General features: G+C 43.9%; 5 protein-coding genes and 1 long non-coding RNA gene across 15 annotated transcripts; 4 read left to right on the forward strand and 2 right to left on the reverse strand.

The window, feature by feature from the left end:
* The first annotated feature begins 8,081 nt into the window (after positions 1-8,081).
* Positions 8,082-41,178, forward strand: LOC115862362 (RH-like protein). The gene is made up of 10 exons (XM_030874075.2): positions 8,082-8,229; positions 18,183-18,369; positions 21,945-22,095; positions 24,506-24,653; positions 25,421-25,587; positions 27,126-27,263; positions 29,630-29,763; positions 33,477-33,556; positions 36,543-36,616; positions 41,152-41,178. The coding sequence occupies exons 1-10, from the start codon at positions 8,082-8,084 to the stop codon at positions 41,176-41,178; spliced, it is 1,254 nt and encodes a 417-aa protein (XP_030729935.1).
* A 1,766-nt stretch (positions 41,179-42,944) lies between these two features.
* On the reverse strand, positions 42,945-63,735 carry TMEM50A (transmembrane protein 50A). 3 transcript variants are annotated; one of them, XM_030874087.3, is made up of 7 exons: positions 63,576-63,735; positions 61,801-61,906; positions 59,965-60,077; positions 57,485-57,552; positions 55,331-55,423; positions 52,400-52,460; positions 42,945-43,436 (listed from the first exon to the last, which is right to left on the reverse strand). In XM_030874087.3, the coding sequence occupies exons 2-7, from the start codon at positions 61,891-61,893 to the stop codon at positions 43,391-43,393; spliced, it is 474 nt and encodes a 157-aa protein (XP_030729947.1). In that variant the 5' UTR covers positions 61,894-61,906; positions 63,576-63,735; the 3' UTR covers positions 42,945-43,390. The 3 variants fall into 3 exon arrangements, with proteins under 3 accessions (XP_030729947.1, XP_030729957.1, XP_060165465.1); XM_030874097.3 differs by lacking the exon at positions 63,576-63,735 and adding an exon at positions 62,979-63,110; XM_060309482.2 differs by lacking the exon at positions 63,576-63,735 and adding an exon at positions 62,746-62,929.
* A 96-nt stretch (positions 63,736-63,831) lies between these two features.
* On the forward strand, positions 63,832-75,873 carry LOC138842725 (uncharacterized). The gene is made up of 3 exons (XR_011377534.1): positions 63,832-64,055; positions 64,608-64,951; positions 75,438-75,873. It is a non-coding gene; the product is annotated as an uncharacterized lncRNA (long non-coding RNA).
* An 11,316-nt stretch (positions 75,874-87,189) lies between these two features.
* On the forward strand, positions 87,190-91,331 carry RSRP1 (arginine and serine rich protein 1). Of its 6 annotated transcripts, XR_009566199.2 has the most exons (6): positions 87,190-87,389; positions 87,631-88,219; positions 88,857-89,008; positions 89,389-89,433; positions 89,635-90,282; positions 90,860-91,023. XR_009566199.2 is itself a non-coding variant. In XM_030874163.3 (5 exons), exons 2-4 carry the CDS (start codon positions 87,691-87,693, stop codon positions 89,395-89,397), a joined length of 690 nt encoding a protein of 229 aa, XP_030730023.1. In that variant the 5' UTR covers positions 87,190-87,389; positions 87,631-87,690; the 3' UTR covers positions 89,398-89,433; positions 90,199-90,272. The 6 variants fall into 6 exon arrangements, 2 of the variants coding, with proteins under 2 accessions (XP_030730023.1, XP_030729979.1); XR_009566195.2 differs by having other exon boundaries at positions 89,389-90,282; XM_030874163.3 differs by lacking the exon at positions 90,860-91,023 and having other exon boundaries at positions 90,199-90,272.
* Positions 91,332-92,212: 881 nt separating this feature from the next.
* LOC115862403 (pre-mRNA-splicing factor SYF2-like) lies at positions 92,213-102,565 on the reverse strand. Of its 3 annotated transcripts, none has more exons than XM_070045735.1 (5): positions 102,261-102,565; positions 101,932-102,042; positions 98,811-98,929; positions 98,112-98,229; positions 92,213-97,077 (listed from the first exon to the last, which is right to left on the reverse strand). In XM_070045735.1, the coding sequence occupies exons 1-4, from the start codon at positions 102,285-102,287 to the stop codon at positions 98,193-98,195; spliced, it is 294 nt and encodes a 97-aa protein (XP_069901836.1). In that variant the 5' UTR covers positions 102,288-102,565; the 3' UTR covers positions 92,213-97,077; positions 98,112-98,192. The 3 variants fall into 3 exon arrangements, 2 of the variants coding, with proteins under 2 accessions (XP_069901836.1, XP_069901835.1); XM_070045734.1 differs by having other exon boundaries at positions 92,213-95,703; positions 102,261-102,563; XR_009566214.1 differs by lacking the exon at positions 92,213-97,077 and having other exon boundaries at positions 98,209-98,229; positions 101,465-102,337.
* Positions 102,566-105,916: 3,351 nt separating this feature from the next.
* On the forward strand, positions 105,917-111,715 carry LOC115862420 (pre-mRNA-splicing factor SYF2). The gene is made up of 7 exons (XM_030874223.3): positions 105,917-106,007; positions 106,239-106,349; positions 108,265-108,390; positions 108,802-108,919; positions 109,267-109,357; positions 110,515-110,613; positions 111,399-111,715. The coding sequence occupies exons 1-7, from the start codon at positions 105,981-105,983 to the stop codon at positions 111,562-111,564; spliced, it is 738 nt and encodes a 245-aa protein (XP_030730083.1). The 5' UTR covers positions 105,917-105,980; the 3' UTR covers positions 111,565-111,715.
* Positions 111,716-142,770: the final 31,055 nt, after the last annotated feature.

The raw sequence follows: 142,770 nt of genomic DNA on the forward strand, positions 1-142,770 counted from the left end.
ACCCCCTGCCAGCTTCACACACACACACACACACACACACACACACACACACACACACACACACACACACACACACACACACACACACACACACACACACACACACACACACACACACACACACACACACACACACACACACACACACACACACACACACACACACACACACACACACACACACACCCCTGCCAGCTTCCCGCGACGTGGTGACAGCGCGGCGGCCTATCGGAGGAGGCGCGGGCGGGGCCGCTGCAGTCCTGCCTCCTGGAGGTGGTGTCACAGGGGGCGGGGCCGTGGGTGAGCGCGACGTCGCGCGAGGTTGCAGGGGGTGTGTGGGGCGGTGCGGCCCGGGCTCCACGTACGCAGGGCGGGCTGGGCGGCGGGTTTTGCGGGCACCGCGCCTGCTGGACCCGGCGAGCGTCGGCTTCGGGAGCGTCTCTGCCGCCGGGCAGAGGTCTGGAGATGCGGGGATGCCGGGCCAGCGACCGTTCTCACGTAACATTCCTAGAGCCCCGATTTTGTGCCAAGAACCGTGCTAGGTGCTCTGCATCTATTTGTTCATTTACCCCTGCAACGTAGGTATGGCAAAATAACAATTAGAAAAGACAACAAAAAATTTTTTTAAGAGAAAGAAAAAGGTGAATGTATGTCGAAAAGAGGAATGCATGTCATTAAAGAAAACTGGGGAAATGTAGCACAGTTGCTGGGTTGGGGGGAACACCCATGGGTCTCATCACCTTAACACAACTACTGTTAGCATTCTATATATTCCCCTTTCTTTCCAGTTTTCCCCCATGGATGATATATTATTACTATTACTGTTGCTTTTTTATTAAGCAGAATAGTGATCATATTAAATATTCAATTTTGTATTCTGTTCTTTAGCTAACATAAGCATTTTTACATGCTATAATTAATGCACCCTTCCTAAATATTTCTGATGAATGCAAAATCTCCTGTCAAGTGGCTGTACCAACTTAAACACTCACCAACAGTGGGACAGTTAGATGGTCTTACAGCACATTTTAAATACTTACAGGAAGCAGATGCCGTCTTGTTTTGTCCTGGGATGCGTGGACCTCTCCCTGCCCTGTGATCACCCCCTGAAATAAAAACCCGCCCCAAGAAGGAACTTGTAATTTACACCAAATGCATCATCCTCAACTGCTGCTCTTTTATACTGTTGCAAATCTTCAAGGATCACCCAGTTCCTGAAAGAGAAAACCCATTCTCTCTATTATGGCATCCAAAGATGGTCACAATGGGGACCCACCCCTATTTTCCAGGCCTCCTCAGGCAAGCAAGCCTTATCTATTCACTGTCCTCAAACCCACTAGTACAACCTTATCTTCCCTCATTCCTGCCTTTACTTCTACAGAGAGCATCTCTGTCAGTATTGTTCCTAACTTGTGGTTTCTTGGGTGAGGCTTGTCCATCCACCTAGATGAAAAGCTTCTTGGGGATGGGATTCATACCCTGTACAGATGCAGTTTAGAAAAATGGCAAGAATACCTGCTTTTTCAGACCAGGATTGAAATTCCAGCTTGGCTACTTACTAGCTTGGGCAAGTTACTGAATGTCTCAGAGCCTCTGTTTTCACGCAGGTTTGTTTGAAGGCTTACCAGATGATGAACTCTCAGGGCCAGGTATGCAGTAGGTAAGAGCAAGTCATTTCTGTTAACAGTATACTTGGTTTTCTTCCTTCACCTCTACTCCAGCACGTTGATAAAGTGTCACCGGGCAGCCAAGGATAACATACTCTGTGAGCTCAAAGTTTCACCAAGGCTGTCCGTCATTGTGAAATGCTCTGCTTGGAACTACAGAAAAAGACTTCAGTTGCCAGGGCAGGTTGGTTCATGGAGAAGGATACAGGCAGAACCTAAATCAATATGACTGGAGGCTGAAAGGCATAGGTACATGGTGAGATCATGGCTCCAGACTCCATGGGGTTCGTCAACCTGAATAGCCCTCCTCTCCATGACTGCAAGTTTCCAGATTACCTGGGCCAGGGACTAAGACAGTCAACTCTGTGAGGTTAGGGGCCGTATCTGTGGTCTTTTCCACTCCTCACTGGGTCCCTGTCGTCTAGGACAGTGCCACGGCACACTGCGGAATGGGTAGGTGAATAATCCAGAGAAAAGATGAGAGAGGCACTGGGGACACATACCAGCTTTCTGGAGCTCACTGTCTAGCCTGCCATCAAATAGGTTCCTGACAAGGGCATTCCATGTGGAGAAGTGTGGAGTGGCTGGGTGTTACTGGAGTATGTGGCTGGGAGTTACTATTGGGCAACAGACTATCTGAGAGCAGAAGAAGGGCAGAGAGAATCCCAGGGTTGGCCCAAGATGATGCAATCTGGAGGTCTGGGTTCCAGTCCCAATTCAAATGTCAACTCACTGGTGTCCAGAGTTGAGTCACCGCCCACCCTGTGCCAAGGTCAACTCTGGAGACACTTCAAGCCCTATGTTTAGAAGCAGAACATGTTAGCTCCATTTTACGGATGAGAAAACTGAAGCTCAGAGAAAACAAGGTCATGCAGTTGGTATGGTAAAGGAATTTGGCTTGAGCAATATGAAGCCTTGATGCTCTGGTGCTTGTACATGGCTCTTGATGGTAAGGATTGTTGATCTAATGATTGGCTGGAGTGGGGTGATGGGAAAGGCCTCCTTGTCAAGAGCCCTAGGACGGGCCACAGTAAGTCTGCCCTTCTCCATTCCCTTCCTCTCACACCTCCTGTCCCAGCTGGACCCTGTATTTTCCTGACCGACCATAGCCCAAGCCCCTCTGGCTCTAGCCAAGTTCCAGCCTTTCACCTCTGCAACCTGAAAGGACCCTTTGGGATCCTAAGGGCACAGAACTGGGTTGAGATGAGGCCTGACACAGAGCTCCCCAGTTCCTCACACTGCCACCACCAATCAGGAAGCAGGGGAGATCAGCAGTGGCCATTTTACAGATGAGTAAGACAGGGAAGAGGAAATCATTTGCTCTCATTCAAAAGACCAAGGGCCAGACAGGAATTCAGGGCTGTTCCTCCTCTTCTCCTGGGACTTTCTGATGGCCAAGGGGTTGGGATTGGCATGTGAGCTTCAACTGAGCTCAAAATAGCTCAGAATAGCCTGGAGAGAGATCATCACACCCTATTTCACATATGAGGAAACTGCATACCCACCTCTTTCAGCAGCTTCGATCCCCTCAAACCCGCCAGGCACGGCTGGCCCAGTTCCCTTGAGCTTTGTTCCTGTCCCACGTGAGTCACAGAAAAATCCAGACATTGGATGGCCACCTCCTATACGTGTGTCTGTATCCCCCAGAGAGCCCTGTTAATGAATGATGTTCATAGTATGTTTAGAACAGAAACAGTTTAGAAATAGCCCAGCTATCCTACAAAGGGAGCTGGTCAAACAAATGATCACACATCCTTACTGTGGAAATCGGTGTGCCATGGAGAATGACGACACACAGCACTTACTATGTGCAGGCACTCCTCTAAGTATCATATGCATTTTGATCTAATCCTCACAACAGTCCTATGACAAAGAGATTACTACTGGTGCCACATTACAGGTGAGAAAACTGTGACACACACAACTACTGAGCCTGAGCTCTAGAGCCCGCAAGCCACAACTACTGAGCCCACGTGCCACAGCTACTGAAGCCTGTGCGCCTAGAGCCCGTGCTGCGCAACAAGAGAAGCCACGACAATGAGAAGCCCACACACCGCAACGAGGAGTGGCCCCCGCTCGCTGCAACTAGAGAAAGCCCACGCACAGCAACGAAGACCCAACACAGCCAAAAATAAATAAATAAATAAATTTATTTTAAAAAAAAAAAGAAAAGAAAACTGTGGCACAGAGAAGTTAAGTCATTTGCCTAAGGTCACACAGTAAGTGATAGAGCTAGGATTCAAACCTAGGCAGTCTGGTGGCAGAGCCTGGGCTCTTATCCACCATGATAGTGTTATAGAAAGATTTTTTTCCTGGCTTGGAAACCACTTATGATATTCTGTTCATGAAAAAAACAAGTTACTAAACATTTGCTATATAATCCCTTTTGTCGTAGGGGAAGAAAAAAGGCATAAATTCACATGAATAGAAAAAAATCTGAAAGGATATATGCACAAAGAAGTAGAGCTGGTTTGGGGAGATGATGAAATCGTGGGTGCTTTATGGAAGCTTTATGCACCTTTGCATTTTTGAAGTTTCCTATGGTAAACATGCCAAGCTTGTGCCATAATAATAATGCTAACATTTATGGAGTGTTTTCTACACATGTGACACTTTATGTGCATTACCTCATTTAATCTTCACAACCACCCTGTGAGATCGACCCTGATTTTCTCCACTTTACAGGTAAAGAAACAGACTCAGAGATATTGGTACTCTTACCGAAGGTCACACAGCTAATAATTTGCAGAGTTAGGATTTGAACCCATGTTGCCTGACTCCAAAGCTCATGTTTGTTAAATGAATAAATTATTGACTTAGCCACACTTTAACCAGGCATGCCCAGAGCAGGATCAAACCCTTGGTGCGGACAAGCTTCCAGAGAGGAGATGGAGGGCCTGCCTACCTCCTTGGTCGCTGCTCATGACTGAGTTTTACAATACTTGGCTCAGGTGAGGAGGGCCTGGTGAGTATTCTCATAGAGTCCTGCTTTTTACAGAAAACGCATGATTACACGTGAAAGCTGCAGTCTCTCTGACTTGATTCATCACACGCGGGGCAAGCCTGGTCACTCAGAACAGGAGGCCACAGTCATGGTACCACTTGCTCACCTTCATTTCCGAAACACAGGTTGCCAAGCATGCTTACATAGTCTCACATTTATAATAACTCTGTGAGGAAAGCAGAGCAGCTCATCTTATTTGACTCATAAGGAAATTGAGACTGTGAGTTGTCTAGTTAATGGAAGGCAGAATTGCAAAGAAGTTAACAGCACAAGCCATGGCGTCAGATGGATGTGGGTTGGGTTCCGACTCTGCTGTTTATTAGCTTTGTGACTTTGGGCGCTCACATCACCTCTCTGAGCCGTAGTTTTCTCATCTGTAAAATGGGAGCGGTGATGCCTGTACTCACAGGCTTGAGGGGAAGAGCAGATGAAATAATGTACGCAGAATGCTGGGTCCGGTGCTTGGCATTCCAGAAATGGCAGTTGTTAGTCAGTCAACAGATATTTATTGAGCACCTACTACGGACTAAGCATCAGGTGCTGAGGATACAAGAGTCAAAAGTCCCTGGTCTCCTGTTGCTTGGATCTGGGTCAGCGAGGGCAGGAGCATGCAGATACCTGGGTGGAGGGGTGCTTTTGGCATAGGGAGTGGCAGGTGCACACAGAATATTTTCCCCCCAACATTTTGTTATGAAAAATTTCAAACATATATCAAAAAAGTTGAAAGAAATGTTCAGTGAAAAGCCATTCACCTCCCACCTAGAGTCAACAATTAACATTTGATTTGCTTTATGACATTTCTGGCCTAGATCGCCTGTGCTTTTCTGTACTAGGGACCCTGCCTTGAAGATTTGGAGTCACACTAGCTGGAACTGTCATCAGAAAACAGGGGTCTTTTGCAAGAATTAGAGAGGAAGACAGAAAACTCCCCTTTTGACCAGTCTTCTGGGAGAGGCCACCTGTGGGGGTCCCCTCCCTTTAATAAAAAAAGCCTTTCTGTTCACTGAGAAGCTTGGCCCTCTTGTCAAGCGGTCCGTCCCTCACTGAGGCAGGATCAGGACACACAGTGGGTTAGGATGCCTCTGTGAGAACCAGCTGCCATCATCACTGAATTTGCTAGCTGGTAAACGCAACCATCAGGGGCTCCAGGCGCAGGAGCTGGCAGCGACTGGAAACCTTTGGTGTTCATCTGCTTGACACTTGGTTTCCCTGGGCTGCCTGGTTTACAACCTGCTGGTACAGGACCCATGCCAACAGGGGTCACATTCACTTATCCCCCTCACAGGGGAGTCCCTCTTTAAGGAAACCCAGCTCATCAGAAGTGCTGATGGCCAGAAAAGGACCAGAAATCAGAACAAGGGCTGACCATGAGGGCTAATCTCTAGAGACCAGGGCACCTACTCCCTTATTTACTGTTGAGATAGCAGAAGCCTTAGAATCCTACATTCCTAGACTTTTAGAAGTGGAAGAAGACTTAGAAGTTATCTGGACTAAAGTTAAGTGGTTCAACACCCAGGTGCACAAGTCAGACTTCCTGGGTTGAAATCCCAGCTCTATTACTTACTAGCCCCATAAACTTGGGCGAGTCACCTAACCTTTCTGTGCCTCAGCTTCCTCTGTTGTAGTAAAGGCTAATAGTCCCATCTCACAGGCTAGTTAACTGAGTTCATACATGTAAAGTGCCTAGGACAGTGCCTAGCATGCTAAGTGCTTAGTAAATTTTAGCTCCCGAAAATACCTAAAGCAAAAGTAACCAGGTAGTGGTTTGCAGCCATTTTTTTTCCTAGGCATGTCTTAACATACTGTGTCATTAATTTTTTACAAAAGTGGGATCGTACTTACACACTGTTCTGTAATTTCCTTTTTCACCAAATAATATATCCTCTGTGCCATTTTTGAGAAACCTTAAAAGCATTTTCCTCTGGATTTTCCCCCATGTTCAGAACAATCATATGGGTGGCAGATCGTGTGTCCTATAGTTTACTTAACCAGTCTTCTACTATTGGACATTTAGGTTATTCTCAATTTTTTCCCTTCTGTAAATAAAGCTGTGCTGAGCAAGAAGTGACTGATGCCCGTGACTGTATGACCTTGGGTGTGACCTTCTGTGTCTCGGTTTCTTCATCTAAAAACAAAAAGACAAGATTCTACCAGGTGATTAGAATCTCCCTTGATCCAGATATGAATCGCATGCCAGACATCTCTGACAAGCAACCATCAGTTTCTGCTTGCATTCCCCTAGTGACAGGGTGCTCACTACCCCATGAATGGTCAATAAAGTATCCACTCATGTTGGGTCAAAATCTGCCTCCCTGCTACTCCTAGCCAAGTTTTAGTCTCTGGGATCCCATAAATTCAGTCTATACTCAGTGGCCAGTGGCTGGCCAGTGGCTGGCCAGTGCAGAAGGTAAAAAACTTTGATTCCTCCCTCCCTCCCTTTCTCCATGCTTACTATGTATTAGGTCTTCTGCTGAGCAGATGGATGTGACCACAGGATAAGTTAGCTGCAGGTCAGAACTAGATCTCAGGTGCCCTAAATCCTATTCCAGGGGACTATCCTCCATTGTGAGTTGGGCGTGCTAAGGCCGGTGGCCATCCTCAAATGCATTGCAGTGTTCATGCCCCAGGCAGAGTCCTGGGATGCTCTGTGAGCAAGTGACCAGAATGGGGGACAATTTTAGCCTCACCAGGGTTTTACTAGAGCTGGACCCAAGCCTCTTTTCTTTTCTCCCACGTGCCCTTAAGAGATTTAGAAACAGGTCCATTTAAGTACAGTTTCAAATAAAAATAATTTCAACTGTGTAGCTCTGAGGACTTAGTTCTCTGTGGGTCCTGTGTCCTCCCCAGGGCTTAGCATTGCTCTTTGCTTTCATTCATTCATTCATTCAATATATCCTTTTTAAGAGCCCACTTGGTGCCATCTCTGACATGTGGTAAGGTTTTAAAGAGAAATTTTGCCAATCCAAAGCCCCATCTGAGCTTTAGTTTCTCCATTTGTAAAATAGAGGTGTTGAGTTGATCTATTCTTTGCCATTCTTGCAAGATATAGTGAAGGTAAACGAAGTAAGGGGTAGAGAAGGATTCTCATGTTTGGGGATCAAGTGAATGAATGCCCTCCTTTCAACTGAGCACAGTGCCTGTAGTAGGAATGCAGCAACTACTTGTTGAATGAATAAGTCAATGAATGATTGAATGAATCAGTTAATGTTGGAATAAATGCATTTTTTTCCTCCTCCCTGTCACTGCCCCTCTGCTCCTGTGTTAACTCCATAGACAGGCCAGCAGGGCCAGCCTTGAAGCCTGAGATAAGGCCTTTGGCGGGTGTCTCCCCTATCCCTCCCCCGAGTGGGTGTGGAGCCGAGGTGTAATGCCCAGTGCTGGTGGAACTGACGCACAGAGACGGACACAGGATGGGCTCTAAGTACCAAAAGTCTGTGCGGGGCCCGCTGACCCTGTGGGCCTTTATGCTGGAGGTGACTCTCATTCTCATCTTCTTCTTTTTCACCTCCTATGAAACTTCTGTAAAGGAACAGAAGAAGCTCATGAGGACCTATCGAGGTGAGTGTCCAGAGGGGAGGTGGTCACAGAGGCAAATAGCAGGGGCAGGGGAAGAGGAGGTCTGTGGTCCTCCAAGGGCCTAGGGGCTCCTTTCCACAAAGCCTCCGAGGAAAGGAGTTCCCTCATCCTCTTCCATTCATTGCACAAAGACCCAGCCAACAATACAGTCTCTTCTTTAGGACCGGTGTCACCATCACCTCTTCCATGAAGCCTCCCTTAATTTGTCAGGGCAGAGGGAGGGGCCTCCTTTTCTGTGTTCCTAGAATTCCCTTTGCCAAATGGTCTTCACAATTCTCTGCTTCTCTGCTCCCCCACCCCCGCTTCTCTCTCCTTAAAAGCAATGAATTTCATGTTGTTGTTGGGTTTGGGGGATTTCGTTTCCTTTTTTTGTCTCTTTTTCGCATTTCTGTGCCACCCTCCTTTTGGAAGCTTTCCTCTCACTTAGGGGCTGGGAAGTCTGCTTTCTGCCTGCAAATCCAGAGCCATAAGCTCTGGCTGAAGGGGAATGTAGGATGGTTGTTATTTTATATGCAGCTAAAAATATTCATAGACTGTGATGAGAACAACTCTAAACAAGACAGACATCCACAGTGGTGTGGCTTTTGCTTTTTTTAAAAGTTGAGATGAGTTTTCAAGTATATCTGTGGGTCAATATGTTGTTTATGATAATGGAAGGGCCTCCTGGAGTGAAGTCCCTGGGACAAAGCTGAAACTTGAGCCTAGTTGAGTGCTTGCTTGTTTCTAATTGATATTAACTAGTTAACCGGAAGCAAAGGGAAGGCATCCCTGGGCCCTCAGCAGTGGAAAGAAGGACAAGGAGATGACTTGGGAAAGGAAGTCCCTATACTGCTTAATGGGCTAGCCCAGAGAGGGCTCTCAGTGCTGGACAAGTGAGACCTGGGCGCAATTTTAATTCATTTCAATTTACTTTGATTCTTTTTAATCCGGTACAATGTAATTCAATCCATTCACTCATTCATTCCCTCAACCCTGTATTACAAACCATGTGAGATCCAAACGCATGCTAACCAGGGATGATATTTATTGATTACTTACTAGGTACCAGGCACTATTCTAAATGCTTTACCATAACTCTACAAGACAGGTGCTATTATGATCTCCTTTGTTCTTGTGAGGAAACTAGGCACTTAGACATGGAGTGATTTGCCCAAGGTTGTTCAGCTAGCAATAGCACAGCAGATTTAAACTTAGCCTTATATTTTAAATAGGTAACCAACAAGGACCTACTGTATAGCACAGGGAACTCTGCTCAATATTCTGTAATAACCTAAATGGGAAAAGAATTTTAAAAAGAATAGATCCATGTATATGTATAACTGAATCACTTTGCTGTATACCTGAAACTAACATTGTTAATCAACTACACTACAGTATAAAAGTTAAAAAATTAAAAAAAATTAAATAGATTAAATAAATAAATAAAACTAAATTAAGGGAAAAAAAATAAACTTAGGCAGCATGGTTTGAGTTTCCATGCCCTTAACCATGATGCTTCACGACCCCATTTTACAGTAAGGTTGAGCCTCTTGTCATATAATCAGTAGGCGTAGGAGCCAACATTGAAACTTTGTCATTTGGGTACAGGGTCCCTCTTCTTTACCCCTAGGCTGTGCTGCTAACATATAATAGATATAAGTGTCCTCAGGTGCTCACTTGGTATGGAAGCACAGAGGAGGGCCCACAACCCATGCAGGGAGATGGTTATGTCAGGAAAGGCCTCTGGAGGGAAGTGACTGCCCAGCCAGGACTTGGAGGCTCAGTAGGAGTTACCATGTGAAAATGGAGGGTCAAGAGCACAGCAGGAACCATTGTGTGTACACTCATCAGACTGCACCAATCTGGGGTTTAACAGTGCAGTGCTGTTGGAGCATAAATAGGGAAGCAGGGTGTGGTGGACCCATTGCATTGAGTGAGAAGTTTGCCCTTCATTGTTTTGATCTAATAGGAAGCAGGAGTGTGATCAGTTTGGGTTTGGGTTATGGAGAAAGCCATTCCAGGGCTGGCATGGGGATGGAGAAGAGAGCATGACTTGAGGTAGAAGGCTGTAGTGTAGTATGGACCAGGGGGCTTCAAATTTTTCTGATCATGCACACCATTATTCAAGCATGCACCATATTTATACGTACCGCTACATGAATACATTTTGTACATTATTATACAAGTACACAACTTAGAAAATTTGAAAGAAATCAAAAGTAAATATAAAATATTTTCAAATTACTGATCATAATGGTGTCAGTTACTCTTAAGGCAAGGTCCATGGTTACTGTTAATGATAGTGGATGGGACTTCCCTGATGGCGCAGTGGTTAAGAATCCACCTGCCAATGCAGGGGACACGGGTTCGATCCCTGGTCCAGGAAGATCCCACATGCCGCGGAGCAACTAAGCCCGTGCTCCACAACTGAGCCCGTGTGCCACAACTACTGAAGCCTGCATGCGTAGAGCTGGTGCTCTGCAACAAGAGAAGCCAGTGCAGTAAGAAACCCACACACCGCAATGAAGAGTAGCCCCCACTCGCCGCAACTAGTGAAAGCCTGCGTGCAGCAACAGAGACCCAATGCAGCCAAAAAAATAAATAAATAAATAAATGATAGTGGATGCAATCCATTCCTCGGGGTCTTCTTAACAATTTCAAATTATCTTGCTTGACTTCTTGTCAGATATGATTAGATTGACTTTTTTTTTAAACTCTGAATGTGGCTGACGGAGAGTCTGCACGAGGAGAAGTATCACTCTGCCCTTTTGTTTCTGTATGTTTGGCTGCCATTATTGTTCTGCCTTCAATCTCTGTTTTTTGTCAGGAGTTGTTTGAGCCATTAGTCCGTTTTGTGAAGGTTAGTTGAGTTAAAACTAGGAAGCAATCTGTCAATCCACTTAATCTAATCCAGTCCCCGTAAATGATAAGTTATTTAAACCAGCCAATTCTTTTTTTTTAAACATCTTTATTGGAGTATAATTGCTTTACAATGGTGTGTTACTTTCTGCTTTAGAACAAAGTGGATCAGTTAAACATATACATATATCCCCATATCTCCTCCCTCTTGCGTCTCCCTCCCACCCTCCCTATCCCGCCCTTCTAGGTGGTCACAAAGCACCGAGCTGATCTCCCTGTGCTATGCAGCTGCTTCCCACTAGCTATCTATTTTACATTTGGTAGTGTATATATGTCCACGCCACTCTCTCACTTCGTCCCAGCTTACCCTTCCCCCTCCCCGTGTCCTCAAGTCCATTCTCTACCTCTGTGTCTTTATTCCTGTCCTGTCCCTAGGTTCTTCAGAACAATTTTTTTTTTTTTAGATTCTATATATATGTGTTAGCACACGGTATTTGTTTTTCTCTTTCTGACTTACTTCACTCTGTATGACAGACTCTAGGTCCATCCACCTCACTGCAAATAACTCAATTTCATTTCTTTTTATGGCTGAGTAATATTCCATTACATATATGTGCCACATCTTCTTTATCCAGTCATCTGTCGATGGACACTTAGGTTGCTTCCATGTCCTGGCTATTGTAAATAGAGCTGCAGTGAACATTGTGGTACATGACTCTTTTTGAATTACGGTTTTCTCGGGGTGTATGCCCAGTAATGGGATTGCTGGGTCATATGTAAACAAGCCAATTCTTAAAAAAGACATTTTTAAGACAATCTGGAAACTGGAATAAAACATGAATATTATATAATATACAGAAATTATTGTTAGTTTTGTTAGGTGTGATAATAGCATAGTGGGTGGTTTTTAACCTATTTAGAAACAGGTTTAACAATTTAACAAATAGTGAGCCCTATTTGTTAGAGAAGCATATTGAAATGGAATGATGTCTAGGGTCTGCTTCATGCCAAAAAGAAAAAGAAGAAGAAAGGAAACAAGGATAATAAAAACAAGATTGACCCCATGTGACAATCATCAAAGCTGGGAATGGGTACATGAGGTTCATCATGCTACTCATTCTGTTTTTGGGTATGCTTAAACTTTTCCATAATATAGAGGTAAATTTAAAAAAAAAACAAATCCCTGTCGTTAGTTGCACCATGACGAATACAGAGAAACACATGTCACCCCCCTGCTCAGTGGCCCAATATTCCCTTAGAACACCTTCCGAAGCTAGGACACTAAGCTGTCTGACATCCTGAGCAAGTGAGAGGAGGCTCCTGGGTTCATCTCAACATTAAATGCTTGCAGAGTTGCAAACTTCACCAAGTGTCTTTAGGGGTAGAAGAGCCTAGATTAGTGGTTCTCACAGTGTGGTCCCCAGACTAGCCACCTCAGCATCCCCTGGGAACTTGTTAGAAATACCCGGGCCCCCATCCATACTTACTGATCTGAAACTCTAGGGTGGGGCCCAGCAATCTGTGTTTTACCAAACGCTCTAAGTGACTCTGACGCTCATGGAAGTTGAGGACTACTGGAGCTAGACTGATTCACATCTTGCCTCTGCCTTTTCTTAGCTGTGAGACCTTGGGCAAATCACTCAACCTCTCTCTGCCTCTGTTTTAACCTCTGTCACATGATGATAGTACTTATTTAGTTGTCAAAAGGATTAGAAGAATGAACACATACCAAGACTGATAAAGAGTATTGTCTTTTATTATGAATAAACTTTAATTTCTTAATTTTGTTAGTAAAAATGAATAGAACTAGAGTGCTCATATCTCTTCTTCCAGCAGCCCCTGTGGATTGCCTGGGGCATCTTCTGAGGGGTGTGATCCCTACTCTGATGACCACTAGCCTGGATGACCTGTGATGAGGCCAAATGGGCAGGGACAATAGAGGAGAAGTGAAGAGTCAGATTCAAGAGCTACTTAGGAGATAAAATCAGCTGTTCTTGGCAAAAACGAGGGAGGAGTCAAGGATGGCTTCATATGTGAGATTTGGCAGATGAAGGAGCCCTTTCCTGAGATGAGAGACACAAGGGGAGGGGCAGATTGTGGGATAAAGGAACAATGATATGTTCATTCTGGGCTTGGGATTCAGGTGCCTGTGAGATGCTTGGGGCAAGCAAGTGCATCCATTATCTACTGCTGCATAACAAACCACCCCCAACCTTAGTGGCTCAAAACAGAAATCATCTAACTTGTTCCTGATTATGATTCCATGGTTCAGCAATTTTGGCTGTATTTGGTGATGCAGTTCTTCTGTCAGTTCTACCTAGGGTCACTATGCATCTCTAGCCTGGAGGTGGCTGCATGGCCTCAGATAACCTCATTTGCATGTTCGTCAGTTAGTGCTGGCTGGCAGCTAGCCCATGTGGTTCCAGCAGACTAGCCCAGACTTTTCACATGGCAGCAAATGTGTTACCACAGTAAGAGAGGGCAAGCCCCAATGAGCAGGTGCTTTTCAAGCCTCTGCTTGTATGGTGTTTGCTAATGTCCCATTAACCAAAGCCAATCACAAGGCTCAACTCAGGTGGGAGGGGTCTATACTGGAAGCCATGATTCACTGGGGGCCATTACTCTGACAACCTATCACACAGAGCCTGCTTGCAAGCTGCCACATTGGGAGACCATCCTGGGCCCTGCACTGTGGCTACCACCCAGTTGCCCCCATATGCCTTAGAAGCAGTAAGCAGAGCTACTAAAAGACAAGAGTGGCTTTGCCAGTGACATATAAATACCCCCAAATCCTGGTACCTTCTATATCTCAGCCTTGACTGCCCCTTTGATTGGGCAATCTCTTTTTCTTTTCCCAGGCTGCTGCAGAGGTGAGGGTGGGGTGAGAGGCTGCGGGGAAGGGGAAGGCAGCATGGGGCTCCGTGGATGGTCCCTGACAGGGGCTGCAGAGGTCCTCCCAGTCAGTGGTGGGGAGCACGGTGTGGAGGCCGAGCCCAGGGCCTGAGGGCCAGACGCTTGGCCTGGCTTCAGAGCTGTCGATGCTGAAGTGTCTGCAGGCCAGAGGGAGGGGCTAGGGTGGGTGGGGACACAGAGTGAGACTCCCAGGGGCAGCCAGGCCGAAGGAAGGGGGAACAGTCTTGCCTGAAGTCACAGCTAACAAGTGGCAGGTGTGGAATAATAGTTACTAACACTTACCGTGCACCCAGTGCTAGGCTAAGCAACTCAAAGGAGCCAGCGAGCTTAGTACGCACAGCAAACCTCTGAGCAGGTGCTCTTGTTTCAGACCATTTTACAGACTAGCAAGCGGGTACACAGAGATAGAGCCAGACTCTGGACTCTGACAACCTGACTCAGAGGCCCACACACTTCATTTGACACTATGGAGAGCGAAGAATGTATGGAGAGGCAGGATGGTATAGTGGTTAAGCCCAGAGAGTCAGGATTCAGCTCTGCCACCAACATTTGCTAGCTGTGTGACCTGGGCTAATTACAGCACCTCTCTGTGCCTCCCTGTCCCCATCTGTAAAATGGGGATAATAAATAGTACCTCCTACATGGGCTTGTTGAAGGTTAAGGCTGGCAGGCACTTGGAAGAGTGCCTGGTATGTGGCGGGCACCATGTATGTGCCCGCTGTTACAGTGATGGTAATTATTGTCCTGCAGGACTCCCAGGTTAGACTTTCTCTAAGTCATGGGACTTTCATAAACTTCTGAAGGCCTGCCTTAGACAGTATGTAAAACTCCCCTCTGGGGCCCGGTTGTTGGGGCCCCTGCAGCAATCCTCTCTTTATCACCCCTGGACACCTTAGCATCATTAGCTTATCAGACCAGCAGCTGATGAGGGGCTTAGCGCAGGGTCTGAGAGGCAGAGGCTGACACCAGTGGGGATGCCCTGAGCTGGGACCCAGCGCTGAAGTTGGGGTCCAGGTCGTGAGACATGGGAGGAGCAGGGGTGGGCCAGAGCCCTGAGAGGCTGGGAGAGGAAATGGGAGGATGCATGGGGTGAGAGTAAAGGGACCCTGAAATCAAATGTGATTTACTGACCAGTTTGGGGTGAATGTGCTCTGTCAACAGCTCCCAGAAACTGCCACCCTAATTTCATCCCCCTGGCCGAAGCACAGCCCCACCCTCAAGGACACTGTGGGGTCTTGGGAGGAGGGCCCTGAGTGCCTATACCAGGCAGCAGGCATGGCAGCTGTGCCTGATAAAACTCCCCAACCAAGAGGCTCTGACTTTCTATCTCTAGAGCCTCACATCTGCCGTAATCCTGGTGCCCTTCCCCTCCCCACCCTCTGCCCCCCTCCTCTGAACACACCAGAGTGGTGAGGTCCTTACAGAGTATCAAGTCCGACTCCCATGTGTTACAGATAGGGAAACGGAGGCCCAAAGAGGGCAAGGGACTTGCCCAAGGTCCTTTAGTGCAATGCGGGCAAACAAGAGCAAGAGACAGCCTAGCCTGATGGGAGGGCACTGCACCAGGAGTCCAGAGCTTGGCTCTGCTACTGACATGCTGTGTGCCCTTAAGTAAGTCACAGGCTGTCTCTGGTCCCCTTCTGTAGAATGAGAGGAAAATGCAAGATCCCCCTACTCATGGAAACGTTGATAAATCTGGACCCTTTGCATATAGCATTGCTGCAAGATGGTGGATGTGTTTGTTTGTTCGTTAGTTTATTTGTTTTTTAACAGCAGTGTTTAAGAAAAGATTGAATTTGAATATCTAAAGTGGGGTTCGCAGTCTCCAGTTGGCCATAGCCCTCACCACTCCCTAATACACATTGTACCCTTTGTATACATAGTTTCCTGCTCGGCCCCTGAAGGAATTTGAGGGATCCCAAGAGGAGCCCCTATACAAAATGTGCCCTGCCCACCCCCATTCCACCCCCATTCCTAAGGGGATGCAAGCAGGAGATGGAAACATGGCCTCCCCCTCCCTTATGTCAGAGAAAAAAGGTGAAAGAAGTTGAATCCTCCTGATTGCCCACTTCTCACCCACTCCAAGTCCCCAGATCCCGTGGAGTTGCCCGGGTCTCCTACAACCCGGTGTTTGTCAGACTGACCTGGGATCGTCAACACCCACCCAAGTCCTATGTGCAAGATTCTAGGTCTGTGTATTTTTCAATGAAAGTGAATTTAAATGTAAATTGAAGAGGCTTTGGAGAGATCTGGAAATGAGAGCTTCCTTGTTATCAGAGCCAAGGATGGAGACCAGGTGAGTTCTTATTGCTGTGATGGTGATGATGGTGCTGAGCTTTCTCCGTGTGCCAGGCATGGTGCCAAGCTCTTGAACAAAACATTACTTCCTCTGGCTCTCCCAGCACCCTCCGTGGGGGGGAGAATTGCCCATATTTAGCTGATGAGGAAAGTAAGCAACCCACAAGGCCGTGCAGCTAAGAGGTTGAAACATAAAAACCGCCATTTTTATAGGTCAAAATGGTCAAATGTTGGCAATTTAATATGGTTTAATCTAATAGGGAACGATAGAGGTGGAGTCAAACAGAACTGTGTGACCTCAAAGCCCATGCTTTTTCCTTTAAAAAAAAATTACTTACTGTCCACGTGCTGGTTGTAGAAATTTTTAACACTGAAAATTTTTTAAAATATAAAACTCTCCTAAACCCAGAGATAATCTCCATGGGGCAAAAAATTCCTTCAAGATCTCTCTCCAGGCATTTGTACACATACGAACATAGTTGGTGTTTGTTGATGAAATAGTCTTTACTATTCTGAGCAATTATGTGCCTCATACTGTTTGATTCTGGCAACCTGATGAGAGAGGTATGATTATTTTTCCCATTTAATAGGTGAGAAAAGCAGGAGGGCAGATAGTGTGGTAGCTCAAGGCACAGGCTCCAGAGCAGACCGTCTAGGTTGAAATCCCAACTCTACCAGCTGGAGCGAGTTACTTAACCCCTCTGTGCCTCGGTTTTCTTGTCTGTAAAATGGTGATAATAACAGTACCCGGGACCTCCCTGGTGGCGCAGTGGTTAAGACTCTGCACTCCCAATGCAGGGGGCCCAGGTTCGTTCCCTGGTCAGGGAACTAGATCCCACATGCCTGCTGCAACTATAAATTTGCATACCACAGCTAAGGAGCCCGCCGGCCACAACTAAGACCCGGGGCAAACAAATAAATAAATAATATTAAAAAAAAAAAAAAAAACCACCACCCACCTTGAAGGATGCTTGTGAGAACTAAATGAGATCGTTTACGTGAAGTGGTTAAAACAGTGTTGGCACTTGATAAACACTTAATAAATGTCGGCTGTTATTAAAACTCAGAGACGTTAAATAACTAGATTAAGCCACACAGCTGGAAAGTGCCGGAGCCCTGATATGACCCCAAGCTTATCTGGTTCCAGAGCCCAAACTGTTATCCATTTTGCAAACCTGGAATTAATTCAAAGCATCCGCCTGTTTCCTTTTGCTGGTCCCCTCCGGAACATTAGCTAAGTCCCTTGCGCTCATCTGTCACAGCAGCCCCTGTGCAGGGTCCGAGGCTGGAAAAGGGGAGGATCGCCCATGTGGCTCTGGTGCTTTCTGCTGGCCCACCAGGTCCAGCAGGTCAGCAGGGGTCAAAGGGAGAGAGCCGTTTTCTGCGAAGATAATTTTGGTTCTTGCCTATGAACCTCTAGACCCGCTTCTGCCCCCTCTTCTGCATGACCTGAGCTAAGTCACCAGCTTCTGTGGCCTTATTTTCTCTCACACATGATCAGGAGGTTGAACCGGATTCTCAAAAGCAGGAGTCAGTACCTTGACTGATTGTAAACTATGTGTAAGGACTTGTCCTGATGCTCTACACGTGTTCATATCATTGTGTTTAATAATAACAATAATTGCTGCATTTACTGAGCACTCAGTATGGGCCAGGCCCTGCATTAGCGCAGTTAAATCTTCCCTCAAACCTGCATGGTATGTCTGTGTTATCCCCATCATTCAGATGAGAAAACTGAGGCTCAAAGAGGGGAAGTAACTTGACTAAGCACTCTTCAATGATCTTCAATGTCCCCTCCAGCTGCCGTTCTGTAAAACTCCAATTTCACACAACCCTCCACCTTTTCTGCTTCTCCTCCTCCTTCTCGACATCTCTTCCCTGAGCAGACTTCCAGGATGTTACCATCATGGCAGTCCTTGGCTTGGGTTTCCTCAACACATCTTTGCGGAGACACTGCTGGAGCAGTGTGGCCTTCAATTTCTTCATGCTGGCCCTCGGGGTGCAGCTGACAGTCCTGCTGGATGGCTTCCTGAACCAACTCTCCCTTAGGAAGATGGTCCTCAATCTTTCCAGGTAACTGGACGGCCACTGGATCACTTTTGGGTCCTTGGGAGTCTGGGGCCCAAGAGGGCAGATTCTAGAAGAGCTGGCTTGTCCCCTTCTCTTTCCAGCACCGGCACCATGCAATATTCAGGACTTATTTATACTCACAAATTACTCATTGTTTGTCTAAAATTCAAATTTAACTGGCATCCTCTATTTTATCTGACAACCCTACGCTGTGACATCACAAGGGGCCCAGATCTACAGCCCACTCTGTATCCTTTCATTTTTGTTGATTTTGATTTCATAAACTTATACAATAAATATTAGTTCAAAGAAAAAATTAATAGAGATTAGACAAAAAGAAATAGAAATCTCACACTCAGAGAGAGAGTCTCTTGAAAAGAAGGAAGTACTCTCAGTCCTCAAATGCTGGTGGACAAGAAATAGCCTTGTCTTTAGTTTCTTTAAATTAACTCTGATTTCTTTAGATGCCTTTATAAGAACTAGCAAAATTAACCTGTGTTGCTAGAAGTCAGAATAATGGTTACCGGAGGAAGGTGGTGTTTATTGATTAGGAAGGGGCACAAAAGAAGTTTACGTGGTGCAGTAAACATTCTCTATGTTATCCTGTGTGATGGTTACACAAGAGTATATATATATATACACACACACATACATTAATTTGTACATACCTGCAAAAAAAGTCATTCACACTTAATAGGAGGAACCAGGTAAAATTTTTCTATAAAAATTGTTTTTTGGTTTTATCCAATTCTGAAACTTTGTCTTGCCCAGATGATGGGTAAATCCCACCTTAGGTATCTTGGGGACCCCTTCAAGGCCATTCTACCCTCCCCTCTGAGACCCTACTAAACCTCTGGGCACTGCTGTTAAACATCTCTCCATGAACCAGGCTCTGTGCTGGGCACTTCACAAACATTGTTTGTTTAGCCCTTCCAAGTAGGGGTCTGATGTGGCGTACAGGCAAGGAACTAGACGCTCAGAGCTCGTAAGACACTTGCCTAGGGTCACATAGCTAACTGGTGGAAGTGACTTCAGTTTTAACTCTAACCTTTCCCACACACTGCAGAGTGGTCCTGACAAGAAACACAGTGTAGCCAGCTCCCCACGGGCCCTGAAAAAAACTCTTCACCTTTTTTCTTTTAAACCATTTTAGAGCTGATCCCCATGGGGATTCAATAAACCACCCCCCACCCCACCCCCAGTAATCACCTGGGAAGTGACAAAGGGCATTCTGGGGGAACTCCAATAGGGTGATCGTGGTCTGGTGTTTCTGCTGCCCTGGCTTAAGGTCACACAAGCCTTTGGCTTCCTGAGCCTGAGTCTCCAGGCATCTCCAGGCTGCCCCCGTCTTCTGACGTCCTGCCTGCAGGAATCTGTCAATCCGGAAAGACAAGAAGAGGCCATTTACAGCCCGAGTGAACGCCCCTGCCCTGCCCTGACCACTTGGGTCCTCCCAGCTGTGACCCCCCAATGGGGCTGGCTTCACGGATTTGAACAATGGGCTCCTTCCTGACCTTTCCTGCTCTGGCTGGGCTGGTGGGCGGTGTCCAGGCCTGCCTCTCAGACGGCCCTCTCCCTCTCCTGCCGCCTCACCAGCTCGAGGCCTGACTTGGCACTGAATCGGTTCTGCCTTGAGTCACCGATGACCAGTCCCTTCAGGGCGGGGGCCTGTCTTATTCAGTTTTGTCCTCCTTTGTTTTCCTCACATAGGAAGGACTTAGTAAATGGTTATTGGAACAAATATGAAAATAAAAAGAACCCTGAAAGTTGTGATATTTTTAATGCTGTATGTTAAAAGGTCTTGGAGGGCCTATCATAGCAATAACCAACCCCCTTACTTTGCTTGACTCACTTTGCCCTCCCAACAGCTCCATAGGCCTTGCCTCTCTTATAGATGAGGACATGGAAACACAGAGTGGTTAAGTCATTTGCCCAAGGCCACACAGCCAGGAAGTGGCTGAGTCAGGATTCCAACCATGGCAGCCTGAACAAGACTGTCCTAAGCACCGTACTTCGCTGTCTCAATCCTTCCCTGGTCCCAACTGGCCCCTGAGGTCTGAAATCCTCCCACTGGCACAGAATCTCTTGAATTAGGCTTTTGCCAGTTAAATGAGCACTCACCCAAAAGATAACATGGCCAGCCACAGTGAAGCACTGAGGGACCCTTCATTTCAAGTCATTCCTGGCCCCTGTGAGGCTCCTTCCCCATACCTTTGGCCTCCTCTGGCTTTTCCTCTGAAGTCCTTGAGCCTTAAGTAGGACACTACATTGGCAGCAAACAGTGGGAAGTCTGTGTCCAGACTTCAGAACACAGGCTTTGGATCCAGGCCAAATGGCTGGGTTTGAACCTTACATTTGTCATTAACTAGCTGTGTGGCCATTACCAAAACAGTCACCTCTTCCAGTCTCAATGTACTCACCTGTAAAATGGAGGTACTGAATGGTACCCTGGCACCATTTACAGAGGGCTACCTGGAGGATTAAAATTTAAATGAGATGATGTACTTGCAAGCCTGTTATACGTAATGCTCAATAGATTATTATTATTACTATCACTATTATGGTGGTGGTGGTGGTTGTAGCATCAGCAGCAGCAGCTCCCAGGGGGAGGGGTGGTCTCAGCAAAGTGCCAGAGGAGGGTGGGTTGGTTTAACCACAATGGATTGTCCAGCTCAGTGCCACCTCCTCCAGGAAGCCCTCCCTGATGAGTCCAGTTCATATTGCTCTCTCCCTCCAGTGAACCCCTCTGGCCTCATGATATTGCAGATGGTTTTAATTGACAGGGTCATGATGTCGCTTTGTCTCCCCAGCCTAATCGTAAGTGTCTTGAAAACAAAAATTGTTTTCTCCTTCTGAATCCCTGCACTAAGCTTGCTCACTTGTCAAGGGAAAGAAGGAATCAGTAATAGCACTGAGTTAGTTCTTTGTGCCAGTCATGGTGTGCGAGACACACATGCACGACTATTCCTTCTAATCCCCGCAACACTCCCATGAGATAAGTATTATCATCCTCCTTATTTTACAGATGAAGAAACAGGCTCAGTGAGATTAAATAGCTGTTCAAGTGGAAAAGCTGGAACTGGAAGCCAGGCTTGTCCTACTTCCAAACCCAGTCTCTTTCCACTACAGGGAGAGGGAGAGAGGAGGGTGGTGGTGCCTGAAGGATCGGCGGGCAGGTGAAGAGCGCCCTCTATTGAGCATCTGTGAGTGATGACAGTAGAAGAGAAGCCCAGGGCAGAATCCTAGTAGTCAGATCCCAGAAGCGGTCCCGTGGGAACAATCAGACATTCCTATGAGAACTTCGGAGCATCCTCAGTACAGATGAGTGTATGCAGATCAATCAGAGTGTGGCTGCCATCCGGAGGGTGGGGGAGGGGATGAAGGAGACCCCAGACTTGGCAGCCTCCATCCCCATGAGAGTGGAAATTTTGTCTATTTGCTCTCCTACTCCATCCCCAGTTTCTTGAAAAGTTTCAGGCAGAGAGTAGGTCCTCAACAAATGTTTGCTGAATGAGTGGATGAATGAATGGGAGGCATCCTTCCTTCTCAGTCATCCCTGTCTTGCCCCCTCTCCCCAGTATTCAGATATCCACCATGAGCGCTACATCTGTGCTGATCTCAGTGGGTGTCATCCTGGGGAAGGTCAACCTGCTGCAGCTGCTGTTGATGACATTGATAGAGGTGACAGCCTTTAGTGCCACGAGGATGGTCGGCAAGGAAGTCTTCAATGTGAGTCATGGTGCTGTGAGGAGGGACCTCAGGGATGAGGGCTGAGCAGGTGAAAGGGGAGGGCTCTGTCTCCATTTGATAAAGCTTCTGGGATTAAAAAAACATTAAAGACTGGCCAAAATGGGGTTGCAAAAGTGTGGTCTATGCTAAACATTTAAACATAGCAAGCAAATGCTATGAAGGCAGTTCCCACGGTAAAAACTGTCAAGGAGGACTTCCCTGGTGGCACAGTGGTTGAGAGTCCGCCTGCCGATGCAGGGGACATGGGTTCGTGCCCCGGTATGGGAAGATCCCACATGCCGTGGAGCGGCTGGGCCCGTGAGCTGAGCCTGCGCGTCCGGAGCCTGTGCTCCGCAACGGGAGAGGCCACAACAGTGAGAGGCTGGCGTACCGCAAAAAAAAAAACTGTCAAGGAAAGAGGTCAGTTCCCAGAGATGGAAAGCCCACTGTGGGCAATGCATTATAAGCCTTTTCCTGCTTTGTTACGGTTTTCATAATGGTTGTTTTAAAAAGCTGCATTAATTCAAAGCCATCTCCTCTCTTCTCTGCAGCTTCAATGTTTTAGTTTAGCTGGTCCGGGGGAGGGTTTGGCACTGACTTTGAGAGTTCACTGCTTCTCCTCAAAAACTTCAATTCAGCCTGGGTTTGTTGCATGGAAGGGCTCAGGGGAAACTAGAGCCAGAAACCAGAGCTGTTCCCAGTAGAGGCAACTCAAGAAATGAGTATTCCAAGCTGACGATTCCTGGGGGACCTCAGAGAGATTAGAAATGCAAGACTTCTTCAGTTCTTACAAGGGAATTCCACAGACTTTCATTTTTATGTGTGACTGAGGTTCCTTACCATTCATTCATTCCTTTCACAAATATTTTTTCTGAGCCTATTGTGTACCAGGCACTCTTCTAGGCAGTGGGAAAATGCAGCTGTCATGGAACTTCTATTCCAGAGGGAAAGACTGCCAATAAACAATAAAATAGGCAAAAGATACAGTGTGTTAGATAGTGATAAGTACTATGGAGAAAAAAATAAAATGAGGAAAGCAGACAGGAATAGCTGTGAGGGAGGATAAAGTGTTAGAGAGGTTGGCCAAGGAAGGCTTCCCTGGGCAAATAATTTTTGAGTAAAGAGCTGAAGGCAGCAGGTTTGCAAGTCACGTGGGTATCTGAGGACAGTGGCAGATGGAAGGCAGGGCCGTGGGAGTGGTCTGCCTCTTTCAGGAGGAGGATTGTGTCAGTGACACTGTTTAGAATTGTTGGCACATGATGATAATAAAAAGCAGATGGGCTTTTAGTTGCTTTAATTGTTTTAAATTCTCTACAGACAATGCATCCCCTTATTGCCTGTACCCAGGGTGGACCACTCCCTCCACCGTGCACTCCAGGCAGTGGAACAGACGGTGCAAAGTGGTACTGACGTGGGAGCATGAGTGTGGGTTTGAGGAACAGCAAGGACAGTGTGTGTGGAATGAGTAGGAGGTGGAGTCACAGAGGTTGTGGGAGGGCAGATCATGCAGGGTCCTGTAGGTCGTAGGAAGAACGCTGACTTTGACATTGAGGGAGACATGGAGGAATTCCCACCCCCCTCACTGGGGGATTCTGAGCAGAAACATGCCATGAGCTAAGATTTTAACAGGGTCTCTCTGGCTGCTACGTGGAGAAGAGTCAGTTGGGGGACAAGGGTGGAAATGGGGAGACCAGTTAGAAGATTACTGCAAAAATTTGGGAAGGTGTTGATGGTGGCTTAAACCAAGGTGGGGCAGTGGAGCGTGGTGGTGAAAATTTTGCCAAACCTGGATATTTGTTGAAGGCACAGCTGACAGGACTTACCAGTAGCCCACGAAGTGAGTTATGAAGGGTTACTAAATTCGATATTCATAAAGCAAAATGAACATATAGCTGGAATTTTCTGAACACTTTAGTTCAGTATTATAAAAATTCTGGCTGCTTCATGGTGCAAAGATCATATCACTCATACTCTACGCAAAATTTGAAATTCTGCCAAAATGTAGGAAGCAGTGGGGTACATGTCCGTGTGGCTCTTCCCCCACCTAAGTGGACTTCAGCCAAAAGTGTTTAAAGCCAACCAGAGGGGAATTCCCTGGCGGTCCAGTGGTTAGGACTCGGCGCTTTCACTGCTGTGGCCTGGATTCAATTCCTGGTCCTGGAACTAAGATCCTGCAAGCTGCAAGACGTGGCCAACTAAATAAATAAAGCCAACCAGAAACCTGTCGGGAATAAATACACAGCAACTCACGGGACTCCTCTGAAAGGGGGGCTGCTGGGCTGGGTCAGTCTCCTGACTTCAAGTCACGCCTCCTACATGAAGCCAGAACTTTCTCCAAGGAACACGGAAGGTTCCCTCCCTGTGGGCAGAAGATGCTGACACTCACTGTTCCCGCTGGGTTTTGTTGCAGATGGACAACCACATAAGCATGATGTACATCCACGTGTTTGCGGCCTGTTTCGGGCTGACTGTGGCCTGCTGCCTCCCGAAGCCTCTGCCTAAAGAAGCGGAGGACAAACAACAGACGGCCACGAGCCCCAGTTTGTTCGCCATGCTGGGTGAGGACACGGTGGCGTGGGTGGGCTCGGATCTGGGGTGGGCAAGAGGCTCCAAAAGAGGAAAATCTCTCTCCTTTTCCAACCTTCTCTGGGTGTCTGGAGCCCCTCGGTAATGATCCATTTCTTCAAGTGGTATCTGATGAATTCACATCTTTGAATTCCCCTCTAGGGAACTTCTCTTCATTAATATCCAAAGGAGAGGAGAGGCTCATTACATCTCAGTTTAAATAAGGTTATCCAATCCTTTTGTCCTCAACTTAAAGCAGAGAATTGGACACATGAAGAAAACCGGGCCTAGGAGTGGAGGAAAGAATGGGAGTGGGAAGAGAGGAGTAATAGTGGTGTATCAATAGTTTGAAGAGCTCCAGTAAAAGTGATGAACTTAGAGGCTGGGAGAGGCTTAGAAGAAGGAAATCAGGCAGTGAGATCGCCAGCAGGCAACTGAATACCAGGCCATTGGGCCAAATGAAAGCATCCCATTAATTTTTTAAAATAAACATTTAAGCCATCACAGGCCAGGGTCAGGAGGCCTGGGGTTTGGTGATTTCAACTCTCTGGACCTTAGTTTCCTTGCCTGTAAATTATGTTAGCTGGGCGCTACCAGCTTAAGAATTCAGAGAGGAGACATGATTTGCCCAAAGTCACAGAGCAAGGAAGTGACAGAGATGAGACTTACCAGGTCCAGAGTTCTCCTGTCTGAAGTGCCCCTGGCTCAGGCTTTGGAGCAGGAATACTGGTTCCGGCCACTGACCCTCTCTGGCCTCCAGGCACCCTCTTCTTGTGGATGTTCTGGCCGAGTTTCAACTCCGCTCTGCTGGACATTCCGGACGAAAAGAAGAAGGCCTTGTTCAACACCTACTACGCCCTTGCTGTCAGCATGGTGACAGCCATCTCAGTGTCAGCCTTGGCGCACCCTCAAGGGAAGATCAACATGGTGAGGAGGGGGGCTGTCCCTTGGGCAGCACTTGGGTCTTCTAGGCCTGACACACATATTCACACCCAACCCGCCGGCCTCAGTGCCAGCCCCACAGGTCGGGAAAGCGCATATCGGGTGATGGGGTCTTGTCTGCGGCATCGTGGGGCATCAGCCCATCAGCACTGCCTTGTCAAAATGGGCCTGGAACATAGGAGACTGTCAAATGAGCAAAGGCCCTCTGGGGGGAGTGATTACATCTATCAGCCTTGACATCAAACAAACCCAAGTCTGAACCCCATTTCTGGTGGTTACTAAAGCCAGCTCCCATAAGCAAGAGTCAGCAGAGAAAAACTGGGGTAGAATGAGTCATCCTCTCCCCTTCCCTGAAGAAATTTCAAGAATGGAATAAACGGAATCCGAAGTAAAGATCTTTGTTTCCCTAGACATCTGAACTTGGCCAAGCCACTTAAACTGTTTGAGTCTCAACTGCCTCATATGTAAAGTGGGAATTGAGAGATGATGCACGTAAAGGGCTTCATGCCCAGAGCTAATAAGTACTGGGCAAATATTAGCTGCTATTAACAACGTAGCTGCGAGTCTGTGTGTGAGTTTTCGGGGGAGAGATCCGTGAGATGGTAGACTAAAGACAAAACAAGGTCCCATGATGATCAGGGCATGAGGTCAGCCAGCCAGACATGATGGGAAAGTCTAGACAGATGGGGCGGGCGGGGGGGGGGGGTGAAGGGGAGAGAAGATGGCCAAGGATGACAGGTTAACAGCACTAAGGGGAGGTGAGGGTCCCCACAGGTGAGCTCCATGGTCACAGGGAGTCTAGGATCAGACAAGGTAGCGACATCCAGGGAGGCAGGTGTAGGCATCAGGTCGGGGAAGCCCAGAAGCTGGTCCCAGGGCCCAGAGCTCCAAGATCTGGGTAGAATTGAGAGGGGCAGAGAGCAGTAGCATAAGAGCAAGGCAAAGCCCCAGTTCTAGAGGAGGTGAAGGTCATAGCAGAGACATGACCCAGGAACAAGGGCCAGCTTCTTGGGATGGGGTCCAATAATACAGGGTGACATCGGCACCAAGTAGCCAATAATAATAATAGTAAAAAACAATAATAATGGCTTATATTTGGGGAGCATTTACTCATGTTCTATGCCAGGCATTGGGCTCAGAGTTTTATATATGGTGACTCAATTTTCACAATAACCGTATCAGCAGATACAATCAAAACCCCATTTTTCTGGTGACAAAGTTAAAGCACTGAGTGGTTAAGCGCCCAAGGACACATCACAACTAAGTGTGAGCATGGCTAGGATCCTGAGTAACTGCACTTTCAGGCTAAATGACTCCCAATCAGGGTGACTGCTCCCTGAGCCTGAGAAGTGGGGTGAGATAAGACCGTTGGTGAACTCTCAGCAGAGGGGAGGGGCTGGTTTCAGGATCAGAGAAGCAGGGAAGATGTTACACTGTTTTCTTGCTACCGGCTTACCAAGTAATTTAGAGAGATCCTGTCCTCTCTATGTCATTTCATTCACCCACAAGCTATTCCTCTGCAGACTCACATCCACAATGCGGTGCTGGCAGGAGGTGTGGCTGTGGGCGCCCCCTGTTACCTGATCCCTTCTCCTTGGCTTGCCATGGTGCTGGGTCTCCTGGCTGGGCTGATCTCCATCTGGGGAGCCACGTACCTGCAGGTAAGGAGCTGGGCAATGAACACCTGCTGCTTTGGCTTCCACCAGGGTCCAGGCCCCTAGAACATGGCGGGCCATCTTGTAGTGCCAAGGGCTGCATTAGGCAGCCGTTGGCACCTTCTCAGTTTAGCTTCAGAGCTTGGGTGAGGGATCCACCCAAGTCGGATGGTGCATTTGTTAAGATCTGGGGAGCGAGTATCAGAACATATTCAAGCTTGCTCAGGAATAAGGGGGATTTGTTAGAAGGTTACTGGGGTATCACTGAACCCAAGGACAGGAATGCTGCTGGGAGCCCAGGAATGGCTGGCACCAGGGATGCGAGTCTTGTGGGGAACCCAAGAAATCCCTGCTCTTCTTTTTTTGCTTTTCCTGAACATCTGCTTTATTCTCACTCTGTAGACTTCCTTCTTCTTCTCCTACTCCACGTGGTGGAGTGTCATCTTTCTCTTCAAGAAAGCAGCCAGGTGAAATCTCTTGGCCCCAGTTGCAAATTCCTTGGAGAAGGGGCTCCTTGGTCTAACTTGGATAATGTGCCCATCTTTGGCTGGGTGGGAGGTACGGCACATCATACATGCAAGTCTGCTGTCCATGAACCATGTGAATGGGGGTGGGAAGGGCAGCACTCAAAAGAGGGATGCTGGGCTGGTAATCCAGATCACGTCCACTTCTGACTATTTAGTTCTTCTTCTGAGTGGATGGATCTTTCTTCCTTCAATATTCTACATATACTGGTAACATCAGAATGCGCCATTATAGACGATTTGCCATCACACACTTCTAAGAGAAATATTTAGGAGAAACAGATCTTCACAGGTTTGAAGACCTGATGGAGGAAAAAGGAATAGACTTTTGGGTGACACAAGAAGATGAATTTGGATGAACCGTGGATATTCAGGGAGGCAGTTTCAAACCCAAATAGGAAGAACTTACCAACAGTTCGATGTGACCAAAAGATGGGGTAGTCTGCTTTTCATCTTTGGAGTGGAAGCGTGTGTCTTTTATCTCCTCTGGCTTTGAGATCCTCTGATGAAAGTAGGACATATTCAGCAAAACGTGTATCACAGGAATTCCCTGGTGGTCCAGCGGTTAGGACTCCAAGCTTTCACTGCCGAGGGCCCGGGTTCAATCCCTGGTTGGGGAACTAAGATCCCACAAGCCACGCGGCGTGGCCAAAAAACATGTATCACAAGTATCATGAGGCTCAGTGTCTGTCACTTTCTCTGTGCCTCAGGTTCCTTGAGTCTATCACTGCGGGAAGGATTCAAAGATGATTCACTGATTTTTTTCATTCATTCATTCACTCATTCATTCATTCATTCAACACATTTGTTTTAACAGTCTTCCTGCTTCCCAAGCTATAGTGTAGTGAAGGAAATGGACAAATAAACGCAACACAGTGTGTTAACTGCTACTGGAGCACATCTAAGCTGGTCTGAGATGGGTCAGGAAATGCCTCCCAGAGCAGAGAAGGTCTCACCCGAGCATTGACAAAGAACTTATATTAGCCAGGGAAAGAAGTGGGAAATGTACTCCAGGCAGAAGGAACAGTGTGTTCAAAGGCTCAGTGGCAAGAAGAGCATGGGGCCCAACCAGGAAACGGAAAGATGTTCTTTGGGCTGAAGCATAAAGTTCATCAGGGAGTGTGCCTCTCACCAGAGCCTTGGGAGATGGCAGGTGCTCAGGAATACCTTCTGGGCGAGTTCAAGAGTCTGAATTTTTATTCTCAAGACAATGAGGATTCTAAGGAGGGAACTAGCCTGATGAAATTTGCATTGGTATCCACATCTGTTGGCTCCCAGCCATCTGGGAGGCCAAGTGACGAAATGGAAGGAGTACTGACTGGGCGTCTAGAGGTGTGGTCAGATTCTTTCCTTTTCATCAGCCATGTAGTCTCTTGGATGGCTGTTAGGTTTGGTCTAGACCAGTGGGTCTCAATCGGTCCCTGGGGACATTTGACAATATCTGGAGACAGTTTTGGTTGACACACCTGGGAGTGGGGTGCTCCTGGCATCTAGAGGGTACAGGCCAGGGGCGCTGCTAAACCTCCTACAGTGCACAGGAGGGCCCCTGGCATAACACAGAATTATCAGCCCCAAATGTGAGTAGTGTGGACAACGGACCAGCATTGGTGTCACCTGGGACTTCGCTAGAAATGCAGAATCTCAGGCCCCAGACCCACTAAATCCAACTCTGCATTTTAATGAGCTCCCCAGGTGCTGTGAGTGCACATTCAAATCTGAGAAGAACTTATTTAGTTGAGTCCTAATGCCCATCCCCCTGGATACCCTGGATGCCAAGGGTCTGTGAAAGGGTCGGTAAGGAGTATCAGTCCCACATGCAGATCTGCTGGTAATGGTGTTTGTTCCCAGGTGTGTCTTCAACGAACGCTGGACCTCCATGACACCTACGGCGTGCAGTATACCTTCGGCTTGCCGGGTCTACTCGGAGGGATCACCAACATTGTGCTGACGGCGCTTCAGGTCAAGTGGACCAAGGGTTCCACGTAGGTGGAATTGCCTCAGCCCCTTATCACCCCATCCAGCTCAGGAAGGAGTGTGCCCAGAGCCCCTGGCCGGGGAAGGGGGGGTGGTGCCCAGGGCCGGGCAGTCAGAGGCCTCAGTGAATATTCGTTGGCCAACTTATTCTGAAATTCTGCCCAGCCCCTACTGTGTATGGACTTATCACCTGTCCAGGACCCTTCTTTCTAAAGCAGGCAGCTTAGGTGCAGGGCAAAGGCAGACAGTCCCGAGTCCTCCCCAAATGCAGGCAGAGCAGGCGATCAGGCTCAAGCCAACTGAGCCTGTGTTTCAGTCCCTGGTGGTTTAGGTTGTGGTGAAGTGTGCCATGGGGTCTTGGCCTCTTACTAGCTGGGCCATGCTACCTAACCTCTCTGAGCCTCTGTCACCCGATGGTAAATGAAGATAATGATAACTCCTCCCCTCCTAGGGGTGTCGGGTGCTACTTGAGGCCAGGTACTGTGTGGTTAAGAGGATTGATATGTTAATGTAGGAAAATGCTGAGTACAGCCCATCCCTGAGACCCAGAGAGGGAAGGAGCTTGGCTAAGGTCACGCAGTGAGGTGGGACCGTGGGTCTCCGGACCAGAGTCAGGTCCTGTGCCCCCCAGACAATGGACAGCAATGATCAGAACCCTGGCCATCACCTTCTGGAAGTTATCTTCTTGTTTCTTTCCTTTTTTTTTTTTTTTTTTTTTGCGGTGGGGGGCAGTTGTTTATCTTCTGAATGTGACTCACATATAATGGAAGAGTAACTTGGGCACAGGGATAGATTTTTCCAGATGAACTGAGTTAGTGATAACAATAATAATATTACTGATGACAGTACTGTTTGACTGCTTTCTAAATGCTAGGCATTATGCTAAAATCATTACGTCATCATCTCATTCAATCCTCACAACCACCTGGTGAGGTATTATTAGCTTTCCCTAAGAAATGATATTTCGGGGGAGTTAGTTGTCCAAGGTCATGTGGCTGAAACCTGGCTGTAAAGGTTATGAGCACCTGTGGTGGGTGATGAGAGCTCATCGTTGTGGAGGTATCTCAAAGAAATCATGGAGGTCTGCATCCCTCAGTTCTAACAAGAGAGACGACCATAGCCCCAAATTATAGGAATCTTCTGTGAGCAGGTGAGATATACCTCCATGAGCTGCTTGGGGGTGAAGAGGATCCCATTTGGGGGTGGGGAGGGGATGGTCTGTGGGAGGCAGTGCATCTCTGTAATGGACTCCAATGATGTGCCTGCCACTTCTTCAATAGCTGTGCGACTCTCAGCAAAGCTTTTTCCTCTCTCTGGGCTCCTGAGTTCCCCTCTGTAAAATGAGGGGTTGATCTAGCAGGGTCCTACACTCAGATACCTGTAGGGACCAGGCAGGTAAGGTTAAAACTGAGACCGGTGAGGGGAGGAAACTATGGGCATTTGCTCTTCAGTGCCGGGCAGCTAATACCGTGCAGGGTCCCAGGATAAGTGTTGCCAGATCTAATGACTTTTCAAAAGTCAGAAATCCAGAGTTTTGCATGTACTTCCCAAGCATTGGCAAAAGATTCAAAATCACTAGAAACATTGTGTGGGCCAAATTCTGCTCGTGGGCTGCCGACCTGGAACTTCTGCACCACCTACTCTTCTATCCCCCAAATTCTGTGATTCTGTGGCTCTCCTAGAACAGTGGCTCTCAACAGCATTAGCATCACCTGGGAACTTGTTTGAAATGCAAATCATACCCCACCCCAGACCCACACAATTAGAAATCTGGGGGCAGGCCCAGCAGTCTGTTTTAACGAGTCCCCTGTGTGATTCTCATACAAGCTCAAGTTTGAGAACTATTGGCCTATAGCAAAAAAAAAAAAAAAAAAAAAAAAGCAAAGCTGTCAACCAGCAGTGTGCTGCTAAAGGACGAACAACTGGCTCTCCAGGGAAACAAAGCCCTGACTTAGAGCATTTGCTGATTTCTCCCTGTGGCCAATTTCAAGCCATCAAGGTAACACCCCTGAACGTGGAGTTGAGAAGAGCTGAGAACCATTGGCCTGTGTGTCTGTGTGAGCTGGCTCCAGCACCCGTCCGCAAGCCAATTCTCATCAGGATGAGACAGCTGAGGACCAAAAGTAGTCCTCTCTCCTCTGCGGGAACCTGGCAAAGGGAAGGGCACAGTGACAGCGATGACCCCTCTCGGGGTGGCCTCTGGTCTGCTGGAAGCAAAGGGCACAGGCTTCAGGGACACACAGACCAAGGTCACATTTACCAGTTGTGTGACCTTAGGCATGGTATTCAAACTCTCTTTAAGTCTCAGTTTTCTATCTGTAAAATAGGATAATAAGATCCATGTCCCAGGGCTGCTGTGACGATTCAGCAACATATAATAATTAAAGGGCTCGGGACAGTGCTTGGCATGGAGTAAACACCCAACACATGGCCCCTTTCTTTATGATGGTTACTGATGCTGCTGCCTCCGTAGGAGGGGCATCTGGATGTAGTGGAAAGATGGGGAAAGGACTGAGCTGGCAGTTAGAGCGCTTTCTGGGAAGTGTGGATCAGCTGTTTTATTAGCTCTGTGTCATTGGATGAGTCAGTTGACTTTACATTCATTCCACAAACAATATTTGTCGATTTCCTATTTGGGTGAGCAAATGTAAATCAGTCAGATGCTGTGCTTGGAGGCTGGATGGAGCATTTTTCACAAATTGTGGGATTTTTAAAAAATAAATTTATTTATTTAATTTATTTATTTTTGGCTGCGTTGGGTCTTCGTTACTGCGCGTGGGCTTTCTCTAGTTGTGGCGAGCTGGGGCCACTCCTCGTTGCGGTGTGCAGGCTTCTCATTTCGGTGGCTTCTCTTGTTGCAGAGCATGGCCTCTAGGCACATGGGGTTCAGTAGTTGTGGCACGTGGGCTCAGTAGTTGTGGCTCACGGGCTGTAGAGCGCAGGCTCAGTATTTGTGGCTCACGGGCTTAGTTGCTCCACGGCATGTGGGATCTTCTCGGACCAGGGCTCAAACCTGTGTCCCCTGCATTGGCAGGTGTACTCTTATCCACTGTGCCACCAGGGAAGTCCCTTGATTTTTTACTTTCTTAATGGTATCTTTTGATGAACAATAGTTTTAATTTTATCATAGTCCAATTTATCATTGTTCCCTCTATGTTTAGCTCCTGTGTGTCATGTTTAAGAACTTTTTGCCTACTGCAAGGTCACACAGGTGTCCTCCAAGGGCCGCTTAATAGTTTAAAGTGAAGCCCTGGGGTTGCTTTGAAGGTGAGAGGACAGGCACGTATGTCCAAGGGGGTAGGCAGGGGAGATGGGTCTGATGGCCAAGCTGTACCCCATCTCGCCCTGATAGAAATAAAACCTTCATCATTAATTGCCTAATGAGGAAACTCAGGACTGTGAGAGTTTAAGTGCCTAGGGTCGTGCAGCTAGTAACAGAACTGGGACCTGAACTTGGGTTTTCCGACTTCTACTCTAGTTCATCGTTCATGGGGTCTGAGAACTAAAGTAAGCCAAAGAGGATCTTGAAATCCCTTCTTCCCCTTCTACATGTCTGCATAGCTTTGTGGGAGAATGACGGGAATGTACTGCCTAGGGAGGGGACATTTGTTCTCCTGGTGGCCCTTCCTGACAGCATCACTACTGATGCAATCTTTTCTGTCCCCAATGACCTCTGCGGCCTGATGCCCAAATGTGACCACCTCTGCTTTGTCATTTCTAGGCTTGGCTACCAGATACTCACTGACTCCGGGGCATTCAGCTTCACCATCATTATGGGTGTGGGATCTGGTCTTCTGACAGGTCAGTGTGAGACCACCCTTCTTCCACCATTGTCCAGGGCACAGGGCCTGGGCCTAGACTGCACCTGCCCCATCCCTGGACGTGTATGTGCCCATGCTCTTCCTCCTGAACCCACCCCCTCAGCTCCAGCCAAAGGAGGCAAAGAGCCCAGACCTTGATTAAAAAATAAAGGAACACAGAATTACAAACTTTCGTAATTGGAAAGGTCCTCAGAAGTCACCTGGACACTGCAGCCTCTTGAGCCCAGGACTGGTGATTTCATCAAATTTTGCACAGAAGACCAAGGAGACCCTTATGCTACAGAGCTTACCTTTTACTCCCTGAGAACACCTAAATACTATTTGTTCAGCAAATATTTGTTCAATATCTGCTATGAGCCAGGCACTATTCTTAGCTACTCAGGATACAGCAGGGAAACAAATTCCCTGGCCTCATTGAGTTGACCTTCTAGATGGGGAGGGGGCTTTTCCCATAAACAGAAAAAAATAAAATAAAATAAAATAAATATATATGTGCTATGTCAGATAGTAATAAGCACTATGAAGGGAAATAAATCAGGGTAGGGGGAACGTAGAGTTATTGTGAAGGTGGGCTGCTCTTTTAGAAGGGTGGTAAGGAAGGCCTATCTAAGAAGCTGACTTTTAAGCAAGGACTTGAATGCAAAAAATGAGGGAGATACCATGTGTTTATTTGGGAGAAGAACATTCCATGAAAAGGGACAGCAAGTGCAAAGGCACTGAGGCAGGAGTGTGCATTGCATGTTTGGGGAACAGCAAGGATGTCAGTGTAGCTGATGTGGGTGGAGTGACAGGGAGAGTGGCAGGGGTTGAGGATAGAGTGGTAGCAAGGAGCCAGATCATTCTGAGACATGGGAAGGCATTAGAGATCTGTAAACAGAGGACTGATGTTCTTTTGCTTCTGCAATATGACAGACCTGCAAAGAATCTTGGGGAGATACCAATTTGCCAGTCTTACATGCTAGGTGAAAACATGCATTCTGTACAGAACTGCTCACTGTTATTCTACAAGCAAACAGCTTTTATTGGTTAGATTTTCATATATTGTACCTCTAAGCATGGAGTGAATGCCAAATAAGAGACAAAATAGCATAAGTAGACACTAAGGAGTTGTGTGATCTTGGGCGTGTCACTTTGGGCATTGGCTGGCTTCTCTGTAAAATGAAATATTATAGTAACTAATCATATGGCGTCCTTTCAGCTCTGAAACATGTATGAAAGTACTGTTTGGAGTTTTAGAGAGTGAGATTGGCTAGAATTGCTTTAATGTAACAATTGGCCTCGGCTTTCGACAGAGTCTGAGGTGATTAATTAAATACAGATAAGAAAAATGTCTCCAGCCATCACTTTACATTCTATTCGTGGTGGCAGTCCAGCCCTGAATAGGGTTGCCAGATTTAGCAAGTGAAAACACAAGGCACCCAATTTGGAATTCAAAAGGAACTGAGCATCTTGTATTTTATCTGGCAGCCCTACCCCTGGCCTCTCACACCATTTACCACTCTCCCCGGCGTGCGGAGGCTTCCTGTGCTTCACTGAAGCCAGGAAAGAGAATAGAGGAAAGACACTCCTATCATTCCTTTAAGAGTTAAGACCAACCAGCTTTCCTCTTCACATGTTGCTTTCCACATGAGGGAGCCAGGGATAAAAAAGGACTTGGACAATGGAGGTGGAAAGAGGCCTCCGAGAGGCCAAGATGGCAACAAATTGACCCCCTTAAGCCAAGCATTTAACATGTGAAGAGACCCTGTTCCGTGGAGCCCGTCTATAATATATGCACTTATTTAAGAAACCATCTTATCAAGCATAGTTATGGGGTTTCCCAGGTCAGGCAGATTAGAAATAGCAGATTAGACGTGGATAGGTTTCTAGAGGCAAGGCACCCTCGTAGAAGTTAGAAGTGAAAGCAGAGAGCCTAGCAGGAGAAGAGAATTTCCTAAAACCAGTCACAAGAACATGAGAAGCTTGGGCTGCTGGAGAACAGGCCAGTAACCTTCAGCAGCTGTAGCCCTTCTCCACGTTACACAGCACATTTCATAAAAGGATGTTCCTAGGAACAGTTCTGATTTTTTTTTAAGTCTAAATGTGTTCTGTGTTGTCTCATAAGACAAGAAAATATAATAATTTTAGAGGATTTGCATCAGATGAGTAAGCCTCAGCTATCTGGAAAATATATGTAGGCGACAGGGATCATTTCTGAGTAATTCTAGCTAAATGAGGTGTGCTGATTGCACTCTTCATGCCAACATCAGTTAAAGGCACACACTATAAGATGAAAATATGAATAAGCACACACCTACTCTTGTTAATCTTACTATTTAATACATTGGGACTGATCATCATTAAAAATACACAGATAAACCTATCAATGGCATTTCCCTGCTTCACATGAAAGGTAAACACTACTTTATGTACTGGAAATTTGGCAGACTTTGAGCGACTGGGGAAGGCGTAGGGCCCGAGCTCTCTGCGCGGAGGACGGATGGGTGAAAAGAACAGGCACAGACGCAAGTTGTTATAAACTACTTTCCCAACAAGTGGAATCTTGAGCTGAGGTCACTGGGACTTTATTGGAACCAGTGAGGATGGACCTGCAGGGGCGGCTATTTGAGTCGCTCTCCATGGTAGCTTTTGCATTTTAAATAGACCAGCTCTTAAGAGGGGCACCGTCTAACAGGGTCCTTCTATTCCATCTTGGGAAGTGTGTTAATCCATGACGATCATATACCTCCCTGCGTAACCTAAATCCTTTGGATGTAATTGTTCTTGCCAGTTCCTTTTGAAAGATGTCTATAGAATTAATTAAGCTGGTCCAGGAAGGACAGTGCTTCAATTTGTCTATCTCCTGGTTGTGGAAGAAAAAAGGATTTCTGCTGAGATACCATAGTTGACTTATAATATTTTGATTAATTTTGAGATAACAAATGCAATCATCTAAGTGTGTAACATTTAATTATGAATTTAAACAGGTATGCTCTTAAACCTCAAAATATGGAAGTCACCTCACGTGGTTAACTATTTTAATGACCAAACTTTCTGGAAGGTAAGCGTTTTAACCTATTAATGTCTAAGGTTTTGAGTGAATGAACTTAAAAATATACTGGGTATATATGTTAACTTGGTGTTTATGAGAGTAAAGTAACAAACAAACAAATCCAAGATGTGTGTGTGAGCGTGTGAGCATGCGTGCGTGAGCATGTGTGCATGCGTGCGCGTGCGTGTGTGTTGGTGGGGGGGGTGAGGATGTAGTAAATGTTCCCATTTCCCTGATTCCTCAAAATCACTGAGGGTCAGGGATGCAAGAATTGTCACTGGCCACATGTCTCCTCCCCACCTGGAGTCACCAAAGTGGGCGGGCGAACAGTTTGACGTTAAGGTGATGGAATCCTGCAGTGCAAGAGCCAGAAGGACCATAGGGGCCAGAGAGTCCAATCCCCTCACTTGATAGACCTCCAAGTGGAGCCACGAGTATCCAAGTTCTCACAGGGACTGAGTGGCACAGCTGAAGAAATTAGAGCTAGTGGACACGAGAAAACTTGCAGCATAGGTGTCTGGGGTTATTTAGTCAGGGGACGTAAAGTTCAAACAACTCAGCTGCTGCTGAGGGTCTGTGTGACATTGTAGTGTTTGTTGTCATGACTGGGCTAGAGAGGAGGTCAGGGCTCATTCCCTGAAACCCCACTGCCCTCCTCCCCTTAACCTACACTCACAGTTCACAAAGCATTCTGATGTGTGTCACCTTAGGTAATCTTCCAATTGATGCTGAGGTCGGCTGGGCAAGCAGGGACCCATATTGCCAAGTTATAAATGGGAAGTGGGGGCCGACAGAGGGCAGGCTAATGCCCAGCATCATGCCTTTGTGAGTGGAAGCAGTCCTTCTGAGTCCCAGGCCAACCCTTTCTCCACCCAGCAGGCCAAGATACTGACCACTAAAGGGACAGAGAACCAGCCTTACTATAGGCCTTGGCATTTGTGTCTGTAGGGGCGAAACAGAGAGAACCTACGGAGAAAACCCACCTCGTCTCCCTTTCCTTCATCTCCGCGCTCTCTTTCCTCCTCTTCCTCTTGAAACAACTTTCTAGAGGTATACTTGACAATGAACTGCACATATTTGAAGCATACATTTTGATACATTAAACATGTTTATACGCCTATGAAACCATGACCACAATAAAGGTAAGAACATATCCACCACCACCAAACATTTCCTCCTGACTCTTTGAAACTGCTCCCTCCTGACTCCACCCTGTTCCATCCCCAGGCCACCACTGAACTGCTTTCTGTCCTATAGATTAGCTTACATTTTCTATAATTTTATATAAATGGAAGCACACGGCATGTACTCTTCTTCGTCTGGCTTCTTTTGCTCAGTGTAATTATTCTGGAAGTCATCAACATTGTTGTGTGTAATCTGCCTCATCTTGCACCAGCTTCTCTCTATATGGCTTCTCCCAACAGCTAGTCTCTCCCAGTCCCCTGCAAGTATTCTTGCCCCTTTAGCAGAAACAGGGTGATCTAGTGAAAGGATTCAGAAAATTGGCTTCATCCATCCATTCATTCCACAAGTGCTTATTGAGCAACTATTATATACCAAGCACTCTGCTCATTAATGAGAGATACCACAAATAGGACAAATATCCAGCTGAATTATTTGAGTTGCAATAAATACTTGCTGAACAAATGAAGGAAACCTGAGGAACCCCCACCCCCAACACTAGCCCCTTGCAGCAGCAGGTGAAATGGAGATTGTGTCCCTGGAACAAGAAGACCTGGATTCTAGTCACCATTCTGCAAGGTCTGATGTAGGCAAGACCCTTGACCTCTCTCACTGGTAAAATAAGAACAGTAACCTTCGTTCTACCTCACTGGGTTGTTTTGAAGACCAGGTGGGGTCATAACATATGTGACCACATTATGTAATATGCAAACTGCCATGTGAATGTGAAAGTTTATTACTAGGGGTTTAGACAACCACCAAGGAATGTGTAAGCCTAACAGCTATCATTTATTGCAAGCCTATTGTTTCCGATTCTGTGCTGGATGCTTTTCAACATTATCTGATTTTATCCTCGGAAAAACCCTGCGTAAGAATAAGTCTCCCCGTCTGCAGATGAGGTGTAACTTGTCCAAAATGACAGACCTAGTAAATGGAACAGGAGGAATTTGAATCGGTGTCTGTTTGGCTCCAAAGACACAGCATGTATGTGTTGTGGGCAGCTACTGGAGAATGGTTATGTCTCCCCTCATCTTCTGATGTACATTTTTTTTACAGCTGAGTAGAACTATTGATTCAGCAGTGTAACACTTATAGCTTGCATTTAAAAAGCAAGAATACAAACTTCCAAAGCTGATAAATCCAGAGGTGATTTTTTTTTTTTTTTGGTAAACCATCCAAAAAGACATGTTAAACATTATGGAATGCCCTATATTGTGTGTCATAGAAGCAGACTACTGGGGGTTGGAAGGGACATTCCTTCACTGGTTGCCCAGACCATGCTCAGCACTTCCTGGGATGGGCACTCACCACCCCACAAGAACACCCATGCCATCCTTGGATGATTTTATTAAGATGTACTTGTTCATTCACTCATTATTAATTCCATAAATATATTAGCTAATATGTGATCAATATTGTATGAAGAGCTGGGGAGACACATCTAAATAAAATTTAGTTCTAGGTCTTAAGGAGCTGCATGTACTAACCCTTTGTCTTCTTGGAAATTACAGTGATCCTCACCCAGATACTGATTTACAAAAATCCAATTTATAATTTTTCATATATCTTCTGCCTTCACTAAGAGGATAAATTCTTTCAACTTTTAATTTCAATTTCATAAACCATGGATTTTATTTCATGCTTTCCAAGGCACAAGGACCCACTGACATCCATTTATTAAAATGAAGAAAGGAACTTTGTTTTGCGAGTCTCCCATGGACAAGCCCCTGTTCTGATTATTGTGTGGATGCCAACAGAGAAAATAGGGGTCTAAGCACTTAGAAGAACTGGATCTTTACCTGTGCACAGCTCTATCTATTAGGTACTAAATAAATAACCCTGGCAGTAGCTGCTAGTTGAACCAGCGGAGGCAGAGGTCACAAGCTTGGGGAGGTCAGGATTCGCTGGACGTGGCTAAGTGACAGAAACTGGAAGACATTCCAAGAAAGGGGAGGATTGAGAGCAAGCACAGGAGAAGCATGAAGCAACTGGCTCAGGGGCGAGTTGGTGAAGAGGAGGATGAATGGTGGGCAGACTCACTTGAATCATCCTTCAGGCGATGGGAAGCTCCCAAGGTTTATGTGGGGAAATGGTACCATGAAATGAATGTTCCAGGGGTGAGCAGTATGACAGGGTTAAGCACGTAGGATGGATTCTGAAATGACTGCGGTACACCCCAGGTCATCCGCTGCTTTCTGAACACGTATTTGTAGTTTATTTTTTACAGGATTGTATTGCCAAAAAATTTAAACACCACCACTGTTTTGGCACAAAAACACGACAAAATGTGAGTTCCTCTTGCTGTTTTATGCAAAACAGTATAGCCTTGTCACACTGGTGTCACCCCTGCTTCTGATTTAAAATAGATGTTCTAGACACACAGTAAGGGTCCAAAAAATGCTCGTTCTGCCAAAATGAGGAGAGCCGGTTTTTAAAGCAAAGTAGGAAGACAGATCAGGAGCCTGCTGATTCCTCCCCTTTGGGAGAGGCCCAGTGGAAACAGCCTTCTCTGGGTGGCAGATCTGAATTCAGTCCTAGCTCACCCACCACAGGCTGGTGCCCTTGGGCAAGTCACTTTACTTCTGTGGGGTGGAGGGGAGGCTCAGTTCCTTCATGTGTGAAATGAGATCAAATTCGACGTTCTGGAGTCAGACAGATCTGGGTTCCACCACCTCTAGCTCTGTGATCTCTGAAACGGAGATCTCTCACTAGGTTGTTGGAAGGATTTAAGGGAGGTAACATGTGTGAAATGTTAGCACACTGATCCATAGAAAACACCGCATATACTTTAGCTGCTCTGATTTCTGGTTCTAGAATTCTGTGATCCAAGGCTACTCAACATGCAGTGATGTTGTATGGCAGGGTACCATATGGCACAACCAAAGAACTGAGGATTGATTTATTTAGCTTGCAGAAGAGAAGACCCAAGGGAGACCTAAGAACAATCTTCAAACACTTGAGAGACTGTCATGTAGAAGAGGGAAAAGATTTTTTTCTATGCTTCTCCAAAGAATTTAACTAGTCCCAGTGGGTGATGCAGTATAAATTGCTAACAATTTGAACTGTCTGCAAAACGGAATAAACTACTTCATGTGGTAGTGAGTCTCCTGTCACTGAAGGTGTTCAAACAAAAGCCAGGTGACCACTAATGATCCATGTAAAGAGCTATATGAAATGAGATCTACCTATCTAAGAGATCTTCCAATTCAGATTTTATGAAAGAACTTCTAAGACCTTTGTGATGAAACAACATTTTGGGCAACATAAGTTTCAAAAGATCAAGCCAGAATCAATATGTGTACAATATTAAGCATATAATAAGGCTTCATCTGTAATAAAAAATGTTTGCTTTCCTTTTACAGTTTCCACATTTGGCTGTTGGATATTAAGCGAAATCATCCAAGAAAAACAAGGGCTGTTTGAAAACAACTTCTTTTCACTGTTGCCCATTTTTTTGTGTGTGCGACACTCATTACAGCAAAGTCTCGTGTACAATGAAACAGGTCAGAGACAGATTTGATATTAAAAATAAAAGACTAAAAACATAAGGGATAATTTTATATTATAATAATTTTAAATAATTATGTTTGGTTTCATGAAAGATAATGGTATCATTATTTTCTTGGGTGCAGACACACAGTTCACAAAATTAAGGTTTTGGTTCAATTTTATTGACAATTTAGATCCTTTCTTGCGCTTAGTAAAGTATTAAGCTATCAGTTAACTCATCTACATCAGCAAAGCAGATGATATAAAACAGGGGAAAACTAAGAACTCACTTAGATTTAGCCCTTGCAGACACTGTGCTTTTATTGCAGTGGTTTTACAAGGAGTTCCTACTCCCTGAGCATATCCTGAATTTAACTGTGGGGAAGACATTCGTGGTCAAAGGTGGAGATACACTGCCTCAAGATTTAAAAACTAGTTCTATGACCTTGAGGAAATCATTTAAATTGCCACGGTCCGGGTTCCCTTATCTGTAAGAAGAGAAGGTGAACTTCAACCCCTAAGATCGCCTCCACTTCTCACATCCTGTGGATCTAAAACTTCACCAGGAGTGATTGGCTGTGAGATGAGAACAACACAGCCGTTTCTTTGAATAGTTGATGACCAGGCAACATTCAAATTGTACACACTGGGAGAAAACGATGGCTGACATAGAAAGGGGACCACTGGGACTTCCCTGGTGGTCCAGTGGTAAAGAATCCGCCTTCCAATGCGGGGGACGAGGGTTCGATCCCTGGTCAGGGAAGATCCCACATGCCACGGGGTAACTAAGCCCGTGCACCACAACTACTGAGCTCGCATGCCTCGACTAGAGAGCTCGCGCACTGCAATGAAGATCCCGCGTGCCGCAACGAAGATGCAGCTAAATAAATAAATAAATAATAAATTAAATTAATTAAATAAATAATAAACTAAATTAAATAAATAATAAATTAAAAATAATAAATTAAAAATATAAATAATAAACAAACAAAAATAAATAAATACTAAATAAAAGGACCACAATTTAAATCTAAGTGATATTTGGCATTTAATGAATGGCTAATTGTAGCAAGTTTTATGAAAGAAAACATTTCAAGCTTTAGTTCTGAAGAATATGTATCCCACAGTTAGCTAGTTTATTAAAGAAAAAAAAAATTCCCATTTTGCCAAAGTGGGGAGCCTGGGGGATAACAGAATTCCAAAGAGGAACAGACTAAGAATTCCCAGTAGTTAACATTTGTCATTATAATTGACCCTGCTGGTCTATCTTGAGCTTAGTGGTTCAGTACAGAGATGCAATGAAACGGAAACCAATTTATTATCAAACCGACAACAGAATTAGTCATGTGAGTAAAGACCAGTGTCAAGTCCCTATCCTCTTCCTCTTTCCTTCCATGGTGGCTGTGGAGTGATTGTCAGCGTCCCACCAGGACCAGGTATCACAGCTGAGTTATTACTCACCCCCTTCCCCCCCCCCATCACTACCACTGAAGGGACACTTTTGAGGAGACTGGAGGCAGGATTGTGGGGCTACTCTCTTTCAACATGTTCACTCATCCCTTGGGAGATGCTCAATGGTTACTTACACTGAAATATTTACAGAATTTTTGGCAAAACCATATAAACCAAACATAAAGTATACTGAGAAATAATTCTGACCACTGTATAGTTTTTTAAAAACAACAATATGTTTATATTTCATTTAACATTTGACACAGAAGAGGCCACATTTAAATAAACACATTAAATCTTCAGAGAACTTTAACTGCAGTTTTGCACCTTGGATATGACAAATACTCATATAAGATGCTTCCATAATTTCTTTTGTGATTTATTTTTATTTTTACAAATTATACCATGATAAAACATAATAAAAATTTCTCATATGAAATATTTTTAACATTTTACAAGTTAATCAAATGCATACCACAATAGATTTTGCTGCTGTTGTTTAAATAGGGAGTTCTCATGATTTTAGTATTATACAAATTTAAGTTGAGACTACACTCAGAAAGAAGTTTAGAAAATGGCATTACAAAAGACTGGGAGTGAGCAGTGAAAATAAAAACCAAACCCATGCAGGACTTCTCTGCAGTAATAAATCAGATGTTTTCACTGCCACAAGTCTTCAGTGCGGCCAAACTTAAAAATGAGTCCTCTGTGAATAAAATAAGAAACATCATATGACTAGCTGAGTTTGGTAAAAGAAAGACTGTGTGAGATTTAGAATCGTGGGAAACTAACAATAAAGAATAATTGATGAGTTGTATGGAAAAAACTCATGGGATGTATCAGAACAGAAACTGATCATTCTAAGGTAGTAAATTCTTTCACTGTGCTCAGCTGTGCTATTTACCACTAGCTTCCCTGCATCCTTAACTTCTAAGTGTGGAGACATATGTCCCTCCTAAAAAGTTAACCAATGTTTAGCATGTAACCATTATATGTCTGATTTTATCTAATTCATTCAACAAGCCTTTTTTTCTTTTAACATCTTTATTGGAGTATAATTGCTTTACAATGGTGTGTTAGTTTCTGCTTTATAAAAAAAGTGAATCAGCTATACATATACATATATCCCCATATCTCCTCCCTCTTGCGTCTCCCTCCCACCCTCCCTACCCCACCCCTCTAGGTCATCACAAAGCACCGAGCTGATCTCCCTGTGCTATGTGGTTGCTTCCCACTAGCTATCTGTTTCACATTTGGTAGTGTATATATGTCCATGCCACTCTCTCACTTTGTCCCAACTTACCCTTCCCCCTCTCCAGATCCTCAAGTCCATTCTCTACATCTGAGTCTTTATTCCTGTCCTGCCCCTAGGTTCTTCAGAACCATTTTTTTTTTTTTTTTTAGATTCCATGTATATATATGTTAGCATACGGTATTTGTCTTTCTCTTTCTGACTTACTTCACTCTGTATGACAGTCTCTAGGTCCATCCACCTCACTACAAACAACTCAATTTCGTTTCATTTTATGGCTGAGTAATATTCCATTGTAATATGTGCCACATCTTCTTTATCCATTCATCTGTTGATGGACACTTAGGTTGCTTCCATGTCCTGGCTATTGCAAATAGTGCTGCAATGAACATTATTGTACATGTATCTTTTTGAATTATGGTTTCTCAGGGTATATGCCCAGTAGCGGAATTGCTGGGTCATATGGTAGTTCTATTTTTAGTTTTTTAAGGAACCTCCATACTGTTCTCTATAGTGGCTGTATCAATTTACATTCCCACCAACAGTGCAAGAGGGTTCCCTTTTCTCCACACCCTCTCCAACATTGTTTGTAGATTTTGTGATGATGGCCATTCTGACTGGTGTGAGGTGATACCTCATTGTAGTTTTGATTGGCATTTCTCTGATAATTAGTCATGTTCAGCATCCTTTCATGTGTTTATTGACAGTCTGTATATCTTCTATGGAGAAATATTTTTTTGAGGATTTTTGCATCTATGTTCATCAGTGATACTGGCCTGTAGTTTTCTTTCTTTGTGACATCTTTGTCTGGTTTTGGTATCAGGGTGATAGTGGCCTCATAAAATGAGTTTGGGAGTGTTCCTCCCTCTGCTATATTTTGGAAGAGTTTGAGAAGGATAGGTGTTAGCTCTTCTCTAAATGTTTGATAGAATTCGCCTGTGAAGCCATCTGGTCCTGGGTTTTTGTTTGTTGGAAGATTTTAAATCACAATTTCAATTTTAGTGTTTGTGATTGGTCTGTTTATATTTTCTATTTCTTCCTGGTTCAGTATCGGAAGGTTGTGCTTTTCTAAGAATTTGTCCATTTCTTCCAGGTTGTCCATTTTATTGGCATAGAGTTGCTTGTAGTAATCGCTCATGATCCTGTGTATTTCTGCAGTGTCAGTTGTTACTTCTCCTTTTTCATTTCTAATTCTATTGATTTGTCTTTTCCCTTTTTTTCTTGATGAGTCTGGCTAATGGTTTATCAATTTTGTGTATCTTCTCAAAGAACCAGCTTTTAGTTTCATTGATCTTTGCTATTGTTTCCTTCATTTCTTTTTCATTTATTTCTGATCTGATCTTTATGATTTCTTTCATTCTGCTAACTTTGGGGGTTTTTTGTTCTTCTTTCTCTAATTGCTTTAAGTATAAGGTTAGGTTGTTTAATTGAGATGTTTCTTGTTTCTTGAGGTAGGATTGTGTTGCTATAAACTTCCCTCTTAGAACTGCTTTTGCTGCATCCCATAAGTTTTGGGTTGTCATGTTTTTCTGTTTGTTTGTTTTTTTGCGGTACGTGGGCCTCTCACTGTTGTGGCCTCTCCTGCTGCGGAGCACAGGCTCCGGATGTGCAGGCTCAGCAGCCATGGCTCACGGGCCCAGCCACTCCGCTGCATGTGGGATCTTCCCGGACCAGGGCACGAACCCGTGTCCCCTGCATCCGCAGGCGGACTCTCAACCACTGCGCCACCAGGGAAGCCCAGGTTGTCGTGTTTTCATTGTCATTTGTTTCTAGGTATTTTTTGATTTCCTCTTTGATTTCTTCAGAGATCTCTTGGTTATTTAGTAGTGTACTGCTTACACTCCATGTGTTTGTATTTTTTATAGATTTTTTCCTGTAATTGATATCTAGTCTCATAGCGTTGTGGTCAGAAAAGATACTTGATACAATTTCAATTTTCTTAAATTTACCAAGGCTTGATTTGTGACCCAAGACATGGTCTATCCTAGAGAATATTCCATAAGCACTTGAGAAAAGTGTATTCTGTTGTTCTTGGATGTAATATCCTATAAATATCAATTAAATCCATCTTGTTTAAAGTATCATTTAAATCTTGTGTTTCCTTATTTATTTTCATTTTGGATGATCTGTCCATTGGTGAAAGTGGGGTGTTAAAGTCCCCTACTATGATTGTGTTACTGTCGATTTCCCCTTTTATGGCTGTTAGCATTTGCCTTATGTATTGAGGTGCTCCTATGTTGGGTGCATAAATATTTACAATTGTTACATCTTCTTCTTGGATTGATCCCTTGGTCATTATGTAGTGTCCTTCTTTGTCTCTTGTAATTGTCTTTAAAGTCTATTTTGTCTAGTATGAGAATTGCTACTCCAGCTTTCTTTTGATTTCCATTTGCATGGAGTATCTTTTTCCATCCCCTCACTTTCAATCTGTATGTGTCCCTAGGTCTGAAGTGGGTCTCTTGTAGACAGCATATATACGGGTCTTGTTTTTGTTATCCATTCAGCCAGTCTATGTCTTTTGGCTGGAGCTTTTAATCCATTTACATTTAAGGTAGTTATCGATATGTATGTTCCTATTACCATTTTCTTAATTGATTTGGGTTTGTTATTGTAGGTCTTTTCCTTCTCTTGTGTTTCCTGCCTAGAGAAGATCCTTTAGCATTTGTTGTAAAGCTGGTTTGGTGGTGCTGAATTCTCTTAGCTTTTGCTTGTCTGTAAAGGTTTTAATTTCTCCGTCGAATCTGAATGAGATCCTTGCTGGGTAGAGTAATCTTGGTTGTAGTTTTTTCCCTTTCATCACTTTAAATATGTCCTGCCACTCCCTTCTGGCTTGCAGAGTTTCTGCTGAAAGATCAGCTGTTAACCTTATGGGGATTCCCTTGTATGTTATTCTTCCCTTGCTGCTTTTAGTATTTTTTCTTTGTATTTAATTTTTGATATTTGATTACTATGTGTCAGTGTGTTTCTCCTTGGATTTATCCTGTATGGGACTCTCTGTGCTTCCTGGACTTAACTATTTCCTTTCCCATACTAGGGAAGTTTTCAACTATAATCTCTTCAAATATTTTCTCAGTCCCTTTCTTTTTCTTTTCTTCTTCTGGGACCTCCGTAATTTGAATGTTGGTGTGTTTAATGTTGTCCCAGAGGTCTCTGAGACTGTCTTCAATTCTTTTCATTCTTTTTTCTTTATTCTGCTCTGTGGTAGTTATTTCCACTATTTTATCTTCCAGGTCACTTAACCATTCTTCTGCCTCAGTTATTCTACTGATCCCTTCTAGAGTATTTTTAATTTCATTTCTTGTGTTGTTCATCACTGTTTGTTTGCTCTTTAGTTCTTCTAGGTCCTTGTTAAACATTTCTTGTATTTTCTCCATTGTATTTCCAAGATTTTGGATCATCTTTACTATCATTGCTCTGAATACTTTTTCAGGTAGACTGACTATTTCCTCTTCATTTGTTTGGTCTTAAGGGTTTTTACCTTGCTCCTTCATTTGCTGTGTGTTTCTCTGTCTTCTCATTTTGTTTAACTTACTGTGTTTGGGGTCTCCTTTTTGCAGGCTGCAGGTTTGTAGTTCCTGTTGTTTTTGGTCTCTGCCCCCAGTGGCTAAGGTTGGTTCAGTGGTTGTGTAGGCTTCCTGGTGGAGGGGACTGGTGCCTGTGTTCTGGTGGATGAGGCTGGATCTTGTCTTTCTGGTGGGCAGCACCACGTCCAGTGTGTGTTTTGGGGTGTCTGTGACCTTATTATGATTTTAGGCAGCCTCTCTACTAATGGGTGGGTTTGTGTTCCTGTCTTGCTAGTTGTTTGCCATGGAATGTCCAGCACTGTAGCTTGCTGGTCCTTGAGTGGAGCTGGGTCTTAGCGTTGAGATGGAGATCTCTGGGAAACCTCTCACCGTTTGATATTATGTGGAGCTGGGAGATCTCTGGTGGACCAATGTCCTGAACTCGGCTCTCCCACCTCAGAGGCAAAGGCCTGACACCCGGCCAGAGCACCAAGACCCTGTCAGCCACACGGCTGCTGCCATTTTCCCCCGGCCAACAAGCTTTTTTAAGTCGAGGTGCTAGGTGCTAGAAGCTAGGGCTATAAAAGTAAAGATACAGTCCCTGCTTTCAAGTTGCTCATGTTCTTGATGACACAATGTGGTAGTATAGGGGGTGGGGGTGGGGAGACACATATATATCACATGTTAAGGGAGCAGAGAACATATGGGAATTTATTTTGCCTGAATATGTTAGAAAAGGATTTACAGAGGAAGTAATATTAGATGAGTTTTGAAGGATAAGCAGGAGTTTGAATGGGAGGTTGGGAGGAAGAGGAGCTAGTGGGATGATGAAGGAAGATGTTTCAGGGAGAGGAAAAGGAAAAGTAGATCAAAAGGCAAAGAGGAATACAAGACCATGGGGCCTCAGGACAAGCCCAGGAGATGGATGTGTCAGGAAATGCCCTCACAGAGCTTACACTCTAGGTTTTAGTTTGGGAAGTATCTATAGTTGTCTTCAAGGCTTCAGTTTAAGAGGGCAGAGTGGAACTATATGCATATGTATACACACACACATATATATATATCTCAATATAAATATCTGTGGTGTAGTAAAGCAGCGGAGAGTCCAATATGGCGAGTATAGTTTAAGAATCAAGGAGGATGAGGAACAGCAGTGGCCGGATTTGGTAAGCCAACTGACCAGGGTGGCAAATTGCCCACAGGCGCCTTTGGTGCCTTAGATGAGTCAAGGGGGCAGGCACCAGCCTGTGATCTACTAAAGGGGCAGCTGGTACTCGGGCCCAGGCAATGCATGAGATGGGATTATGCAGAGATGCGTCCCCCATTAAAAGAAACAACTTTAACTCCAGTGGATTGTTGCTGAGCAGGGCCCAGCGTTGTCAGATCCTCTAGTTTTTCAAGAAAGGCCCCAAATTCCAATTTTTGATGAAATCTCTTGACATTTAAATGTCAGCTCAATAAAACAAAAAATACTGTATAGGTTAAGTAAAACAGAATTGTGGGCAGAATTTGGTTGGATGGTCATTAGTGGTGACCTCTTCTGTAGACAGCTCCGAGTTTTGAAAAATTTTAAAACAGGACATGACAAGCTTAGAGCTTTGTTTTAGAAGGAAACCTGACATAGGAAAACTGGATCCAAGAGAGGTATCAGTCAAGGATGTGAAGTGCTCAGGAAGGGATAAGGACGACCAAACATAACAATGGAAATAGACAAAAAGAGAACAGGTTTAAGACAATTCAGAAGCAGACTCATCATCAGGGCTTGGATGTGGGCAGTAAGTGCAAGGGAGAAATGAAGAGAGGAGTGGACGCTTCAATGACATCTGCTGGTTTTCATATCTGTTTTCCAATCTCCAGTGTATACTCAAGGTTAAACCCTCAATCAAAATGGTTGATTTAAAACAGGTTTCATAGGGAATTCCCTGGCGCTCCAGTGGTTAGGACTCTGCGCTACCACTGCAGGGGGCCCAGGTTCGATCCCTGGTGGGGGAACTAAGATCCCACAAGCCTAGCAGCACGGCCAAAAAATTTAAAAAAAACAGGTTTCATAGGCCTTTATAAAGGTAAACACCTGAGTGTTTTTTGATGAAAACAAAAATGCAACCAGGAAAAAAAAAAAAAAGTGCAACCAGAAAGTCATCTATACCCTCTCTTGGAAGGTATATGAATTTCTCTTTATAAAGGATTTCATAAACCTCCAAAAAGTGATTTGATCTCTGCTCTTCCAGGTAATATCAAACCTACTGCTGCAAAAAAAGAAAAACCAAAGTTGGGTATTAGGGACCCTACTCTCCAGAGAGCTTAAAAGAGATGTGGTAACTTCAGCACACTAGTCACCAGATGTAAACGATAATCTCAATAGTTTCTTGGGCAAGAGCCAGTCCCTCCTACATTGTCAGATGGTCACCTTTGGTACTGACATCTGTTTCTGAAACAGTAATTTCTAAGTGTTGCTGAGAATTGTTCTGTTATAAATCAAAATGGTAGGCAATCTGCTACAACTATTCTAACAATAGTGTCTATTAGTTGAATTTAATTTCGATTTGCTTACAGTATTTTCACAAAACCAAATTAGTTTTTAGACTTAATAGATAGAATAGTAATAAATGAGAAATTAACCAAACTCGTTGCATAGAAAAGTAATTTATTATAACTAATTTGAGACAATGACAAGTCATTGATCGGTTTCCAAGGTTTTGTGAAATGTGCTAACTACTGTATGAACTTAGCATGTTTCTTCCCTCATTGGAAAAGATACAAGTTTCCCACAAATCTTCTCTCAATCCTCTGGTTCCTCCCTGCTGTGACAGAGTAACTTCTCTGCCAAAACCAGCATCTCAAGGTGGAACTTACTTTATCCTCTACCTCTGCCCTTCCTTGGCTGGTTCTCGTAAATCCCCTCCCCCTCCCTACCACTCCATCCTGAAGCTTTTCTAACCCCTGCCTCTGACCCTGTTACACTGCCTTCCTTTGGCTGAAGTTGTGGGGCACTGAATTCCCCCGAGCACCTCTAACCCTGTGGAGATACTGGAGTAGTGAGCTCAGGGTGCCTGGTCCTTCTTTAAAGAGGCCCAAGCCTTAGCATTGCAGCTTGAAAGGAAAAGAAATCATAAATATCAACACTGTCCCTCTCATAAACACATGCTACATTACCCTATAAAATAACAAACTTACCCATATTTACCAAATTTGCATAACCTGCGGAGTGAGGTTTGTTCACTTTGTATTTTTCAAGTACAGTGTTATACTAAGCAACTGGTTGAAGATTCAGCAAAAGGAGAAAATGTCAATTAAATTCATTCCAAATTTCAAATTTCACCCTCATAGTAGCTGGAGACTGAACTTTGAAGTCAGATAGCCTGAATTTCAGCCACATGATCTCAAACATGAGCTCTGTGCCTGTTTCTCACATATAAAATGGTGATAATAATGGAGCCACCTTCCGAGTTGTGTTGGGGATTAACTGAGAGCACACATGTAACACTAAGATGATGCCTCGCCCATAAAAAGTGCTCAATAAACTTTGGTCATTATTATTTTCTGCACAAAAATCAATGGCCTTTTTTTTTTTTTTTTTTTGTGGTTAGCGGGCCTCTCACTGCTGTGGCCTCTCCCGTTGTGGAGCACAGGCTCTGGACGCGCAGGCTCAGTAGCCATGGCTCAGGGGCCCAGCCGCTCCGCGGCATGCGGGATCTTCCCGGACCGGGGCACGAACCCGTGTCCCCTGCATTGGCAGGCGGACTCCCAACCACTGCGCCACCAGGGAAGCCCTGGCCTAACATTTTTAAAAAACCCTTTGGGTTTTTTCCACTAGTTTCAAGATGCAAGTTATGACCCAAAGAGGCTGTGGATCTTGCCACATGTAAGTTCACATTTTTCTTATTTCTAAACTGATTTTATAAAATTGCAAAAATGCTTTGTGGTAGAATGGAAAAAGTGTGAATACCAACTGCTGACTATTATTAAAGGGCAACTGTTAGCATTTCATGAGTGGTTCAAGTAGATATGGGGCATCTATTTCCTTTTAGGAGGTGGGTGGGAAGGGACAGGGAAGGAAAAGTCCTAGAATAGACTGTCCTAGAATATACAGCATATAAAGAAGATACAGAATATAAAGGTTTTTTTTAAAACCTTTTTTGGATTAAGGACATCTTTGAAAATCTGATGAAAGCCACAGACTCTCTTCCCAGAAACAAGCAGAAAAACCAATGTCTTGCATACAGAAGTACCTGGCGGTTTCCAATCTTTAGAAGCCTACCCACGGAAAGGAAGTTAAGAGCTCCTGATACACAGGATAAAGAGAAGTTTTTGTTGTTGTTGTTGTTTTGGGGGGGAGGGGTTGAGTGGGAGGCCAGGGATAGGGGAAAGAGCAGGCCCTAAGTGTCCAGGAAAGAATGAACATTAGAAAAGACTAGTGATGAAAGTATTAAGGTCTTAGCAATCTTTTAATTTGTCATTGCATCAGAAGGATAAAAAAAGGTCAGGGCTTTTCCTCTACCCCTCAAATGTCACAAATTCTTGTGACACCAAGGATAGTAAGAACCATAAAATGCATTCAGAAACAAAATTTTAAGAAGAAATGATTTTAAGCAGGCTTTCATTAAAAGCAACTGTTAGAGATACAGATTTTAAATGAACAGTGCCAGTGTTACGTAACTAAATCTACAAAAATCACAGTTCTTCGTTAAAGGGGAGGTGGTGGCGATTCAAAAAATCGATGTATGTTCCCAAGGTGGGCAGCAAGCCAACCCACGTAGTACAAATATCTTTCTCAGTCTCGTTCTTCGTATTTTATGACACTAACATGGGGAAGGGGCATTAGACGGGGAAATTAAGCAACTAAATATAGTAAATGACATAAAATAAACCATAATTTAAAAAAAAGATAGGATGAAGAATGCAAAACAAACTTACCCAAAAAAGATGAAGGCATTTTGGAAAAAGACAGCAATTCCAGGGTATACTATGGCTTTTTCTGTAAAAGTAATTGTAACATTTAGAGGTTTATGATCTCAACACATTGTTTCTGATAAACTGGTGAATATGTTTTCCTGCCTAACATAATTGATTTTTCTGGTAACTATGGTTGGTGTGGGCATTAAATGACATAATACATACAACAGAGTGTAGCGCTGGTAGCCTCCTTCATTTATTTAACAAATACTGAGTACATATTACGTGCCAGCACTGTTCAACGTGCTGAGGATACTGCAGTACATAAAACAGGCAAAGTGTCTGCCTTCACGGAGCTAGAGAATACCAAGAATAAATAAGGAGAAAAAGCAGGAAAGGTATAGGAAATGTAGTGAATGATGATATTTTATACAGGTGGCCAGAAAAACCACATGAGAAGGTGACACTGGCATAAGGACACGAAGAAGGAAGTGGGGGCAGGAGCCATGCAGAAGCAGCAGAACAACAAGTGCAAAAGCCCTGGGGTGGGAGTGGTCTGGTACATTAGAGGAATGGTCATGTGGGCCAAAGAGAGAAAAGCAGGAGACAGATCAGAGAAGTACGAGGGGCAGGCAGCCTGGGAGGTGCAGATCCTCTAGAGCCTTGCAGTAATGGTGAGGACTTTGATTTTCACTCTGGGTGAGAGGAAAAGCCATTGGAGGGTTTTGAGCAGAAAAGTGACCTGAGCTGACACATTTCAATAGGATCCTGCTGGTTGCTGTGCTGACAGTAGACTAAAGGGAGGAAGGGGAGAAACAGAAACCAGTGAGGCGGCTATTTTAAGAAATCAGGCCACAGACTATAATGGATTGAACCAGGGTGGGAGCCATGGAGAAGGTAAAAAGTGGTCAGATGCAAGATCACTTTTTTAAATAGCAGAATCAACAGGATTTGCTGATGGACTGGGGTGTGTGGGATGTGAGAGAGAGAGGTGTCATCCTTGACAGGCCTTAACCACCCAGGTTTTGGGCTTAAACACCTGGATGGAGAAAGCTGCCCCTAACTAAGATGGGCAAGACTGCCAGAGGACAATTTTGTCCCCATTTTATCCTCGACTGAGTTGAAATTCTCATAAATTTCTACTATTGGAACTGTTAATCATCACTGCCTAATTGACAAACTGAGGCATGATGAATAGATGAATAGCAACTTTTTGTCATAATAGTTTTAAATTAATCTGATTACCATAGCCACTGGTTTGTACAGGCCTTCTCTACTAGAAGGCCACATTAAATATTCCACATTAAACAACTATTGACACTAGAATGACTCATAAAGATCCTATATAAAGGCAACTTTATAAAATTCCAGATCTGCTGCTAATAATTCTCAAAGCATAACCTGGCTTCAGAAGCCTTTAGGAAAATAACTTAAAAGTCTATGAGATGAACACATTCCTACAAAAAGGGGCTCTGTATTAATAGTTGTATCTAGGAAAGAAGAATTATCAGTAATTTTAGTTTCCTCTTTGAGCTTTTTTTTTTTTTTTTTTTGGCAGTACGCGGGACTCTCACGCGGGATCCTCCCGGATTGGGGCACGAACCCACGTCCCCTGCATCGGCAGGCGGACTCTCAACCACTGCGCCACCAGGGAAACCCTGAGCTCTTTTACATTCTCAATTTTCTACAATGAGAAAGAATTATGCACTTCACATGATAAAAAAGTAACATTTTTGTTTCTAAAATATGATGGTGATAGATTTTATAGCAGCAAGAAAACTATTTATGATATCATGTTAAATGCAAAAGGCTAGGTTCAACATTATATTTATACTATGATTATAACTACTTAAAAAACGCAAGATACCAAAGGAAATATACCAAAACATTTAAGAGTAGAAAGATTATTATAGTTTTTTTCTTTCTTTTCTACATTTTTAGTAACATGGTTTTATAATAAATTATATAAATAAAAGAAAAAAATATAAATATTTAAAATTGCCTATCATTCCTATCTATAAGATTAAAACAATTTTAATAAATATCAGGAAACCAGGCTTCCCTGGTGGCGCAGTGGTTGAGAGTCCGCCTGCTGATGCAGGGGACACGGGTTCGTGCCCCGGTCCGGGAAGATCCCACATGCTGCGGAGCGGCTGGGCCCGTGAGCCATGGCCGCTGAGCCTGCGCGTCCGGAGCCTGTGCTCCGCAACGGGAGAGGCCACGGCAGTGAGAGGCCCGCGTACCGCAAAAAAAAAAAAAAAAAAAAATCAGGAAACCAATGATTTCAATCCAAGAATTACATTTTATTCAAAGAAATAAAATGTTAAAACATGAGCTAGCTTAGATCTCTGCTGGTCTAGTTTGGCAAATCATTAATATTATATTTTTACTATGATAAGCATCATCAATTTTACTCAGAACATTAAATGGATTTCATGTTTTTCTGGGGTCCCTCAAAGCAAAATTTCAGCCAGGGACCCAAAAGCAGGTCTTTTCCTAGCTTGCCTTAAACTGGCCTTATATAGCAGATACGCCTTAAATGTTAATTTGCTTTTCTGTCTAAAAGAAGATGCTATCATATTATCAGGGAGCTTTAGCTCAATAAATTTCAATTCTAGGATGTTAGAGCTTTGCCTGGATATTATTCAGCATGTCAAAACTTGCCAAGTAGCTGGACAACATATGTGCTCTGCTTTTGAGGTTTTTGGAAGCCAAAGAGAAACAAGGTATAGAGCTGTGTCCCATTCCTTCCAGGCTCTAGATTAGAAAATACAGAAGAAAGGCACACTAAAAACATAGCAAACAAACAAAACAAATACAGATAGGGGGAGGAGAGTTCCCAGGCACAAATGCCTTGTTAGTATGAAGAAAGCTTTATTCTAAAAAAAACCAACTTTAACACAAAATTTCAGTATTCCATTGAAGTAAAATAAAAACTGCGTTTTCTCTTACCTTTAGCAACATATCCTCCAAAAAGAATCCACATAGATGCGATCAGAGAGCCGAAGGCCAACATGAAACCAATGAACAGCCAAATGCGAGCACCTTAAGGAAAATAATATTTTACCAGAATTGTTTCTCAAATGGCAGCAGTCAGTTCAATTAACTTTTCAAAGAGAAGACAAAAACCCACAGAGGAAAAAAATGTGTAGTTGCCATTAAAGTCTAAAGCAAGAACAGTGAAAAATGTGCTGAGTATCATCAGTGTGCACGTTGGCTCTTTTCCTGTTGGTTGGTTGGTCTGTATATTCTAAGCGCCTATGCTTACTTTCCCCAACTATGACACTGAGAAAAACTTTACTCTCCCTTCCTATATAAATCTCATGAAATATGTTCCACCATATTTAGAAGCTCATTCTCCAAGTATTTTTAGCAATTGTGCTCCAAAGTTTAAAGCCCTCCAAGAGAACTTTCAAACAATAACATAGGCATACTTAACAAAAAATTCATATTCAGTGATATGTGAACCTAAACACTACCGTATTTCCCTTTCAGGCAAGTCAGGCAGCAAAGCAAATTCAAATTTAGTGTGGCTGGCACTTAGGACTAAGCTGCATTAAAATTATGTTAACAGAGAAAGACAACCAACTTATAAATCACGTTATACAATATTTCTGAAGATTTGATATGAAATAAATGGAGTCATTAGATGGCCTAAAATGAATACTGAGATGAGTTTGTTTAATTAGCACAAATACATTTTAATAAAAACACTGCCCTGCTCAATAAAGCACAGCAAATAGAATGTTATAAATTTCTGATTTCATACCCAAAACATAAAATAGTTCTGAAATAAGCTGTTACTCATAGATGAGATACTGAAACAAATACAACTAGCTCGGGACCCCCAAAGCTGTGCTAGCTAACAAATTTTATTTATGGATGTGACTGCCATACTCTATCTAGTCTTAGCTCAAGCTATTATTGGCTTATTATTACCAACACTAACTGCTAACGTTCATCTCTTTGTTTAGAGTTTAGAAGGTTGTGGTATGCCGGTATTTCTGTATCTTTTCTACTTAAGTTGATCTACAAAGAGAGTGAACCAAAGGAGAGTCTGAAAGCATAGACCAGAGCTGACTACTGCAGTTTCTCCTGTTTCATTAGGGAAAGAAAAAAAAAGTCACCTGAAATTTGCCTATATCCAGGTTTATTTTTGTATGGATATAATATTTCACCATTTAAACTGCTCAATAAATATCTGTCCCCTCAAATCTCTGACTAAATTGCACCCTATAGGAAGCTGTGCTACACATATCCTGTATTCTGCCTACCTTGGGTACATGGCCATGGGGTTCAGGGGATATGAATTCCTTAGTTGAGCAGGGCAGGCCTGGGTGAATCTAAGCACTAAAATTCTATTATTCTATTCAGTTTTGCAAGATTAAAAGAGTTGCACAACAAAAATGAATGCACCTACTACTGAACTGTATACTTAAAAATAGTTAAGATGGTAAATTTTATGTTGTGTATTTTAAAACACACCAAAAAACTATGACTCTAAGCTATTTCAAAATGCTAATTCAATCAAGTAAGGTTGGCAAAAAAGGGAAGAAAATAATTTATATGGTATAGCTTCTTAAAAAAATAATAATAATTAATTAATTAATTTGGCTGCGCTGGGTCTTAGTTATGGCACGTGGAATCTGCATTGCTGTGTGTGGGATCTTTGTTGCAACGTGCAGGATCTTTAGTTGCGGCATGTGGGCTCTAGTTCCCTGACCAGGGATCCAACCCAGGCCCCCTGCATTGGGAGCGCCCAGTCTTAACCACTGGACCATTAGGGAAGTCCCGGTACAGCCTCAAGTAGCAGAAATTCTATTTTGCACATGCATTCTTTATTATATACTGTTCTTTACTGTACTCTGTATACATTTATATCCACATATTATTGCACAGGGTTATATATTCAAAACTGTGCATATATTTAAAAATACTATTCGGCAATCTTTGATCAAATGCGACTTTTACCTTAGGCCTTGGAACCTATGACCTCTCCTTGGAACCTATAACCTATCTCTGATCTGAAGGAGGCAGACAAGTGGCCCTTCCATGCATAATTCTCTTTTAAGGGTGTATAGTAAGATGTTGTTTGCACCTATTTACCTGTTTGACCCAGGCAACCTTCACTGTAACTATCACCTCGCACTTGTCCATTCGATACTGCATTAATCCTGTGTGAATACAATAAAACCAAGAGATCAGGGTCTCTGACTCTTAACAGGAAATTATCCATGACATCAAATTACCAGGTACAATAAACTAGAGTTCTGCAAATTTAAGGTAAGTCTTCATAAGTCTTGAGTAATGGGTTTATACACCTTAGGCAAATCCCCTCAACCAGATATCCTGTAAAGCAGTGGCCATAGTCCCCAGACCAGCAGAATCAGCATCACCGGGGAATTCTTTAGAAAGAAAATTCCCCGGCTCCACCCCAAATTTACTGAAGCAGAAACTCTGGGTATGGGCCCCAGCAATCTGAATTTTAACAAATCCTTCAGGTGATTCTGATGCTTGTTAAAATTTGAGAGTGAAATTCTCAAAATTATATCTTGCTAAGGTTGGAAGGATCTTTAGCTTGGTCCTATCTAGTTTTCCATTTGTACACATCAGACATACTCAACATGAAGAGGTCCAAGTGGTAAAATCTTGTTTTCTCAATCCCTGTTACACGTTCCAGACATAAGAAGTCTTTTGCTGACTTTCACAGAATACTAAATTGAGATAGCCTTGCTTTCTTTAGAAGTATCCTCTGAAAATTTTAAAATATCATGGGAAACTGTTCACAAGACATCAAGTTAAGAAGTTAGAAAACTATATATGTGTGTATGTGTGTGTGTATCTCCATTTAACTGTGTATGTGTGAGTGTCTACTGCTAGAAAGGCACAGGGGCTGTGTCTATCTTATTTCTCACTTTTAGTCTCAGTGCCTAGCACAGGGATTGGCACATAGTAGGTGCTGAATACATGAACCCTAATTTTTTCACAACAACATAAAGTCTTAATTTATTCATTCAAATCTAAGTTTTAAAAAGAATGATCAAAATACTCTTAATTATTTTCAGTGATCTCTTGTAAGTTATTTGGTACATAAAATAAATACATTTTAAACCAAGTTTCATATTTTTAATCAATGCAGATGTTCTTGGGCTAGTGGCTGTTGGCTCTGCTTTTTCCTTGCTGAGCCACCTGAATACACTTCACAGCTCTCTGTGGGACAGCCATGACCCTGCCTCGTCAGTTTTCACCACTAGGCACATCCTCGAATGAACAACCTTTTTGTTCTCTGGTATTACCGGTTTTATACATATCTCAAACTTATAGAGAAGTCCCAAGTATAGTTCAAATAAATCTGTTTTCCTGAAACATTTGAAACTTGCCAACACGATGACCCATAACCCCAGAAATTTGTATGTATTTCCTATAAATGAGACAGTTCTACCGAACAATACAACCATCAAGATCGGGAAATTAACAATGATCCATTCCCATTAGTTAACCATCACACCTCATCCAAGTTCCCCGGTTGTCCCAATAATGCTCTAAATAGTAAAAGGATCCGGTCCAGAACCATGAGGGACATTTTGTTCTCCTGTCTCTTTAGTCTCCTCAGTCTGGACAGTTCCGCAGTCTTCTCTGGCTTTTATGACCTTGACCCTTTACTCCAGCCATGCTGGTCCCCTTGCCATACAGCCTTTGTGCTTGCTCTTCCGTCTGTCTGGAATGATCCTCTCCTACGTATCTCCATGACCGGGTCCTTCACTTCTTCAAATCTGTACTTAAAAATCACCTTCCAATAAGGCCTTCCTTGACTCTATTTAAAATTTCTGCACCCTCTGCTGACATCTCATATCCCCACCTCTGCTTTTTCTCTCTAGCACTTATCATTATCTTACATGCTATATATTTAATTTATTTCTCTTTAGTTACAATCTGCCTCACTCATTAAGGTATAAATTCCATAAAGGCATGGATTTTCCTGTTTTACATACTGTATTTACTGTACCTAGAGCAGAGCCTGGGAATATAAAAGCTTAATAAATATTTGTTGGATGAATGAATAAACAAACTCTTAGACAAAGTATATGGTTTCTGACGTGAAAGTAAAGTTATAAACACTGACAGCCTAGAAATAAAAGGATAGCTGACAGAAGCTGGGAGACAGAAGTGGGAGAGGAGAGGTGGAAGGAAGAAAAGAAGTCTCCTGCTTTTCTTCAACAGTCCTTCTCTATGATTTGACTTTTTTTGTTGTCGTTGTTGCGGTACGTGGGCCTCTCACTGTTGTGGCCTCTCCCGTTGCGGAGCACAGGCTCCGGACACGCAGGCTCAGCGGCCATGGCTCACGGGCCCAGCCACTCCGCAGCATGTGGGATCTTCCTGGACCGGGGCACGAACCTGTGTCCCCTGCATCGGCAGGCGGACTCTCAACCACTGCGCCACCAGGGAAGCCCTATGATTTGACTTTTAAACCATGTCCCATATGTTAATTTGGTTAACACTTAAAAAATTTAACTCTACTCAACTGTATGTAAAACATTTTTCTTTTGTGACAATCTGTAAGTCATGTCACTAACAATGACACTTACATTAGGAAGGCTATGGTTGCTATAACACCACAGGCATGGTAGGAGTGGTTGAACTCGTCCATACTGGGATAAATGACAGCTGCATCTATGATAATCCACCAGCCTGTAAAAAACTAAAACAAACAAACCACAAAAAGGAGAAATTACAGTTATTTCATATCTTACTGGATAAAAAGAATGCAAGGAATCTTGCTTTCCAGCAAAGAAAGCAAGAAATCAAGCAAAGAATCTAAGTGAACAGATCCTTTCTAATAAAGTCCAAAATTTTCTTAAATATTCCAGCAGTTTCTTGCATATAATTAGTACATGGCTTAATAGCTGATGAAAGATTACATACCCTAAAGTCCCACAGCAATTATTATTTATTAACACTTCTTTTCTAAGTCTACTTTAGTCATTATTTTATGTTGTCATATTAAAGTCTGTAATCTAATTTTGTGAACTAGAAGTTACAATATTTCACGGCAGGAGAAAGGAAAAAAGTGATTCAGCCTCCAGCTGACAGGAGGAGTGGCCTGTTGCCGATATATTATAAGCCTCCAGGAAGATATTATTGGAAATGAAAAAGAAAGTATTCAAAATAATATAGGGAGTAATTATCGTTGATAGAATTTTAGCTAGCCTCTTGGTGTTGTGAAATAAACAATGGCTATGCAGTACTGCTTTCCCTTTTGATGAACTATAGTGCAGTCTACAGATGGTTTCAGAGATTCTGCTAAATTCAATTTAAATACCAAATTATAATTTATTTTAATTGCATTTGGTTCTGGACACTATCAAGGGCAAACATATAATGAAAAAACATTAAAACTGCACAAATATTTTTTAATCACCTGAGCAGAAACTTACAATAAGATGATATTAAGCAAATACTGACAAGTAGCTTAGAAGGTTTGGAAAGTAACCCCCTTCTCTATCCCCACTTGCAATCCTGACCTAGTTCGCTCTCAGAATTGCCATCTTCAGGGAATCATTTTAAAATAACTATTTTAGGCTAATCAAATTATTTTTATCAGGTTACAGACAGATTCATACTCCATTAATGACTTTTTTACTAGCTAGTGCAAGTACTCGTTCACTGTTTTTTTTCACCCTTAGCTCAATGTATTCAAGATATTTTCTTCATAGATTAAAATTCAAAGCTTTTTTTTTTAAGAGAATTTCTATAGTAGTTTTATATTTTGACATTACTTTGGAAAAATAAAGGATAATTATTTTTCATAGATTATAACTGTCAGAGACTAGGCAAAGAGGATATATTTAGAGTTTTGTTTGTTTAAAATTCACTGTTTAGAGCATATGACAACATTAGAGGACAAAACAAATATCAGATACCTTGAAGGATCTGTAATGTAAATAAGAATTTTATACTATAAATTACTTCTAAGCAATATATTTTTATGAGTTCTTTCTTTCTATTTTCTAATGAGATTGAGAAGAAAGTTAATGCTGGATCATGGAGAAATGCAATCATATCTCTTGAATGGTTTTGACCTGACTGTTTCTTAAACACTTCTTAGTAACTTAATGTACTCATTAAGAGGAAGCATAATCCATGCTATGAGTAAGTGTATAAAATATACTGTCTTACTATACAATTTTTTCATGCAGTTAAAGTAAAATAATCTAATCAAATTTCAAGCCATAATGTCAACTCTTTAGATGGAATAACTAAACCCTCTCATAAATAAAACAAAATATCAACATTTATTTTTAAAAATTCAGTAGCAAAGATAAAATAAATAGCACTTACTTAAAGACATCACACAGAGCTTTAAATACATAAAAAACAAACACACCAAAATAATGAAGGCCCAAATTATCAAGGACACTTACTAGGATACCAGCAGCAATGGAAGCAATAGTATTGCGCTTTTCCCCCCAATCAATGCATTCTGAGCATCTCAAGCCTTCTAGAAATCCAGACATTTTTTTCAGGTCACTTGAAAAAACAAACAAACAAACAAAACCAACTAAAGTACTTCTATTGACTTGCTTCTAAGCTGACTTATGTTTCTAGAAAATAATTAACAGTTTAGGAATAATTTAATAAAAGCGAAGTTACAAATACTTTATCTGGCTACATATACTTCAGAATATTTGATTTAGGTTTTGATGAATTTCCACATAACTTTGGAAAACAAAATGTGGACTCATTTAAGTTTCTTTTTTTTTAATTTAAAAGATGGTTTTGGTATATTTTAAGCAATGTAAACAAAAGCGGGCATCCCAATATTGAAAAAATTTTATACTGATTATTAATTCCAAACTAAGTTATTATGTGACTTAGATATTTACAGTCCAGCAGCACTAGCATAGCAGAGACAAGTGATAAAACTTTGGTTCTGAGTTAAAGCATGGACTCAGATGAAAAATATTTCTCTTAACAATTTACACATTTTGTCATAGAACATGTTTCTTCACACTCAGATTAAGAAATTAAACACGGCACCCGCCTCACGTCCCTTCACTTCATTGTTTTTTCCTTCTCCATGTCTGTCTGTTGGAGTCATTTCTATGTAAAGAACACCCATTTCATTTTAGTAAGCTCTATCTCTGACACTAACATGTTTTCCAGCCAAAAGAAAGCACAAAATTGAAGTCAATATTAATTCAGACCATAAAAAAAGAAAGAAAAAAAAAGAAAGGAAGGAAGAAATTAAAGAAAGAAGGAAGGTAAGAAAGGAAAGAAAGAAAGAAAACGCACTGCTATATTACCATGGATAAGTTACCATAGACGACACTTACATAAAACATTCCTTAGAGCTGGGCCATACAAACCTGGTCTGATACACATCCATAGGATCTCTATTTCAGAATATGAAAAAGCCTGCATTAAGTGTAAATTGTTAATAATCAAGCAAACATCCAAACTCCTACAGTGAATCTTAACCTGTCCATGAAGCTACTCTGTAGCCAGCAACCATGGTTGTTCAAAAACATATCCTAGAAAAAAGCAATGAATCCAGTTGGAAACTCCCTTATAAAAATTAAATTTAAAACCGTGATTATACCCAGTGCTAATATGCCTTTAGGACAAGTCCAATTTTGAAAATTCACTCGTTTTATTCTTCCCTGGGAGGAACGGCAAGCCAGTATGTTGTTTTCGGTTCACCCCAATGACGCCGCCCCGAATCTGTTTTTCTTTGGCTTATTACCCGCACAACTCGTGCCCAAACTCCGCCCTCCAGATTTTGGGAATCTGAGGTGTAGAGAGTGGCCTGCGACTGGGAAGATGTGGAAACTAGTTCTAGCTCTTGTGGCTCGTCCATCTCCCTCGCCCAGGGAACCAGCCGGCTTACACTCCTTCCGGGGTGTCAGTTTCTGCAGCTCTAAAGTAGGGGGGCATGCTGAGTTTCAGGGATCCTGTGACGTGTCGGGGAGGGCGCTGGCCGGACTGCGGAGACGGTCATCCTCTCCCGCCGCCGGCCGAACGCGAGTCAGCAGGAAGTGGCCAGGAAGTGGCCAGCAAGACACAGCCTGAGCCTGCAGCTTCCCAGAGGGTGGACCCAACGACTCAGGCAGCATCAGCCGGGCAGACACTCCTAGGTCCCGGCCTCATCCGGCCTGCGGCAGTTCCTCCCCTTCCCCCACTCCTGCCTGGCACTTACGTCCAGCCCCGCGCGTGCAGTCGGTCCAGAGCCCGGTGTCGCGCCGCGCCGGGCCGCCTCACTTTCCCAGTTCCAGCCAAGAAAACAAAACTGCCACAGGCCGCCGGATACCCGGATTGAGCAGCACCGCCCCAGGAGCTCGGTGGCGCATGCGGAGAAGGGGCGGAGGGAGCGGTGCGGGGAGAGTAGGACTCGCTGAGGGAGGGCCAGAGAGAGCCACGCCCACCGCGCCGACGTCTCTGCGCATGCTCCGGGCGCCAGCTGTGGGGACTTTCCGCAGCGCTCAGTTCACATGTGAACGTCGGAAGTGATACGTGGGTCCGGCATTTCAGGGAAGGTGTGGGAAGTTGCTTTCTCCTAAGCTTTCGAAAGAAGGCGTTTGTTGGGGCTCTGTATCCGTCTTCAGTGAGGTGGTAAAGTTTCTATTGCTGGGGTCGCTCACACAGTTATCTCAGGCATGGGTCCCGTGTGGTGCAAAAGGTAGGTACGGGTTCGCGGCCCCACAGCACTAATAGAGGTTTTAAAGTCCCGTTTATTTTCTCAGAGCCTGGCCCCGTCCTCGCCATAGCTTCGCCTGCGTGAGTGGCGGGGTCATTCCCGGGAGGCGGGGACCTCCCGGTTCTGGAAGCGGGCTACTTGGGCGACCCAGAGGGTCCCAGCGCGGTGACCCTCTTCTGAGACTTGACCTTTTTTTCCCGTTTGCATTAAGGTAGAGTTTCTCAGCCTAAGCACTACTGACATTTTGGGCCAGATAATTCTGTTTTTTTGGGGGGGGGGAGCAGTCCTGTGCGCTGTAGGGTGTTTATCTGCATCCCCTTCTTTCCCCCAGTTGTGACAACCAAAAATGCCTCCAGATTACCAGACATCCCCTCCCGGGGAAAATCGTTGGGAGATAGGATTAGGTTTAGGAGATACTCTGGGTTTTGGGGAAGTGACCCTTTTTCAGAGCCGGCATCAACGATGTCTTAGCTACGTGAAGGAACTTGTGGCCGGGCTCGCCCGCTCTTCCAGACGCTCTCGTTCCTGTTCCAGCGTCTCGCTGGAGTCGGTCGTGGTCCAGGAGTCAGAGCCCGCACGGGAGAAGGAGCAGGTCACGACCTCGGTCCGGAAGGCGCCACCAGAGAAAGTACGGGTGCCACTCGCAGTCTTCCTCGCGGAGCGGGTCGCGACCCCGCAGGAAGTGCCGCTCTCGGGGAAGGTCGTATTACAGAAGGGCCTTCTCGAACACGCGGGGTGACAGTACTAGGGCTTTGACCCTGTAGTGTACCCACGCGGGGTGACAGTACTAGGGCTTTGACCCTGTAGTGTACCCGAAAGAACACAGCACTTGGAGGGAGAGATCCAGGAAGAGGTCGCAGCGCAGAACCCCGTTTCCTGTAAGTGAAGAAGGTGGGTGGGTTATTTGTGCTTAAGAGAGGCGCACAGTTTCACCTCTTTTTACATGTAGGGCGACAGTATATGAGTAGGCTAGGGAACCAAGGTTGTTGTGTCATTTAATTTCTTCGATTTCTTTTGATGTATGAAATCTCTGTAGCTTTGGGTTGGGGGCGGTATTATCTTTTTAAAAAAATAAATTTATTTATTTTATTATTTTATTTTATTTATTTATTGTTTCTGGCTGCGTTGCATCCTCGTTGCTGCGCATGGGCTTTCTCTAGTTGCGTCGAGCGGGAGCTACTCTTCGTTGGGGTGCGCGGGCTTCTCACTGCGGTGGCTTCTCTTGTTGCGGAGCATGGGCTCTAGGCGCGCGGGCTTCAGTAGTTGTGGCTCGTGGGCTTTAGAGCGCAGGCTCAGTAGTTGTGAAACATGGGCTTAGTTGCTCCATGGCTGCTCCATGGCATGTGGGATCTTCACGGACCAGGGCTTGAACCCGTGTCCCCTGCACTGGTAGGCGGATTCTCAACCATTGCACCACCAGAGAGGCTTGTGGGGGCGGTATTATCTGATTAGCAGACAAAACTATACAATCGCAATCCATAGCCTATTTTTAAATGGACATCATTCATACCCCTCGAGATTAAAGATTAATTGTCGCTTTAAATGGCTCAGGGTGGAGGAATCTAGTGCAGGCAGTTCTTAATGGAAACTTTTAAATGTCTATTAATGACAACATTAGTTTACCAGCTCTGAGCAGTTTTTTTTTTTTTTGCAGTACACGGGCCTCTCACTGTTGTGGCCTCTCCTGTTTCGGAGCACAGGCTCCGGATGCGCAGGCTCAGCGGCCATGGCTCACGGGCCTAGCCGCTCCGCGGCATGTGGGGTCTTCCCGGACCGGGGCACGAACCCGTGTCCCCTGCATCGGCAGGCGGACTCTCAACCACTGAGCCACCAGGGAAGCCCGGCCCACTTTTTTTTTTTTTCTTTTTTGGCTGCACCACACAGCATATGGAATCCTAGTTCCCCTACCAGGGATCGAACCTGCGCCCCTTGCATTGGAAGCGCAGAGTGTTAACCACTGGACTGCCAGGGAAGTCCAAAAACAGGCCACTTTTAGCAATCCAGTTGCCCTATAAAAGAGAGCTCTCAACTCCCAGATTCTTGTGATGACTGTCAACAATGATAAGGCTCCAAGAAATTGCCCAGTAAGCTACTTTCAATAATTCCTTTAACTCAAGGATGAAAATTAAACTAAACTTAAATGGAGAAATTTCTACCATGTTGATAGATACCAGAGCAACTCTACTTTTTCTTTCTTTTTTTTTTTTTGTGGCTTTGCCATGAGGCTGGTGGGATCTCAGTTCCTCACCAGGGGTTGAACCTGAGCCATGGCAGCGAAGGCCCCGAATCCTAACCACTAGGCCACCAGGGAACTCCCTTCCCCCCATCACCCCAACTCTATTTACTTTAAAACCACCGTGATACATGAAGAACCTCCTCAGAGTAATAAAAATATCTTAGTAGTGGGAGTTTCCAGTCAAGTTCAAAGAGTTCCTTTATTGGAACCCATAACTGTTGGCTCTTTCTCTGAAAGTCATACTTTTCTATTATGCATTACTACCCCTGTGAATTTCCTAGGTAAAGACCTGCTTTCTATAGCTATTTACTATTTATAATAGCCGAGACATGGAAGCAACCTAAATGTCATCAACAGATGAATGGATAAAAAAGATGTGGTATGTATACACATACACACACACACACACACACACACACACACACACCCCAATGGAATATTACTCAGCCATAACAAAGAATGAAATTATGCCATTTGCAGCGACATGGATGGACCTAGAGATTATCATACTAAGTGGAGTAAGTCAGACAAAGAAAGACAAATATAGTATGATATCACTTATATGCGGAATCTTAAAAAATGATACAGGGACTTCCCTGGTGGCGCAGTGGATAAGACTGCGCTCCCAATGCAGGGGGCCTGGGTTCGATCCCTGGTCAGGGAACTAGATCCCACATGTGTGCCACAACTAAGAGCCCTTGTGCTGCAACTAAGGCGCCTGTGAGCTGCAACTAAGACCTGGTGCAACCAAATAAATAAATAAATAAATATTTTTTATAAAAATGATACAAATGAACTTATTTACAAAACAGAAATAGACTCACAGACAGAAAACAAACTTATGGTTACCAAAGGGGGAAGGGAGAGGGGAGGAATACATTAATAGACACACACTACTATATATAAATAGATAAACAACAAGGGAACTACATTCAATATCTTGTAATAAATAACCTGTAATGGAAAAGAATCTGAAAAAGTTATACATATATGACTTTGCTGTACACCTGAAACTAACACAACGTTGTAAATCAATTATACTTCAATAAAAAGTTGGTTGTTTTGGGGGGAGAAAAAGATCTGCTTTCTAAATTACAAGGCCAAATAAGATTTTCCTCAGGAGAAATAACCTTAGACTTTCCAGACTCATCAGACACTGAAGCATTATGTGTTCTCCAAGCCCAAATTGATTGTCCAGAGGAGACTACTTAATTCCATAAAAGTATAGATGTTATAGATCTCTCTGAAATCCCTGATACTTTTTATCAGGGATGAAAAGTATTAAAATTCAGAATGATCATTACAATTCAGAATGATCCTTCTAAATTGCTTCCTAACTCACCTCAGTACCCCTTAAAGCCTGAAGCCCTATAAGGGGTCACCCCTATAACAGAAGATTTATTAAGGCAGAGGGTAATTATCCCCTGTATCAGTTCTTGCAGTGCTCCTATCTTGCCTTTAAAGAAGCCCTGTAGATGGGGATGGAGATTTGTATAAGACCTTAGAGCCATAAGTCTGTGATACTGACGTTTCCAGGGGTACCAAACCCAAGTACTTTGTTGGCAAATATACCAACTGAATCCAAATGCTTTACAGTTGTGATCTTATGCTCTGCTTTCTTCAGCATCCCTGTGGACAAAGTAAGTCAATATTTATTTGCTTTTACTTGGAGAAATCAAGTCGTATCGGACAGTAGTGCATCAGGGATTTACTGAGGCTCCCCCACACTTTTCACAAATTTAACATCAGGGTTTAAACACTCTGCTGCAATTTCTCAGAAATGCTACCTTGATTTAATATGTAGATGATTTAATATGTAGGAATCGATTCAACATATCTGTTACAACGACTGGCTTATAAAGGCTGTAAGGCCTCAAGATAAGCTTCAGTTACCACAAGAGATGGCTCATTATCTAGGTCATGACTTCTCTGCAAAAGGAATCTTTCTGTCTTTAGAAAGAATAAATACCATTCGGGACTTCCCTGGTGGCGCAGTGGTTAAGACTCTGCAGTCCCAGTACAGGGCACCCAGGTTTGATCCCTGCTCAGGGAACTAGATCCCACATGCATGCCACAACTAAGAGTTTGCATGCCACAACTAAAAGGTCGCATGCCACAACTAAGGAGCCCACCTGCTGTAACTAAGACCCGGCACAACCAAATCAATAAATAAGTAAATATTAATAAAGTAAATAAATACCATTCAAAATTATCCTAAACCTGTAAGGATTCCTCGGACTTGCAGGATATTGTAGGTCCTGAGTCTCGTAGTTTTCTTTATTGGCTTCCCCACTCTATGAACTAAAAATAGCACTCAGGAATCTCTTCCTTGGGAAATAAAACATAAGGAAACCTTTACTGAACTCAAATGGGCTTTACAAAATCCTCCCACATCATTGCCTCCCAAATGTACTAGACCCTTTGTATTGTTCATCCATGAATGGAACAATCTGGCTTTAGGAGTCCTCACTCAAGAACATGGAGGAAAAAATAGACCTATAGCCTATTACAGCCTGCAGTTGGACCCAGCAGTCAGGGCATATCCTAATTGTTTAAGAGCAGTAGCTGCAGCAACAAAATTGTAGAGTCTTCCTCGGAACTTTTTCAGGGAAATGAATCATACCTACAGGTTCCTCATGCTGTAGAAAGTTTACTAAATACTGAGCATTCACAGCATTTCTCAGTCAGGAGACTAACATCTTATGAGATTCTGCTGTTTCCTGTGTTCTTCAAACCTATGCATTCTTTGCTATAACTCTTTAAACCCTGCTACCCTCCTGCCTTTACCCAACAAAGGAGAGACGTATAACTGTGTTGAATTGGTTCCTCAAAGTTTGACTCCTAGATTAGATTTATAGGAAACCCCACTAACCAATCCAGAATTAATACTCTATGTTGATGGCTCCTATGCCAAAAATTCTGCAGGTAAGTATCAGGCTCTTATGTTATTACTGCCCCAAATGAATGATTAGAAAGGAAAGTTCTTCCCCAATTTAATTCAGCACAACCTGCAGAGTTAGTTGGCTTGACTCAAGCCTGTGAGTTAGCCAAAGATAAAACTATAAATAAGTATGACCAATAGAGAGTATGCTTTTGGAGCAGTCCATGATTTTGGTATACTATAGAAACAGAGGGAATTCCTAACATCAAATGGCATGCCTATAAAAAATGGACCTCAGAGTGCTGAGCTCCTCTGCACTATTACAGCCTTCACAAGTTGCTGTCAGAAAAGTTGAAGCTTATACAGATCAGACCGTGAATATCAAGGAAATGTTATAGCTGACTTTTATGCTAAGGTTGCAACTCAAGAGATTCAAAGTGTACCAAAACTCTGTCACGAATTAACTCCATAAAATTGATCTAAATCAATCACTTATGATAACTTACTTAACAGACAAGCAAGTGTATCTATATTAGAAAACAAAAGTGGCACTAAGTAGGATGAAAATTTGATATAAAAAGAAGGCTGGGACACCCTGAGTAGCCACCTGGTGTTTCCTGAATCCCTCAAGTTGCCACTTTTGCGAGCACTCTATGACTATTCACCATGGAATTGACAAAATGATTCAAATTATGAAAAAGTATTGGTGGGGTAACTGTTTTAAGATGGTGTGAAGCATCTCTAATTAATGTCTAACCTGCCAATCACATAACCTGGGTAAGTCCATTATAGTGGCTCCAGAACTGCTCCCTCACCATCTGGACCATTTGAACATGTACATTTGCACTTCATTCATTTGCCTCCTTCTATGGGCCATCAGTATGTACTTAATAATAGTATGTCTGTTTTCTAGATGGGTAGAAGCTTTTCCATGTTGGAAAGCTGATGCCACCACTGTAGCAAAGAAATTATTAGAAAATGTTTTTCCCCTTCAGGGAATCCCAAACTTAATTTATTTTTAAAATTTTATTTTTCGCTGCATTGGGTCTTCGTTGCTGTGTGCAGGCTTTCTCTAGTTACAGTGAGCGGGGCTACTGTTCGTTGCAGTGCGCGGGCTTCACTTGTGGAGCATGGGCTCTCGGCGTGCGGGCTTCAGTAGTTGTGGCACGCGGGCTCTAGAGCACAGGCTCAGTAGTTGTGGCTCCCGGGCTTAGTTGCTCTGCAGTATGGGATCTTCCCGGACCAGGGCTCGAATCCCTGTCCCCTGCATTGGCAGGCAGCTTCTTAACCACTGCACCACCAGGGAAGTCCCCAAACTTAATTTCAAGTGATAGAGAGATTCACTTTACTGGACAAGTTATAAAACAACTAGACAAGGTTATTCAAACGTAATGGCGCTACCACTGTCCCTGTCATCCTCAATCTTCAGGAAAGGTTGAATGCACCAATAGCATTCTAAAATTAAAATTGACGAAATTAACTGAGACCATAGGATTACCTCGGCCTAAAGCGTTACCTTTAACTCTTAAGACAATAAGATCAACACCTTTTGGAAAATATAAGTTGACGCCTGATGGACTTATATATACTAACAAATGTAATACAGATAGCTAGTGGGAAGCAGCCGCATAGCACAGGGAGATCAGCTCGGTGCTTTGTGACCACCTAGAGGGGTGGATAGGGAGGGTGGGAGGAAGACGCAAGAGGGAGGAGATATGTATAGGTATAGCTGATTCACTTTGTTATAAAGCAGAAACTAACACACCATTGTAAGGCAATTATACTCCAATAAAGATGTTAAAAAAAAATAAGTTGACGCCTGATGAAATCATTACTGGGTGACCCATGCCCTTAATGATAGAACCCCACCTGCTCATCCAGCTCTTGTGAACTCTGATATGACCAAGTACTGTAAGGCTCTAGTGCAATATTAGAAGCTTATTTCCAGGAGGTCAAAGAGGCCTTTAGAGACCCTCAACCTGATGAGGACTTTCTACCCCACACTTTGGAACCCAGTGACAGTATTCGGGAAAACACATCAACCAAAAGCTGCACTTGAACCTTGATGGAGTCCCATCAGGTTCTTTTAACCTCTCAGATAGTAGTCAAATTACAGAGTGTTGAACCGTGAGTTCATATCTTTCAACTAAAAAGAACTCCCTCAGACTCTTGGACCTGTCAACCTACAGCCGACTTAAAATTAAGGATACCAGGGAAAAATTTTCCCCAGAAGCAGACAACCACATGATGTAGACAACTTTCCCAAGTCAATGGAGCAAGACCACTGGTGCCAAAATTAACGTGCTTTTATTATTAATAATTCTATTAAGGCTTTACTAATGTTAAGTATAAACACCTCTTAATTGACACTGTACAAAAAAAAATAGCATCAGTGACTAAGTAAGTAGAATGTTGGATATGTACCCAGATTGATGAAGAACCTGATGTATTCTTACAGTTATATCTTGCTAACAAAACAGTTTGGTATCAACCCAATGGATTATGGACACATTCCTAAAGCCTAACTAACCAGTTCTTCCCAATTATATTTCCTATTCATCCTCCAATAAAAGAAAAATTTCCACTTCATATTTTCAGTAATCAAATAGATTGTCCCTCTTTGGGACTTATCACTCCTCAATAGTGTAATGAAACTGTTCGGATTAGACTTTCTTAACAAAACCCTAAAAGATTCTCTACCTATATTCATTACCAATACTATGACCACAATAAAATTTTCCTGACTGGATGTTCTCCAGTCCCTAATCCCATGGCGAATTCTTCCTTCTATTTAAATTCAGTAATCGAAGCACTGCTTGCTCATGGTTCTTGTTTTTGTCTTTTTGTGTTTTTTTTTGCGGTACACGGGCCTCTCGCTGTTGTGGCCTTTTCCGTTGCGGAACACAGGCTCCCGATGCGCAGGCTCAGTGGCCATGGCTCACAGGCCCAGCCACTGCGAGGCATGTGGGATCCTCCCGGACCGGGGCACGAACCCGTGTCCCCTGCATTGGCAGGCGGACTCTCAACCACTGCGCCACCAGGGAAGCCCACTCATGGTTCTTGAAGAAACCTCAGGTAACCAATCCACAAATTGCCCAAGCCAATACCATCAAAATTTAACTCTGTCCCTAAGAGGAGTGGGGCTTTATTTCCAATGCAACACCACCCTGTATCAGGAACTTCCCCTAAACTGGAATGGTCATTGTGGGTTAGAGCTATTAACTCCCAATAGTCAGAAACAAACAAAAAAAATCTGCACATGAAACCACCAATCTTGATTCATTTATTCATAAGATACCAGTTCATAAGAGAAATCCATGAAGCACCAAAACCCTCTACACACAATGCTGGATTCCTTCCTTTGTCAGAGCATTAATTCTTCATATTGGCACCTGTAAATTAGAAAAGACTGTTTTATATATTCCTAAAATTTAAAAAAAAAAAAAAAGCTTCAGTGACACAGCTAATTCTCTCCAAGCCTTAGATACCAAGGTTTCCAGCCTTGCTTCAGAAGTCTTACAAATAGAAGAGTCTTAGGCACCTAACTGCCCAACAAGGAGATGCGTGTATTGTCATTGGTGAAAAATGTTTCCATGTTAATAAATCAGGAATTGTTACCCCCAATTTAAAAGATCTTAAAGGTAGGTAACATGGTTCATCCATTGATTTCTTTAGTTAAGTCTTGGCTCCTGGGAATCTCTGCCCTAGGGAATTTTTCAGTCCTTGGTTATTATTCTCATAGTCATCACATTAATTTCCCTAGTGTGTTGCATCTTCTCAAGATATTTAAATACCTTTCAGCAGCTACTCACGCATCAGACGATGTCCATCAGGGTTAGGCAACTAGAAGAACTCAGTGATCCAACCACCCATGTCTACCATGACTATACAACTGTCAGTAATAGTGACTGCACACAATCCACCCCCCCCCCCGCCAAAAAAAGAAAGGAATCCCCTGGTGGTCCAGTGGTTAGGACTTGGCTCTTTCACTGCCAGGACCCGAGTTCAATCCCTGGTTGGGGAACTGAGATCCTGTAAGCCTTGTGGTGCGTCCAACAAACAAACAAACAAACAAACAAAAAACCAATCCATCCTACCAACGTCAACAGTGGTACCCAAGAGTAACCCTATACTAGAACATATACAGGAACAAGAACTTGCTGAGAGTATGACCAAAAGTGGAGACCAGCCTTAAAAATCCCCTGAGCAGGGACTTCTCTGGTGGTCCAGTGGCTAAGACTGCACTCCTGATGCAGGGGGCCAGGGATTCGATCCCTGGTCAGGGGACTAGATCCCACATGCCACAACTAAGTTTTCGTATGCTGCAACTAAAGATGCCACATGTGGCAACGAAGATCCCAGGTGCCGCAACTAAGACCCAGAGCAGCCAAATAAATATTTAAAAAAAAAAAATCCCGTGAGCAGACAAAACCAATTAGGCCATGAAAGGGAAACTTAATCTAGCTTATTTCATGAATGTAAACGAAATTCAATTTATTTCTTGTAAATGCCTCTGATAATCATAAATGAAATTTAAATTGTCTTCCTAAAATGGTATAAGATAATCACTTTTAACCAATCTCCTACTGTCTGGAAACCCTATTGTAATAATCAATCATTGTAAAGGTTGAACAACTTCCTATTCTCGTGTTATAAGCCATCCCATAGGGACATGCCTTTGAGCTTCTTGCCACTTTCTATCTGAAGTCTACCAGTTTGCGAACTCTTCTTTTGTATGCGCAGTAAACTCTTAACATTTTACTTTGATCTGATTTTATTTTTGACAGGTCTTAACAGAAATGAGGGAGGCTTTCTAGAAAAAGGAAGAGTATTAGGAAAAAGTACACAATTAGAGAAGTGTAGACATGTCAAAAGAAAAATGAGATAGATTAATTTGACCTCAAAGGTCAGTTGAGACCAGCTCATAAAGGGTTTTTTGAAAGCCCAATGTGAGTTAGTAGGCAATGGACTCCCCTTAAAGTTCCTTTGCAGAGGAGAGGGAAATCATCTGAGCTGACCTTACGAATACTTTGGAATCAGTTACTAGGTTACACTGAAGTAGGATTAGACTATCAATCCAGAGACCCCGAAGGTACTTCTGTAAAGATGTAGGCAAGAGGTGTTAAGGAAGCATGGGATTCCTACAGAGAGAACAGGATGACTTTGCACTGAATATTACAGGGAGGATCTTATGGGAGAGAGAAAAGACATAAACAGAAGAAACAATCAATAACCAGAGGAATCTATCATAAAATACAGGTATAGACAATTAGAGAATGAGGGCGACTCAAGCTGCTAACAGTGTGAGGTATGAACCTTCCCTCATGGTAAACACAATACCAGAAATAATAAAAATAATACTCTTGTCTCCAATGTTCATTGACAAGGAGGCCATTAAAAGCTTTGGCTTTAGAGCTAGACACACCTGAGTTTAATGCCTGGCTTGGATACAACTAGGTCTATAATACTGAACAAGTGATGTAACCTCTCCAAGCTGCAGTTTTCTCAGGTCTACAGCACTACCTCTTTCACTGTGGGCTGTGATGAGAATTACACGAGTATGGAAAAGGTACTGGCATAGTTCCTGGTACCTAGGAAAAGCTCAATTCATATTTGTTGAATGAATGAATATGAGCTAGTAATCTTAAGAGCTCTCTGGGGGAGGTAAGACCTTGGAATATATGTGAAATGCAAGGGGAGAAGGGGTCCCACGGACACTAATGGAGGGACAATAAAGCAGGGTGGATAAGGCATGGGCTTTGGAGTCAGATCTGGGTTCAAATATCAGTTCTGTCACTTATAATACTATGAGGAAATCATCTAATTCTAAACCTTGTGAACAGAAAAAAAACTGAAGCAAAAATGTCACACATCTTTTTTTATTGCAATAAAATGTACATAACATACAATTTATCATTTTAACCATTTTTAAGTATATGGTTTTGTGGCATTAAGTATAATCACATTGTGCAACCGTCACCACCAGCCATCTCCATGGATACATGGATGTAAGTTACATTGTTGGTTTTTTTTTTTTCCTTTTCAACTTGGATTTAGAGAAAAAATAAACATAGTATAGAAGGTTTCATATTACACCCCCACACAGTTTCCCTATGAACATTGTCATCAGTGTGGTACATTTGGTATAATTAATGAACCGATATTGATGCATTATTATTACTGAAGTCCATAGTTTATAAACTACAGATTTCCTTAGTTTTTACCTAATGTCTTTTTTCTGTTCCAGGATCCCATCCAGGACAGCACACTACATTTATGTCTCCTGAGGCTCCTCTTAACTGTGACAGTTTCTCAGACTTTCCTTGTTTCTGATGCACAGATTTGAGGAGTACTGGTCAGGAATATTGTAGGTGTTGGTTATTTTTTGTATGTAATATTTCATGATTAAAAATTACTAATCAGGGGGACTTTCCTGGTGGTCCAGTGGTTAAGAATCCATCTGCCAATGCAGGGGACACAGGTTCCATCCCTGGTCTGGAAAGATCCCATATGCCATGGGACAGCTAAGCCTGTGCACCACAACTACCACAGCTACTGAAGCCTGCATGCCTAGAGCCTGTGCTCCACAGCAAGAGAAGCCACTTCAGTGAGAAGCCCGCGCACCATAACGAAGAGTAGCCCCACTCGCCGCATCTAGAGAAAAGACTGCGCACAGCAATGAAGACCCAGTGCGGCCAAAAAAAAAAAAAAGAACCTAAGAGTGGTGATCATTAAAAAAAAAAAAAGAAAAATTACTAATCAGGGACTTCCCTCGCAGTCCAGTGGTTAAGAATTCGTGCTTCCACTGCAGGGGGCACAGGTTCAATTTCTGGTTGGGGAACTAAGATCTCGCATGCCATACGGCGCGACCAAAAAGAGAAAAAAATTACTAATCGTGATAGCAATACCTGTTGGGGCTACCTTAAAACACACACAGACACACACACACACACAACACCTCTATGCTATCAATTTAGTGCAAGCCAGCATCATTTCTCACTCTAATCACTGCAGTTGTCTCTCTGCTCTATATTGGGCCTCCACTCCCCCCATCTTTTCTCCACACAGCAGCCAGAGAGGCTTTAAAATATAAATCAGCTTCTATTTCTTCTGGTCTCCAGATGCTTCAATGGCTTCTTTTCTTGTAGACTAAAATACACTACAGGATCCTTCATGCTCTCATCACTTATCACACTTCCCCCGGCTCACTCTGCTCTGTCACACTGGCTTCCTTGTAGCCCCTGAAACACACCGCACTCCTGCCCTAGGACCGTTGCACCTGTCCTTTACCTGGAACGTTCCTCCCCCGCACAGCCACAGGCTCACTCCTCCACTCTTTCTAGTCTCTGCTCAGATGTCACCTCTTCAGAGGGGCATTCCCTCGCACCTTAGCTTGCAGCCCGCCCCCCACAAGTTGTCCTCTTTCTCCTAGCTTTTTTTTTTTAATTCAAAATATCACTACCTGACATTACATTCTACATCTTAATTTGTTTATTGTCTGTCTCTTCCATTAGAATACAAGTTTCACGAGGCCAAGCACTTAATACAATTTGTTTATTGCTGTACCTTAGGCTCAAAGTTAACAAATATTGGTTACATTAATTAGTCAATAAAATACTTCTTTTCTTTTTTTACAAGGAAGTTGGTTGTTAGGTAAGGTGGTTCACAATCTGGGACTCCTGAACTCCTAGATATCTTTGAAGGTGGCAGTTTTCTGAATTTCTAAAGATCTGGTCAGACTACAAGTTACTTACAGGGGGATGGTTCATTAATGGATATATCTCCAGAACCTAGGATAATTCCTTGAATACACTGAGCACTCAATAGAGATACCCGTATTATAATTAACTGGAATGAAATTGGCAATGTGGCAAAGCAAAATCTTTGTGATGGCAGCATATCTGAAAGGCAGAGGAATACTGAGAAAGTTTATGTACAAGGACAATAATCACACATTAAAATTATATAATGTTTGTTAGTAACACTGTTATGGACTGAATTGTGTCTCCGTGCCCCACCCCTCCCCCTGTAGCCCTAACCCCCACTATGACTATATTTGGAGATAGAGCCTCTAAGGAAGTCATTAAGGTTAAATGAGGTCATAACAGCGGAGCGCGGAGCCCTAATCTAATAGAACTAGTGTCCTTATAAGAAGAGGAAGAGACAGGTGTGCACAGAGAAAAGGCCATGTGAATACACAGTGAGAAGGCCACTATCTGCAAGCTAGGAAGAGGTCTCGAAAAACCAACCCCTCTAGCACCTTGATCTTGGACTTCCAGCCTCCAGAACTGTAAACAAATAAATTTCTGTGGTTTTAAGCCACCTTGTCTGATTTCAGTCACTATGAGTGGTATCATCTTAGAAGGTGAAGAACAATAGAAGGAAGGCAAGGAAGACACCCCATCCCGTGTTTTGGGGGTGGCTTCAGATTCATTGTTTTATGTACTATATGGGAAGATATCTATGAAATAAAATTGTATCTCAGTTGTAAATAATCAATAGATTGGTTCTCTTTCATTCAAATAATGTTCATAATTTAAAAGTCCTGGAAAAATAAATTCACAATCAAATTTTATATGTGCAACTACATTGATACAAGTTAAACCTCGGTAATTGGATAGCTTGTTCATTTTTTTAAGTGTTATGGAAACATAAATGATCTTGGTCTGTCAGAATTTTCATTAAAAATAATACTTCGGCCAAACCCACAGTAATAACCTACATACAGCCATATTCAGTGACTAAATTGTGTTTATGCTTTTCTTAAGCAATGGCGTTCATTTTGACCATTTATCTAAACAAAATGCGGCAAACAGCAATAGAAAAGACAAACGTAACCCTGGGCTGCATTTGCAATCAATGCACAGAGCTGTGGCATTAGCTTTTGGAAGAGTATTTAAACACTGCCACACAGTGTCCAGCTGTGTGTTCTGCCCTTGGTCTCAATAGAAGTCTGAATTACAAGCACTACCAGGTTCACAAGATTGTTAATTCTGTAAAAACACCAAATGGACTTCAAAAAGGGAAGTATAAAAATCTTAAGACTCTAATAGTGTATCCTAGCTAAAATTCCATGAAGCACATGACTGTAGTTGTGACAAAGTGGTCTTTTTTTTTTAACATCTTTATTGGAGTATAATTGCTTTACAATGGTGTGTTAGTTTCTGCTTTATAACATAGTGAATCAGCTATACATTTACATACATCCCCGTATCTCCTCCCTCTTGCGTCTCCCTCCCACCCTCCCTATCCACCCCTCTAGGTGGTCACAAAGCACCGAGCTGATCTCCCTGTGCTATGCGGCTGCTTCCCACTACCCAGCTATTTTACATTTGGTAGTATATATAAGTCCATGCCACTCTCTCACTTCGTCCCAGCTTACCCTTCCCCCTCCCCATGTCCACTACTGGGCATATACCCTGAGAAAACCATAATTCAAAAAGAGTCATGTACCACAATGTTCATTGCAGCTCTATTAACAATAGCCAGGAGATGGAAGCAACCTAAGTGTCCATCGACAGAGGAATGGATAAAGAAGATGTGGCACATATACAAAGTGGTCTTATGAGCATGTTTACTGTTAAAGTAGAAGCCCTGCCAGAAAGACTTTATATATAGTGTGTTAAACTTATTAATGTTTGAGCTTTTTATTTTACAAATTTCATAACATTTTCTATTTATCAGTGCTAATTTTACGTGATGGTACATAGGACCAAGTTCTCTAAAAGAATTTGTTCAAATAAAAGTATATTTGCCTCGGGAATTCCCTGGCAGTTCAGTGGTTAGGACTTGCCACTTTCACCAATATACTTCGAGTTAGGAATCATGTTTAATTGAGTTTTGTTTTCCCTGTAACTGGTAAAAAAGGATATATGGAGAAAATGCTTGTTGAATGAATTAACAAATGGATAAGCACAGTTCAGAATTTTAGAAAGAAATTTCTAGAGAATACCAGATCATACAGCTACTGTTTACTTCTAGTTTCCTCCTTTTCTGAAAATAACATGTAGATGGACAAATTCAAAACTAGCTGTCAGTTTTAAATCCTTCTTTATTCAGCAATGTCATCCTCAAGAGAAATAAATGTACTAAAATGAAATCCTTCTTTAATCTAATTACCTTGATCAGAAAAATTAAACCAGGATGTGCTATTCTTTGCTCTTATGTGGTCTTTAATTTAAATAAAATCTGGCATAAAGCATTTCTCTTTGTGCATGCAACATAAACTCAGTATTAACTCATTTTATTTTTTATTCATTTAAATACTGAAAACCTCTATGGTAAGAGAAGATCAGATGTTGGAGAAAAAAATAGTACTGACTGGTCTTTTGAACTCATGATCACTAACTTCAAGTGATGCCTAGCTGTCCTACTCTGTCTAGTCAATTTCATCCTAAAAGATTACATTGGACCTGCTTCTTTCTCTTCAGATCTTTAATATCTCCTGCCCCTCCTCAATCTCAGATGCTCATGTCACTGGGGTAAAAATCACAAAGGGATTTCCACAAGTGCTCAGCACTAAGCTATCATCTTACCCTCATTTGTATTCCTGCTCTGCCTTCCCACCTGTTTTAGTCCATTCAGGCTGCTATAACAAAGTACCACAGACCGGGTGGCTTAAACAAAAGTTCATTTCTCACATTTCTGAAAGCTGGAAGTTCAAGAACAGGGTGCCAATATGGTCAGGTTCTGGTAAAGGGCTTCTTATGGGTTGCAGACTGCTGACTTCTTGCTGTGTCCTCACATGGTAGAAGAGATGAGGAATCTCTCCAGGGTTCCTTTTATAAGGGCACTAATCCCAATCATGAAGCCCCACCCTCATAACCTAATCACCCCCCAAGGGCCCCACCTCCTAATTTAATCACCTTGGGGATTAGATTTCAATGTATGAACTTGGGCACCAACATTCAGACCACAGCACCACCATATTGGGTAAACTGTTTGTGCTCCCATTTAAGGCCAACTCTTCCACTTGTCCTCTGGACCTACCCTCTCTCCTACTCAAGAACATGGCTCCACAACCGTACAATCTCTCTCCTACATAACCCATTTTCCCCTCTCTACTAGATTATTACCATCAGTATACAAACATGCTATAATATATCCCATCTTAAAATAAAAAACAAAAACAAAAAAACCTTGATAGAACCACCCTCTTTAGCCACCAGCCCAATTCTTTGCTTCTCTTTACAGCAAAACTCTCTAAATTTATATCCACTATGATGATTATAATTTTTTTTAAAGGAAAAATGTTGGCAAGGATGTAGAGAAATTAGAACCCTCATACATGCCTGGTAGGAATGTAAAATAGTGCTGTCACTGTGAAAAACAGTTTGACAGTCCCACAAAAAGTTAAACGTAGTGTTATCAAATGACCCAGCAATTCCACTCCAGGCATGTACTAAGAGAACCGAAGACATTTGTTTACACAAAAACTTGTACATGGATGTTCACAGCGGCATTATTCATAATAGCCAAAAAATAGAAACAACCCAAATGTCCATCAACCAGTGAATGGATAAACAAAGTGTGGTATATACATACAGTGGAATATAATTTAGCCATAAAAAGGGATGAAGTATGGATGCATGCTACAACAAGGCTGAACTCTTAAAACATGCCAAGTGAAAGAAGCCACACACACAAGACCACATGTTGTAGGATTCCTTTTATATGAAATGTCCATAATAGGCAAATCTATAGAGACAGAAAGTAGATCAGTGGTTGCAAGGGACTGAGGGGAATGAGGCATGTTGCCAATGGGTAAGGAGTTTCTTTTTGGGGGGATGAAAGAGTTCTGGAATTAGTGGTTATGGTTACATAACCTCGTGAGTATACTAAAAACCACTGAGTTGTATACTTTAAAAGGATGAATGTTTTACTATGTACATTATATCTCAATTAAAAAACTCCTCTAATTTGCCCAAACCTACTATCTTGACATCCTCTTTTCTTATTTTTTTTTTCTTGAGTCTATTCCAGTCTGGTTTTCATTCCCAGTAACTCATGGAAACTGCTATTGTTGATGTCAACGATGCCGTGTTGTTTTCTGTACTTTTAATCAAAACATTTTCACAGAATGTCAAGGAAAAATAGTTAAAAATTCCTTTAGTGAATGAATTTGTCCTCATGACAGAGGATTCTGAAAGTTATAGAAAGGAAGCTAAAGGTGTTCATTATGGGCGGGATTTTATCGTTGCATTCTATGGTGCATAATAAGGTGTGAGATTATGCATTTTTATAGTATAGCTGACTGTTCTAGGTGTCTGTTTAAGGGGAGCATATGTTAGGGTTAAAAGCCTTTTGAACCCTATTCCCCAAATCCTGCAAGTGTTTTCTTCCTTCCAATCAAGTAAAGCTATTTACCATCTCAGTGTATTCAGTCAGCTTTTGAAAGGTAGATTCAGTATTTCTGACAAACTAGGACCCTGCTGCTTGATAAGCAGATGTTCACATTCATGTTTCCCCATAATCTGCCCCAATTCTACATCTCCAGCTTGATCTTCCAAACTTCCACACCACAAACTCGTTGCTCTAGCCAAGCTGGTTTGTTTTCTGTCCCCAAGTTATAAAATGGGCAATTCTATTTCTATCATTTTGCTAAGAACTTTGCTCCTGTCTAAAACATTCCCTTCCTTTCCAGAATTCCCTGGTGGTCCAGTGTTAGGACTTGGCGCTTTTACTGCCATGGGCCTGGGTTCAATCCCTGGTTGGGGAACTAAGATCCTGCAAGCCGCGTGGTGTGGCCAATAAATAAATAAAATAAAATAAAATATTTCCTTCCTTTCCCTCTGCCTGCTCTTCAAGATTTATTTGAGAGTCTATGCCATTTACTTATTCAGTAAACATCAACTGAGTGCCTTCCATATGCCATGTACTGTCTGGAATACTGGGGTACAATAAAAACAAGGCTGTCCTTACGTAGTTTATATTCTAGCAGGAAAATGACACATTACAAAATGAATTAAAACGTTATTACAGTTGTGATAAATGCTAAAAATATGAGGCACAGGAAAATAGGATAACCTATACTGGGGAAAATTAACTGGTCTGGGGGATCAGAAAGGCTTTCTCTCAGAGAAGACATTGTTGCTTTTTGGAAAGCAATATGGCAATATATTAAATCACACAAAAACTTTAACCCAGAAATCCCACTTTTGAGACTTTATCATATAACAATAAAAGTACCAGTACTTAAAGTGTGACTCTGACTCCTAGTAAAGTTGCAAGCATTATAATGTATAATATCCCACCAAGCCAGGCTGCCCAAGAGGTCAAATCTCCAAGCCAGACTGGTGGATTGAGGAAAGCAAATGCAGGTAACCCAGTAAGTTATTAAAAAATATTCAGGTGGGTGGACTCATCACGAGATGCTTAGAACATTCCAGATAAATCAGATTTAGGTCCAATCGCATAATACAAAGTATCCAGCACCTGAAAGCTTGCTATAAGGTCCTGATGGAAGTCTCCCAGTAAAAGTTTATCCATTAATGGGGTTTGATGAAATGGTTGTTGAACATGGGGGCGATGGCTAGTTCTGGCTACCTGGAGCACATTTGTCTTATTGGCCAAACTGGCTGATGTGTATGGTCCTTTGCCTATGGGAGGCAGATTGCTGTATGAGATCCTGTTCCATTGGTAAAACATCACAGTTGCATTGCATTGTACCTTGAAGTAAAGCTCACCTGTTGTTAGATTGAGGACAGAATAGTCTACCTTTACATAGGGCAAGACAAGTGCTGAGTCTCGTGAGATAACATCTGTGATTATTTGGTTGTTGAGCCAAGGTTGCAAAAATTGAGTATGGTCAAGTAAAGGCTGTGAGAAGCTTGAGGGAGCAGGACACAGAGTAGATTGCATGACATGTATCCTTTGAAAAGGAAGTCTCGTACAGAATCAATAGTGTAGCCTTGTGCAGTATTTCTCCATTTTCTACGCTGGACCCATCGACATTCTCGTTATTACATTGCCTCTGACTGTGCCTTTACTGAAGTCAAATTCCTTGTGCAGGTCTCATAACCCACAGACGTACAGTTAGTTATGGTTCCTCTGATGTTCAGGTGGGTATGGCTGAGACGGCTCATCTGATTGAGGAGCAGCGCTCTACTGAGCAAAGGTGTGCACTGAAGAGTTACATTGCTGTGCAGAGTAGAGCAATCCTCAAACAAGCAATACAGGTGGCCATTAGGCATGGACACAAATGTCACATTCTTAGTTAGGCAGAGGCACCGATCAGTCCTTATATTGTAATGACACCACTTTTGTGGGTTATTGGGAATGCTATTGACAGGTACACATCTGGATTTGTGTGCTGTTTGCTTGCTTTTCCTGGCTTCTGAGTAGACACCCAAAAGCCAAATGACATGGTACAGGAGACTTCATAACACGTCTCGATGGTGGCTGCAATGGGGACACGGTGGTCAGCTTCCATGGTGATACTGTAGATAACATCCTCCTGTGATAAGTCTTCATGGCAGGAAAGAGCTGTGTCAAGCTGCTACATCGAGGGGTGCCTCCTGAAGCATTGCAAGCCTGGTATTTCCATGCCAGAGCCACCAACCCAAGAAACATTCATCTGGAGGAGCAGCAGGAATAACAGCCTAGTTATAGTGAGGCTCAGTAATCACAGGCAGTGGAGTGGCGAGCCCACATGGGGTGATGTTTGAATCAATGGCAGGAGTTCCTTGGGACATCTTGGAAGACAGGAATGTCACATCAGGCTGGAGTTTATTGATCTCTGTGTTAACTGCCTTGAATGCTGCACTGGTTGACTGTAGCTAATGATTCTATAGCAGCTCTAACAACAGAGATGTCTCATCTCAACTCATCTCTGATCTAAGATCAATGAATATGTCTTCTGTGTCAGAATTCCTCTTTGCAGCTCTTACTCTCTAGATGAGCTCCGTGGTTGCATGTTCATCTTATCCTGTCGTCTGAGAGAGCTAAGCTTACTTCCTGAGCTACTATCTCAGGTACTTTGGAAGTAACTCCTCCAGTAGTGCTGGAGTCTTCATTGCAATCAGCTGCTCCAAGTTGTATCCCGGACATGGCTCTGTTGACCTTGAAACATGTATTAAGAGCCAGTGGAGTAGCTCCACTCTGCAACTGTTCTTATGTTTTTGGAATCTGACTTTGGTTCCAAAGCATAGTTTTTAGTGGTGGAAAAACTGGATACCACATGAATGTCCATGAACAAGCAATAAGGGATAAAAGATTAATTTCTAGACAATGGAATATTAGATAGCTGATTGGAAATAAATTAGATCTAAATGGTTTGTCTTAAAGGATCTTGATTATAAGAACAAGTTTCAAATCAGTTTGTTTAGAACGAGCCCATATTCATAAAAAATACCATATGCTTGTATATTTGAAAGAGTTTGAAAATGTTAACGTTGGTTACTTCTAAGTTATGGGGAAGAAGAATGGGGACCTCTTTTAGAGGATTCCATACTTCTAGGGAATGGATTATTAACTTTTACTTTATATATCTTTGGATTTCCTCACCTGTCACAAAATTAGCTGTTATTAAAATTAATGAAAGAATTTAATTTTGGTAGGGGAAAGGACTACTAAATTTTTCTTAACCTATCCTACACCATCTAATACAGTAAACATTCTATAAATATTTATGGAAGGAGATATGGGGGAGGAGGAACAGGTTAAAATATGTTTCACAGTGCTAAAAAGATAACCCTTAAAGCATTAATTGTATGATGAAGCATTGTAGAACCTCTAAATGAACAGTAGGAGGGAGGAAGAAAGAGATACTTGATCAGGCTGGCAGAATAAAATGGGAAGAAGTGAAAAAAGCAAAGTATTATAAAATAAATAATAGGCACCAATGGAAAAGATAAGATCAATATTGCAGTTACTCCAATAAATGTAAATGGGTTGAATTTACCTATCGAATGACAAAATCTTTCATACTGGGTGTAAACACTCAGGTAGGTGTTATTCACCTAACTAGATATTGTGTACCTTTCAAAACACATACAACAAAGTGAACCTTTAATAAAACGTGATCTCGGGTGGCCTTGGCCTGCAGTGGCTTGCAGCAGGATTTTGGTGTCCGGCCTGAGATTGAGGTTGGGCAGCGGCAATGAGAGCACTGAATCCTAACCACTAGACCACAAGGGACCAGTGACCCGGAACAAGGCCCTGGCCCGTCAGCTGTGTAGAAATGAAGTTCCACATGGAGACGGAAAGTAGTGAAGCAAGTAAACTGTTTATTAGGAGGAAAAAGACTACAGTACGTGCGGATAGACACACGGGCGGGCTCAGAGAGAGAGTCTTGCCCTCCTGGCAGTTTGAATCACTTTTATGGGACATTTCCTCCGGGTTTCCTTTGACCAATCATCTTGCTTTGCCTGGTTCTGAGTCCGTATTTGGTACCTCTCACCATCCTCCCCTGTGTGCGTGTGCCTCTGTTAGCCAAGATGGATTCTAGTGAGGAGGCCTATGTGTAGTTGGCATCACTTACTATGAGGTGGCGCCCCCTCCCTTTTTGAACTCCAAGGAACCTTTCTGTGCATGTGTAGTCGGTGAAGTCTCCTTGACTTCAAGAATGAGGAATACGTGGTCTTTTATCTCTTTTCTGGGCAGGGCCCAGCCTCCTCCATTAACCTGCTTTTATGGAGTTTCTGCTATTATGGAGTTTCTGTCCACAGGGGAGAAACTGTTCAGCCTGGGGCTCATCTATCTTCTGCCTCAGAAGGATACTATTTGCAAGCCACAAGTACCATCAAAATATTTTAGAATACACCTAGCAAGACAAGTACAAGATGTGTATGGAAAAAAGCTACAAAATTTTGGTGAATGTATTAGTTTTCTATTGCTTCAGTAACAAAGAGCAACAGACTTAGTGACTTAAATCAATCCCAACTTATTATCTTACAGTTCTGTAGGTGACACGTCTCACTGAGGTAAAGTCAAGGTGTCAGCAGGGCAGAGAGTGCATTCTTTTCGTAAACCTAGGGGAGAATCCCCAGCACTGCTCCTTCAGGTGTTGGAGGAATTCACTTCTGAGGTCATTGGATTGAGATCTCTGTTTCCTTGGTGCTGCCAGCTGGGAGCCATCCTTAGCTCCTAGACATCTCTCAGGGGTCCTTGTGGAGACCCCACATTTCAGAAGCAGCAATAAAATGTGGAAGTCTTCTCGCGCTTTTAATCTCTCAGGTGATTAGATTAGGCCCACCCTATATAATCCAGGATAAGTGATTTCCTATCTACCTCCCAAGAAAGTAGCTTTTGTAAAAATGCCTGCAAAGCAGCATTGACTTGCAAAAGCAGCTCATAGGACTAATGCTCCTTACATAAGTGGTTAGTTCATTCGATGAAAAATTATTTCAAGGCAATTGTCATGCTTTATTAACAACAATAAATATGTCTAAAATGTATCCTACTTATAAATCCCTAGAAATAAAAGAGTCACCATTGTCTAATCCTTAGCACCAAGAACACTGTCCTCAGAATAGACATCTCAGACGTCATTCTGAACCTTTAAACTAACTTAAAGGTCAGCTATGAGTGCCCTCTGCATTCTGTCTCCACCTTTCTGACTTTTCCTAGCCAAAACACGGGAGTGAAAACCGTTTTCTAAGATAATGCATTGACAGGCATCCTGTGACGTCCAGGGGAAGGCGGCCCGCCGGCCGGACTTGGGTCAGGAGGAAGTGGCCAAGAAGGGTCCAGGGAGGCACAGCCCGAAGGGGAGGAAACGACCCAGTTAACATCGGCCAGGCACACAGTCCCAGAGTCCGGTGTAGCCGGCGCGAGGCTGCCTCGTTTTCACCCGGTTTCAGCCAAGAACACCAAAGAGCCACAGGTTGCTACCCGGATGGAGCTGCGGCTCCCCCTGCCCACTTTCCGTGCTAGGGCGCGCATGCGCATCCTGGAGGCCATTGGGTGAGGCGGAGGGTGGGGCTCGGGTTGGAGAGAGGAGGGGAGCGGCGGTTGGACGAGAGGGGAGCCACGCCCACCACGCAACGTCTCTGCGCAGGCGCGGGGCGCCAGCTTCTGGTATTTTCGACACGTCTGCCGCGACCCCGTTCAGTTCGCTTTTGTACGTTGGACGTCGGAGGTGGAGGTTGTGAGTCCGCCGTTCAGGAGAAGCAGCGAAAAGCCTCTCTCCGTCCTTAACTGGAGAAGGAAGGCGTCCGCTGGGCCTTTCTCTCCTTGAGTGAGGCGTCGACGGCCCGTGGTGGGTTTTCTGGTGATGGGGTGGCCCTGCGGTCGGTTACCTCAAGGCGAGCGTAGCCGGGCCCGGTGGGCCCCGCGGATTGTGGACGGGGACGGTGGCGGGGCGGGAAGGCCGGCAGCAGACGGCGCCACAGCCCGGAGTTCCGTAGGCCGGGAGGCCCGTTTCTTTTTCGGCCCGAGGCTGCCCGCGCGGCTCACTTCGGGACTTCACTTGTATTTTGTTTTCTCTCGTTTGTTTTTAGGAACTGAGTTCTCGGGCAGGGGTCGTCAGAGCAAAGGAAGCTCGGAAGCTGCCGTCCGAGATGTCCAGCTACGTGAACGACCTGTGGCCGGGCTCGCCGCACAAGGCCTCCCCATCGTCGTCGCGGTCGGGCCCGTCCAGCCGGCTGTCCTCGGCGTCCGGGAGCCGCTCTCCCCCGAGCTCTCCGTCCCGATCCATCGTCTCGACTCGGTCGTGGTCGCGGAGCCGCAGCCGCAGCCCGCCCCGGCGGAGGAGCAGGTCGAGGTGTCGCTCCCGAAGGCGCCACCGGAGGAGGTACCGGCGCTACTCGCGCTCGTACTCGCGGAGCCGCTCGTACTCGCGGAGCCGCTCGCGCCCCCGCAGCCGCCGGTACCGGGAGAGGCACCACGGCTCCTCCAGGAGGTCCTACCGGTCCCTCAGCCGCCCCCGCTCCCGAGGCCGCTCGCCTTACCGGAGGGCCTACGCCTTCGCGCGGGACCGCCCGTACTACGGCTTCGGCCGCACCGTCTACCCGGAGGAGCGCAGAGGCTGGAGGGGGCGATCCCGGACCAGGTCGCGCAGCCCAACCCCATTTCGTCTGAGTGAGAAGGGTGAGTCGTCGGTCGTCGAGAGAGGCGTTAGGGGAAAGAGGAAGGGCTCCAGTAGGTTAATAGTTAAAACTACACTGTAGTGGGCGCCCAGTTTTAAAATGGACGGCATGCTTTTCCCTTGGGGGTAAGGCTGTGCATGTTAAATGGCTTGGTGGAGGGCGGTTCTGGGTGGAGCCTTGAAATTGTCAGGCAGTTAGTTATTTACCCACCGTGTGCTTTTACTTGTTGATCATTTAGGGATGCTTGTTTTTCTCAGCAAAATAAGTAGAGTTCTTTTTTCATCAATAGAAATATATCTTACATGTGGAAGTACCGTGAAAATGTCTAGATACTACTAGTTTAAAAGCACAAACATAGGGCTTCCCTGGTGGTGCAGTGGTTGGGAGTCCGCCTGCCGATGCAGGGGACGCGGGTTCATGCCCCGGTTCGGGAGGATCCCACATGCCGCGGAGCGGCTGGGCCCGTGAGCCATGGTCGTTGGGCCTGCGCGTCCGAAGCCTGTGCTCCGCCACGGGAGAGGCCACAGTAGTGAGAGGCCTGTGTACAGCCCAAAAAAAAGCACAAACACAGTTTGTGATTTTTGAGTTTTCTGGAGAAATACTACAGGATAAATGAACACTTTGTGTTTCCTTTGTAGATCGAATGGAGCTGTTAGAAATAGCAAAAGCCAATGCCGCAAAAGCATTAGGAACAGCCAACTTTGACTTGCCAGCCAGTCTCAGAACTGTTTCTGTATCTAAAGAAACCAACCGTGGAACAGCTGTACTGAATAATGGTGCAAAGTCTGAGGTAAGTGTTTTAGATTTATCCAAACAAAATCTTCAGGAAACTACTACCAGAAAGATCTGATTAGCCATTTTTATTTGATTTGCCTTAGACTGCTTCCTGGAAAGGCTAGCTAAATATAATTTAAAATAACAGATCTGACAATACTAGATAGTCTCCCCCCGTGAAAATGGGAGACTAATGAACTTTATTTTCAGTTGACACAGTACTAATTACTTTCATAATTGTAGCTGGTACTTTGGTGATTTCTATGTAGTTACCAAGTTTTTCTAGCTAGTTTTTTATGGGGTATTTATCTGTAGCGCTCATTTGCAGCATTATGTTCCCACAAATTCCGTACTCAACATACAGTATAGTTTATCTGCTTTATTTCTGTCTTATAGAAATCATGAATGTGGTCTCCAGACATTGATGAAGAAAATCTGTTGGTAATTGATACATGTGCAAAAGCATCAGAGGTTTAACTAATTTGAAGTTTATGTTGACACACTGAAAGCTTAGTTTTTTGTTGGTAGATCCCTATGCATGCTAGAATTTGGGACAGGTACTAAACTAAACAAAAGTGTACTTTGTAATGGTGGGGCATCTGATATAGATGTCCCTTTCATAATATATGCAATATATTCCAGATGTTTTGAGAGATTACAGAAGAAGAGGCCTGCTTCACTTGCAGATAAGTTTATTACAATTCTCCAGAAATGTGCAGCATAAAATTCATAGCTTAAAGGTTTAAGGTAGTTAGGAATTGATAACACTCAGTTAACATAGGAAAGATGGGTTATCTCCTGTCATTCATATCCAGATGTGGGTTTGCCTAAGTATTAGTGGTGGACAAAAAAGATCTTAGTTCAGTCGCTTTTTCAGACGGTTAGGTTCCCAACTGGATGGGCAAATGCCTTAGTTCTTTGAAACTAGGTGTTTTCTGGTATGACTTGACTTTCAAAGTTACTTGAATTTGCATCGGGGGATACAATACTCCTTTATGGGGAAGAGTGTCTTAAGCCTATCATTGAATCAGTTTTGTTATGGGGAAAACTCAACAGAGTACTATGTTATTTATTTTAGGATGTTAACTATTTGGTTACATCCAACTTGATTTGTGTCTCTACAAGTGAATTTGTAATACAGTTGGGCTGCTTTTTATACCTACGAGGGTATGGTTTTTTAAAATGTACTTTCTCTTACCTGTCTAGCTGTCGGATAAGTTAATAGAAGATGAAACAGAAAATCCCAACGAGAAGTCTTCCCAGCAAAAAAGCATAGCTTTTAGCTCTAATGTAAGTATATCTAAGCACTGACCACTCAAAAACTGGCCTTAAACATATTTCTGTTATGTGGGTTTTTATTTTTGTTGGCTCATTGTTTTTATGATGATAATTCGAGGCCTACTAAGCCACTAAATAAATAGAATTAAAAAAAATTTTTTTGTATGGTTCTTACAAGTGACCAATATAATGGGCTCCTACTTTAATATCTACATTCTCAGTCTCAATATTTTGTCCTCCTTTTAATTATTCCTGTTTTCCTTTTTAACTGTTAAAATATTCAAAAAACAAGTCTCAGAATATCCTGTAGTCAGAATATTTTAAAATGAGCTAAGGGCTTAATAAACAAAATTTCAAAACTATTTTTAATACTTCACTACTGCAATGGTGACATATGCCTTGCATATGTCTGATTTGATTGAATTAAGTTGCAAGTGCAGTCCGTGGCTTTGCATTTATTTGGTTGGTGTCTCTTTTAAGTTCTAGTCTTAAATGGAATTATTTAATGTATTTTGTAAAAAGCGAGTATTTTAAATGTGTATAATAATATTTGTTTGGGAAGCTGACTTAAGAACTTGTTCTCTTACAGAATTCTGTAGCAAAGCCATTGCTTCAGAAATCAGCTAAAGCTACTGCTGAAGAGACCTCTTCAGGATCCCCAAAAATAGATAAGAAGAAAAGTCCATATGGACTGTGGATACCTGTCGAAAAGAACATCAATAGCTAAGGTTGCCTGAAATGCATTTTTTTTTTGCAAGTTTGTTTTCAGCATTATTCCATTCCTTTGAACCATTTAGTGATAATTGTTGCAATTACAGATGACAACACAGAAAGATGTAAATACTTAATATTTAAATATTAACATTTTAGATTTCTCTTGCAGATAGGAGATAGCACAAATGGACCAGAGGTTACGCACAGGTGGCATTCTTGTATATATACTTGTAAATGTTTTATATAATATGGATTGGTTATGTAGAAGTGAAATTTTTAAGACAAACAGTAATTGAACTGTTTGTGTTGTATATATTTTATTAATAAATTTGTTTTTATTTTAGTTTATTGTATATATTTTACATAATGGGTTTTTATTTAATGAAGAAGAATGAGGTGGTATCTCTTGTTTAAAGCCTTGCTAATCCCAGATCCAAATCCATGAACTGACAGCATAGGGCTCTGTGATCTTACCTGAGAGTTTGTGAGAAATGTTGAATCTGAAATCTACCCCAGAACTGAATTAGAAGCTGATTTGTAAAGTACTCCCGGTTGATGTAGATACTCATTAAAATTTGGGAAGTTTGGCCTAAGACTTAAAAGAATACTGGCATAGTGTTATCCTGGAAGAATTGAGCTTCACGGCAGGAAACTCAGCCAGAGAGGGGTTGAAACAATGCCTCACTGGGTTATAAAATCAGAGGTTTCGTTGCATTTTTTTCTTACTATGTTTTAAAAAGTATTTATTGGGCTTCCCTGGTGGCACAGTGGTTGGGAGTCTGCCTGCTGATGCAGGGGACGCGGGTTCGTGCCCCGGTCTGGGAAGATCCCGCATGCTGCGGAGCGGCTGGGCCCGTGAGCCATGGCCGCTGAGCCTGCGCATCCGGAGCCTGTGCTCCACAACGGGAGAGGCCACAACAGTGAGAGGCCCGCGTACCGCAAAAAAAAAAAAAAAAAAAAAGTAGTTATTGATTTGAAATTCTTCATTGCTTCTTACTGTAGCTGGGAAAGACCTTAACTAAGCACATAAAAATTTAGAGATTGAATGTTACACTTAACTGAAAGGTCTGGGCAGTTGGTTTAAACGTTAGCTGATTATGGATTTTTGTGGTTTTGCCTGTTAATACATTCTAGTGGATACCAAAACTAGGAGGATTTAAGCCAGTTTTAGATGGTCTCTCCAAGTGTTAATTTGACTTAATCAAGTGTTTGGATTAAACATAAAATGCCAGCTTAATGAATTTATTTTGCCTGTGTGCTAGGCTTTAGCAACAAAACATGTCTTGCTAGAACCTAAGCAAAAAATAAAAATCCTAGTAGATCAAAAACATGCATGAGGTTTTATTTTAGTGATGGGGGTGGGTACTATTGATTGCTTGAATGTTTTTCTTTTCTACTCCTTGGAATCTTGCCCTAATTTTGAACAGACTCTTCAGTTTGGGAAATAATGAAATAGACTTCCAATAGGCAGGGATAACAAGTTAGAGAATAGGATGAGGAGAATATTAGAGGCAAGACAAAAAACCTGGGAAAAGACAAACACCCAGAAATTAGATAATAGATGAGCAGGCTTAAGTCCTAAATTTTTAAGTAGAAGTTGACTTTAAAAAGATGGTGAAGAATCCTCAAGTGCAATGTAATACTGTATTAACTAAAGCTGTGCTGTCCAGTATTTTACCTGCATTTCCCATGAAGACAGCCACCAGCCACTGTGGCTATTGACCACTTGAGAAGTTGGCTAGTATGACTGAGGAACTGAATTTTAAGTAACCACTTACTGGAAAGTGCAGATAATAGAATACTTCTATGATAGAACATTGTATTGCATAAGAGCTGCTCTTAAATTTGACCCTATGAAAAATTTAAATGTACAAATTTAGACTTGGATATATACATTCCTGGACATATAATTTCTATTCCTATAGTAAAGCTATAGAACTCAAGGATTTCCTTGTAAGGGAGACTTTTGCAATGAATTGATGACATAATGCTAAGATCATTTTCACCTTCACTTAGCTGGTAACAGAAAAGCACCTGCTTTGATTATGACCTTATGTAAGAGGTTTGGCTAGTTGCTATGGATATGTGCCACTTCTGAGATTTCACTTCTACAGTGGTCTTTTCCTTCAGCCTTGAGACTTGCCTATTTTCCCTTTATTAGTTCATTTTCTTTTTACTACCTAGTATCCTGAAAAGAATGTACACTTTCTCCATTTTTTTTCATAATCACCCCATGAAGTCCTGTCAGTCCTTGTCTAACCTGACCTTGTCGTTAGTGTGGCCAGGACAACTGTGCTCAGTCTCTCCTAGGCTTTGTAACACAGAAGATAATTCGTTGTGCATATTCCCAGACTGCCTGTCATTACATAAGTGGGATGCAGTTGCCCAGGTGTGATACCACGTCATTACATAACCTGTGGACAATATAGCAAACAGGCGCTGACAGTGAGAAATTGTACCAAGAGACTAGATTTAGTGCTGTCCAATAGAAAGGAGAGCTTCAATGAAAAGTAAAAAGGTGAATTCGTTTTTTACCCCAGTAGATGTTAAAATATTTAAACATATAATGTAGAAAAGTGGTATTTTACTTTTTTTGGGTAGGTGTTGTGATTCAGTGTGTATGTTACACTTAAAGCACACCTCAATTTGCCCCAGTCACATTTCAGATAATCACTAGTGACATATGGTGGGTGGCTACCATTTTGGAAAGCACAGCCCTAGATTGTAGGTTCAGGTGTGTAATGCTTTGCTTTTTTTCTAGAGAAGCCATGATTACTGAACCAACCACAGCATGCTGTCCTTTGGTTTTCTTTGCTGAAGCACTTATTAAACTTACCTAGCAAAATAAAACTTGTTCTTATGCGGGCTCACTTTTCACTATTTCTTCATGGAGTCCTTTCTCAAATTTTTCTGTCATTCAGGCAGAAATTTCCATGCATTTGTCTTCTTTTCTTTGACCTCTTCCATTATCTACAGTGGCTTTTTGTCCTTTGCCCACTGTTAGGATTCTATCCTTAGCCTACTCCTTCTACAAGCTCTTTTGCTAATTTCCTCCACTCTGTCTTTAACTACCATCTACTAACTGAAGAGTATCAATTTCTGAACTCTAGTTTCCAAAGCTTGCCTCAGCTCTTCAAAATGAACCTTTCCCATACTGAGCTAATTACAGTATTGCCTGTTTGAATTAGTGGCTTTTACCATCCACCTAGTCACCTTCAGAGTAGTCTTCAGATCATACTGACATCTGTTTTTTTGGTTGGCTATTGCGAGCACTTTTCTCCTCTGGGGAAATCCTATTTGTCCTTTAAGCCCAAGTCAGTATGATGTCTTTGAAGACCTATTAATTTTTCCCTCCCCTCCTTTTCCCTTAGTAGAAAGGTATTATTAAACGTTTCTTTGAAAATACAGGAGAAGAAAAAACTACTGGCATGTTATTACTCTTGATAAGATTGGGCAGCATGGGTGTGTATTTGTGTCAAATTATTTTTTAAAAAAAGTAAAATTACCACATCTGTTCCCATTCCCAGGAGCAATCACTGTAAATAGTATGGTGCACATCCTGGATTTTATTTCTATGCCTGTACAAACCTCTTTATATAGGTAAGAGCATCTTTTCATGTTAGATCTGTCTCATTCTGTAGTTGTATGACTGTACCACAATGTTAAAATTTCCCTATTCACAGTACACTGAATATACCTTTATTATTAGCATTTATATTACCATCTTTATAAACCCGTCATTAGCTAAATCGGAGCTTCCTACTCGTTGATCAATAAGTGTGCCCAGCTTATACTGATCTCAAACCTAGGCATGTTTTTATTCACGTAACATGGCACAATCTTCACTTTCATGGCATACTCCTGACTTCAGGTTTTCTGTCCTCTGTTTCCCATAATTACTACTAAAATCGCATGTCCTAATTTTTTAGTTACAGTTGAAATAAGGTTAGAATTCCAGTTAGCCTTTAAAAAAAAGATTGTATTATGTGTATTTTAATAATATTTTCACCAAGTGTTTTAACTTATTTCTTCCAAGGGATATTTGCTTTTTGAAGGATGGCATATTTGTAAAATGCTACTGGAGAATCAGTCTCCCACCCTCTATGCTTGCCCCATAAATGCACCTGGGCCATGGGATACAACATGGGACAGGCAAGCACCTGCTAACTGTGACCTCTTGGAGCAGGGAGGGATTAGGTTGAATTTCCAGTGACCACTGCCTGCCTTTCACTACCTACCATAGCTTATAAGAAGAATTAGTGCCAATTTAGCAACTCACCTCTGAAGCTCCCAAGTTCAACTCCAGGTCAAGTCAAATGTATGACAGATTTCAGCATGATGATGACTTGTGTTCGTATCTAAGGATTTTAAGCCTAGCAGAGTGCACACGTTAAGCACACACTTCAAACAAAGAAATACAAGACATTTTTCTAAAACAAATGAATAATAAATATATAAGTATGAAAATACACAGATTTGTAGAACATGTCTTTACAAATTATAAAAGGAAAGAGTCCTGATTTACTGGTACAATTTGGCAGAACAGTTCCTGAAGGAGATTAGACAGCTGTTCTTCTTTCCAAGTTTTGTTTAGTTTCAGCTGTATATTTCCCATAGAATCTTTCTGCCTTGTTGAATTTGGCATTCCTTTCATTAATGTAGTCAATATCTGCATCATCATAAGGACGTCTCTGGCTGTATTTGTCTCGTTTTTCAATTCTGTAACAGAAACAAATATACAGAATTCAAAGTGGCATTCCTTTTTTTTTTTTAATTTATTTATTTTTGTGTTGGGGCCTCGTTGCTGTGCGTGGCCTTTTCTCTGGTTGCAGTGAGCAGGGGCTACTCTTCATTGTGGTGCACGGGCTTCTCATTGCGGTGGCTTCTCTTGTTGCAGAGCATGGGCTCTAGGACCGCAGGCTTCAGTAGTTGTGGCTCGCGGGCTTAGTTGCTCTGCGGCATGTGGGATATTCTCGGAGCAGGGATCGAACCCATGTCCCCTATGTTGGCAGGTGGATTCTTAACCACTTTGCCACCAGGGAAGTCCCTCCTTTTTGTTCTTAATAGTTAAGCCTGAAAGCAATATCTTTAGAAAGCATCCTACAAGGATATATGTTCAATGAGCATTCTTCTTGAATTTAATCTTAACAGTATCATCAGATGATCTGGTCTGAAGTTTGGGAAATTACCCAGGTTCACGCTGAAATATGAGTGGTCACATATTACGTTGAGAGAATTTTTATACGTACTCTGTAGATTCTGCCTAGTAGTTACCCCATTCAAAACACATATAAGCAACATAAGTGTCCATCGACAGATGAATGGATAAAGATGTGGCACATATAAATGGAATTCTACTCAGCCATAAAATGAAACATAATTTGAGTTATTTGAGGTGGATGGACCTAGTGTTTGTCATACAGAGTGAAGTCAGTCAGAAAAAATACCGTATGCTAACACATATGGAATCTAAAAAAAAATGGTTCTGATGAACCTAGGGGCAGGACAGGAATAAAGACACAGACGGAGAGAATGGACTTGAGGAGGAGGGTGGGGTGGGGGGAGGGTAAGCTGGGACGAAGTGAGAGAGTAGCATTGAAATACATACACTACCAAATGTAAAATAGCTAGTGGGAAGCAGCTGCATAGCACAGGGAGATCAGCTTGATGCTTTGTGACCACCTAGAGGGGTGGGAGAGCGAGGGTGGGAGGGAGACGCAAGAGGGAGGGGATATGGGATATATGTATACATATAGCTGATTCACTTTTTTATACAGCAGAAACTAACACAACATTGTAAAGCACTTATACTCCAATAAAAATGTTAAAAAAAACACACACATATAAAAGTGGTGGTGAATGGGACCATTCTTCAGACTAATAATTCAAATGTTCCTTAACTTCAATCCAGTTGCTACACTTCAAGACCATATAGTTAATTTTGTTATTAAGCATGAATCACTACTAAAACTTTAGGCTGCATTTGTAGTACTTCCTGCTTTTCCAAGTCTACGACCATCCTATCAGTTTCCTCTGTGGAAGGCACGTGTGTTCCGTGAAGAAGACTGTTAGATGTTGGGTAGAACTCCTCCACTGAAAAAGAGTGAAGTGGTGAGTAACACAAAAAAAGATCCTATACCTTCAGAACTGGACAATGTTTAGTGGTCAAAAGTGGAAAACTTTGAGATACTTGATTTCAAAGAAATAGAATTCAGACCAAAAATATATATATTTAAGAAATATCTACTCCTGGGACTTTCCTGGCAGTCCAGTGGTTAAAACTCCATGCTTCCACTGCAGGGGGCGTGGGTTCGATCCCTGATCTGGGAACTAAGATCCTGCATGCTGTGTGGCCAAAAAATAAAAAACCTCCAAAGCCCAAATGAGTTAGCTGAGGACCACAGGTTAATGGAATTAACGAAGTTCATACAGTAGGAGAGCTTGAGTAACATGCTCAATTGAGGGCACAATTTACAGCCCGCTCCACTATCTTACACTATCACTATTAAAACAGTCTTGATCTTTAGCACAGTACCTGTCTTACATAATTAGGTAAGGAGTGTAGTTTACCATTGTTTACTGTGCATGACGAAAGAAAGTATTACTGTGTCCCTTACCTGTGGATAAGGGTAATAGCAACAGTAATAATCAATGATAACAAATAATAGCCAATACATATACAGTGCTTTCTATGTGCCAAGCACTGATTGAGGGCATTGTATGACTTTATTTAATCTTGATAATAACCCTGTGAGTTGGGCACTGTTGTTATTCCCTATTTACAGATGAGGAAACAGAAAAATAGTGTGACACAGCTACTAAGTGGTGGAGCCGGGACCCAAGGCCAGGAAGCAAAGCTCCAGAATCAGCACTCTTAAAGGCCTTTCAGTAACATACATAATGTATGCTTTTAAATCACATCGACCTACTGCTTTTCTCTCAGTCTCTCATATGTTTCCATGTCAGGTCTGATCTGCTTTGTCAACCTATGATACTGGTGTAATTGGGCAGCAGCATAATCTGAAAAAATGAGAACCCATACTATTTTAGATGTTGGGTGGGGCATTATTAGACTTGTTAAATGGGCCATTAATAGGCCCATTCAATAAAGTAAAAGCCATTTTTACCTGAAAATCCCAGATTGGGGTTTTTCCTCCTCTTTTTCCTCTCCCATTTTTCTGCATCTTCTGCACTGATCTCGAGCAACTTCACTTTCTTATAGTCTTCCCCTCTTGCTGTACATTCCTAAAACGAGGGGAAAAAACATTAGCTTTATTGCCTTATACAATTCCTTAATTCCTTTCAAATCAAAGGCCTAAAGACTGCTATCAAGACAGTAAAATGGCCAGTTTACAAAGAAAATTGTGGAATCTGCTATATCTGTAAGAATACATCTATAAAACTGACACCAAAAATAGCTGTGGGGGACACATTAGATGTCCATCAAAATCCTTGCTTGCCTCCTTTCTGGACTCATGGCCGCCCATTTCTCAACGTCCCTTGCAGCTGCATCAGGCCAGGTGACTTGGGCTGCTCAACTGGGAACTGATAGAGGAGAGGCTCATGAGCTTTATCTTTTCTTATTGTTGGAGCTTTTGTTACTGTGGCTTAACCTTTTACCCTAATATCCATTATGTGGCTGCAACTGTGTGCCAGGCAGTGTTGTAAATGTCTTCCATATTTTATTCTCAAAACTCTCTAAGGTACAGATGAGGAAACCAGAGCTGGAACGCTTAATGCTTAACTACCATGCAATATACTGCCTGAACAAAACACAATATAATATTTGAATCCACAGCTTATGAAGGTGGCAGGAGTGTACTTACTTTTCTTTTTCCTGCAATTCCCATTCCAAATGAGCTTTCTTAGCTTCCCAATTTGCAGGTAATTTAAGTCTTTTATCTTCCTCCACAACTTCCTGGTGATTTAATTTTCGAGCTTCATTCTACCACCAGGACACAAAGTTTGTCAGCAGAGGTATGGAAACAAATCCAAATAAATGTTACCTATCTTGTATGGTAGGCCATCCAAAATGGACTTAGGGATTTTATCCTGAAAGGAAGGGAGCCACTGGAGAAGTTTGTGTGAGAGTGTGTTCGTACTGAAGAGATTTCATGTAGGGGGAAGAGAGGTAAACACCAATATCTATACCTTTAAGTATTATTTTACTGCCTTCAAGGAACCATGTGGTAAAGATGGAAAGAGCAATAGTTTGGGAGTAAGAAGGCCTGAGAAATATACTGATTTGACTACTCCCTAGCTGTGTGATGTAAGCAAGTCGCTTAGGATTGGATTGAAACAGCATTTCCCAAAGTATGAGTTCCACTGTACAGAGGTACTTGAGATGATTTTAGATACTACTGAATGACACAGTCACATACTGAGAAAGTGATTCCATTTCTCATTCCTTTTTTAATTCAGATTGGGTTGAAGACAAAATTTCAGTTTTAACACGTCTAAAAACACCTATCTTAATGCCTCATTTAGCCTCCCTTTAAAAACAAACAGAGGGGGCATTCCCTGGTAGCGCAGTGGTTAAGAATCCGCCCGCCAATGCAGGAGACACGGATCGAGCCCTGGTCCGGGAAGATCCCACATGCCTCGGAGCAACAAAGCCCGTGTGCCGCAACTACTGAGCCTGTGCTCTAGAGCCTTCGAGCCACAGCTACTGAGCCTGCGTGCCACAACTACTGAAGCCTGCACTCTAGAGCCTGTGAGCCACATCTACTGAGCCTGCGTGCACAACTACTGAAGTCCACGTGGCTAGAGCCCATGCTCCACAACAACAGAAGCCACTGCAATAAGAAGCCTGCACGCCGCAACAAAGAGTAGCCCCCGCTCACCACTAGAGAAAGCCCACGTGCAGCAACGATCACCCAATGCAGCCAAAAATAAATATTTATTAAAAAAATAAAAACACTGAGCAAGTGGACAGGTGGTCACATTTACAGTATAAACCATGAAGGTGGTATGAGAAGGACTACAATCTAATTTTCCTATTATCTATGAAGTTCAGAAAGTTTTAGGTGACAGAGTTAGTGGCAGAGTTAGGCCAAGAACCCAAATTTCCTGATTTCTAGCTGGTTTTCTTTTCTACCTATAATATTGTAATATCTCTTTAACCACAATACCATCAGCATACTCCCCAAATAATTCCTTATTATCAAATATCTTGTCAGTGTTCACATTTTCCTGATGGTCTCATAAGTGTTCATTATTATTTTTACAATCTGTTTGAATTGGAATTCAGACAAGTCCCACATGTTGCGATTAGTCAACATGTATGTACACCTCTTAAGGTTTATTTAATGTATAGTTTCCTTTTCCATCTTTTTTATCCATTGCTTTTTTGAGGAGTGTGAAAATGTGTTGACTGTCCTATTGTTTCCCAAAGTGGCATCTGCTAGTTGCCTCCCTATAATGTCCTATAACATATTTTTTGACCCCTGTATTTCCTGTAAATTGGTCAATAGATCTAGTGGCTTCATCCAATTCAGGTTAGATTTATTTTTTTTAAAAGATTTATTTATATTTATTTATTTAATTTTATTTTTGGCTGTGTCGGGTCTTAGTTGCGGCACGCGGGATCTTCGTTGAGGCATGCAGGATCTTTTGTTGTGGTGCGTGGGCTTCTCTCTAGTTGTGGCGTGCGGGTTTTCTCTTCTCTAGTTGTGGCGTGTGGGTTTTCTCTTCTCTAGTGGCATGTGGGTTCCAGAGCGCGTGGGCTCTGTAGTTTGCGGCACACGGGCTCTAGTTGAGGTGCGCGAGTTCAGTAGTTGTGGCGTGTGGGCTTAGTTGCCCTGTGGCATGTGGGATCTTAGTTCCTCGACCAGGGATTGAACCCGCGTCTCCTGCATTTTAAGGCAGATTCTTTACCACTGGACCACCAGGGAAGTCCCCAATTCAGGTTAGATTTATTTTTAGCAAGTCTACTTATATGAAACTGGTGCTACATACTTCTATCAGGAGACACATAATCTCTGATTTTATCCTTTTTGTGATGTTCACAGCCACTGACTGTGATCCAGTGACTCATTAAAAACTGCAAAAGGGGGATGTTTGAATTATATCATTGCTTCTTCACACATCATCCGGCCTCCTATTTTTTTTTTTTTTACAGTATTTCAAGTGAATTAAGTATGTCCCACTAGTTTTTAGATTGCGTTTTTCTGCGCAAATAGAGATAACTACCATCCTCACACATACCTCTTGTCTCCAGCTGCCTGCTGACCTATCCTAATGAGGACTTTTCCTTTGCTCTTGTTCCTACTGCTCTATACCACTTCCCCCAACTCCTTTACTTGTCTAATAATATCCTACCCATTTTTCAAGCAGCGTAGTTGTCACCTTAGTCTCTAGTTGTCAGTCTTCTTCTCTGCACTTCTGAGGCACTTTGTTCCTCCCTCTAACATACCATTTACCAAGTCGTGAAGTAATTATTTGTTACGGATCTGCCTCCATAACTGGGCAGAAGCCTTACCATATTTACCGCTGTATCCACACCATCTGTTGATAGTTGGCTATAGCACACTAGAGGCCATTAGGCGAGGGGCTGTTTTTGGATGAATGACGCCAACTTGCTGCGTGACAACAGACAAGTTACTTTCCATTTCTGGTCCACGGTATCCCGCTCCATGAAAAGAAAGGTTTGACAGAATCACTTGAGCTGAGAGGAGGGTGCAGGGAGAGGATGCTTAAAAAAATACCAATGTCTGTGTTTAGAAACTGATCAAATCAGACACCCTGGAAGTGAGGCCTAAGCATGTCTAGCTTTTAAAAGGTCTCAAAGTGACTTCAGTGTGATTCCAGGTTGAGAACCACCGGGACCGAACTTTCATCTAGCTCTGCAGGTCTGTCACACGCACTGGTGCGGCTTCCTCGTCGCTCCACAAACGCGCACGGGCCTGGCCACGTGACAGGTCTCAGCTGGCCTCTGGGGCGACTCACCCGCTTCAGGTGCAGCTCCCGGAATTTGCGCAGTCTCAGTTCGCGCTTCTGGGCGGCCAGCTCCTCGGCCGCCGCAGGGGGCTGCTGCTCCTCTGCGCCGTCCACCGGCACCTGCGGCGGAGGACAGGCTGGAGGCGGGGCCGGTTCGGCTTCTTCCCGGACGGCCCAGGTGATTCCCCGCGGTTCCCGACAGGCCGGGCGCCCTCACCGCCGACCCCGACCCCACAGTGTCTGCTCCCCCGTCTCTGCCTCCCTGGCACTACCTCTTCGTCTAGCCGCCGTCGTCTAGCCTACGCTCCCAACCGTTGGGCAAGACCAGCCCCACCCACCTCCTCTGCCTTAGCCTTTGCCGCCATCACCCGGTAGCGCTTTTTCCCCAGACTTCCTGCGACAACTTTTCCGAGTCTCCAGCTCACTTCCGTCAGCCAGCAGCCACAGGTTTCGGGACAAAGCCCCGCCCCTTTCTGCTTCCCCAGCTGAGGAACCAATCCCTTGGGCTGTATCCGATTGGGCCAGGCTTGGGCCCAGGCGCACTGAGTGGAGACACGAGGGCAGCGCGGCGGAATCGTCTGAGGAAGAGAGGTAAAAGGAAGAAAACGCCACCAAAAGTGTGAGAAAGCAACCCAGAGCACAGATTGTGCCCATCAAGTGACCAAAGTAGGCCTACAGTCACCATCACAGCATCCTATCTTAATCTTTGCGTGGCGGTACAACGCCCGGTACAACGGAAGCTCCAAGAGAACAGGATATGTTTCTGTCTTGTTCACAGCGGATTCCCTGTGCCCCGAACTGTTTGAATGAAGAAAGGAAGGAACAAATTGACTGAGGGTACTCGGGATCTCTTCCTCAAGCATCTCCGAGATGCAGAAAGAGTTCTTGGATTAATGTGAGATTTTGACTTTCTTCTCAGAATTCTGCATAGGACACCATTCTTCGTATATCTGTCCATTCATTCAGTAATGAACTGTATAACCATTCTCTATTTAACTCGTCTATTCTTTGGTTCATCATCTATGAAAAATAAATAATAATACAATACCCATGTTACAGAGTAGTTTGAGGACAAATTCGACAATATTTGTGACTTGTGCCTGGCCCATGGCAAATGACCAATATACCAGTTGGGATTAGGTGTGTCCTCCTCCTAAGATGTCTTTAAATGTTTTTCTGCAGGGGGCCCTAACCTTCACCACCTTAAGGGTCAGTTTCCCCTGTTACAGCTTTTCATACTTCTTCTTTGTGGCGCCTACATAAATAATTAAATAAGCGTGGAACTGACTGTTTAGTGCAGTTAATTTAAATGAGACAAGTTTCTTAACAACTATGAAAGCAGCAAATCTAGCAGTCATAAGCTTATATTTTTTCTACATTATGATTTGACAGAGCAGTCGTAACACGTATTTTTATTCTTTAGGAATACAGAAATGTCAGTTATTTTCAGTATGATCACTTAACCAGAATTACACGATTTGTAAAAATATTTTATCCGTCAAAGCCCTACATACTCAAACCAAGTAATTAAGGAGAGTTTAATAAAGGGACTGTTTACAGAATTGTAGACTGGGTTAAGAGAAACCAACAAAAGAGTGAAGCATTCCAGGGCTAGCAACAAGAGGGAGCTATTGCTACCCCTAATCCTAAGAAGAAGAAGGAAGGATAGGATAGGAGAAAGTCTTCAGACAGAAGATGTGACTAAAGAAATGCAGCCAACCCATAATCCAGTCAGGGAATAGATATCCTGACCATTTATTCTCTTCTATTCTAGAAAGCATCACTTTCCCACTAAATCCACTTGTGAACTTTCTATTCTGTTCCTTTTTTTTTTTTTTTTTGGTGGCCCATATGGGGACTGAACCCATGACCTTATTCTGTTCCGATTATGTGTCATTTTCTGTGCCAATGTTTTTACTGAAGTCTCTTATTAAGTTTTAATTCCTAGTAAGATAAGTTCCTTCTCAGTTTTTTTTTTCCAAAACTACTCTTGGCTGTTTCTGTAAAAAATTTTTAATTTTGGAATTGGAAATATATTAATATGATTCGACGTATATATGTATATATATAGTAAATCCCCCAGATTGTCACTTATATTAGCTTCTTGCAAAGCAAAAATATGTTCTTAGTAACCCTAACCCTGCCCATTGCCTCTTAAATATAGCATACTATAACCATATACAGTTCTGTACCTTGCATTTTTCATTTAGTATACTTTGGAGAACTTTCCAAATTAGTATACAGAGAGCTGCCCCATTCCTTATTTATTTATTTATTTGGGCTGTGCCGCGTGGCTTGTGGGATCTTAGAAGCCCGACCAGGGATTGAACCCATGCCCCCTGCATTGGAAGCACAGTGTCCTAACCACTAGACCGCCAGAGAATTCCCTGCCCCATTCCTTTTTACAGCTTCCCCCGAATGTACCATAATGTATTTAACCAGTCTTCTATTGACAGACCTTTGAGTTGTTTCCAATTTTTTGCTTTTACAAAAAACTGAAATGAACAACCTTGTACATAAGTCAGTTTATGCCTGTGCAATTGTACCTGTAGGATAAATTCCCAGATAGCTGGGTCAAAGATCAGATGCCTTTGTAATTTTTATAGATATTGCCAAATTGCTCTCCCTAAGGGTTGTACCAATTTTCAGTCCTACTGAGACAGGCTGGGACCTGGGACCACAAGGAAACAATAAGGGACTAAAAATAACTGGGTACATGAGCAGCTGGGGCAAATTACGAACCACACAATACAAAAAGGCCCAAAACCCAACTGCCACTTCTGAGATGTCAGGAACAAAAGCAGTCTACTGCAGCATGATCCCTGAACACAGCACCACCAAACAGGTGGGCAGACCACCTAAGTCAACCGTCTGGCCCAACCTATGGATCCGCCCCTACCATTTAAAAGGACCGGCTAGCGTGCCCCTTCTCCACCACTCCCTCAGGGAGCTAACAAGGGCACCTGTTACTTGTTTTCACTCCCTCCTGCTACAGCAAGAGTCCCAATTCAAACCTTGCTTGAATTCCTCATCTGGCCTCATCAATTTCTATTGATTAAAGAGTCCAAGAACCCTGGCTGGTAACACTTCACAGGCTCACCGATAGTTTCACTGAACTTTTAGATTTTTGTCACAATATTTTACAGTTCCAAAAAAACAAAAACAACCCACTGAGATTGATGGAATAATATTACATTTATACTCATTCGAGATACTCATTTGTGATATTACATTTTTCTATTGTCTTCCAACCAGAAAATCATCACTTACTGAAATTTAATTTCTTTGTACTTTATTTCGTATTTTTCTTCACATTACCGTTTAAATCTTATACCCAGGTATCTTTTCATTTGGGGGATTACTTTTTCATTTCCACATCTAATTAATGGTTTTAGTGAATAAAAAAATTATTTTCATGTATTTCTCTTGTATCCAGCACCTTAACTGAATTATATTAATAACTTTAGCACTATTATTAATTCTGGCGCAGTTTCACCGCTGAGCACGGAAGAACGAACAGGATGGGACGGGTCCTGCTCTCTGCAGTTTACAACGTCGTTGGGGAAAAAGAAAACGAACAGACGAGAAAAACACCTTACATATATTAAAGAGAAAAAAAATGGTAACATATGACAGTACTAAGGGCCTACGCGATACAACGTAGTCAGGGGAGACCTGCCTCGGAGGAGGTGACACAGGTTAAGCGCTGAATGGAAAGCACTTTTCGCTGAAGGGTGCAGCACACAGTTGAGGTGACTTTCCACGAGGCTCCCAGCTCCACCATTCCTACCTAGCCAGCCTCCACCGAAACCCCCAGCGCTTCTCTCTCAGCCTCCACCCTTCCGGCCCCCGCCTCTGCGGCCTTTTGCGGCTGCGCAAGGCCCTGCCCAATTGAAAACGTTTCACTGCCAAAAGGGGCAGGGATTGGTCCTAAATTCCTGAGGCTGACAGGAAGGGGCGGGGCTTATAGTAGGCTATTAATCTGTATTGACGCTGCAGTCCGAAGGCCGGCGGAAGTGCTCTGGGTTGTTGCCGGAAGTGGGCGAGGAAAGGTTGTGATGGCGGCTGCGACTGTAGCAGAGAAGGTGAGTGCTGCTGGCTCTTTCCAGGGGTTTTAGTTGGGGAGGGCTCTGAGGGACGGCAAGGGCGAGAGGTGGAGGAGGTGCTTGTGTGCCGGGCCAGGAAGGCGCAGATACTTTGGGGCCTGGGTCGGCGGTGAGGGCCCGGCCTGGGCTGTCGGGACCCGCGGGTGATCCGCCTGGGCTCTCCGGGGAGAAGCCTAACCGGCCCCAACTCCAGCCTGTCCTCCGCCACAGGTGCCGGTAGACGGCGCGGAGGAACAGCAGCCCCCTGCGGCGGCCGAGGAGCTGGCCGCCCAGAAGCGCGAACAGAGACTGCGCAAATTCCGGGAGCTGCACCTGAAGCGGGTGAGTCGCCCCGGAGGCCAGCTGAGACCTGTCACGTGGCCAGGCCCGTGCGCGTTTGTGGAGCGACGAGGAAGCCGCACCAGCGCGTGTGACAGACTCGCAGAGCTTGATGAAAGTTTAGTCCCGATGCTTCTCAACCTGGCAACACATTGTAGTCACTTTTGGAAAGGGACATGCTTTCACCAAGCTTTCTTTCACGCCCATCTGTTTTAACTTAGTTGGGCTAGTTTGGGGGTCTCTGTTACTAACCGCCTCCGTCCTGTATGATTCTAGTAAACTCTTCATTTTACCTAGGGAAATATGTGGAGCTAGAGACTGGAAGAAACTTGTCCAGTAAGAAAGCTGGTTGCCTCTTCATTCAAAAATAATCAGCAAATCTCGGGAAGTCTGTAGGGTCAGTGGTTCAGCTAGTAGGTGGGGAACTAGATGAGTAAGATAAGTCCTCTGCTCTTAAGTAGAGGAGACGTTCTAGATAGAAATTATATTGTGATAAATGCCATGCTTGAGTGAGGAACAAAGTGCCTTGGGAGTGCAGTGAAGGAGAGATTGGTATAGTTTAGGGGCCCCCAGGGAGTGCCTCGTATAAGAGGTGATACCTAAAGTACTGCTATAAAGATGAGTAAGATGTTACCAGAAAAATAAAGAAGTTTGAGGAAGAAATATCTAAGCAGAGGGAACAAATGCAGAGGAAGAGAATTCACGTCAAGGATAAGAGTCCAGCAAACAACTGGCTGCAGTTGGAGCTGAGAAACAAAAAAGCAGCTCTTGACTGTTTCACCTCAAGGGGGCCTGACTGGTAGCTTGGCCATGGTTTCACAAAACTCCAACATCACTCTGACTGTCACAGTGTGACGAAAACAAAACTGTTCAAACCACAGAAATGACCACACAGCACCCACTTCTGCTAACACCAGTGACAAATACAGCACTAGCCTCACTCCATTAGTTCTGCTTCCTGTATAAAAACTGAAGATACCCAGTCATAGAATGCCCTGGCTTTCTGACGGTGCCTAACCCAGGGCACAACCATGCTTCCTTGAACCTTTCCCTCCAGTCACCTGATACAAACTCAAATCCTGTAAGTGGCTCCTCCTAACACCCTCTCACTGAAATGCCTCCAGTTCCCCATGGTTTGCTGTTTCCTTCAATGCAATACACACAACTTTGTTTGACTACACATGTATTCTTGGTGTCTTCAACTGGAGGGCATTGTCAGAGCCAAGAGTATGTGAGGGATGGTTGTTGAGACGAATGTTCTGGGTTTTTCTCTTTACCCAGAAAAATTTAATAAAGAATTCAGCACACTTACATATTTACTTGGAGGGACTGTGTAAAGAACATGGGGTTGGATTAAGAGACATGTCTTCCTGGACTAACGGCCACCAGCCTGTAACCCAAGAAACATCTAACTTAAGTTGTCCCTAAGATGGTATACTCATTTTGTTTTATGCAGTTATTTTAAAACAGACTCTACATACAGTAATTTAAATGGAAAATGCCTTTCATTTGACATGATGTAAACTGCTAAAATATCTAAAGAGGAGGGGGGACTTGGGAAAGGTTAGAGATATTATGATAGGTATTAAAGCCCCCAGCCCCAAATTGAGGCTTCTTCTTTGCATCAGTCAGGATTAAAAGAGAATTGAAAGTAGAATATCTTTCTCATAATGTGAGACATTAACGCCCAGGCCTTTGGCACAGCAAACTAGTGCAGCTCAACACATTTCTTGACTGTATACAAATGCAGCCCTAATTAGGCCGTTTCCTTGCTTAAAATCCTCTGATGGTTCTCTTGCTTTTAGGGTAAAATGGAGTCCCCTTGTTAACGTGTCTTGACCTTCCTCAAAGAGGGAAATATTTGTTTGGATTTATTTTCATGTTTCAGCCGATAGCCTTTTTGCGTTTATGGTTTTAGAATGAAGCTCGTAAATTAAATCACCAGGAAGTTGTTGAAGAAGATAAAAGACTTAAGTTACCTGCAAATTGGGAAGCCAAAAAAGCTCGTTTGGAATGGGAACTACAAGAAGAAGAAAAGAAAAAGGTTAGGAACTACTCTGCTATTTTCATAAGTGGTTTATTCAATCTTTCTAGAGTATTAAGGCAGTAAAAAATGCTTTTTACCAGCTACCAAGCTTTGGGTGAGTAATTTAACCTCTCTGTGCCTATGTTTTCTCATCTGTAAAATGGGACCTGTAATAATTATTTAATTATGAATTAAATGAGTCAATGCATGTAAAACATTTAAAAAAGGGTCTGACACCTGATAAATGTTGAATAAGTATTATTTTTTAGATTGATGTACTCACTTCTTATATACCATAGTAGATTATCAAATTTCCTTCAAATATTAATCATTATTTTTAATGTATTGCTTGATATCTTTATTTAAAATAGGTCAAATAATTGCTTGAATCATTTGGGCAGGCATTAGCTTTTTTCCTTTCTTTTTCAGGAATGTGCAGCAAGAGGGGAAGACTACGAGAAAGTGAAGTTGCTAGAGATCAGTGCAGAAGATGCAGAAAGATGGGAGAGGAAAAAGAGGAGGAAAAATCCCGACCTGGGATTTTCAGGTAAAACTCACCTTTACTTTATTGAATGAGCCTGTGAGGTAAGCGTTGCCTTCAGTGTTTCTGGTTTTAAGAAAGGATATACCCCTTCATGGAATATTCTCCAAGAGGCTTACTCCCAAGAAAAATACAGACATATCTCATAGGGTAGAAGTAAAAAAGGCTGTGCTTGAGGCAGCTGGATCCCTTTACTCATTGTGCTAAAATTAAAGCCTATATTATCAGCATCTTCAGGATAGAGGCTCTGCTTAGATTAGTGCGTATATTGCTAATAATAATTTTGACTTTTCTCTGAATAGTAATGACCAAACAAGGAAATATATCATTTCCGATTCTCATTTTATTTTTAGATTATGCTGCTGCCCAGCTTCGCCAGTACCATCGGCTGACCAAACAGATCAAACCGGACATGGAAACATATGAGAGACTGAGAGAAAAGCAGTAAGTTGACAGGACTAATGCCAGTCCTTTTTCATCCTGAAGTGATTTTTTTTTTTAAACATTACACTTTATTTATTTATAAATTTATTTATTTATTTTATTATTTTTGGCTGCGTTGGGTCTTTGTTGCTGTGCGCAGGCTTTCTCTAGTTGCGGCGAGCGGGGGCTACACCTTGTTGTGGTGTGCAGGCTTCTCATTGCGGTGGCTTCTCTTGTTGCGGGGCATGGGCTCCAGGCGTGCAGGCTTCAGTAGTTGCAGCACGTGGGCTCAGTAGTTGTGGCTTGTGGGCTCTAGAGCACAGGCTCAGTAGTTATGGCGCACAGGCTTAGTTGCTCCACGGCATGTGGGATCTTCATGGACCAGGGCTCAAACCCATGTCCCCGCCTTGGCAGGCGGATTCTTAACCACTGCGCCACCAGGGAAGCCCTTCTGAAGTGATGATGTACTTGTGCATGTATATAAACGTACATACATAAATACAAACAGACTGCAGTGCTTGGGTATGGGTTATCCACAGCTGTTTAAGAATAGTTTCTGGTCGTGATGACACTATTTATTGCTCATCCACAGCAGTTAAGCTAACCACCTGGTTATCTTTCTAGCTGGGCATACTATGACAGGGTGTTGAGAGTTTAATACCCAGATTATCATAGTTATTCAGATATTTTGGGATGCAGAATGCTTTAGTGCCAGGATGGGTGAACTTCTGCTGTAAAGGACCAGATAGTAAATATTTTAGGCTTTGTGGGCTATGTGTTCTCTGTCATAGCTACTCCACTGTGTCCTTGTGATGTGAAAGCAGCAGCAGCCTGTAGAGGAGATATAAACAAATGGACTGTGTCCCAGTAAAACTGTTTATAGAAACATGCTGCAGTTTGTTGGCCTGCTGTAGTGGAAAGAGAAATATCCTGAGCCTAGAAGCAAGTCCTTTAACCTCTGGCCCTGGGCTCTTTCATCTGTAGAATGAAGGTGTTGGCGTAAGTGATTTCTTACTTCTGTCCCTTCTAATTCTGTGTTGTTTTTTTTAAAAAGGTAAGGTAGGATCCCATAGTATAAAGATATGTATGTATTTTATCTCTCATCGTGAATGGTAGTTTAGTTTGAAAATGTGGAGCACTTGCAGTGTTACTCCAAGTCCCTGTTGCCATCTTTCCAGTGAGGAAGAGTTTTACCCAACATCCAACAGTCTTCTTCATGGGACACATGTGCCTTCCACAGAGGAAATTGATAGGATGGTCGTAGACCTGGAAAAACAGTGAGTACTCCGTGTAGCAGCCTGAAATTTTAAACGTTTAATGACAAAATGGACATAATATGCTTAGAATGAATTGAGAAGACAGATATTATACTTCCTAATTTCTGAGCTAGCATCTCTAGTGGTTTTGGGGACAGACAGTAAGGATGGGTTGAGTCCCTATGATTTGGAATGAAGAAACAAAATATTGATGGAATTGAGTTGTTATAATTGAAAATTATAAAGAAAATTATTCTTTAAGAAATTATTCTTGTTTTTACTTTAACAGCCATTCCACTCTTTGATTTGAAGAAGTACAAATGTTCTAGTAAATCTATCTTTGTATATTTGTGTTTCTTAATACTGATAGGAATGTGTTTCCTGATGCTGATCAGGCAGAGCAAAATGAATTTATATTATAGGAGCTAATACACTTAAGTATTAAGAATAGTGTCTAGTATATACTGTGTACTCTGTTCATATTAGCTGTGATTATTATTAATATAATTACTGTTGTAATTATTTTCTGTTAAGTGATACTTCATGTGTCCAGTTCCTAGCAGTGTAGCATTGCTCTTCTAGAAACATTCTAAAGATGAGTTTGTATTTACTAAATTTCATGGTTCATACCCAGGATTGTGCTGTTAATTGGCAGTTTCAACTTCATCTTGATGAAACTGGCCTTCCTCCCGCCCCTTCCCAAAGTGCTAGTCTTAAGTGTACTGATTCTATTCTATTTGGCCATGTTTTATTAAGATCAATAAAGAAGGCAGTTTTGAATTTTATAAATTATTTTCTTCTCCCAGAATTGAAAAACGAGACAAATATAGTCGGAGACGTCCCTATAATGATGATGCAGATATTGACTACATTAATGAAAGGAATGCCAAATTCAACAAGAAGGCAGAAAGATTCTATGGGAAATATACAGCTGAAATTAAACAGAATTTGGAAAGAGGAACAGCTGTCTAATCCCTTCAGGAACTGTTTAGAAGCTTGAGAATGGAGTGAAAATTTCTACTAGCAAATTGAAGTTCTCTTCAGAGTTACACCAGTAAACCAGAACTCGGTCTATGCCTTCCCACTCAGCATTTAAAAATAAATGTTTTTTCTTAAACTTCTACTTCCATGTATATTTCCACATTTTTGTGCTTGGATATAAGATGTATTTCTTGTAATGTACTTGTTTTGTAAAAATCTACTTTGTATAAATTCTATTATTTTTCTATGTATTTTAAATGTGTATGACTGTTGAATCTTTGAAGCATTTTGGCTTTAAGAATGCTGGCAGCATACGTAAATGCAGTCATTGTTACTTTGAATGTTTTTATGAATTTGACAAAATCTAGAGCTGGACTCAGGAACTATTTGGGGTTGTAGACTCCGAAGCTAAGGACGGTGATGAGGAAGGGAGCAGTGGCTGCTGGAGGGTAGGTATAGGCTCTACCTGGGCTGCTTGGGACCAAGTTCAGGAAGTAGCAGAACTGTCCTCCCATGAATACTGACTATGCACAGTTCCCTTTTAAAAAAGGAAATGTCTTGTGGAATAGAATCCCTACTAAACAATTTATCATTTAAAACAAATATTTGTATTTGTACATTTATATATACACAAATATACACATACATGCTTCCATTCCAAAAACATTAAAAATTTTTCTATTATAGGAAATTGCAAACATATTCAAAAGAAGACAGAATAGTACAATGAGTCCCATATACCCAATGCCCATCTTCAATAATTATCAACTTAATGCCAATCTTTGTTCTGTCTTTATTTCTATCCACTTTTCCCTGTATAACTCCTGTGTTATTTTGAAGCAAATACTAAATATATAATTTTGTCTATAAATATTTCAGTATGTATCTGAAAGATAAAAACTTAAAAAAGGCCACAGTACTATTATTGCAATAATAGTTTAATAAAAGTCAGGAGTGAGAGATTGGTATAATTTTTTTCTATGTGATGGTAACAATACTAAGTACCTAATTAGGACATTCCAAATTAAGAAAAATCTGAAATTCAGAGAAAATTTCACAAATATTTCAGCTTTTGTGTTTAATGAACATTTAATACCACTCGTAATTGTTCCCTTTTAAAATTCATGTAGTACTTTCTGTTTCTGCTCTTATTTTGTTTCTTCTAGCATTTAATCTGTGTGCAGTTAATCAGGTCTGATCATAGGGCTTTGATGCTGCCTCTGAAAATAGATATGTTTCTTTTCCCATTTCCACAACTTTAGTTCAGGTCTTTAGTCCTGAGTATTGCAATAGCCTTAAACAAAATCACGTCAAGAAACATTGTCAAATAGAATCTGGCAAGGTATTTAAAAGAATAATTCACTATGAGACAGCAGGGTTTATTCTAACAATGCAAGAGTGGCTTGTCGACATGTTAGTTACCTGTCCAATATCAATTCTCTTTTCTTCATAACCATCCAAACCCTGATTTTTTGGGTGAATTTGTGGTAGAATTTCCAGCTAAACATTTGTTTCCCCAGACCAACTTGCTCTTACAGGTGGTCAAATGTTATAGTTCTGGCTAATAAGACACAATCTAATTATTCTGAGAAATCTTTTGCTTTCCTGGTAAGGGAGTTGCCACTCCCTCCCCCTTCCTTCCAGCTTGGATCACATACGTGAGGCCTGGAGTCTGTGCCATGAAGTAACAAGCATGAGGATAAAGTCAATGTGCTGAGGAGAGTGGAGAAGAGCTTGCATTCCTTTTGGCATTGCTGAGCAGCTGCACCGGCACTGGATGCCTGCCTCTCATCTTCCTGTTCCTCGCTGCTGAATAAACTTATGACCAATGCATATTTCAATTTCAGGACAAATGTTACATATACAAAAATCAATAGTTTTTTCTCCACTGTAGAAATAAATACATAGAAATGGAGATGGGAGGAAATAGTTACAATAGCAATAAAAATAAGAATCTGCTGAGACACAAATTTAATGAGAAGTCATAGGAGAATCTACTGAGACTAATGAGAAGTCATAGGACCTACGTGAAGAAAATTATAAAATCTAATGAAAGAATTAACAGGAGTATAACTGAGTCACTTTGCTGTACAGCAGAGACTGGCACAACATTGTAAATCAACTATACTTCAGAAAAAAAAAAAAGAGTCAAGACTTAACTTCCAGCCAAGGTGGAGTGACGGGGTGGATTTACCTTGCCACTTGAAATGTTAAAAAACAGTAGTTTTCAAGGTAATGGAAATCAAGGAAGGCCAATGGTTCCTAAGAGAGGAAACAAACAGGTGTAGCCCTATGATCACCTCAGCTTACTGTCTTTAGCGAACTTCCAGCCTGTGGCGCATGGCGGAAGAACCCAGGCAGAGCCCAGGGGCGCCCTTCGTTGAGGAGATAGAGCTGAAAGTCTGGGGACACCACAGTGGCAAGATCTTACAGTACGGAGTGTTGGAGAGGTGGGAGCTGCACACACAACTCTGAAAGTCTGCAGAGGTCTCTTCAAGTATCAGGCAGAATACATGTGTGAGGAAACGACTCGAGGCTGAGGGGAGAATAGCACCTGGCCCTCACATGTGGCCAGGAATAGTGTTTTCCACCAGCTGAACTGGAAAACTTCGTAATTCATGGAGTAGTATAGTGAGGTTTTGCCTCAGTAGTGGAGAATAATTAGTCCTAGACTAAACACTGCTTAAAAGTGTTTGCCTAAAAATCTTAAAAGTTAAGACCTGAAAGAAACTTTCTGAATAATTTAACTACAGCCTAAAACAAAGATTAAGAATCATTGTAAAAAAAGACAGAAATATCCAGTACCCAAAAACATCAAGTTCACGATGTCCAGCATCTAACAGAGAAACAGGAAAGTAGGACTCATAATGAGAAGAAAAATCAATCTAAACTTACCAAGAACTGACACAGATGTTTGAATTAAGAGAAAAATCAGGGAATTCCCTGGCAGTCAAGCGGTTAGGACTCTACACTCTCAGTGCCGAGGGCCTGCGTTAAATCCCTGGTTGGGGAACTAAGATCCCACAAGCTGCGCAGTATGGCCACCAAAAAAAAAGGACAAGTCAAACAGTTACTATAGCTGTACTCCACATGTTCAAGAAGTTAAGAAGAGAAGGGAAGATATAAAAAAAGACCTACATCGAACTTCTCAACATGAAAAGTACATGTCTGAGATGAAAAGTATACTGTATGGGCTTAATCGCAGATTAGACATCATGAAAGAAAGTAGTAAACTTGGAGACACAGCAACAGAAACCTTCCAAAAGGCAACATAGAAAGTAAAAGAATTAAAAAGTGAACAGGGCATCAGTAAGATGTGGGACCCTGTATGTGTAATTTGGATTTACCAAGCAGACACTGCTGCCCATGGAAGGCTCTGGGTCTGAAGTCTGGTCTCTCTTTGTTCAAGTATGAGCAAATTATGAAATTATGAAAGGCATATTAGCACCAAGCCTTTTCCTTGACATAGTCACAAGGTTGAGAAAGATTTGAAAAGGGTCTGCCTGTCTCAGGGGTGCCCACCTGCGAGACACATCTTGCCCTTTGGAAAATGCTGTGCCAGCAGAATGGAGATGATTTATGTCAGTCCTTCCTAACCCATCCGTGGGACTGATGAAATTGAGTGCCTAAAAAAGGAAGCGAGGCCTATTTGGGGGGGATGTAGGGGGTGTGGCTGGAGACAGAGGCAATGTGAGCAACCCCTCTTTGACCCCAACCTGACTGCTGCTGAGTCCCCATTAGCCATTGCTTATTCAAAGAGAGAAGGAGCAAACAGTGGTCCTGTGGCCCTGCTGCAGCAGTCCTGGATGGGTATGCCCCTCTGACAGTGCTCCTTCCTACCCTCTCCTGCCCATCAGGGCAGAGCTGCCTCTCCACTGGTCCTTTGTCTTCAACACTGTGCTATCTCAGTGGGCACACCTTCCTCACTGGCTCATAATTCTCACTTGGCTCGACTGTGTTCTCATACTTGGGAAACCCAGTTGAATAGTTTTTGGCCAGGTGGTGAAGCTGACCATAACAAAATGATCTCTAATATTTATAATTAATTGTGGTATAGCATAGTGTTCACAGCTGGCTCTGGAGTGAGTTTGCCCCAACTGGATTCCTCCTAAGGCCTTAGTGAAATGGGTGGTGGTGGTTAATAGCAATAACCTCACAGGGTTGTTGTTGGTATTAAATGGATAATCCATGCAAAGCACTTAGCGAGGTGGGCTGGTGCAGAGTAAATGCTTGCAGTTCCTGTGGTCACCGTCATGTTCTCCAATGGAACTCTCCTTTCTCAGGGCAATAGACACTGTACAATAGCCATGAAAAGCATGGACTCAGGTTTCAATACAGTCTGGATTCAAATCTCAGTTATTCCATTTACCAGGCAAAAGATCTTGGGCAAGTCACTTGCACTGTTCACTAGGGCTTCCACAACAGAATACTACAGACTAGGTGGCTTAAACTACAGAAATTTATTTGTTCACAGTGCTAGAGGCTGGAAGTCCAGGCTTAAGATGCTGGCAGGGTTGGTTTCTGGTGAGGGCTCTCTCCTTGGCTTGCAGACAGCCACCTTCTTGCTGTCCTAATGGCATTTTCTCTATGCATGTGTATTCCTGGTGTCTCTGCCTCTTCTTATAAAAAGACAAGTTGTATTGGATTAGGGCCCCACCCTATGACCTCATTTAACCTTAAGGACCTCCTTAAAGGCTCCATCGCCAAGTCTAGTCAAATTGGGGGTTAGGGCTTCAGCATATGAATTTGGGGGGACACAATTCAGTCCATAACATCAACCACCTACTCTGTGCTTCAGTTTCCCCAGCTCTAAAACTTGTTAATAATGCCTGCCTCTGAGGGTTGCTGGGAGGATTGGATGAGTGTAATATGCTTAGACATGTCTGGTTTATAGTAGGTACTATGTGAATTATAATAGTAATAATGGAATGAATACGTACTGTCCTCATGGATATTTCCTGTACTTTCTCACTTCCAAATCAAGATAATGCCAAATTGAACATTCAGAAATCTCCAAGAGAGGTAGGATTTCTGTGTGACTTGCTCCCTGCCCCCAAAAGTCTTTGGCTTTTTTTTTTTTTTTTAGGACCAGCGGAGACTTCCTCTTTCTGCCAATCTGAAGTTTTGAAGAGATAGGAAACCCAGGAGCTTTGAAGCCACCCTTCCCCAGGCCTTTCCTGGGGCCTGCATGCTGCAGCACTGCTCCTTGCTCTGTTGGCAAGCTCTCTTCAGAAGCTCACTGCTAATGCAGATTTAACCTTGAGCTCTCCTTGGGCTGCTTCTCCAATCCAAGGCAGTTAGACTCAAAGTCCAGTTTCTTTCTTTTTTTAATATTTATTTATTTATTTATTTTATTTGGCTGTATCGGGTCTTAGTTGCGGCACGTCATGGGCTTAATTGCCCTGCCGCATATAGGATCTCAGTTCCCCGGCCAGGGATCGAACCTGCGTCCCCTACATTGGAAGGTGGATTCTTAACCACTGGACCACCAGGGAAGTCCCCAGAGTCCAGTTTCTGACAAACAACAACTACTTGCAGAACCCAGGGATCTGAGAATCAGAGGTCCCTCCTGGATTTTTTGCTACGATAGGACCGGCACTTATGGTCAAATCATTAAAGCCAAAACAAACAAACAAACAATCCTTATCTATAAAAATGTTCACTTTTTGAATGAATAGTTTAGCTTTGGATCCAGTCTTGTCCCTGCAGATGAGGTTGTCGGATTTTTGTTTGGAAACCCGCAGGCTGTTGGGAGCTCAACAGGCTGGAGGGACCACGAGAAACTGGGAGATACTGACAACATCTCACCTGGCTGAAACCTGTGTGTGTACATGCAAGTGTGTGGTGTGTGGTGTGTGGTGTATGTGTGGTGTGTGTTGGGAGGGGCAGGTGTGTGTTTCTTTGGCTAGAAATGACTCCTTGGGGAAAGATGCAGAAAATACCCCACAATCTCAGAGGTATACTCTACAATGTATGGAGTCTTCCATACATAGGATATCGGTCACCACATGTATGTAAAAGTAAAACACCTAAAACATACCACAATTTTTACAAAGTCCTGCTTTGGCATTTCTCATTCTTATTAATGTAATAGAAGCCCTCCAATAAGGAGGGGTCTGTCTCTCACCTGTTGCTTAGAGGCCCATGTGCACAGGGACAGAGCCTGAAAGCAGAAAGAGGTGGGGAAGGAAAGCAGGGACAATTAAAGAGCCCTTTGGAGTGATCATGGCAACTGTTTAGCTCTCCCTTGTGGGGTTTGAGAAGCATAGTTTCAAAGTCAGTCGTACTTTTTTAAACCCAAGAAGAAAGCATTTGGCTGTTTCCTAGTTATAACATTAATCCATAGTCATTTTAGAAAATTATTTCTTCTAATTGGGAGGTGGGGAAGGAAGTATGGAGTTTGATCAGTTTATGAAATCCTTAAGTATGGGAACCACAGAACTAATTTAAACCTCTTGTTAAAAAACTAGGTATAACTTACATAAACGCACAATCTTAAGATGAATTTTTACATATTTACAACCAGGTCAAGCCTAGAGGGATACCTCATGACCTCTCGCCGTCAAACCGTCCCCCAGAGGTAACCATTATTCTGACATCTATCACCTCAGATCAGTTTGCCAGTTTTGAGCTTCCCGTAAGTGGAATCATATAGTATCTAGTTTTCAGAGTCCGACTTTCTTAGCCCAACATCATGTCTAGAGTGAGATTTGTCCAGGTTGTGTGCAGGGCCAGCTTAAACTTTAAATCCCTTTCCAACTCTGAGATCATCTAGTTCTATAAGGAGGGAGGAAATGAGGGAAGAATACAATTTGAGAGAGACATTTGATGGAGTTTTAGAGTTGATAGTTTCAGGCTCTCAAAGAATGAGGATGACGAAAAGGAGAAGATGTTAATGACCTGTTCCCCCATTGCCTGTGGCCCGTAGGGGTGGGTAGATAACTGGTTTATTTAATTGACGACACTTCAGATCCAGAGGAGCTGTGCTCCTTGACTGAACTCCAGAAGTCTCAACTCCATCTGGACCTGATTTATATGATAAGATCCTGGACTTTAAGCTGGTGCTGTAATGGGATGAGACTTGGTGGTTTGCAGGAGGGGACTAGTGCATTTTGCGTATGGGAGAGAGGTGAATTTTTGTTGGCCAGGGGATGGGCTGTGGCAGGTTGGAATTTCCAAAGATGGCCACACCCCTAACTACCCCATTCTGCAAGCTCTTCCTACAATATGATGTTGATGATTCTCCATCAAGAGGTGGTGGATTAGTTTCCTAGGGCTGCTGTGATAAAGTACAGTCATCCCTCGGTACCTGCAGGAGATTGCTCAAGTTCCAGGGTTGGCCCTCCATATCTGTGGATTCCGCATGTGAGGATACGGGCTGATAGTACCACAAATTGGCTGGCTTGAACCACTGACCCTTATTGCCTCACAGTTCTGGAGGCTGGGTGTCTGAGACCAAGAACAGGCTGGTTCCTCCTGAGGTCTGTGAAGGAGAATCTCCTCCATGCCTCTTCACTAGCTCTGAGTGGTTTTCTGGCAATCTTTGGCATTTCTTGGCATGTAGAAGCATCACCCTGATTTCTGCCTTCATCTTCATGTGGTGTTCTCCTGGGTGTGTGTTAACTGTCTTCAAATTTCCCCATTTTATAAGTATACCACTCATACTGAATTAGGACCCAACTGAATGAGCTCATTTTAACTTGATTAGCTCTCTAATGACCCCATTTCCAAATAAGGTCACAGTCTGAGGTATGGGGATTAGGACTTCAACATATGAATTTTGTTGGGGCATATGTATTAGAGAAACAGAACCAATACACACACATACGCATGTATATGTAGTTTTATGTACACGTGTATATATACAATCTCTATATAAATCTCTCTATGTAGATAGATTTATTATAAGAAACTGGCTCACATGATTTTGGAGACTGAGAAGTCCCATGATCTGCCATCTGCAAGCTGGAGACCCAGGAAAGCCAGTGGTGCAATTCAGTCTGAGTCTGAAGGCCTGGGAACCAGGGGAGCCAAAGGGTAAGTTCCAGTCCAAGGGCAGGAGAAGACTGATGTCCCAGCTCAACAGGACGGTGGGAAGAGGATGGATCCTCCCTTCCTCCACTTTTTGTTCTATTCAGGCTCCCAGTAGATTTCATGATGCCCACCCACACTGGGGAGGGTGATAAGCTTTACTGAGTCCACTGATTCAAATGCTAATCTCATCTGGAAACACCCTCACAGACACACTCATAAAGAATGTTCAATCTGGGCACCCTGTGGCCCAGTCAAGTCGACACATAAAAGTAACCATCACAGTGCATACTGCGATCCATAATTGGAAGGGACTGTGTTTCCTCTACTTGAACTTGGGTGGACCTTTGTAACTGTGATGGAAGTGACGCTGAATGACTTCTGAGGCTCGGTCACAGAGGCAATATGGCTTCCATCTGGTTCTCTCTCAGGAATCCAGCCACCACATCAAGAAGAACATGCATAGGCTGTGTGAAGGTCTCAATCAACAGGCAGCATCAACTGCCAGATGTTTGAGTGATATTTGCTATTTCAGTCCCCAGCCTTCGGGTCTTCCCACTGAGGCACCAGATGTTATGTAGCAGAGTCAAGCCATCCTGCCCATGTCTTAGCCACAGAAACTATGAGAGCTAATTAGTTATGGCTGTTGTTTTAAGCTGCTAAGTTTTGGGATGATTTGTTACGCAGCATAGCTAACTAATACATGCTACCCACCTCATAGTGTTCTTGTGAAGTTTAAATGAACCAGCAGCTGGAATAAATCTGGTATAATGCTTGACATATAGCAACTTAGAAAAAACTTATTAGTAGATAAATTAAAAAGTGGGACATTATAATTTTAAAGTACACAGTAGTTTCTGTTACTACATGTAATTAAAAGAAGAAAAGGGAATTCTAAAAGCCATTTAACATTTAAACATTTCACTAATTCTGATCACACTTTTGCTCTACTAGACTGATTTTTTTTTTTTTGCCAGACGTGCTAAGAGATGGGATTTTATTGGCTGAGAAAACAATGATCTTTTCCTTTGTTGTGGATACAGCCATTCTAAATCAGTGACATGTGAGTTAACCAGGTTTTCATAATATTTTGTATATTATTAGGGAGAAAAGAATTTTGGTTTGGAGAAAAGAATTTTGGTTTCATAATGCAGCCTCACAAAAGTTTTCAGCAAAATTAGACTATATAAATAAGATCAAATTTATGTCTGTACATTTTTCTAAAGAGGTTGTACAAATGGCCAATAAACACACAAAAAAGGTACTCAAAACCATTAACCGTCAGAGAAATGCAAAGTAAAACTACAAGGAGATACACTTCACACCTGCTAGCTATAATCAGAAAAACAGATAATAACAAGTGTTGGTGAGGATGTGGAGAAATTGAAACTCTCCATAAACCACTGGCAGGAATATAAAATGGGGCAGCTGCTTTGGGAAACAGTCTGGAAGTTCCTGAAAAGGTTAACATAGAGCTTGACCCAAAAATTCTACCCCTGGTTATGTGCCTAAGAGAAAAGAAGACATATTGCCACACAAAAACTTGTAAGCAAATGTTTGTAGCAGCATCCTTCATAATAGCCTAAAAGTAGAAGCAATCAAATGATGAATGGATAAAGAAAATGTGGTATATCCATATAATGGAATATTATTCAGCAATAAAAAGGAATAAAGTACTGATACCTGCTACAACATGGATGAATCTTGAAAATATTTGCTAAGTGACACAAGTCAGACTCTAAAGGCCACATATATTGTATGGCTCCATTTATATTAAATGTCCAGAATAGGAAAATCCATAAAGCCAGAAAGTAGGTTAGTGGTTGCCAGGGGCTGGGTGGATGGGGGAGGGAGTGATGGTGAATGACTGTTGATGGTTATGAGGTTTCCTTTGGGATGATGAAAATGTTCTAAAATTATATTATGGTTGATGGTTGCACAATCCTGTGAATATGCTAAAACCCACTGAACTGTGCACTTTAAAAAAGTGAATTTTATGGTATGAGAATTATATTTCAATAAACTGTTATGATTTCTATTTGTAATCATATCATGAGAAGACTTCCATTGAGTTTGGAAGGTCTGTTTAGTGTGCAGCCTTCACAAAATTCACTTTGGTGTGATTTCCAGGAGGCTTCTTGAGAAGACAAAGCAGATTCCCAAGAGACACGTGTGATGGCCCATCCAGAGAAATATCAACACCTCAATTAAAAATTTCATTTAACAAGCTCTACTGAGCACCTGTTATATGTTAGGAAGTGTTCTAGAAGTTTGACTACATCAACAAACAAAATTTAAGCGTTGATTTTAGTTAAGCTGCTTCTCACATGGACAACTCTAAACTGATCACTCCAGGAAGAGTGGCAGCAGTTATCAATTGACTGATATTAGCAAGAATTTGTGACTTCTCTCCTGCTATTTTGGAGAGGTTTGACCAACTTAAAGAAAAAAGAGGGAGATGTGAACATATAGCTTTTGTAAAAGTTCTTCTTTGCCATGCTTAAGAGAGTCAATAGCAGTTAAGAAAGGCTTTGGCTGTAAATAATAGAAATCTCAACTAATGCTGGCTTGAACAAAGAGAAGATTGTTTGTCTCAAAAAATGTGGAGGTAGGGCTTCCCTGGTGGCGCAGTGGTTAAGAATCCACCTGCCAGTGCAGGGGACACGGGTTTGACCCCTGGTCCGGGAAGATCCCACATGCTGCGGAGCAACTAAGCCCGTGTGCCACAACTACTGAGCCTGCTCTCTACAGCCTGCAAGCCACAACTACTGAAGGCCGCGAGTCACAACTATTGAAGCCCATGCGTCTAGAGCCCATGCTCCGCCACAAGAGAAGCCACTGCAATGAGAAGCCCGCGCACCACAACGAAGAGTAGCCCCCACTCGCCGCAACTAGAGAAAGCCTACGCACAGCAACGAAGACCCAATGCAGCCAAAAATAATAAATAAATAAAATAAATAAATTAAAAAATAATGTGGAGGTAGGCAATTGTTCAGTGGCTTGAAAGATCGCCAAGGACCTAGGATCAGTCCTTTTTTCTACTTTGGCATCCTTAGCGTATTGGCTTTTTGTGTTTGTGTTTGTTTCCTGTGGTCACCAGATGGTGCCTAGCACTAGGTACAATGTCCTCTTACCAGTGCCCAGGGAGGAAGAGAGGGGTAAGGTCCAAAAATATTTCTCCTCTGGAGGCTCAATTTATTCTAGAAACATTTCCCAGAGTATCATGGACTAGAACATGATGGTGAGCTGTATCAGTGCATGATGTATACAACCAGTGGGGTGGCCGGGATTTGATGATTAAGTCTGGGTTCAGCTGGGCCTGGCTCTGGGCTTCACTCCAGTCTGGGTTGGCTCCATGAATCTCCTTCTGAGGCCCATGAGGACAAGGGGGTACACCAATGGCACAAGCACATTTCAAGCCCCAGCTTGGATCACATGGTGCAACATGCCATTGGCTGAAGCAAGTCACATGGCCAAGCCCAAAGTCAGGGGACAGGGAGTCCCACTCAGTCCACTATGAGGTCATGGTAGCGGGTGAGATATAATCCTACTTCTGGGGAGGGAAGGCCACACCTGCCTTGCCCTAGACCAGTCAATAGGGCTTGGATTGCCATGGATGGCTTAGACCAAGCCGGGCTCATGAAGTCGTAAGGTGTAGTTGTTGAGAGCATGGCCTCTGGAGAAGGACTTCGGGGATCAAAACCTAGCTTCTCCACATACCAGCTGCTTGATCTGGGGCAATCAATTTCACGTCTCAGATTGCTCAACTGTAAAATGAGGATAACAATAGCCCCTGTTGTAAAGACTACATGTGCTTCTAACAATGCTCAGCGCACAGTAGGTCTGCATAAATGTAGCTCTGATACTCTGGGGCCAGGGGAGGGGAGGGTCTTGCTGCTCTTGCTGTCCCTGGAACTGTAGGTTTGCACGTCTTTCTCATTCCTCCCAAACAGCTCACCAGCTAATGCACCACGATTGCTTTTTCATTAGTAGCCACAGAATTCACATCCAGTAGCTCTCGACCACTGAGGTTTGCAGTTAATGGTGGCCTCATACACGAAAAAAACGAAGCTGCATGATTTACTCCAGATTTGTTAGTCTGGAATCGGCCGCTGGAATAAAGACTGCCATGCATTACCTGCTCTTGGGCCAAGCAGAAGAGAAAAAGACTGTCTTCACCAGATGGTCCACGTGCTAGGGCTCCAGACTTCTCAGGGGTTCCAAGTGTGTTCATTCCAGAGAATTCTCAATCAAAGCGCAACCCCAGGCAGACACATTTTCACACTAGCATGCCCACAGCATGTGTGGGAAAAAAGGGGAAGATCTGTGTAGATCTAAGTCAAACTAATTAGCTGTCAGCTGCATTGCATCTGGAGATCAAATATAAACTGTTGGCATCAAAAATCGTTCCGGTCCCTGTCATTTCCGTGCTCTTGGTACCAGGCCATCCTTTGTAGCACAGTCCTAATGTGTTTCTTCACAATGACAATGATCCAGCAGCCCGCCAAGCATGGTATCCCAAGTCATCTGCTATTGGCAACTGTAGCGCCCCTTCATTTTGTGCCAGGTGGAGTTAGATGAAACTAACGGGGATGAATAGGTGGGAGTGGGTCATTGCATTGTCAGTATGTTGGAATGCAAACATTTCCACAGTTACCCATTAACAGGGTCCTTTACCATTGCTACTGTTCTGTGTGTGCAAAGATCACAAAGTCCAGGGTCTGAAACAGGTTCGTTTTAGCTAATCTCCTGCTGAATTTCTTCAATTACACCAGGTCGAAGTGGTTCATTCATTGATAGGGGGTTGGAGGGCTGGGGTGTGGATTTTGCCTTTCAGAAGAGGTATGTGCATCTGGACAATGGGAGAGTGGCCAGAGAACAGAGCCAGCAGTGGTTTTATTCTATTTAGATATTTTAAGTGTTTTTCCCCCTGTGGAAAATAATCTGTTTTTAGTTTAAGTTGATTTAAAATTGCTGCCATGTTATAGTAAATAAAGTGACATCTCATTTCTTTAAAGAAGCTTGGAATATGGTTATGGAATCCCAAGTACACAAATGACAAATTGGCTTTATGAATTTGATTCTTCTCCATGGCAAAAGATGTGTAATTTTTAGTACACTTTAAAAATCAAAGAATAGTTGGTGTAGGGTACCACTAAGAACTATCCACTAGGTGGCAGTATACCTCTAGGTTTTTAACATGTAACCCAGCAGTTCTCAAACCATGGTACCTGGACCAGCAGCATCAGCATTGCCTGGGAATTAGTTAGAAAGGTGAATCTTTTGGTTCCACCCCAGACCTATTGTATCAGAAAGTCTTGGAATGGGGCCCAGTAATTGTGTTTTTAAAAGTCCTCCAGGGACTTCGCTGGTGGCGCAGTGGTTAAGAATCCCCCTGCCAATGCAGGGGACATGGGTTCAAGCTCTGGTCCGGGAAGACCCCACATGCCTCAGAGCAACTAAGCCCGTGCACCACAACTACTGAGCCTGCGTTCTAGAGCCCGAGAACCACAACTACTGAGCCCACGTGTCACAAGTACTGAAGCCCACGTGCCTAGACCCCGTGCTCTGCAACAAGAGAAGCCACCATCATGAGAAACCCACACACCGCAGTGAAGAGTAGCCCCTGCTCGCCACAACTAGAGAAAGCCCACGCTCAGCAATGAAGACCCAACGCAGCCAAAAAGAAATAAATAAATAAATTTATAAAAAGCCCTCTGGGTGATTCTGTTATGCTCTCAAGCTTAAGAGCCATTGATCTAGTTAAGCTTAGGTCTTTCTGTGATCTGAAAATGCCAGCATTACAGGCGACAAAGTCTGGTGGGCTTTAGCCACAAGTATTGTGATTGAGAGACACTAAGAGGCACCCATTCTTAATATCTTTTATACTGGACTTTTCCCAGTGTCTAAAATGTCCCCCATTAATCGTGACTTAGGGTTAAAGTATAAAAAGCCGCAGAAGGAAGTGAGGAAGTGAACCTCTAGATCCAATATATTAACCATTATAATCCCATAACACCAAAGAACTATTTAGATTCTTGGGCCAAATCAGGCCCATCGGTTGTTTTTGCAAATAAAGTTTTATTGGAACACGGCCACACTCACTGGCATCTTGTCTATGGCTGCTTTCACACTGCAGAGGCAGAGTTGAGGAGTTGTGACAGAGACTGTATGGCCTGCAAAGACTGAAATAGTTACTGTCTGGTCCTTTACAGAAAAAGGTTTAGGTTTAGATAGAGTTATCTAGCAAGGCCTTGCGGGATTGGGTCACCAGACGCAGGACAGATGAGGGACCCAAGGTGGGAGACCTTGAGTAGTAATATGGGCAAAAGTGTGAGGGGTGAGGAGAAGAAAGGAGGAGCAGTATGGGGGAGAGGAGGGGGCTGCGTGAGGGTTGCAGGGACACTGAGATGCTACAAATGCCCCCAAATCCAAATACCAGCCAGCAAATCTACTAACTAGAATCATTTTGACTCATCTGCAAATAACTATTTATTCATTTATAATCAGCTAAAATGATTCTTATGGGGACTTTTCATTCACTTACTTTCAAAGGACTTGGAGTGGGCAAGCAGGTTAAAAGCACAGTGAAAAATAAGATGTTTGCTGATAAAACAGAATGGACCATGTTCGTCAGACCTCTTTCCATTTATTTCCATTCTCAGTACAAGCTATTAGGCTGGAATTTCTTGAGCAATGTTTCCATGCATTTTAAGCCTATTTTCTGGACAGTTTTCATGCATGGCATCTACTGGATTTCCACAACAGCACTGACAAATATACCTCAACCCTTCCATTTATTGAGAGAGGAAACACTCAGAGAAGGCAGGTAACTTTTAGGTCAAATAGGTGGACCCTGGACTTGAAACCCCATGAACTAAGGGCGGCCTTAGAGCTGGGTCCACTGTTTCGTGTTCCCTCTGTCTTGAATGTCTTTCTAATTGTGCTATTCTTGGTGTTCTTTTTATGATCTGGCAGCTAGGTCTTGCAGTCTTATTTAAATTGTTATATTATTACCTTCTTAGTAAGACTCTAATTAATTAATCATATAGAAATGGTTCCCTGTTTAGTCCATTAAGTTAAATGGAGGTCTTTAGCAGAGCCTTGTGTGAGGCGTGTCGGTCTCATTGGTGGCTCTGACCAAACATCTCAGAGACACTAGCCAGGGGCGTCAAAGGCAAGAGGCCGGTATTCAGAACAGATGCACCTGCAACTTGCCACTGTTGGGCAACAGGAAGAGAATCAGACAAAACCAAGCTCCGTGGGCCAGGATAATTTGTGAGACCCTGTTCTAGGTCTTGACTTTCAGTGTCGGCCTGTGGAAGAACAAATTACCTCGGCCTGGGAATGGCTCCCCATCTCCAGCCTCAGACTGGCTTTGGCAGCTGGCAGAGTTCCTTTTGGTGAGCAGAGAATCCTACAAGGGCATCTGGAAATAGATGTGCCAGGGAGCACATTGCTCTTTTATTCTTTGGTGTTTAGTTTGTTATCTTGGGAAGTGTTGACAGGTGTACAGATCAGAATTAATAAGTGTGGGTGCCTTTGGAGAAACACCCGCCCTGAAGGTCTCGATCTCCTCCATCCTTATTTTTTTCAGGAGGTACTGAAGGCGGAGTAGGGTCATGGCTTATACAGCATCAGGTACGGGTAATTGGACACTTTCATGACCTAACACCTCCGGCTTCCTTCCCAGTCCGGCCACACTATTGGAGGACACAGGTCGGTGACATGGTCTTTAGGATCACATCACCTGGAGGTGAGGCCGCTCAGAGGACATGTTCCCAGGGGATTTAGTTACCTGTGAAACTGACCTCTTGGAAGGCTCCAGAGGACTTGTTCCCAACAAGTGACCTCCAGCCTGTATGGGTGAGAGGTGGACATGGAAGCTGATGACCTTGAGGGACCTGGGAGTCGCAGAGGTTGTCTGCTGGCTGGGCAGGTCCATGGGGATGGAGTGAGGCATGGGAGAGCAGCACACACTGATACAGTTTTCACAGAGAATGGACTGATGGGGGTAGGAAGATCACAAAACTTAAAAAAGGTGGAGAGGCTATAAGAAGAGGCCTAAAGATCTATTCCCTGTAGAGGAAACTTCCCACGCAGGAGCTCACTTAGTGTGTTTGCAGCCCCATGAGTGGGTGGTGTGGTTAAGGACCCAACCACCAGCCACAAGTCTTCTCAACTTGGCCTGTGTGCTGAAGCTCGCCTCAGAGGCCCAGGCTCCATCTTTCCCTCTCCCTGCGCTCCTGCCGTCTGTCCGGAGTCCCTGCCTGTCAGTTCGGGTCCCACATGGTACTGACCTTCTAATGGGCATGGCTTCGCCTGGCTGGGCCCCGCCTGGGAGAACTCTGATCTGCTGTGTCCCACATGCATGCCGGCCCCGTGGCAGTGTTCTGGATGCTTCCTGGCGTGCAGAGAGCTGGCCAGGGTCTTTTTGGGGTCTCGGACTGGAGCCGGGGCCCTCACGTTCCTGCCGCTTGGCAGAGCTGTCTCCGAACGCCTGTCAGCCGGTGAAGGCAGGAGTTGGGCACAACAGCTGCAGAAATCAGGCTGGGTCAAAAGAGCTTAGCTTGCAGATAAAAGAAAATTGCTTTGGAAAGAAACAAGCTACAAATAACTTATAATGACCAGAGCCGGGCCCCGACCGCTTTCCTCTGGGTTTAGTGAAACATCGCAAGATATTTTTTCAAAGCCCTGAATTTGGCCACACCTGAAATGTCCTTTGCCAAATGCTTTCCTCCTCGCCTTAATTTTTAAAGTCGAGTCTTTGGAAGGCCATCTCCCCTGCGGTTTCAGATTCACTTATTCTTCACACGTCACGAGGCTGTCTGGTGAGTAAGAGCTGTGAGTGGGAGCAGATTGTAGGGATCAGAGGCCAAAGCAGGAAAGATTTGGTCCATCCCCTAAGCACATCCCCCTACACAGAGAGAAATACATATTCCTCCATAATACATATTTCTCCAGAAATTCTTCCACATGGAGAGAAAGTTCTGGAAACAAGTGACAGGTTTGGGATCCTTAATGCAGGTGGGAGGTACCTCTTCATTCACCCCTGGGGCACCGTAGTAACACGAAGGACCCTTTCTGGTGCCTGAAATCCTCTTCACTTTGCTCTTCTCTTGGATTCTAGAAATGCTCCAGAACCCAAACCCCAGACTCCCAGAGGCCTGTCACACAGTGAGCAGCTGGGATAGAGTTCACATTGATCATCTTCTTCTCCAACCCCTCCCCAGCTCTTCCCAGCATCCTGGCTTTTGGGGGGTCCTGTGATTGGCTTCCGTGGAGCTGACCCAGGAGCCTCAGCTCTGGAATCAGGCCCAGAGCTCCAAGGTCCCCCAGGGACACAGAAATAGAGTCCTGAAGCCTTTGGCTACTGGTGTCCAGCTGCCCCCCTGGAATCCTGCCTCACTCCCCGCTGGACTCTGAATCAGAGGTGTAAGAGCAGACAGGGTGTCATTCAGCCACTCAACGGCGATGACTTGGAATTGAACTTGGGATCAAAACCTTGGGGTTTGCTCCTCAACAGCAATGCAGGGCTGGAGATGACGGAGAACAGTATTTCACACACACACAGCCTCTTTCTTTTGGCCTCATGTTGGAAAAATCTGCAACAATGCCTTCTGAGTCAATTCCACTGGGGCTCTGGTGACAAACCACTCTGGTTGTGTCTGGTGGTTTACAGTGTCACCAGAGCCCTTTGATGGAATTGTAGCTGTTGCTCTGTGCCGTCATTGTCTCCCGCCTCTGTCTCTCTTGGCTTCTGGGCCTCTGTTTCTCTCTCTCTCAACATGGCATGAGCTGCAACCAAATTGGAATGTGTACTTGGGCAGCCTCTGTCCTGAGTGACCATAGGCTGGCGTGTCTTGGCACAGGTGCCCTGGTGGAGCCAAGCAGATGAATGGGTAATTAAACAGAGTGTTTCTTTACTGATGCTCGTTTCCCTGGTTCCAAATTTATTGCTTAATTAAAGGGCGTTCACAGCCAGCCAGAGATGCTAGCTCTTTCTTTCCTTGTGCCAATGGATAGTTCATATAATACCCCCTTTTGCCTTTAATTCCCTCTCTCTCTCTCTCTCTCTCTCTCACACACACACACACACACACACACACACACACGCGCACGCGCGCACACACACACACACACGGAGTCTTAGATCAAATAAAAGCACTGGCTTTTGGTAATTTGAGATTACTCCCTGGATAAGACCTGGATATTCTTTGCCCCAGCACAAGGCAAGAAGACTAGCGCTAGCTCCTCCCTTCAATGGCCATTTAATGGGCTGGCATTTGGGTCCAGGGAGAAAGGTGTCGAGGGGAGGCAGCCCCGACCACACTGTGGCTGGCAGGGCCGGTGGAGACACAGAGGACCCGACTTCCCGGAGGTTGCCCCCAGATCTGCATTGCCCCACAGGCTGCTCTCTGCTGCTGCCTTGGACGCCCTCCTGCCTCCGCCGCACCCCCCATTGCCCTCATTCCTTCTGCTGCCCCATGCAAGATGAGCCTGTATGCTTTGGAACACAGCAGACTATTGTTCCAAAGACAATAAAAAAGATTGGGAAATGCAGTGGCTCCCCTGTGCCCCCAAGTTAGAATTCGACGTGTGTGTTCGAAATTCTCTGGCCATCTCGTGGGTCAAGGTAGGACAAGCGAGAAGGAGCAAGAGAAAAAGGAAAAAGGGCTGCAATCAGGCACCCCAAAAATAAGATGAAAAGAGACAGCTGCTCCCTTAACCTCCTGTGACTGATTTAAAGCTTCAGTAGTAGCCCGCGTGGAGTTCTCGAACAGCGTCTGCCTCATCATCATGGCCATTAAGCCGAGCGCAAATGACCCGGGAGGGCCCTCAACCCGTCAGGCCGCTGTCACCAGCGTGGTTTATGGCTTCTGAGCACCAGGTCCCCCATGGGCAACACGATCCCTTTTTCCCTCGCCAGTGAATCTGGACTTGTGAGCTCGTAAATTCAGCAGGGTTTCCCAGGGGCAGACGGACATCTCCGTGCTACGGGGTGAGGATTTACGGCTGAGTTACCGGGAGCCAGAGGTGACCAGTGGAAGCATTGGAGGGAGGATGCTGACTCACCTGCCCAAGGCAGCAAAAGGTGCCCACGCTGGTGGCTCCAAAGGAGTGATGCTTTGTCGGCGTGATTCGTTACTGGGCCCAGCTGACATTTACGGAGGCGCTCGGCACCTCCCGTCAGGGGGTTGAGCCAGGATTCAATCTCAGCCTGACTCCCTGGCCTGCCTCTCCCCACAGGGGCAGGTGGCTCCTCACTGCTCACCGTGGGCCCTTTCCCTGCTGCTTCACTCCCTGGGCTGCCTCTGCTCTGCCTGGGGCTGGCTTTGCCCATTTAGGACAACCTGGGGCTGAATGTATCAACACAGAGGTGGACGCCTAGGGTTCCCGATGGGCAGCTTACAGGCAGGGGCAGGGCATTGCCTCCTCTCACCCACCCAGCTTGCTCCTGCTCTGTGCGAACGCCCCCAGTGTCCCCTGAGTGGTCCCCATCTCCAGTCCTCTGAATTCCTATCGTTGCTTGTATTCCTTTTCTGGAGCCCCCCTTCGAGGTTCAAATCCTCTCTCCGTCCTTACCAGCTCTTACTGTCCTTACCAGATCGAGACCTCAGGGCGGGTGTTGAACTTGGATATATTACTTAACCTCTCTGGGCCTCAGTTTTTCATCTGTAAAATAGGGGTTTTTACAGAGTGCCTTCGTCGTAGGGTTGTTGGGAGGATTACAAGAGAATCCCCACGTGTCTGGCCCATAGTCCGTGGTTGATAAATGTCAGCTTTTTATTGATGTTCTCATCACCGACTCACCCAGCACACACCTGCCAGGCGTAGCGGTGAGACCACCTGCCTGGTGTCACGTTGAGTGTGTGTGTCTCATTCCTGGAAGCCCCTCGAAGACTGGATCCCACCTCTGTAGCCCTAGACAGGCCCCCCTGTGTCAGAGGAACCACAGACGAACTTCAATTGCAGACTGACCAGGGCGGGGCCAGGTCCCCGAGTCTTGTATCCTTGGAGGTGTGTTGATCCGGCTTCTCAGGAGACTTGAGGCCACCTAGGAAACCTTTGTCCTGATAGTGACTCCAGAGCTGTTTAGGGGGGGAGGGCGTGATGATCTGAAAGGCTTCTCTCCAGCCTGTCCTGGGTGCTCTGGGGCCTTCCCAGTGCCGGTTCCCCAGGGTTGTCATGCTGCCTGCTCCCCAGCTCCGTGATTTCACCATCCGGACCCTGCGTACCCCTGCCCCTCCTGTGTCTCCCGCTCCTCCCGGGCCGGGGGTGCCCACATGGCCCGGAGGTATGCCAAGCTCCCCTGCGGGGTGGGGTGGGCCGCTTGTGCTTCCTGCCGGCCCTCGCACACATTGTTGGTGTAGACAAAGGGAATGGAGTTTTGGTTTCAAGGTGTGATCCAACCAGGCACATCCATCAGGCCCGGCTGTCGCCCTCTTTCTTTTTCTCCCCTTCTCATTTCCGCTTTGGGCTGTGGAGGGGAAATAGCAATTGTGAAAAGGCCACTTGTCAAGATAAAAATCACAGTGCTCGACAGCGCTGCTGCCTCGGGCCGGGCAGCCCAGCCAAGTGCCAGGGGGCAGCGCTAAGTATCGCCGCCCCAGGTGGAGGTGGAGCTGCCCTGCCTGGCTTGCAATCCCTGCCTCTTCTTGGCTGTGCCTCCTAATGGCTCTGTGCCTGTTTCCTCATAGGTCTAATGGGGATAATAATTCCTATATCACAGGACTGGAAAGACTGGAAGGGAGAATTCAACGAGTCCCTTCATGTAAAGTCCCCGGAGCAGTTCCTGGCGGAGAGTAAGCTCTCCATACAGCATGCCATTTTATCAGGAAGCAGAAAGGGGCCACGATTTTTGTGGGAAAGTCCAGCATCCACTGGGAGTTTGGATGGGAGCATTTGCACCCGGGATGGATGTTTCCAAACCCAGCTGTTCATCAGGATCACCCAGGGAACTTTAAAAACTTCATCCCGGGCTTCCCTGGTGGCGCAGTAGTTGAGAGTCTGCCTGCCGATGCAGGGGACGCGGGTTCGTGCCCCGGTCCGGGAAGATCCCACATGCCGTGGAGTGGCTGGGCCTGTGAGCCATGGCCGCTGAGCCTGCGCGTCCGGAGCCTGTGCTCCGCAACGGGAGAGGCCACAACAGTGAGAGGCCCGCGTACCGGAAAAAAAAAAAAAAAAAAAACAACTTCATCCCACCAGAGTGTCTACTATTTCATTCATGGACGTGATGTTTAGAAGCTCAGGCTTGCGGGGGGTGACTGGCCTGGGTTCTACTTTGGGCTCCCACCACTCAGAGGCTGATCACTGGACAAGTAATCTGACTTCACTGAGACTCAGTTTGTTCATCTGCAAAATGGGTACCCTTGGGGCTGCAGCCAGGATCCAATGGGATGAGGTAGCTAATTCTGCGGTGACTTAGTTCTTCACTTGGTTCCTGGGCAAGGTACTGGGCTGCAACCATGAGAGGCAAACCCCCGGCCCCCCGGGACAGCAGACAGAACAGAGGCTGGGATGCTGGTGTTTCTCAGGAGTCCTAACTAGTCATGAGTTTAAAACACCTCATGGATGCCGGCACTCCTTTTGAGTTGCTGTGACCTGAAGACCAAAAGAAACCGAGGCCTTGGCTCTTCCCCCTGGTGGCCTCGCATCTGTCACACGCCAGAGGAGCCACTTTGGCCTGTGCTGCTCATGGGCCCAGCAGCTCGAGAGCTGCGCTGGACGGCGGTGGAGGCCTGGCAGGCGCTGCTCTGTTCCCTGCGCGCTTCCCTTTGTTCCCCCACCAGACCAGATGCCACAATGATTACAGAGAGCAAATCCTCCTTAGGTTCTGTATCACCCAAGCAGGGTCTGCGTCTGAGGAACAGGAAGGCTGGTTCCTAATCCAAATTAGATCGGGGTGGGGAGGGGGGCCGTGCGGGGCTGACTGCAGGCCCCGCGCCTGGGGGTCCTCGGCGCTATGGCTCAAAGACGGGTCCCAGGGACCACCCGCGGGAGGGGGCGTGTGAGCGCGTGTGAGAGGGTGTGAGTGTGTGAGAGGGTGTGAGTGTGTGTGAGGGTGTGAGGGTACGAGGCTGTGTGGGGCTGTGTGAGAGGGTGTGAGTGTATGAGGATGTGTGTATGAGGGTGTGTGAGAAGGTGGAGGTGAGAGTGTGAGCGTGCTTTCGTGAGTGTGAGTGTATGAAAGAGTGTGGCTCCATGTTTGTGCACGCGAGCTGTGTGATAAGGTGTGTGAGTATGTGTGCGTGTATGCTGAGGGTGTGAGAGGGAGGAGGGAGCTTGGTCAGAGCCCTCCGCTGGGGATGGGGGACAGAGAGGCCCTCTGTGGATTTTACCACGGTTCCTGCAGGTCCCAGAGTTGCTCCCCCGTGCCCGCCGGCACCTGAGGTCCGGCAGCAGTGCTCCCTTTGTCCCCTCCTCCTGCCCCCTGCCCTGTAGGCTGGGGACGGATGTTCTCAGGCTAAGCTCTCAGGACCATCTCTCCTGTCCCCTCTAAGGGTGACGTGTTACATTTGCTCCCACCTACAGGGGCCCCTCACGGCCAACCTGTCACCTCTGCCCCCAGTGCCCACTGCTGAGTGGGCGAAGCCACCAGATCATTTTGCAAGTGGGTCAGGCAGTGGTGGTGTGGGTGCTTCTCTCTGGAATTCGTCGGGGGGCCACCCCCAGGTAGACAAGGGAGAGGCAAGCGTGGTGCCTGGGGGGGAGGGCCGGGAGAGCGGCGGAGCATCAGGACACGGGGGATGTGCGGGGGTGGGGATCTGGCTGAAGGGAAGCAGCCAGGCCCCCCAGACTTCGGGCCTTGTGGATTGGTAAGGGCCACCTCTCTCAATCTTGAGACCACTTGGGGTGACAAACTTCTTATTTTGCCAGTTGAGGATGTTAAAACTGTGGCCAAAAATAGACCACCATTATCATATCATAAAAGGAAGGACATTTTAAAAAAGGGAAGTGACATAGTCTCATGTTAAAGAACAGTATTTTCCAAGAAAGAACATTTAGTGACTTTCCTAGAACATGTTTTACCTTGGACCAGTGAGAGTCCAAGTGGGCAGAGAGTGGGGGGGAGGCAGGTTCTGGGACCCAGGGGTTGAAACCACTGATAGGGTGAGCGCAACAATGAGGAGGGACCACCAGCCCTGCTCCTTCTGCCCTGGGTGCTGGGACATTGTGTGTAGCAGTGAGTCCGGGTCTGAGTCTACGGGAACTAGCGGGGGAAAACAGGGTGGTGTGATACCTGAAACCACCTCAGGGTGTGGGGATGTCCAGCTTGAGGATGTTTCCCCTGTTCAGGTCCTATGCCATGACTTACTAGCTGTGTGACTTTGAGAAGTAACTAAACCTCTCTGGGCCTCCATTTTTTCATTTGCATGATGGAAGTGCCCATCTTCCATGGTTGTTGGAAGGATTAAATGAATTAATACACCGAGAGCCTCAGAATAGCCCCTGAGGCACAGAATTCAATCTGTGTCAGTTATTATTATTATTATTATTATTGGGGCTCAGTCCACCTTTTTGGACAAATCTCATGTGCAGAAGGATTCAGACCTTCTCTGTGTGGCTCTGGAGGACAAAGCCCACATGAATACATGCTGTGAGCCAGGCTATGTATCAGACAACTTTACACATGATATTACAGGGGGCTCTTATTTTTTGGGTGAGGAATCCGAGTCTCAGAGGGCGAACAATTTCCCAAGGTCACATAGCTAGGATGATGCAGGGCTGAGAGAGGGGCCAGGGTGGTCAGACTCCAAAGCCCCCAGTGTCATTTTGTAATGAGTCGTTGGAGCAGACTTTAAGTTTCACCTTATCGGGAATCACAATGTCCTGTTCAGGGCTGTCTGGTCAGCACCTTCTATAGCGCCTGGCACAGAGAGGGCACTCAGGCAATCTTCTGTGAATGAATGATGGGAGGTCATGAGTTCCCCAATGGCAGAAGTCTTCAAGCAAAGAGCTACCAAAGATGCCATATGTGCATTAGGGACCCACCGGGCATCTGGCCCTGGATTCTGTGAGTCTGTGGTCAGACACTCAGGGCATGAGGGCCTTTCTGAAGTGTGTGCACAGCCAGAAGCCCCCTCACTTAATATTCAGAGGCGCTCAATCCCTCTGAGGCCTCCAGGGAGTAGCTGACTAGCTCCTTGTTAGGGACCCCTGCCTTAGCACAACCTGTATTGCCACCTACATCCGTGTCTGATAGGTGGATTCAGTCACCCTCTCCTGCTACCCAGCTCTGGTCCCACATCCAATCATGGGGCCTTGGGTCACGTGGACACTTTGTCTTCAGTGGCATCCTCCATCTTCTGCCCAGTGGTGTGCTGGTACCAGACCGAGATCCACTCCTTAAATCAGCAGGAATTTTATGAGCCAGCCATCATTATAAATTACATTATATAAGCTTACAATTATATTAAAAACAAGGACAAGAAGTATTCAAAACTCACCACTTCCTAATTATCTCCCTATATTTTGTTAGTATCTATGGTCGTGAGGTTATTCACAGCTGTTGCATCTCTGGTGGAAACACTATACGATGCTACTGTGCATCTCTTCCCAAGCCTGTGCCCAAAGACTTCACATTAGTAGTTTGATGTTGGCCGTGGTGAGAGTATTTATACCCCAGAAATCGGCGAACACTGCAACCAGGATGGCCCCACCCCAGGAGCCGGTTGTTAAACACTCACCAGCTCACCTCTGTTTCTACCTGTACCAACAGGAATTTAGGGTTTAGGAATCTTATCGACGGGGGGGGGGGGGGGGGTAGGTGACGAGGCCCCAGAGAAGCGCTCAGGATTGGGAACCTACTGGGCTTCACCCAAACATTTTTATTTCCAGCTTCCTGGACACTATTTTATTGTGTTAAAATCATTTTTCCCCCTCCTTGCCTTCACTTAGAAATAAATTTGAGTTGGGCCTCTAGCAGGCAGCATGCCTTACATTCTGCACCCTGATTTCATTTCTAGCATTTTTTAGTTTTCTACTTGTACTTCCTCTTTGCTTTGTCTCCCCTTCTCCTTTTGCCAGTAAATTGTTTTACAGCTTTTTTGCGGTATAATTGACATGGAGTGAGCCGCACGTATTGAAAGCGTACAGTTTGACTTCTAACATATGAACGCATCTGTTAAACCATTGCCACAATCAAGATACTGATCACATCCATCACCTCTGAAGGTTCCCTTGGTAATCCATCCCTCCCATTCTCCAGGTTACCACTGACTTGCTTTCTATTACTATTGATTAGTTTGCATTTTTAGAATTTTGTCTAAATGAAATCTGTAGTATGTACTTTTTTTCTTTTTGAGTCTGATTTTTTTCACTTAGTATAATGTCTTTTTGAGATTTATCTAGGTTGTTCACGTACTAGTAGTTTCTTGCTTCTTATTGCTGAGTAATATTCCATTGTAGGGATATACCACACTTTGTTTATCCATTTACCTGTGGATGGACGTGTGAGTTGTTTCCAGTTTGGAGCTGTTATGAATAAAGCTACTATAAATATTTGGGTACAAGTCTTTACGTGGACATATGCTTTCATTTTTCTTGGGTAAGTATCCAGGGGTAGGATGGCAGGGTTGTATGTTAGATGTCTGTTTAACTTTTAAGAAACTGCCAACTTCAGTTTTTTTTTTTATCATGCTGTGTGACCTTGGACAAGTGACTTAACCTCTCTGGGCCTCAACTTTGTTGTACAACTCCATGATGCAATTCCTGTCCGTTTCTACCTTCACAGAACTCATTAGGACAGACACGACTGTCTTTGTGAAAATGTTTAGGGCTCTCAGGAAGAAAAGTGAGCCTGAGAAAGCCAGGGTCTTACTTCCACCATCCTCAAACTCTCAGGACTCTTTAATTGGATCGCTCATCTCCCCTGTGGACCTGAAGGGGATGCTGGGCTGGGGTGGGGGGCACTTTAGATTCTTACTAAATTCAACGCTGCCCAACTCTTCCCCCAGCCTCTGCCAGTGTTGATGCTGTCATAGATCACAGACCTGTGAGCTGCCAGCTGAGAAGGCCCTGGTCAAGGTGATGGTTTCCTCCTGTGATGTGTGAAAAGTCCTAATCAGGTTTCTATACCCCCCAAGTCAGCTGGTGACCCTTGTCCTCAGACTCAACAGTCACATTAAATTACGAAACACGCCCCCCACCCAGCCTAACAAACTCCAACATCCAGACAACTTGGTTAGAGGGGAAGCACTTTTGCAGAGGACTTGGAAGGGGGCTGTGGGCCTGTGGCTGTGCTCAGAGGCCTTGTAGTGCTGACCTTTCTGTGCTGTGCTTGATGGTGAGACTGTGTGTGTGTGTGTGTGGCAGGGGATGGGCAGTCAAGAGGACTTTCCTGTTTGGAGTGACCAAATACATCTGATTCGGACATGGGACATGGTGGGGTTTCGGGAGAATGGGTCGGGAGGGAGTGGGGAGACGGGTGAGGATTCCGTGGGCAGGCTGGTTGAAGGAACTCCGCTGCATGGCTCCAGCCCCTCGGGATGGGTGCAGGGACTACGGATTCTCCAGCTCTGCTGAACCCTGAAGTGTGCGGTCCCTCCGGGTGCCTAACAAACAAGCCAGGCCAGCGAAGGCCCCCTCCTGCCCTTGACGTGTGATAACAGATGTGTGTTCCCGGAGACATGCAGACTCAGAAGGAAGCTGATTTTCAAGATGAGTCCGTTTGTCTAGTCTCCCTGCCTCTGCAACTGCAGCTTTTCATTTATGTGCTGGTGACTGGGGCAGAGGTGGGAGGTGAGGGAGGACATTGGGGAGGGAAGAATAATAGAAAAAAGAAGATTTGTGTCAGCAAGTGAAAGAGCCAAGTTTTTCATGTGTTTCTGGGGAAATAGAATTTGCAGCGCTTATGCTCGACTGTAAATCAAGACAGCTGCTTTGGGCAGCTGTTGGCTCTGTGTTTGGTCTGGGGGCTGGGATGTAGGTGGGGTACAGAGCCAGGCAGAGCACGTCCTGGCTGTAGATGTGAAAAACGGTCCCAGGTATGGGGTCTAAGAGAAAACAGAAGCTGGCTAATGAAGGTCAGGTGGCGGGCAGTGGAGGGTGAGGGGCAAGGACATCTGTTAACCCAGGGTGGTTCCCTGCTTGTTACCTCTCACACCACGTCCAAACCCAAGTTCAAGTTCTTTGCTGTGGACAGCAAATGTTTGAACTTTCCTTTTGCCAGGTGATGTGGGAAGAGGTTGGAGAGATCCTGGGGGATGGATGGAATGAAAAGGGGAACAATTGTACAGAGTGTTGGTAGGGCCAGGGGAAATTTTGCAAGCAAAACTGTACTTCTGCAGGGCTAATGAGTTTGGAAAATGTTTTTGCAGAGCTGCTCCAGCTCAAAAGGCTCTCTGGGAGCTAGGCAGCATCCTGCTTAGTTTTCCAACTTGAGGAGTTATTTTGTAGAGTAGAACTGATGGAACTCCAGGCCCCCTCCTGCCTGGAGAGCCTCCTCTGGCTTGATCCAAACCCTGCCCATCCCATCCCTCAGAGGGCGCCCCCCATTCCCATCTCAAGGATGTTTGTTGTCTATGTCAGGACCTGCTTATTGTTATTTGAGTCTGACTTTCTTCACTGGGTTGGAAGGGCTCTGTGAGGAGCCCCAGCCCGTAGCCTGTTGAACAGACTCAATAGAAGTCGTTTATCCCGTACGTGCTTGTGTCCAGAAGCTGAGGTACACCTTCCGTGTGTGTTTTTGTGTGTGCATGCAAGGGGGAGGGGGTAACCTGTCTGTCACCTGGGGAGCTTGGGACACCTTAGCTGAGCACCTGGATGTCTCTTGGGACCCCTGAGACCTCTGGCAGAATTGGTGAAGGGGTTGACTTTGGAAGTGCAGGTCAGCCCCCCAGAATGGTGGAAATGAGATTTTCAAACAAAGAGGCAAATTGGTTGGTAGGAGCACAGATTGGTACCACACTTATGGAGGGTCACTGGTAAGATGAATTAGAAGCCTTCATTTTGAGTGCCCTTCAGCTCAGCCTTTCCACATCCATGGTTTTATCTTAAGGAGACAACCAGAGACGTGTGTAAAAGTTTAGTTACTTAAACTCTTGGGGCCTCAGTTGCTTCATCTGTACAATGGGGATGCTCAGCTCTCAGATCCCCTCCGCAGAGAGCTGTCAGGAGGATAACGTGCTCGGTGCCTAGTCAGCTGTTGGCCGTCACTAAGGACAGAGAGCCTGAGTGCCTTGCTCCGGGGCACAGAGCAAGGCAGCCACATGGCTGGGACAGGCAGTCAACCCGCGGTGCCCAGGCAGTGGAGGATGGGGCTGGAGGAGCATCAGGAGTGCTGGGTGTGGAAAAGAGACCAGGATGTCGGCCCACACACCTTCCCACAGTTTCTCCGTTTGCCAAATGAAGACAATGGTCCACCCCCCTCCTCTGCTTGCTCGGGTAGGAAAGCAGAGGCTTTCAGGTTTGGGGGTCTCTCAGGTGATCCTGGAGCCTTCCAGAAGCAGTAAATAGTGGCAGGAGCCCTTGCCCATCCCCACCATATCCCTCAGCTCAGTCCCTCTGGGCTCAGCACCAGGAGGCCTTGGGAAACACACCTACACACACCCACGTACACACACACTCACATACTTCCACACACACACACACACACACACACACACACATTTACTTTCCCCCCTTCCCCGTCTCCATGAAACACATCTGTAACAGCGTGGCCGGCTGAGGTGAGTGGTTCCATTCCCGGGTCTGCCTCCGTAAGTGAAACTGACAGGTGAGGGAACGTGGCCGAGAGGCCCTAAGAGGCTGATGGAGAGCGAAAAGCTTTTTATTTGCTGGTTAGTTCTGAAATGCCGGCAGCACATTAGCTGGGGTGGGAATTAGTAGCTGGGTTACGGGCGAGCAGAGGTTCAGCAGAGCCTCCGCCCATGGGCAGAGATGCAGAGCCTGGCCTGGGCTGGAGCAGGAGGCCGTGGGGACCAGGCTGTGGCTCAGGCTGGGGGAGCCCTGCCCACACAAAGACCCCTTGTGGGGGCCCCTGGCCTGGAAGTTGCCCCCAACAGAGCTGCTTTTGTGACCCTTAGGGACCTACCAGGTTTGAGGCTGTGTGACCGTGGCCAAAGCCACTTTACCTGGCTGGGCCTCAGTTTCCTTTTCTGTAAAAGGGGAAAATAAAATACCTACCTCATTTGGTGCCGTGATGGTTTAATGAAATAGTGAAGGCCAAGGCTTACCTGGTGCCTGGAACGGGTGAATACACTACAAATAAGCCCTGGGTGTGGACCCTTTGCCATGAGCCAAATACCCTCACCAAGAATGCCACACCTGGGTAATCACCTTAAATCCTCACAAGAGCCCAGGAAGTAGGATATGATTATTATCATCTACGTTTTACCCACGAGGAAAACGAGGCTCAGGGAGCTTGCCCAGCGAGCACGTGCTCCCGAGCACTGCGCTCGGTCACCTGCTCCCCTGCCTCCCTGGTAGGTGGTGAGGGATGAAAACGATTCTTGTTGTGTTTAGGAAGGTGAGAGATGGGGAATCAGCTGGAATTGGCTCTACGGCTTATGTAGCTGTTCATCTATCTTCCTCATATCCCATTCTCATTAGATGGCATATTCGACCCGAGGGCCCGAGTCCTGACTCCTTCTGCATGTGAGCTCGGCTTGCAGAGGGAAGGGTGGGCAGTCAACCATATTTTAAACCAAGAGATGGTGGTTTGATCTCAGCCGTGCCTAAAACTGTATAATGTTCCCATCCAGACCTTTCCACACATGACACATCCTTCAATAGACACTCCACTGTGGTTCATAAAAACGACTCCTTTATACCCTGCTTTCATGCTGCAGACTGGGAAAAACAAATCTGTTCTAGAACTTCCCAAGACCAGTAAGGAAGGTGCCCCAGTGGAATGCTGCGGAGAGACCAGATGCAGACAACTGAGCATTCATGTCCCCGCAGACGACTCAGCCCCCAGGAATGTAGCGCCCTCCTTATACCAAGTGTGTATCTGCTTTGGGAGCGCCTGGCCCCTGCAGGAATTAGTCATCTGTCACCTGCCCTCTTCCTGCACAATTACCAAAGGACAGTAGTGACGTAATGAAGTCTTTCTCTTCTCAAATGATTTTTGTGGCCAAGCGGGGCCCCCAAATGGTTAGGTATTATACTCTAAATATAATTTAGAAAACTATAGTGTCTAAATATTTCTAAAATTTATTTCTAATGTTTCTAAATATTCCAGGCTCAGTAAGGCTATCCTAGGATGAACAGGACTGGCTCTCTTCTTGGTGCTGAAGTGTCCTTCTGAATCCTGATTCAGAAGGAGAGGACAACACGCACCAGTGATTTACCCTGGAAGTTGTTTTTATGAAACAAGTGACAAGTCACCTTGTTCCCATAAGTGACGAGTAACATTTTGGGCCACAGAACACTGCTGCTTTTTGGCCAGTTGCCCCATTGAACCGAATGAAAAGCTGCTTCCCTTGGATGTTTGATCACCTTCGTGAAAAGCTTTTGTTTTTCCCTATTGGAAACTTTTGGTTTTTCTGACTTTCAGGAAGTCGCTATTCTCGTGACATCTCCAGCCCCACCAGCCGCTTCATCTTCCTTGTCCACCGTAGCCATCTCTCCTTCTTTAAACTTTTTGAGTGGGTGGGTTCCGGATGGGAAGAAGTGGTACGCTGTGTTTCCTGGGCTCTCAGCTGCTGTGTTCACTGGACAACCTCTCAGCAGACGCAAAGCCAGGCCAAAATTTCCCCTACATTCTGGACAATTTTCAGCGCTCAGCTGAATTTAGAAATGAAAAATACCATCTCGCAGCTCTCTTGTGAAGACTGAAGATGATGCATGTAGAGCACACCTGGCACCTGATAACCGTACTAACGTCACTATCTTCCCAGGCAAACTAGATGTTCATAACAGCATTTTCTTCCCCTTTCAGTCTGATTGAGTTGTAATTGGCATACAGCACTGTACACATTTCAGATGCACTGCATAATGACCTGATTTACATATATAGTGAAATGATGACCACACTAAATTTAGTTAACATACATCATCTCATATAGATACTTATAATAGCATTGATGTGCATATATTAATGAAATTAAAAGTCCTATATAGGACTGCATGACAAATCAATTTCTCTTGAAAGAGCCAAGAGCTTCTTAAAAAAAGTATTTATTTTGAGATAATTATAGATTCACATGCAGTTGCAGGAAC

This window comes from Globicephala melas, chromosome 1 (assembly GCF_963455315.2).
Source record: "Globicephala melas chromosome 1, mGloMel1.2, whole genome shotgun sequence".
NCBI classification, from domain to species: Eukaryota; Metazoa; Chordata; class Mammalia; order Artiodactyla; family Delphinidae; genus Globicephala; species Globicephala melas.

Coding starts and splice junctions, on each gene's coding strand:
- LOC115862362 (XM_030874075.2), top strand. CDS start 8,082: ATGGGCTCTAAGTACCAAAAGTCTGTGCGGGGCCCGCTGACCCTGTGG. Junction 24,654..25,420: donor CAGTTTGTTCGCCATGCTGG/GTGAGGACACGG, acceptor TCTGGCCTCCAG/GCACCCTCTTCTTGTGGATG. Junction 29,764..33,476: donor AAGTGGACCAAGGGTTCCAC/GTAGGTGGAATT, acceptor TGTCATTTCTAG/GCTTGGCTACCAGATACTCA.
- TMEM50A (XM_060309482.2), bottom strand. CDS start 62,765: ATGGATGTGTATCAGACCAG. Junction 55,424..57,484: donor AGGTTGCCTGGGTCAAACAG/GTAAATAGGTGC, acceptor ATTTTCCTTAAG/GTGCTCGCATTTGGCTGTTC. Junction 52,461..55,330: donor TGGAGGATATGTTGCTAAAG/GTAAGAGAAAAC, acceptor TTACTTTTACAG/AAAAAGCCATAGTATACCCT.
- RSRP1 (XM_030874119.2), top strand. CDS start 87,691: ATGTCCAGCTACGTGAACGACCTGTGGCCGGGCTCGCCGCACAAGGCC. Junction 88,220..88,856: donor ATTTCGTCTGAGTGAGAAGG/GTGAGTCGTCGG, acceptor TTTCCTTTGTAG/ATCGAATGGAGCTGTTAGAA. Junction 89,009..90,198: donor ATAATGGTGCAAAGTCTGAG/GTAAGTGTTTTA, acceptor TTACCTGTCTAG/CTGTCGGATAAGTTAATAGA.
- LOC115862403 (XM_070045735.1), bottom strand. CDS start 102,287: ATGGCGGCAAAGGCTAAGGCAGAGGAG. Junction 98,930..101,931: donor GGGAGCTGCACCTGAAGCGG/GTGAGTCGCCCC, acceptor TCCTGGTGGTAG/AATGAAGCTCGAAAATTAAA. Junction 98,230..98,810: donor GAATTGCAGGAAAAAGAAAA/GTAAGTACACTC, acceptor CCCTCGTTTTAG/GAATGTACAGCAAGAGGGGA.
- LOC115862420 (XM_030874223.3), top strand. CDS start 105,981: ATGGCGGCTGCGACTGTAGCAGAGAAG. Junction 106,350..108,264: donor GGGAGCTGCACCTGAAGCGG/GTGAGTCGCCCC, acceptor TTATGGTTTTAG/AATGAAGCTCGTAAATTAAA. Junction 109,358..110,514: donor GAGAGACTGAGAGAAAAGCA/GTAAGTTGACAG, acceptor CCATCTTTCCAG/TGAGGAAGAGTTTTACCCAA.